The sequence below is a fragment of the Pteronotus mesoamericanus genome, unplaced genomic scaffold, assembly GCF_021234165.1.
Source record: "Pteronotus mesoamericanus isolate MK-2021 breed Mesoamerican mustached bat unplaced genomic scaffold, CSHL_Meso_final contig_100, whole genome shotgun sequence".
Lineage (NCBI taxonomy): Eukaryota > Metazoa > Chordata > Mammalia > Chiroptera > Mormoopidae > Pteronotus > Pteronotus mesoamericanus.
Window position 1 is genome coordinate 1,377,437 of NW_026554999.1, and position 144,179 is coordinate 1,521,615.

General features: G+C 38.0%; 1 non-coding gene and 1 pseudogene across 1 annotated transcript; one reads left to right on the forward strand and one right to left on the reverse strand.

Moving 5' to 3' along the window:
- Positions 1-53,948: 53,948 nt before the first annotated feature.
- Positions 53,949-115,347, forward strand: LOC129072387 (28S ribosomal protein S7, mitochondrial-like; annotated as a pseudogene).
- Positions 115,348-134,168: 18,821 nt separating this feature from the next.
- LOC129064377 (small nucleolar RNA SNORA57) lies at positions 134,169-134,310 on the reverse strand. The gene has a single exon (XR_008528449.1). It is a non-coding gene; the product is annotated as a small nucleolar RNA SNORA57 (small nucleolar RNA).
- Positions 134,311-144,179: the final 9,869 nt, after the last annotated feature.

The window sequence follows — 144,179 nt, forward strand, 5'->3', positions numbered from 1 at the left end:
CAGGCCAAGTCCCCAGGTTGCGCTGCCTCCCGGGAGGTTCTAGCTCACTGAGTGAGCACTGCCAGCTGCACGGGGATCCTGGTGCGTCCTGGTGCCCTAATGAAGAGGGGTCTCCCCACCAGGATACTCGTTCCCACGCTTTCCTCAGGCGGTGAACTGAAGTGCTCTGCAGAGCAGATACGATGGCATGTAGAGAGGAGAAGTTCCCAAGATGGGGCAATCCTGAGGAAGGAAGAAAGTAGTTGAGAAGAGAATGAGCTCAGGACTGTGGCTAGGAGGAAAAAGATTGGAAGATAGGAAAATGATAGCTAAAGCTTACAGGGGTTTCATTTTGCGGAGGCAAAAGTGTTCAAAAACTGTGCTGCTGATTACACATAACCGATACATGAAAACCCACTGAATTGTACTCGTTAAGGGATGCATTGTACGGTCTGTGTGTTCCATCTCAGTAAAGCTTTCAAATGAGGAAAAAACAATTTAAAGCTTTAATTTTCAAAGTACAGTCATGAGATGGTACATAGCCTTATTTTCTTTAGTATTAATATTTGTAACATTATTATTATACTAAAAACCTTGATTTTGTTATGAATAAAACATTTAATTGTGACAGGTAAGATAAAGCTCATAGGATCTTATCGGTAGCAGTGCCACCTTTTTTTCCTTTAATTTCTCTCTGGAGAAGTTTAGATTGACATCAGTCATGGGTAGGTTTGGATAGTCCCAGCAATACTGTCCTCCTCCCGCCTTGAAGCGGTCTCTGGATGGGAGAAGTTTGGTAAACGTTGATTTCTCTATGTATCTACTCTCACTTAAGATTTGTTAAAAAAAGTCTTTTTTTTTCCTCCTGCTAGAATGTAAATTCTTTGAGAATTTAGTCAGTCTGCATTTTTCTTCAGTGCTGCATCCTCAGTGCCTAGAACAGTACCAGGTACCGAGCGGACAGTCAATAAATATTTGTTGAATGGGTGAATATCCAAAGCTAAAGGTAGAAACTCTCCTTATTTCATCTAGAAACTAAGATTTTTGTTTTAGAGTGACTCTTTTGTCACATCAATGCTCAGTGTGAGTATCTTCTGGGAGTCATTGTGCTCCTTGGACAAATTGTTGCCTAAAAGGGTGTTAAAATGGAAAAATAGGTTATACTACGGTTTTCAAGTATAAGTTTGTGCAGTGATAAACAAGTTAAATTTTTTTTTTTTACTGTCCACATCCCTTAGGATAGCTCTTATAAAAAAAGAAAAAAACAAAACAAAACAGAAAATAACTGTTGGCAAGAATGTGGAGGAATTCAAATCTTTGTGCACTGTTGGTGGGAATATAAAGTGGTGCAGCCATTGTGGAAAACAGTATGGTGCTCCTTAAAAAATTAAACATAGAATTACCACATATATATCAATTCTACTTCTGGGTATATTCCTGAGATAATTTAAAGCAGGGACTGAAAGAGATATTTGTAAACACATTTTCATAGCAGCATTATTCACAATAGCCAAAAGATGGAAGCAATTCAAGTTTTCATTGATGGATGAAAGGATAAACAAAATGTGGAATATACATACAATGAAATATTATTCAGCCTCATGACACACATGCTACAACATGGATGAATGTAGAAGATATTATGCTAAGTGAAATAAACCAGTTACAAAAAGACAAATATGGTATGACTCTCTCGTATGAGGGACCTACAGTAGTCAAATTCACAGAGACAGAAAGTAGAATGGTGATTGCCCGGTGCTGGGGGCATTATTCTTTCATTGGTAGAGTCAGCTTGGGAAGATGAAGTTCTGGAAATGGAAGGTGGTGATGGCTGCACCGCAATGTGAATGCACTTAATGCCACTGAATTGTACACTTAAAAATGGTTCAAATGATACAGTTTATGTTACGTATTCTCTCACAAAATTTTTTTCATTGGCAAGGTTGCCAACCACCTTCATTTTGTCAAATTCTGTATTCAGTTCTTAGTTTTCACAATACTGGGCCCATCAGCATCATTTGACACAGATAATCTTGCTCATATCTTGAAATGTGTTCTTCTTGGGCTTCCAGTGAATCACAATGTCTTGGATTGTTGTTTTGTATCTTCCTTGCTTCATTGCCTACTCTTCCCAATCCTCTTAGCTGTACCCTTCTCATCTAACTGATACCAAATGTTTGAGTGTTACCTCTTCTCTCTATATCTGAATTATGATCTCATCCTGTCTCATAACTTTACATGTTATTTATATGCAGATGACCTAAATTTATATTTTTAACCCCTGCCTTTCTTCTGACATCTAGACTCATGTAGACATTTTTTATTTTTTAAAGATTTTATTTATTTTTAGAGAGAGGAAGGGAGGGAGAAAAAGAGAGAGAGGAACATAAATATGTAGTTGCATCTCAAGCACCCCCTACTGGGGACCTTTCCTTCAACCCAGGCATGTGCCCTGACTGGGAATTGAACCAGCAACCCCTTGGTTCACAGGCTGGTGTTCGATCCACTGAGCCACACCATGTAGATATTTTTAAATGACATCTTTGTTTAGATGTTTAATGGCATTCCACATTTAAAATCTAAACAAAGCTTGATTTTTTTTTCCTTCTTAATCCTGCTTTCTACTCATTGTTCACCATTTCAGCAAAACCCTTGACCTGGTTTCATATGACAAAAATACTTAGGATCATTCTTGATTCTTCCCTCCTTTTTATACACTATATCTAATCCATTAATGAATTCTGTTGGAAGTTCTACCTTTGAAATAATTCCCAAACCTGACCACTTGTATTACTTCTGTTTCTGGTACCCTGGTCCGAGCCACTGTCATTTTCCTCTGGGACCAACACAAGAGTTTCTCAGCTAGTCGCCCTACTTATACTCTTGTCACTGTGCTTTCCCCCAAGTTTATTCTCTACCTAGGAACCCTAGTGTTTCTTTAAAAACCTAAATCTGATCATGGTAAATCCTCCCATTCTTCTAAGACCACTTGGAGAAAACTCAAGGAATAAAGATTTTGATTCACTTAACAAAATACAGGCATTCTTTTATCACACAGAATTTGTTAAGTTAGTCGTGTGACTCTTTTAGCCCACGTATTTCCTGTGTTGGAATTCGACACAGAATTTACAGAGAATGGATATTTTGCCAATAAACAGTTTCTCACTCTCTTTTCTTCAGGTCACTCATTTCCCTTACGTGGTGTAGTCAGGTAGTAATGATGTTAAAGCTGGTAAAAAAAAATCATGTCCCTCTCTCTTATCTTTCAGGGCATGCAGGGACAAGCCAGTTAATCACCCCCAGCCATGCATGGTGCCTCAGTGGTGTGGGCAGGGATTAAAACTCTTATGGAAGGCAGACACTATCATTTTCCTGAAATTTAGCATGGTGGCATCAGAGCTAATCCAATGGTATTTTTCAGAATTTGTGCTCATATTTCAGCTGTTTGACAGGAGAGTGATGCCTCCTGATTTGTCCAGCTTCTGTTCCAGAGAGAAGGTATTTTTCTTTACAGGCTATAGACTGGATTTCCTGAAGCACAAAAAAACACTGACCTAGTTATTCTTTGAGCCCTTGTGACCTTGGGGATGAATTTTAGTGATGCAGGGGCCACGTGTGACAGCATTTGTAGAGGGAAAGGCATAGCTGGCAGCTCTCAGATTGGCTTCTAAGAGCGTCCCGGTGTCTCAGTTTGGCTCACGGGCTGCTGCTGCTGTTCCAAAGCTTCCAGCACCTTTAAATGGTGGTAATTATTTGGCTATTGTTGACTCCTTCCAACCCCTTCAGAAAGTCTTGGAAACAAGAATAGATACGATTTTATTGGTGTTGCAGGTGGCTAATACACACCACTGGAAAATGATGTTTTCTATTTTCTCAGCCTAGACAAACTATTAACAAGCAAGCTTTTCCGTACAATTTTCTCCGAATATGACCTGGTGGGATCATGTCTAGCCTCAGTGAAATAGTTTGTATCAGGCCTGGTATTCTGGGAAAAGGGAAAAAATATTCCCTTAAGGAATCTAAATATAGTACATGATTGTTTAGACAGACCTCAGGGGTGTGCTAACAGTAATGCTAAACTTAGACATATCCTGGAAAAATATGGCACTTTTCTTGGCAATTTTGTGCATTTTTTTTTTTACCTCTTCTGCCCTTGTTGCAAATATATACTAGACTAAATCTGGTTTTTCATGCTTCTACATTAAATCTTGACAATTGGCTCTTAGTTTTATTTTTAATGTCATGAGGAATCCCCCTTGTTATTCTTGCTTGAAAAAGCATAGCCAAATTACAGAACTGACATAGCATGACTCTGTTATTGCTATGAAAGTGGTGAGCAGTGGTCTGTAAGCCTATGCAAAGACATGTGAGAATGGGCTTCTTTCCTTTTTGTTGAGAAATAGTTGTAAAATGAACTTGAAAGGAGAGGGGCACTTTCCTGTGGTGGCCTCTAGGAGGGCAAGGGCTCCTGGGCTCCCCGCTGACGGTGCTGTCCCAAGGCTCCAAGTTCATTTCCTATGCTACTCGACTGATTGTTCAATCCAGATAACCAGAATCACATAACTTTTTTGAAAGAATGAACTGCTAAGAGATGATCGGGTAGTTTCTTTTTAGCTCTCAGAGCCTTTCGTAACTCCAAACACAGACTGACAGCTGTCAGAGAGAGGTGGGGGCGGGGGCACTGGATGAAAGAAGGGGAAGGGACTAGACAAAGAACATACATGCATGACCCATGGACACAGACAACAGTGTGGTTGGTGATGGTCTGAGGGAAGATGGGGCAGAGGCTGGGTGAAGGCGGGTGAAGGGGGGAATGGGGACATCTCTAACAGTGTCAATAATAAAAATAAAGAAAAAATAAACAGACTTGGATTCAACCTTTGAACTCCATGTTCAAAATTGGGGTAATGTCAAGAGATCTGGTGTTAGATGGTAAGAGGTTTGACTTCTGAGCAACAGAATATAAACTCTCCATTACTTTTCTATAAAGTTTTGATTTACACAGTTTTTCCTTTTGAAATATTTCTCTATATCTTTGTGACCAATAAAAATTCTAGTTTTATTGTTGTTTCCTTTTATTCATTCACAAATTTTACTGAGCAACATCTAGGTCGCAACCACTGGGCCAATTGCTGGTTTACAGTTGCAAATAATCTCTGCACTCATGGAGTTTATAATCTTGTGGGAAAAATATACAACAAACAACAAAGTATTTTATTCTCATTGTAAGTAGTCCTTCCTCCTGTGTTGGTTTAGCCTTTACCTTTTAAAAATATTTTTCTCTCTGTTTTTTCAATTACTTAAAAGGACACAAATTTTCACTTGAATTATAAAAAGAAACACCATTTTAATCAAATAGGGTTTACACATCCAAATTTGGCTTTTGATAAAACTTAACTAGAGACAGACTCTGTACTTATAAGCTCTTGGTAGTAAATATCAGAGATTTAGAGATATAATAAAGCTTGACAGTTATTCAGTACTCCTTTCTATAAACTGAAAATACTCTTAATTATTAATAAACATTTATTGAGTGATTTATATATGCATATCACTATGCTTGGGGGATGCATTGTAGGAGATGCATAAATATATTTGTCAAAATGCTTCATATATAATAAATAATATAAAACATGTAAAAAATAACCACAATATAAGAGTCTACAGCAGAGTCTTACTAATGAAAAAGAACAATAGGAGAACAGAGGAAAGAGAGGCTTCCCTTTGATTACAAGACTGATCAAGGGAGGCTTTATGAAAGGATTTATGTTTCAATTAATCTAGAAGGATGGGTAGATTTCATTTAAAAAATACAATTATAGCAGCTCATTTTGAAAAATGCTTAAACATACATAAAATCATAAAGAAGAAAACAGAAATAACACTGACAAGCACCTGTCAGAAACACCAGGGGGAAGGAGGATGAGCCTGTTGAGGGAATGAACAGCCTGAGGATTAACAACACTCCTTTCCCCCTTTTCTCCCTTGTCCCCAGGGGTTATGGTCATAGGTCATTCCACTTGTCCCCCACCTTAATAGAACTGGCAGCTCTTGAATAGTTCCCTGCTTCACTAAGTTGGGGAGCGGTGATCTGTTTTGTTTGACTATTGCCAAGCCACCAGGGGTAACTGAGAAGGAGAAAAGATGCACAGCAGTGAGAAGGAGTGCCAGGGGTTGGGCTTGGGGACAACCAACATTTCCACCATGAGGTGCAACAAGGACTTGAGAGTGTCCCTTGGATCAAGCGGACATTACCAGGGGTGGCTGGGTTAGTCTTGTTCCCGATCACTTGAGAGGGATGTTAACTGAGCAAGGGGACCCTGGGGGCCAAAGGTCATGGGTGCAACGCTGAGGCAGGGCCCAGAAGAGGATGGCCAATCAGACGTGAGAGAGAGCTCCCACATCAAGGCACTGTGCAGAGGTCTCCAAAGCTCCACGAGGTGGCGCCCAAGTTCTCCCACACCAGGCTGCAGGAAGCCAGGCTAGCCCAGCCAGGTAAGAAGGTTCAGAGAGGGCAGGAAAAGTTATGGGGCAGAAGAAAAATCTTAATATGAAAATGAAAACAAAGGTTTGATGATGAACAGGAGTCTTGAGAACCAGAATGAGGGGGTTTTAATAAAGGGAGAGTTTTAAATAAAGAGTTTCTTGCTTTCTATTCTTGTTTTTCAAATATTTTCTAATTTTAAATTTTAAAACTTTATCCTTCCTACCCTTAATTGTCTCTGTTTATTTGTCCATCTTAAGGATTTTTATTATTGATTTCTATCTTTATTTTGTCATTTTTAATGTTTTCCTTGACAACATTTTTGTTGCAGATTTGTATCATGGTAGGGAGTAATTGTTAACAGAATTGGATGGATGCCTGCTCACCACTCTCCTAGGAATCAAAACACACCCTCCACCCCTCCCAAATCAGCAGTGCTCTACTGTCACCACTCAACATTTAGAATTTTCCAAAAAATTATTTAGGTTAAAAGTACTTCCTAAAAGCTCTGCCAATCTTATTGTACAGACCACACATTTGATTTGTTAAACATTGTTATTTCTTACGTCGTACAACAACTGGTTTCTTGTTTTCTAAAATGTGAGATCTTAGCACATCACCTTTGTCAGTGTATATCAGTGCCCAGCAGTAGTTTGGGGAGTGTTGGACTCAAATATCTGGCCTGCTACTGGCTTTTGTGAAACCCATTTCAGAATACTATTGCTTTTCTGACTATAGTCAGTTCTTAATTATTTATAATCATAGATATATAGAAGTGAGTTTTCAAAATTATTATTACATTTTGAAATAAGTGTTTGTGCTCATATGGTTGTATCTAATATTCTCTGTAAGTCATTCTAAAGGGATTTGCCTCAGGAGATTTAGAAAATTCTCTTTTTTCATTTTTTTCACACTGTTTCTTTCTAACATTTTGCTCTCTCTATTCTGAAGTGATTCTGTGCTCTTCCAAATCTTTAAAGAAAAAGGATAATTTATCTTTTTAAAATTTCCATTAAGGGTCATGGAAGACAAACTGTTTAAAAAGTAGCCCTGGCTGGTGTGGCTCAGTGGACTGAGTGCTGGCCTGAGAACCAAAGGGTCATCAGTTTGATTCCCAGTCACGGCACATGCCTGGGTTGTGAGCCAGGTCCCCCATAGGGAGCACGTGAGAGGCAACCCTACATTGATGCTTCTCTCCTCCTTTTTCTCCCTCCTTTCTCCTCTGTCTAAAAATAAATTTAAAAAAATCTTAAAAAATAAAATGTCAACAAAAAAACACACGGTAAGTATAACATACAGCTAAAGAAAATGAGATTTGCCTTGGACCCTGACTCTATAGGGGGCAAACTACATTCTTGAAATGTTGCGGAAGGCCATCTAGCATGGTACACTTTAAAAATAATTTAAATCCGTAGCCTACAAAAAACTAAATATTGTGCATAGGTGCATGTGTATAAAGGTTTGATTTATTTATAGAATTTGGTCAGTAAACTAAAAGTGGTTGAGTTTCTCAGGGATAGAGTCATATTAACCAAACTCTTGACAATTGTCATAGAATATTTTATTAATTTGCAGTAAGAAGTATAAGGAAAGAACCTATAAGAAATATAAGTTCTCCCTGTAGAACTACCTCAAAATGTTTAGAGTCAGAAGGTGACCTGATAAGCTTAGAATCAGGTCAAAGGGCATTAACTATCAACTCAGTACTTTTAAGGCATCAGGGTGTTAACCTGTAGGAGTCTGATGAAACTATGATCATTATAAGGAAATTCCTCTCCTAGGACTGGTCAAGTCCCAAGGGAAGCCATCCTTTTCCTCAAACGTGTGGATAAGCAGTCATTTTTCCATGTTCCATCCTAACCAATCTTTCTCTGACCAACAAGTTTTTCCTTTAATCATATTGTACCACTGATTAACTTAAAGTAAGGTTTTAATTCTTCTTATTTGTAGCCCAGGAAATGTTTTGTCTGAATAATATGTGTTAGGTATATTCTGATTCTTAGGTATGCATTTTTAGTTAGTTTTCGATAATCATAATTATCTTAAATATAGCCTAAAATGGAAAAAAATCATTATACTATGCTTTGCAAAAAATATAAAATAGCATACATTATTTTATTTGATCCAAGAGGCTAAATGAAAAACTGTTTAAAAATTATGTATACATATATACACATTTCTCTGCTCCTTGAGATAAATGGTTGTAAACTCCCTTGATTTGGGGTGCTAGGCAGTCTGTTTTTGGCAAGGTTAGTTGAGAAAATGATCCCAGAAACTACTTGTTGTTCTTGATATATAAGTTGTCAACACACTGCAGTATGATAAAGACTCCAGAACAGTTATGACATCATTTAATGACCTCCACTGATTATTTCACCAATTAAAAGGGCAAGGTAATTCACAAATAATGAATGAATGGGTGCTTTCTAATTAAATAATAAGAAAAAGGTACCATTTATATTTTAGAAGTTGATGGTAAGAAGGTTTAGGATTATAACAATTGTATTAAAATACAACTGTGATCACAATTCCTCTAGCGCAGACTCATTTCACATTGCAAATGATACTGGTGTGCTCCCTGCAGAGTGTTGCACTCACACCCCAGCTATGCAAACATTATTTGCAACTGAATTGCAATAAGCTTTAATAGTGTTGTATCCTAAAATTCAAAAACTCTTCTATCTACAATGATTTTAATTCACAGAAAAATTATTGCAGAGCTTGACTCAAAACTTACCCATATCTGAGATGGTCAATGAAAACTCGTTGATGGATTAGACAGATGATTGCAATTCACCTGTTCAGTGCCAAATGGGCCAAGTAGTTTGAAATGCAATTGTCCTTTGGTGTCTTTGAGGCATTGGTTCTGGGTCCCCTAGAGGGTATCAAAATCCATGGGTGCTCAAGTCACTTATAAAATGGAGTAATTGTTTGCATATGACCTATGCACATGCCCCTGTGTACTTTACATCGTTTCTAGATTATTTATAACACCTAATAAAATGTAAATGCTATGTAAACAGTCATTATACTATATAATTGCATAGGGAATAATGACAAGAAAAAGGTCTGTACATGTTCAGTACAGACACAACCACTGAAGGCCTAATTGCAGCGTACCTGGCAGAATCTCTTTTTTCAAATATTTTTATCTTTGGTTGATTGAACCCACAAATGCAGTACCTGCCTATATGGAGGGCCAAATGTACACTATTAAAGTATAAGAAAAACCAGTTTCATAGGAGGTGAAATGTATATCTCGAGGTTCCATGTCTCTGTGGGAAAACTATTATGCAGAAAGGTTAACTTTTAGATATTATCTTCCCCTGTGGAAGGAAATATGTTGCCCCATGCCATTTTTCTACTGTATTTCGTCAAAACATAGAAATGTGTGGCTGCTCCTGCACTTTTATTTTGTTATTGTGTAAAAAGTTTAAAAATAATTTTAAAACAATTTTTATGAAAAATTTAAGAAATACCAAATCACACATTTTAATGAAACTGTTAATTTGGGGCTATTGTCTTTTAGTCTTTGGCCATATGCATCATCTCATCTCCTTTTTTTGGCTTTTTTATACTTAAAATTGAAAATTTCCATGCTCCATCATTAACAGCCTAGCTCCAGATTGGAATACTGGACTGGGCCTTGGAAAGGGTAGGCCTCGGTGACTAGCTTAAAACAATAAGCCCCTCCAGCTTATGAAGCCATTGGCTCTTTTCTTGGTTCCTACGTTTTGGCAGATGCCATGAAGGTCTGACCTATGAACTCAGAATTTGGGATCACACCCATTGGCGTGCTCCAGCAGCTCCCAGACCTGTGTTAACTCTCCTGATAAGCAGCTCCTACTGGCCACTTCCTATTCCTTGTAGTAAGTGATGGGAAGTTTCATTGTAAACATTTTCTGTAACACTGAATAACAATGATAAAGTCATGTAGTCTAAGATTTCTTTTATAAAAGGAGGGCCCAGAAAGGAATTTCAAACTTGACTTACACATCTCTCAAATATTTAAGACTCTTTTATGTCCTTAGACAACAGTAAACTTTGCTCAAGCCTGATGTTTGCTTCCCGTTTCCAACACCTAGAAATTCCAGAGAGCTTCTTACTCTTGCGCCCTCTGCAGGAGTTGCTTTCTCTCACCTTGCTACTACTTCCATGGTCCCTCACTATTCTCTCTCCTTGTAGCTGGAATCCCCCACCAGCAACCCCTCTATCCCACAGCAAAGTGTGTGGACTCCTATGAGGCTAATTCTCTTCTTATACTTCACCATCAACCTTGACCATAATTTTAGGGGGAATTTATCCAAGGTGACATTTGTACAAGGTGCAAAGGATATGAGAACGTATACATGGTATGAGACAGAGAGAGGGAAAAAGGAGAAGGCTGAAATTCCCTCAAATGAGTAATTTTTATCTTATCTCTAATCTTATCTACTTAGGTTTCAAAATAGTTTCTGTTGTTATTTTTAAGTGGATGCAGATTATGTCAGAGGACCATAATTTTCTTAATGTTTTCTCCTGTGATTGGCACTTAGTATGTTTTTACTTTTGTAGAAAGCACTACAATGAATATATTTGTGCTTAGTTTTTTCATTTGCCGAGTTAAATAAGATAACATCTGTAAGGTAACAAGCACAGATAGTTTTATTTTATTTTCTAGGATAGATTTCTAGGACAATTATTATTAAAATGTATGCACAATTTACTGGCTCTTTATTTGGAAAGCCATATTACTTTCCCAAAGGGCTGTACAACAGGTTTAGCCGTATTTTAGGACATATAGCCAATCTGTGCAGCCTCAGTGCCTCGGGGTTGTTATGAATACCAGCATGAATGAGCTTTGTTCCTTTGTGTGTATTTACTCTTTCTACGAATTGTCTGTTTATATTTTTGGCCTTGGTGTTCTTAAAAAATAGCAATGCTACTGTCACTTATGTAAATTTTATTTTCATTAAAGATATAAAATCATTTTTCATATTTGAATGTCAGTTGTACCTTTGTGACTTCGTATATACTTCACGGATAAGAAAGTTCATATTTTTCCATCAATCTGACAATCGTTCTATTTTCTACCTGCTAATTTTTCAAAAATTGATTTCTGTATCTCTCTCAATTCTGTCTGTAGTTTATTTTCTTCAAATGGTGTAAAGTACAGACCTACATTTTAAATGAAATTTTGATATGATCACCCCTAAATTTGTTCAATAATCCATATTTAATAATGTTATTTTATAATATATTTGTGTTTAAACTGTAGAGTTGGTATATTTTTATCCCCCTATTCATTTATGTTATTCAAAATGTGCAAATTTATACTTATTTTAATTCTTTTTGCTTCATAAATAGCTCCTATAAAAGTTGGCTGTGTGCCTCTTTTGTTATGTTGTCTTCAAACAAAGGCTGGACAAATTGTTCATTGTTAGTGCCATAATGCGTGATTGTGTTGAACTGTTATAATAACAATAATGATAATGCTGTCTGGATTGTTATTTATAACCAGATCTCATTAATAAATGTAATTTTTCTTATACATTTTATTTCCAAAATCATTCATGGCAGTTTTTTGGAGTGCTCCTAAATAACAAACTATCTCCAATCTTAAAACTTCTTGATTTCCCTAGAGCTTATGGTTTGAACTATATAAAATTTCAGAGCAACATATGGCTTTGTGGTATTTGTGACCTAATGGTTCTTTTATATATTTTTTAAGAATTCCAGATTGTCACTCCATTCCTATATCGGTATTTTAGAGATAACCATGTGTATGTGTTTAACCAAATTTTGCTCAGAATAAAGGTTTCTGTATTTTGTTCCCTGTTTTAGATATTTCACTTAGTGGTATCCCTAGTAAAAGTCAGAAGACTGAGTGAATGTGCTCTATTCCAGGATTCTACTGAAATTATAGAACAATGAATAAACCTCTAACTATACTGGAAAAGAGGCATGGTGAGGTGATGTCCAATGTGCATGAATATACACAGGTTCACTTTCATACACAGGTAATGAGAGTTTAATTGCCTTAGTCATTTTTTTTTGGAAGCCAAATGTGGCTGTAGATTTTATATATATATATCTTTATCTTTTAAGCTAGCAATTACAATTGCAGGAATATGTACTCCAAAAATATTTAAACATGTGCCCAAAGATATATGTATTAGAATATTCAACAACTTAAATGTTCATCGAAAAGAATATGATTGAATGAATGCATGAATGGGTATATCCCTATAGATATTATGTTGTGATTATAAACATTATATATTCATATCAGTGTATGTATATCCTTAGGATATTTTAAAAATGTGTACATAAGTTCTGAGTAGTGGCTACCATGAGTTGGGAGTGAGATTTAGTTGAAAGGCTATGAGGGAATATGATAAATTTTTACTTTTTATACTGTATATTCCTGTATTGTTTGAAAATTTTTCAAATGAGCATCAAAAGATTGATCATGTATGAGATTTCCTCTAGCTTGTGTTTCATTTATATTTCATTTTTCCATGGGTCTGAGATCTCTCTTTTTCCCTTGCTTATTCTGATTATAGATAATTCTATCTCATGATTTTTCTGTCAATTTTAAAATTAGTATGACTATAATTTCATGAGTAAATGGTTTGGATGACATTTCTCTCTTGATATCATTGTTTCTGAAAAGTGTAGACCATTAAAAGCGTATTATGAGTTATTTTTTCAGCATTCTCTTTAAACAAAATGTTGAGCTTGAAACTAGGTTCAGTTTTTAAATAATACAGTTGTTGTTTTAATATTAAAGTGTCTGCAAACCCTGGATGCATTACCACATGTAGAATAGGCATGTTGTGCATTCATTATTTTTACAGTACAAATTGAAAAAACATAGAATGAGGAACCAAAGAACAGGCGGGCGTATTTTATTTATTATGATAATCCTCCTCAAGACCCTCTTCCTGCTTTTGATCTAGGTGAAAGCAAGCTGGGAACCTAATTAAACCAGAGCTGAGAGACACCAGGAGATACTATGCACAAAAACCCTGATTCTGACCAACCAGATTTTGAAGTTGAAGTTAATTAAGAGCAATGTACAAATAATCCCTGCAAATGATGACATTTAAAAATGCACTTTGAATATTCTGAAGCAGTTATGTAAATCACCAAGAGCAAGACTCTAGAGGAAATGTAAAACGTGCAGGCTCACTTTTTAATACCTTTTGGTAATGTTTTCATTAGACTTAATGTTTGTCAGGGCTGGTAAACATTGGAGGTAATCTAATGACAGAAATGTTGTAGCCCCATGAGATGTGGAGCCAGAGAGGAGGCTTCTGCTAAGAAGGAGACCTGTAGGCAAGGGTCAATGATAACAATAAAAATAAGGCAGCTAGTGACATTCTCTGGGGTTTTGGGGGTGGTTTTGAGCTTTGCCTGCAATATAAGGAGCAGAGATAACAAGGTTCTGAAGAATCAGCACTTTAAACAAAGCATAGTCTCAGTGCTCATGAACGGTCATACCTTGGATGGGCTCTTGGAACCGGATGACAAAAATTGTAACTCCAAAGCTCTATCATTTAAGCTACAAGTTGCATATGACTTTCAAGAAATTTCAGTTCATGCATTTCAATAGGACAATTAGAGGGCATGTGGTCATTGCTGTCATTATATAGCTAGGGAAACAAGTACTGACCATTTAATGATATTACGGCCATCATACAATCGGTTATTGGAGGAATGGGGGACTGATCCCAGTCATCGTCCGTCTCACCTCTGTGAGGCATCAGCAGACATGGGGGCGGTGGCTTCTGGCACAGCTGCTCCAGAGGCAATTCTGGAAACACATGATAAAATCCCACCTTGAATATCTCCCAGCTTCCCTCTGTAAACATGCTGGCCTCTTGGTCCTTCCCCATTAACTTTCATCTTCTTCCTCTTTCTTGTTGGTATTAGCTGATTCCGATGCTTTTCTAACATTTATTTTAAAAACTAATTTTTGCATATACAGGGTCTGGCACAAATAACGCCCCTTCTATTACAAAATCATAAGCTTGTATTCTGTGACATAACAATATCTCACTTAGGTATACCATATAACATTTTAGGTGAAATGTTCAAATTAAAACTATAAATTGTTACACCCATATTATTACCCTACCAACCACACTCACGCAGGTCTTTCTTGTGCCAGACCCTGTATATTCAGAGACAACTCTAGAAATTGTTACTTCTCTTTTATGCTGTCTGTTTTATCCCTGTTGAGTATGGCTTCACTTGGGGCTGGGGGTTGGGGGAATTGTGCTGAGCTATTTTATGTAGCTCTGAATTAAGCATTTAGAGTCTCAGAGATTGAGGGAACTGGAAATGTGCTGCACATCTTGCCTATCAACAAAGCCTAATCAAGAATGCATTCTTTGCCAGCAACGTTCAAACAGATGATTCTAAGCTGTGGCTTGGAAATAAACCCCATTTATTACATTTCAATTTACAGTGTTCTTTGCCTTTAGTCTGCACTAATATTCAAGGAATTTTCCCATTTAGAAGAATGTAATGCACAAATTAAGATATTTCAAGTAATGCCATTCATGATCTGTCAAGAGATTACTATAGATTGATACATGATACTATTCTGAGTGCCTAACATCAATCTACTAAGAATATACTCCGATGTACACATCTCACAGGAAGACTATTGTTTTTGGATTAACAATATTAATTTAATGATACAGGCTTATTAATCAGAACTCAATAGCAAACGTGTGTGTGTGTGTGTGTGTGTGTGTGTTTTAACATTTCTTTGATTTTATCTCCACAAGCACTCTCACAAGATATGGCTTGCAGAATTGCTAAAAATTAAATTTAGACCCTACGACAAACCATAGGTTATTTGACTGACCTGTAGTAGCAGAATTCAATGTTTAAGAGCCATATAAACAATTTAAAAAATACTCATGGGGATGAAACTCTTGCTCAATTTGAACAACTCAAAAGTTTGGAAATTTGTATTTACAAATTTGGCCTGTGGATCTGCTTGTTGGAATAATGTTTCTAACTAAATACAGAAAAAGAATTAAGTTGAAGAAATGTTTAAATTTGCAGAGCCAGAAAAAAATAACATAAGTCTCAAATACAGTAAATTAATCCTGGATTTATCTTGCTAACCTGGCAAGTCATTATATACTTAACACAATTGAGGTACACAGTTTTGATGAGAAGACCATTTCTTGAAACAATATTTTCACAGTACATGAAATGTAAGAGCTTAGGATAAGGCCAAATTTACCCTGAGGGAGATATCATTGAAATGTTCATGATTTTATATGGGGAGCTGCATAGAGTAAAACCAAAGAATCTAATATATAGACAGACAAGCTCCTAAACTGTGAACAGCTGTGTTCTCAGAGTTCACTTAAAAATCAGTGCTTTCTAACTCAGTCCATTTTCTCACTAATCATAGTGAATTCTCTATAATGTTAGCCACACACTAGGCACTTTCTAAGTGCTTTATGTGAATTGTCTCATTTAATTCTTTCAAAAATCCTACAACTTAGGTTATAATTAACCTAATTTTATAGGAGAATCAGAAGCACAGAGAAGTTAAATTGTCCGAGATCACACAGCTAGGTCTCAGGAATTTGACTCCAGGGCTTGTGCTTGTAACTACTTCACACATTGAAGTCTTAATTGTCATTAGACTGATGTTCTATCACTATATAATCGATTCCCTCTCCCCCTCAATTTTTAAAAAAATCTTACTCACAATTTTGTGTGTCAGAAGTTCAGGAAGGGCTCCTCTGGGCAGCTTGCATTTGTTCCCTGTGGTGTGGTCTGAGGGAGCTGTCCCAGGTCTGGGGAATTCACTTCCGTGTGACTCACTTACGTGGTGGCAATTTGGTACTAGCTGTCAGAGGGGAGCTTGACTAAGGCTGTTGGTCAGGGTTCTTGGTTCCTCTCCAAGAGGGTCTCTCCACATGGTTCTTCACTATGTGGGATTGCTTAGGCTTCCTCACTAGATAGTGGCTGTATGCAAGAGTAAGTGTTCTAAGAGATAGAAAGTAGAAGCTGCCAGTTTCTTACAGGCCAGGCCTGGAAAACTAACACAGCATTATTTCTGCTATATTCTATGGGTCAAAATTGTGACAGAGACAACTCAGATATAAGGAGGAGTCTCCTACTAGATGGAAAAAGTGGCAAAGAATTTGAAGCTCACTTTAACCCACCACAGGCCCCCAGAATAGACCATAAAAGTTTTTTACTTAATATGTGACCTAGATTTATGTTTCTCAAACTTATCTTTAACCTCTCTTCCTCTATCAGCTTACTTTTAATTTGTCTTACTTTTTTAAAATATAAGTTTTAATTCTTAAAGTCTATGATTCTTTGAGATAAGGATACATTATTTTCAAATGTAAAATACCTAGAAAATAGCTGGAATTCAATATATGTTTATCATTTATTTTCCTTTCACGTTAAGGCAACTATAAGATTTAACAAACAATAAAGAATTAACTACAAAGGAACAAAATGAATTTAGTTGTTTGAAAGTACAAATATTGTATTTTATCTTTTGTAACATAATCACTTCATCTTCCAACTTGCATGGTAATAGTTCTCTGCCTGTCATCAAACTCCACGCCTGTGAGCTCTTCGGGGGCCGGTGGTACGTCTAATTCAGCCCTGATACTGTATCCTCAGAATAAAGACAGTACCCTGGGAAATAGTAGGTACTCAGTAAATGTTTGGGGAATAACTCAACAGCAATAAAACAATTTGGGCATACCTAAAATACTATACAATAACTCTAATTTACTAATTTCCTGGTAGATGTCTGTCTTAATTGAGACTAATGTGTTGACTGCTAACGAAGCAGAAATCCATCTGGTGGTATGAAAGCTTAGTAAATGTATTTGTCATTTCAATTGTTCTTAATGCACTTGTGAGAAAGGACACTCATCATTCTACCTTTGATAAAGAAATCCAAAATATGTAAAGAAGTAATATTGAGGCACAGTTGTACATCTACCAAGGATCTGTATTTGTCTCTACCTCAAAAAGGAAGACCTCTTTGCCTTCGTAGGGAAAATGTATTTTAATCAAATTACGTGCCATTAGACATTTTCCAGTGCCATGCCCTTACTCCCACTTCCTGCTGCTTCTAGCCTGGCATTTTCTATTTAGCAAAAATTAATACTAATACCAGAAGTATCATCTACTCATTTTGGTTTAGAGTTTCCCTCTTCATTTTGTTTTCCTTTTTTTCTTTTTCTTAGAAATGATAAAGAATAAAGACTGAACATGCAGAGCACTGCTTCATTTGAACATTGGTTTACCCTGATTTCAGGAACTGTAACCCCACTGACAGGCAAGACGGCCCCAAGGCAGGAAATAATCAGGGAGGCCTTGGAAAAACAGGCTCCTGAGGAGACGAAACCTGTCCCCCTGGCAGGGACGCAGCCCCTGCCTCCCTCACATCACCCTGCTTGGCCTTGTGATGGCTGCTTGTTGATGATGGGTAAATTTTTCTCATGAGGAGAAAAACAGCCTAAGACAGACATCGGCAGATATGGGCAGCTGACATGGGCATGGGGGACACGGAGAAAGGGCATAAAGGCCTGCACCTCTCAGCTCGGCATGGACATGGCCGGAGTCTTCATTGTATCTGAAAGAAGTCTCCTTGTCTCTTGGCGGCTCCCTCCCCCTGCCTGGCTCAGGCTCGAAACAGTACCGGAGACAGCCCTAAACCAGATCTGGTGGTTCCCAGGGAAATCAGGCCTAAAAGTAAATTCTTTAAAGTGTGCTTTGTTTTTCCCTCAGAAGTTATGATAGCCAGCTCATGCCGTGAAGAAATTTACATTATTCACAGACCCTAACCCTATACCCTTCGGCGCTCTTATGTTTACTGCACGCTCATGTTTAATTGTCTCTCTTGTTTACTAGTCTCCTCTCAGACCCCTCTAAATCGGTGTGTTCCTGCCATTTGTTTTCTTCAAAACATCATCTCTTCTCTGTAAACATTAACATACTGATGTAATGAGATAACCTGTGCATTCCTGTTACCTAGCCCCACTCATAACCCTTTCAATAAAATCTTGAACAAAGGGACTCAGGGCCTTCCCCACTAGGGGGATGTGCCATGTCCCCTCTCCTAGCAGACAGAGAAGGGTTTGCAATGACTCATGTTTATTCCCCCAGGACAGGCTCTGCGGGATTAAGAGTCCCCGGTCCCATCTCAGCTGGCCCCTAGATGGTAACCCTCAGATCCTGGAGTGCCGCGCTCCCTGCAACGCTCCATTTTCTCAGTACCAGGAATCAGCTGGGCTTCTTTCTGCAACCCAGGGCCTGTGGAAACCCTACTTTGAAGCTGCCCCATAAACACTTGGGATTTCTGGAATTCTGATCTGAGAGTTTCGGGATTATTCAGTCTTTCTCTAAGTTCAGAATGCAGCTTCTTCACAAACAGAAAAAAAAGGTTCTAGAAACAGTTTCAGGGGGAGGTTAGATTCAAATATTTGATGGAAAGAATGGCTCCAAGGCAAGAAGTATTCTAAGTCATGAAAGAGAAGGACCTATACCCAAGATAACTCTATCCAGAAAAGCTATCATTTAGGATGGAAGGGCAGATAAAGTGCTTCCCAGATAAGGTGAAGTTAAAGGAGTGCATCATCACCAAGCCCTTATTATATGAAATATTAAAAGGACTTATCCAGAAAAAGAAGAAGATAAAAGGCTATGGACAGTAAAATGACAACAAACTCACAATTATCAATAACTGAACCTAAAAAAAAACAAAAACAAAAACAAACTAAGCAAACAACCAGAACAGGAACAGAATAATAGAAATGGAGATCAGAGGGGAGGAGGTGGGGGAAGAATGGGGGAAAAGGCACAGGGAATAAGCAGCATAAATAGTAGGTACAAAATAGGCAGGGGGAGGTTAAGAATAGTGTAGGAAATGGAGAAGCCAGAGAACTTACATGTACAACCCATGGACATGAACTAAAGGGGGGGCAGTGCTGGGGGGAGAGGTGGTACAGGGTGGAGGGGAATAAAGAGGAGGAAAAAAATGGGACAACTGTAATAGCATGATCAATAAACTATATATTTAAAAAAAGAAAAAATAGCTCCAAGAAGATAATTAAAAAATATATGGGTAGGCCTCACTAACATTCCACTAAGAAAGATGTATTCTTGCCTTGACTGGTGTGGCTTGGTGGGTTGGGCATCAACCTGCAAATCGAAGGGTCACCTGTTTGATTCCCAGTCAGGGCATGTACCTGGGTTGCAGGCCGGGTCCCTAGTTGAGGATGTTAAGAGGTGGCCAGTGGATGTTTTTCTCTCACATCAATGTTTCTCTCCCTCTCTTTCTCCTTCCCTTCCCCATCTCTAAAAATAAATAAATAAAATCTTAAAAAAAAGAGGAAAGATGTATTCTTAATTTTTGTATTAGGGTTCTTCAGAGACACAGAACCAATAAGATATACATAGATCACATGAGAAGTTTTATTATAGGATTTAGATTACATGATTATGGAGGCTGAGAAGTCCCAAGATATGCCATCTGCAAGCTGGAGGCCCAGGAAAGCCAGCAGCGTAATTCCAGTCCAAACCCAAAAGCTGAGAATCAGGAAAGCCAGTCCAGTTCTGAGGGCCCAAGAACCAGAAGATTGAGGGTGTAAATCCTGGTTTGAGTTTGAAGGCCTGAGAGCCAGGAGAGCCCGTGTGAGAGGGCAGGAGAAGATGGATGTCTCAACTCAGGCAGAGAGCCAATTCACGCTTCCTCTGCCTTTCCTTTCTGTTCATGCCTTCAGCAGATTGAATGACGCCCATCTGCAACGGTGAAGGTGATCTTTACTCAAATTCAAATACTCATCTCTTCCAGGAACACCCTCAAAGACACATCCAGAAATAATTTTTATCAGCTATCTGGTTTGTGAGCATCCTTTAGCCCAGTCAAGTTGACACATAAAATTAACCATAATAATCTTCAATTAAAACATTTTTTATCTGAATAGCTAATCTTCAGGACAGTGGCTCTCACATTTCTTGATTGTGAATCATTGAAATTCATTATTTCTCTTTCTATTAAAAATTTTTCCATCTAAATTATGTGCTCCAATACCTGTCTTGCCCTGGATAGCAATTATGATTTAGCAAAGCAATGATTAGAAAGGGACTGCAAGAGGAGAACCTCAAATAAACTCAATTGGCTGCTTATTTTATGTTCTAGTAGCAGCTCCATGGACTGTAAAATTAAAATTATTGGGTAAAATTAAGCATGGTTATTTAGTGTCTGCAGATTATATTAATGTATGTGGTCTTTTCAGTGACTTCCATGAGTAATAAAGAACTAGAAGCTTATAAGTTTGAGGAACTGTATTTTGGAGGCACTAAGATTGAGAGGCATGATGATGAGATAGATTTTAAAAATAGGAATTATTAAGTCTCAAAACTATATGGGAGGTAGTCTGAACATTGGTAAAGATCAGATATTTAAAAATGATAATGATGATGATGATAATGAGATATAAAGGTAATAATATTAAAAACCAAACCCATATTCTAACACATGCATTTGGAAATGAGAATAAAATCATGTGGAAATCTTCAGAAAGGTCACTGGTCTCCTCTTTTATGTACTTCCCCATCCCCAGTCAAGACACTAGCACTGAAATGGGAAATGATGAAATCATGGATTACAAAAAAATATCACTGCCAACTTCATCAAGACCAATTGCATTGACTTATTTCAGAGAAATGAGGAGTGCCTTCATCCCAGCAGTTTCAATGGGGTGTTGCATTTCACAAGCACATGCAAAAAATTATGAAAATGAGCATGTGTTGAAGTTTAACAGCTAATTTTCCAAGTTGATTATCTTGGCCAGTTCATTGGGATGCTCTTGCTTCTTAGCTAATTTAATTTGTTTCATCCTTTTTATTGCCTTGTTTAAATAGCAATTAGGGGAGATAGCACTCCATTTCGCCTCCTACTTGCCCCTTTACTAAATCATGATTCCACTCTGTGCCAGGTAGTTATGGGTGTCTGAAGAGATGGCACCGGTGAAAGGCAGAGTGGGTGAATGTACTTGACTCGAACAGAATAATCCAGGGAAAAGTTGCCAATGAGCAAAATGAATGTATGTGTGTTGTGTCGCGTGGTTAGAAAAACTCATTTATTCATAGATTCAGAAATATTGTTCTTACTTGGAAATTCAGACTCACCTATGTGATGCTAACCAGCATGCGGCAGCTATTTAAAAGCCAACTTTCAGCTGAGGAAAAATATCAGAACGCTTCTATATTGTGTTACCTGTTTTAAATCTCTATAGTTGTATATGTGACAAACAGTTATTAAATGCCATAATATTTGTTTGTATGTCATTAAGAGGAGTTTATCAAGTGCTCATTTTATGTAGTCCTGTCTCAGGTGAGTCAAAAGGGAGTTCCTTTGACATGGAGACCTCCACCAGTAGATTTTGTACTCTGTTCTTGAAACGCTGTATATTCTAATGAGAACAGAATGACAGAGGTCTCAATTCAACGTCTATTGATTTTATTGCCTTTTTTATAGGTAAAAGAATCAGGGAGAATAGTCTCTGTTCTCAGACAGCTTTCCTTGGGGACAAAAAAACAAACAAACATGAAATAGAATGCAATAGACAAGTTGCATGACTTTCCAGGGCAGAGTAGTCAGTGAGGTTAGGCTAAAAGAATCCTTGAAACCATGAAGCCTCGGTGAGAGAGAATGACTGATATGGCCTGGGTGTTAACCAGTGGGGTTCTCTACAGCCAGGTGGCCCTTGCAGCTTTGCAAAAAACCCACAGAAGCCATCATAATAATTGCCCATATTTTCATCTTGTCCCTTAGTCCTCAGGTTCTTATAGTTCAAAAGTAATTAGGGAACACTGCAAACACCAGCTTCACTGGGACTTGTATCATTAAGGAGAAAGCAGAAACTTACAGATCTTCAGTATAGTATTTGCTCTCAGGTATCTCCTAAATCATGATAAGACTCTGCAAGACGTTATACTACAATTTCCTTTATTTATCTTTCTTTTGAATCTGTGAAAGAATCCCCACCCCCACACCCAAATTATAATATAGTGATGAAATAGTAGGGAAGGTTTCAGTTGCTCCCCTAGGAAGGGAAATGAAATTCAGAAATGCAATTGAAAATATGTCCTCAACTCAACAGTTTTTACCTCAGTGTTACAGTTATCCAGCAAGAACAAATTGTCTTTTATAGCAGAGAAGGACTGTTATATGACTTTATAGTATTTTGTAACTAGATTGTATTAGCTTTTAAAAAGAGCCATTTGTAGCCTGGGTAAAGGGCCCTACTGTGTGCCTGAAACATAGGAGGTACTCAGTATTTATTGAATGAGTGAGGAACAAGTGTTTGTGAGGAAGCGGGGCGGGGGGCACTGGGAAGCTTTCAGATGACAAGTCCTCCTTCCTTCCCTGGCTTGGTGGTTTGTTGGCATTGGGAAAATGAGCAGCCTTCACTTTAGCAGGCAGGGCAAGCAGCATCCTCAGGGGAAACCCAAGGTGAGAGAGCATTCTGGGAAAAGGTTGAGGATTTAGGGGAGTTTGTTTATTTGGAGTTGGAATTCTGAAAGTCACATGGAAAGAATTATCTAGGAGGGCAGCCATGAGTAGATGATTTGCCCAGGAAGGGACACAGAATCAAATCAGGATAGTATGAGAGAGGATCAATGGCTACAGGGGTTTATGCTCCAGCGTTTAGGAAGAACTGGTTGAAATGCAAAGTGGGATAAAATGGACTCAAGCCTCCACTGTGAAATTGTTTTCATCTGCATTGTCTCAGGGATGTGTGTGATCTTGTTGTCTTCCCTTTGTCCTACAAACTCTCAGAAATGCATGTCCTCCATAGAGCCCAGCACAGAGGAGGGGTTCAACACAAATTTCCTGATAGTGTGAATTCATTAAGGAGGGATCGGACAGGAACTGCAGGAGACAGGCTTGAAATGAAAAGATCTTCATTGCTTCTAACTACTAGGCCTGGCTTGTGTTGCCAAATTACTTCGGGCAAATCAGTTCAAATACTTGCCGCAGTTTCCTGTGGAAGATGGATTTGACCTGTTCTCAATTACCTCAAAGGCAGTACTGAGGACACATGGTAGAAGTTAGAAAGAAGTAGATTTCAGCCTAGAATTTTCTAACAAGTAAATTACTCAGAATAAAAAATACGGTGCTGTCTTACGTATGTAGAGAGCTTTCTAGTACAGAAAATTTGCAAATAAAAACTGAATAACTGTGCACAGGGATGCTTTAGAGAGAGCCCCGCACTGGGGAAGAGGTTGGTTCTTTCCACCAGTGAGAGTTTAGGATTATTTCTGTGCCTGGAATTGTGTGTTAGTCTAATATAAAATAAAAGCAATCTATTTAGGAAAGGAGGCATAGATAAAATTTCTGAAAAGGGCAATAGAGGAAAAGATGGCATCTGTATTATCATTTGCCAATATATGGAGTGTGGAAAATTAGAACATGTGTCAGGTCATATATAATACGGACATATTTAAGATGTACCATGCAGACAATAGGAGCAAATATGAGTTAAGAAGGGAGAGAATGAAGAGGATTGGAGTCTTTGGGAAAGGCTTCCTGAGGTGGCTGATTGTAACTGGGCCTCAGGGAAAAGGTTAGAATGATAGGCCTGTGAAGGGTAGGTCCCTCCAAGAATGGTCAGGGCTCGAGTCTGGCCCGTAGGGGGTGCCCAAGGGAGGCTGAGTGACTGAGCTTACTCAAGCCCTCCATGTGCTCTTCGCTCGGAGATGATGGGGAAAATCAATGGTCATTTGAGGGAATGAAACACACTTACCTTCCTCTTGTCTAAAATCCTACAGTACCCTGTGTTCCATTGGCCTACAGCTACGAGGCCTGGGAGTCCTGACTGGGTCCTTAACTAGCTGTTCGGTGATGACACATCACTTAACTTCCCTGAGTGTTATTTTCCTTAATTCTAAGGTGAGGGAGTTGGTTCATTCAGTGCTCATCAAACTTCAATGTGAAAATGGAGATATTAGCCCAATATTCTGATGTCAGAGGCCTGGGTGGCACTGGAGACTCCACGTCTCTAACCAGATCCCACAAGATGCTGATGGTGCCAGTCAGCTGACCACACTTCGAGGCGTGAGGGGTTGGATGAACACTGTACACATTTGTTTTACTTATGTCCTCATTCCTTTTCTTCATAGATGTTTCACATTTTAGTTTGTTTCATTCTTTTTAGTGTCTTGGTTAAAAAATTATGAAGAGTGCCTAACATAGAGCTTATTGAGTCCATAGTGGGTTCCTAATAAATATTTGTTTACTAACATAAAGTTTCTCCCTTGGACACTGTGCTTACCTAGAAATGCAGTCATTTTGATTGTTTAATTCTACATTTCCAACATGTAGTGCAGGTTCAGAAAATCTAATGAAAGTCAAAGAAAAATCTCAGGGCTTTCAGGATCTCTCAAGACTTCTGCTTCTTCCAGGATGAAGGGAAAGAATGGGCTGCTTAAATACCTAGTTGCTGTGTTGCTTTAGGGGAAAACAATTAGTTTGGCTTGCCATGGGCTGAATAGATGGAATGGAGGTCTTCATTCCATTAACATTCTATGACTCATTTTAAATTCTTGAAAGTATGCCAGTGAACCCCATCTAATTTACTGCAATTGCCACTGGTAGAATTTTGCTTCTGCAGGTAATCAGCAGTACTGTAATCATTTATTTCCAAAAAATGACGTTGCATCATTTATTTTTATGCACCATTTTGTTTTAATATTGTTATTGTTTCTTTTATAATATGGCATATTGGTCTCTGTCCTAAAGGACTGAGAAACAGGACAATTTAAAGTTCCCCAACTGAATGTGATAAAATTGATATGGAAAATAGTATTATTTCTTTTTTTGAGGGATCAACAGTAGTAATTTAAAAGTGTTCTAAAGAGGATGTATCAATTGCATATATACATATTTGATTACTTGATATTTTTACCAGACTTAGGATGGCTTCCAACAAAAGATCTATAAAAGTAATAAGATTCCTACCAGTCCTGTGACCCCATGAAATCTGACCAAGATTAATTTACATATAGGACAATTTACCTTGGGAGAATGAGGTTGATCAGAGGGTTCCTGAGGTTTGCTCCTTGTTGTCTAATATAAGACAATGCTGATAGAAGAAAGAAAGGGAAATAGCAATATAAGCATCTTTCCATCAAAGTAACCTGATAGCCCAGTGATAAAAATTTATCACACAAATTTCATAGGAAACCTCTGCTAATTAGAGAAATCCATGACAGAAATCAATCTAATAGTACATTAATATAGTGCTGAATGTATTATGTAAAGAAATAGGCTGGCTGTATGCAAGCCATATTTAAGAATTACTCCATAGTTTATTTGGGCTGGGAAAAATTTAACTAGAGTTGCTAGACTTCAGGTAAGTGTATAAAGTCACTATTTAGCTAATTTAGGGAAAAGGTTTTCATTTTTTTAGATTTCATTTATTTATTTTTAGAGAGAGTGAAAGGAAGGGAGAAAGAGAGGGGAAGAAACATCAGTGTGTGGTTGTTTTTCACGTGCTACCTACTGGGGACCTGGCCAGCAACCCAGCCTGTGCCCTGACTGGGAATTGAACTGGCGACACTTTGGCCAAAATACTATTGCCTGAGTCATACTAGCCAGGGCAAAAGAAGGTATTAAATGGAGAGATCTCATGGTAGCTGACATAACTGAAAGAACAGTATGGAAACCTGTTGGGAACCGTCCTGCCCAGTTTCAGGGACTGTAGTTTCACTGACAGGTGAGAGGACCCCAAGGCTGGAACTGAGCAAGGAGGCCTTGGAAAAATAGGCCACTAAGGAGACAAAAGCTGTCCTCATGGCAGGGGCACAGCCCCTACCTCCCTCATATCACCCTGCTTGGCCCCAAAGGATGGCTGGTTAGTCAATAACAGGTAAGACCCCTCAATGGCAGAGGCAACCTAAGACAGGCACAGCTACATGGGCCATTATGGAAAGGACTTGGTGGACACAGAGAAGGGGAAAAAGACCCTCACCCCTCAGCTTTGATTGGCCGGAGTTCTCATTCTATCTTAAAGAAGTCTCCTTATCTCTTGGCGGCCCTGCCCCACCCTCCTGGCTCAGGCTTGAAACAATACTGGAGACAGCCCTAGATTGGATCAGGCGGTTCCCTGGCGGCGGGGGGGGGGGGGGGGGGGGTGGGGGGGAGGGCGGGAGTCAGGCCTAGAAGTAAATTCTCTAAAGCACGGCTTTGTTCTTCCCTCAAAAGCTATAATAACCAGTTCATGCTGGGAAGGAAATTTACACTATTCACAGACCCTGACCTGAGGCGAATCTCCTGTGTTTCCTCAATTGTTATCTATGATCTCTATTTGTTTTCTGTAAACATAGCCTTTTGAGGTTGATTGATGAGCTTTGCAGCCACACCCCTGCGCATATGGTTCTCAATAAAAGCCACTTCAAGAGAAGGGTTTGGGACCTTCTCCACTAGAGGGAAGTGCCCCTTTCCCTGGCACATTAGAGAAAAGTGTCTGGCATGACTTATTTTATTTACCCATCCGTGATAACCCAGAGCATACTCCGCGGAACAGAGTCCACACTTCCATGTCAGCTTGCGCCTGAACAGGGACTTAAATGCTCCATTCTGCCTTAGCAATCAAATCACAGGAAGGGCAGAGAAATGCAGCAGGCCCCAGGAATCCTTGAAAAACTAATATCAGCTTTCCAGGACTCCATCTCTCTTTTTTTGTTTCTACTTCTCCTAGTGTTTGCATTATTTTCTCCCGTTGCAGATCAGCTTTCTCCACTTGGCAGTGAAAGGGGCTGCAGATATCTTGTTAGGAGTTTCTCATTTTACAACTTCTTCCAAAAGGGAGACAGACTAACTCTCTATCCCAGATCCATTTCAAAAATACCTTGGAAGAACTGTGATAGATTGTTTCAGGTGGTTGTTCACCCTTGGACTAATCAACTGTGACAAGGAGGACAACATCATATGAGAACATGTCAGCTCCTATTGTACCCACGTGGTTGGAGTGGAAGGAGAGCAGTAATTTCTAAAAGAAGGGAGAGATGCATTTGCCAGAAAATGGAGGTAATGATTGGGCTAGGGCTCCTAATGTGTTGGTCAAATGCCTAGTCGGGAATAGCATCTTATCCTTGCTTTGTTTAGTACATCTTGTACCCCCTCCTGGTTATAAATACAAGGTTGGGAATTCTGTAATAGGTGTTCTATAGTTCCATCAAATAAGCTCCAGGGCCTTGCATTTTCAATGCATGAGAAAAATAAAACAGACAGAGGGTTTCCTTGGCCTCTCACTCTAGGTATCTAGGTAGCAGAGCTATTTTGCTTCTGTGATTGATTAGGTTGAGTGACTGAAGGAAAGGGAAAGGATTAGCTAACAGATGTTATTTGCAGTAGGTGCAGAAGAAGATCTGAGAATCTTCTAGTAAAGCTCCCCTCTTACTCCTCCCTCTGCTCTGTTCCTACCCACCAACAAACCTGTGCAGTCCTTACAAGTGAACTGCTCATGAGGAGAGCTCTGGATATAGTCTTTACACAAAGCAAAAGTATAACAAATATCTGTGGATTTGATATTAGTTTGAACCAAGTTTGACCTGTACAATAAAGTCAGAGATGTAGTCGGCACTATATGGTGATTTATAAGGATCCCCAAACATGGACATTTTGCATCTGATATGCATGTTGCTATTGTGGCTCAATGAGAATAACAGGCAGAGTCCTATTTGTAATTCTACTTGTCAACCACATAATGTTAAGAATATACTCTATCTATAGTAATTATAATTATTCACAAATAATGGTGAATCTGAGACTCCATTTAAGAAATGCAAGATTTGTATGATTCAAGCATATTATCTTTTATAAGAAGACACTTATGAGTCCTATGAAAGTAATAGACTCTAGAAATAGAAGCAGAATCTGAAAAAATGTGTTCACTGGTCTTATTTGTCTTCTGATGATAGATGAGTTGAATCTTGAGCTGGACACATGTCCAGATTTGAACTTCTTTAAAACATAGGGATTATATTTTAATAGGAAACTACCATAAGTAGGTTGTTAACATTTATTGTAGAAAAGGATGTGTTCCTGATGCTTACCATAAAGATTTTTATAGGTTATTTGCATTTTCCCTAAATGGAAATTTTTTTATTATTTTTTTCTGATTTCTTTTAGTAACACATTCTCATTGTGGAAAATCTAAACAATTCAGAAATGAGTATTAAATTTAAACAATTAACCTCTCCATAATCCTATTCCCTAGAAATAATCACTATTAACACTTTGATGCATATTTATTTCATGTTTATTATTTAAATTTTTTTCAATGTTATTAATATTACTTTCAGGAGTACAGCATAGTGGTTAAACACTATACTTTACAAAGTATTCTTCCGGATATTTCCAGTACCCAACTGAAACCACACATAGTCATTAAAATATTATTGACTTTATTTTGTGTGCTGTACTTTACATTTCCATGACCATTTTAGAACTACAAATCTGTACTTCTCAACCCACTCACCTTTTTCACGCAGTCCCTCAACACCCTTCCCCTCTGACAACCGTCAGTCTATTCTCTGTATCCATGAGTCTGTTCCTGTCTTGTTTGTTCATTTGTATTGTTCTTTAAATTCCACTTATAAGTGAAATCATATAGTATTTGTCATTCTTTGTCTGACCCATTTCACTGAGCATAATACCCTTTAGGTCCATCCATGCTGTTACATAAATGGTAAGATTTTGTTATTTTTTATTGCCAAGTAATATTCCATTATAGATATCCATTACATATATTCATATATATATATATATATGTGTATGTGTGTATATATGCGACTATATATACCACTTTTATATCCACTCATCTATTGAGGGGCACTTGGGTTGCGCCCACAGCTTGGCTATTGTAAATAATGCTGTAATGAACATAGGGGTTCACATATTCTTTCCAATTAGTATTTTGAGCTTCTTCCAACACATATCCAGAAGTAGAATCTCTTGGTCGTAAGACATTTTCATGTTTAATTTTTTGAGGAACTTCCGTACTGTTTTCCATAGTGGCTGCACCATTCATTATTGCCACCAACAGTGCACATGTGTTCCCTTTTTTTCCTCCACATCCTTGCCAACATTTGCTCTTTGTCATTTTATCATTGATAGTCATTTTGACAGGTTTGAGGTGAAATCTCATTATAGCTTTAATTTTTAATTCTCTGGTAATTAGTGACATTGAACATTTTTTAAATATATATTTCATTGATTATGCTATTACAGTTGTCTTATTCTTTTTCTCCCCCTTATTCCCCTCCACCCTGCACCACTGCTCTCCTCAGCATTCTGCCCCCCAGTTCATGCCCATTGGTGGTACATATAAGTTCTTTGGCTTCTCCATTTCCTATACTATTCTTAACCTCCTCCTGTCTATTTTGTACCTACTATTTATGCTGCTTATTCCCTGTACACTTTCCCCCATTATTCCCCCTCCTCTTCCCCTCTGTTTTACTCTTCATAATTTTTTATTTTCTTTTTCTTAGAAAGGCCCTTTAACATTTCATATAATAAGGGCTTGGTGATGATAAACTCTTTTAACTTAACCTTATCTGGGAAGCACTTTATCTGCCCTTTCATTCTAAATGATAGCTTGGCTTAATAGAATAATCTTGGATGTAGGTCCTTGTCTTTCATGACTTTGAATACTTCTTGCCAACCCCTTCTTGGGTACAAGGCTTCTTTTGAGAAATCAGCTGATAGTTTTATAAGAACTCTTTTGTAGGTAACTGTCTCCTTTTCTCTTGCTGCTTTTAAGATTCTCTCCTTATCTTGGATCTTGGGTAATGTAATTATGATGTGCCTTGGCCTGTGCTTCCTTGGATTTGTCTTCTTTGGAATTGTCTGAGCTTCCTGGATTTCCTGGAAGTTTATTTCTTTGGCCAGATTGCGGAAGTTCTCCATTATTTTTTCAAATAAGTTTTCTATTTCTTGCTCTTCCTCTGCTCCTTCTGACACCCCTATGATTCGGGTTGGATCATTTAAAGTTGTCCTGGAGGTTCCTAAGCCTCTCCTCATTATTATTATTATTATTATTATTTTTGAATTCTTGTTTCATCATTCTGTTCTGGTTGAATGTTTAGCTCTTCCTTCTGCTCCCAATTGTTGATTTGAGTCCCAGTTTCCTTCCCTTTACTGTTGATTTCCTGTGTATTTTTCTTTATTTCACTTTGTATAGCTTTCACTTTTTCCTCCATTTTGCGACCATACTCAACAAATTCTGTGAGCATCCAGATTACCAGTGTTTTGAACTGTGCATCTGCTAGGTTGGCTATCTGTTCATTGCTTAGGTCTATTTTTGGAGCTTTGATCCGTTCTTTCATTTGGGCCATATTAGTTTGTCTCAGTGCACCTGTTATGTCAGAAGGGTTGGAGCCTTAGGTATTCTCCAGGGCAGGGCAACCCAGGTTGCTGAGATGTGACGCTGTGTGTGGGAGAGGGGTCCAAAAGGGAACACTGCTACTGGCTGGGCTCTTGCCGGCTTTCAGTCACTTTCCCCACTACCCCTAAGCAAATTGGGCCCTTCTGATGCTGATCCCCTGGTGGCTGGGTTGGTGTACATTCTAGGACCCTGTGGGTCTCTCCAATGGGCTCTCTTGTGAGGCTGGAAGTTTCTCCTGCTGCCGCAACCCCCACAGGTTTTTATCTCCAGAGGTTTTGAGGCTTTCTTTTCCAAAGCTGGAACCATGGATTGCGCAGTCTGTCTCACTCCCCAGCTGTTCCTCTGGTTTATCCATACACAAATGTGGGATCTCCTGGTCTGCCAATCACTGCCTCGTCTGCCTGGTCCTCCAGCCGCCACCTTGCCACACATCCTCTCTGCCCCTCTTACCAGTCTGGATGAATCTTGTTTAATTTCTTCATTGTCGGACTCCATACAGTTCTATTTTCTGGAAGTTTTGGTTATTTTTTGTTTTTAAATTTGCTATTGTCCTTCTTTTGGTTGTGTGAGGAGGCAAAGGGTATCTACCTATGCCTCCATCTTGGCCGGAAGTTCCTGATGTATATTTATTTATTTTACTTAACAAGCCCTTGAACAGCAATTACTATATGCCAAGTAGTTGTTTAAGCACTTTATAATTGTACCTCATTTAATCCTCATAACAGACCTATGAGGTAGATATTATTTTCCTCCATACAGAGAAGGCAATGGAGCCTCAAAGGCTTTAATAACTTGCACAAAGGTACATAATTTTAAGTGGCAGAGTTGAGATTGAATCACAGTCTGACTCCAGGGTCCATGCTCTTAATTATGTATCAGGCCTCTATGCCCCCTTCCAGATCTCAGTTTATGCACATAATTAAAAATCCATGTGTTTCCAAGTTTGTCTATCTCCTGTGGTCAACCTTTCCTTTAATATCAGCTTAAAATGGCTTGTGACTCCACTCCATTAGAAGGAGGGAGTCCAGTGTGTCCCTCCCCACTATTACTGTGATTTTCTGGAAGCATTTATGGTCCAGGACATTCTTCTACTGAATCCTCCTGTCTTGCAGCATTTTGTCTTTGCATTTGCTATTCTCTTTTCATCTCTGGGTCCCACCCCCTTTCTTTTTTCTTTTTTCCTGAAAGTAACACTAACATAAATAAGGTCATTGTGAATTAAAAATTAGAGAACAGTTATTAACACGACATTTAAAATGATTGTTCTCAAAGCCTGAGGGAAAATGAAAATGTAAATATTTTCAAAGTAGTTCCTCTTTGGACACATTCCAACTCCTGGTAGTATTTTTCTGTCTTTCTAGACAGTGACCCAACTACTTTCTTTCAGACACTTTCCTTCGATCACTTTTTTCTCTGTCCCATATCTTTGCCCCCATTTACCCAGACTGTCACTCTCAAACTCCAGATTATTATTCCTTATTACCCAAAGCAGTTTAGCTCTACTTTAAAGTTTATCTTTCATTTAATACCCAGTAAGCTTTATTTTCCATAACAAAAATATCTTATGGTGGAAACTTTCTTTCCAGTGGGACCATTCAAGTGTTCATCAACAGGTGACCAGTTAAATTATGGTAAAGTCATACAAAGAAATACTATCATGGTATTTTAAGTAGAACTACTTTCTCCAGAATCTCCTTCCCTGTGGGATTCTGAGTAGAATTGACCAGGAGAGGAAATGGTGGGAGCCTTGGAAGGTGGAAGTGAACAGCAGCACTGTTACTCTTTTGAGGTCATGGGGGTGAGGTGTGGTGACAGACAAGTGCTGGGCTTACAGCAAACCCTTGCTTCTCTTTGCTCCATGTCCAACTTTTCCCCTTGACCGGTGCTTTGCTGCACACCCACAGAGGGAAGAGCTTCTCATAGACTTTCTCCCTAGGTCGCCTTGTGGTCCTGCTTTGGCAGCAGGACCTGCCTGACTTCTTAGATTGATTGGTTGGTGACCCCTCTCAAATGTCTACACCCCTTTTCATATATTTTCTTCCCCAGCTCCTCCTACACTTGTATAAAGACTAATTCCTATAATAGATCCCTTGTACCATAACTCTAAATGATTCCCTGATCAAACACTGGCTGACACTTTAAATATAACCTTCAATAGCAATGAGGCAACTTCATATGCCAATATGAATTGATCTCCTAGATATTATATTAAGTGAAAAGACCAAGGTGCTAAATTGATGAAAAATATTACAGATAAAGCTAGAATCCCCTTTGACCAATAACTCTAATTGTGGTCCTTAATTCTTTCCCTGGAAGTAGATAATTTTATTAACTCTAAGTCAGTTCTTATGGTCTAGAGAAGAGTCCTCAGCAAATTTTAACTCCTTTAGGTGTTTTGACAAAGATATTTTATTGACATATAAGTAACATGCAATAAAATGCACAGATTTTAGCTGTTCACATTGATGAATTTAGGTAATATTATATGCTTGTGTAGTCATCATTTCAAATAAGATATAGAATATTTTCACTCTCCTATGTCCTTCATTTCTCGTGTGCTTTTTTTTCTAGTTTATTATGCGATCCACCTCTGCAACCACTATCTCATTTCCATTTCCATTAGTTTTACCTGCAAGTATTGTATTTGGCTGTCCTGTAAATGAAATGACACAGTATGTACTTTCGGAGTCTGGTTTCTTTCATTAGCAGTTTTTTAAAAAAATATTTGTCCATGTTGTTTTATGTATAAGTAATTTATCCTTTTTAGGGTTGATTGAGTAATATTCCATTGTTTATTATGCTGCAGTCTGTTTTTTATTATATTTTGATTATGCTATTACAGTTGTTCCTATTTTTCTCCCTCTACTCCCCTCTACCCAGCACACCTCATTCCCTCAGGCAACCGCCACATAATTGTTCATGCCCATGAGTCATACTTATAAATTCTTTGGCTATTCCATTTCTTATACTGTACTTTACATCCCCATGACTATTCTGTAACTACCTATTTGTACTTCTTAATCCCCTCACCTCTTCACCCATTCCTCCCAGCCCTCAATCCAGCGACCGTCTCTGAATCCATGATTCTGTCTCTGTTCTTCTTGTTTGCTTTGTTTGTTTTTTAGATTCAATTATTAATAAATATGTATTTACTGCCATATTATTGTTCATAGTTTTGATATTCTCTTTTTCATAAATAAGTCCCTTTAACATTTAATATAATAATGGTTTGGTGATGATGAACTCTTTTGTTTTTTTGTTGTCTGGGAAGCTCCTTATCTGTCCTTTGTATCTAAATGATACCTTTGGTGAGTAGAGAAATCTTGGCTGTAGATCCCTGCTTCTCATGACTTTGAATATTTCTTGCCAATCCCTTCTAGTCTGCAAAGTTTCATTTGAGAAATAAGCTGACAGTCTTATAGGGGCTCCACTGAGGGTAACTAACTGCTTTTCCCTTGCTGCTTTTAAGACTCTCTCTTTATCTTTAACCTTTGGGATTTTAATTATGGTATGTCTTGGAGTGGGCTTCTTTGCATCTATCTTGTTTGGGATTCTCTGTGCTTCCTGGACTTACATGTCCATTTCCTTCACCAAATTAGGGAAGTTTTCTTTCATTATTTTTTTCAAATAGATTTCAAATTTCTTGCTCTTTCATTTCTCCTTCTGGTATCTCTATAATGTAAATGTTGGAATGCTTGAAGTTGTCCTATAGGATGCTTACACTATCCTCATTTTTTGGGGTTCTTTTTTCTTCTTGTTCTGCATGGTTATTTTTGGCTTCCTTATGTTCCAAATCATTGATTTGACTCTTGGATTCATCCATTCTACTATTGTTTCCCTGTAAATTGTTTATTTCAATTAGTGAATCCTTCATTTCGGACTGGGTATTTTTTATGCTGCTGAGGTCCTCACTAAGTTCCTTGAGAACATCCTTATAACCAGTGTTTTGAACTCTGTGTCTGAAAATTGCTTATCTCCATTTTTGTTTAGTTATTTTTCTTGAGTTTTGACCTATTCTTTCTTTTGGGCCATGTATCTCAGTCTGCTCAGTTTGGCAGCCTCCCTGTGTTTGTTTCTATGTAGTAAATAGAGCTGCTGTACTCTGTGTCTTGGTAGAGTGGCCTACTGTAGTAGGTATCCTGTAGCATCCAGTGGCACAGCCTCCCCATCATCCAAGCTGGGTACTTGGTGTGCACCCTTAATGTGGGCTGAGTACACCCTCTTCTTATAGCTGACACTTGATTGCTGCTGGAAGGTCAATGGAAAGGATTTACCCAGGTCATTCAGCTGCAAGTACTGGCTGTGTCCACTGACCACCAACCTCCACCCTCTGTGGAGGATCACCTCTGTAGGAGCAGGGTGGTGGTGCTCCAACAATAGTCTGTAGCTGTTCACTGGATATGCAGGCTCTGGGGTTTCCTGGGTGGTGAAAGCCAAAATCAGCCTCCAGCTGTGTCTGGTCCAGAGCTACCCTGCCTGGGTAGCTCTGATAAAGTAATCAGAGATGGCTGCTACTTGTGCTGAGTTTGGAGATTCCCATGCAAAGCCAAGCTGTGAATCTAGGCTGGCTGCATCTAGTGCTAGGACTTGAGCCACTTAGCAAAAAGTACAGGGCTGAGGATTCACTGAGGCGCACTGTTGCTTATTTGAGAGGATTTAGAAAGTTGTGAAGGTTGAGCCAAGACTAGCCATTCATATGGAAGAATCTCTATTAACAGCTTTGGTGGGCCCATAAGTTGGGTGGGATGGAGTCTCTGTATCTCCAGGGCAAATAGTGTTAGCCAGGTTGATAAAGTCTTGGATATGTCACCTACCTGCTGGCTTGTGACTCTGTTGGGGGAGAGTTCAGAAAAGGGACAATGACCTCTGCCTACTTTTATGCCTGGGGGAAAACTTTCCCAGCTCTCACCTTGATGCCAGACATTTTCTTTCCTCCCTGTGTACCACAGGTACCTTTCAAGCCGTTTCCTTGGTGCTGGAACTCAGAGGGAGTGAGTCTGAGTAAGTCCATGTGTGGGTTCTTTAAGAGGAACTGCTTGGGACTCCAGAAGTTTCCTCTACCAACTCAATCCTGCTGGTTTTTTGGCCAGAAGTTATGGGGACTTTTCTTCCTGGCACTGGAACCCTGGGCTGGGAGGTCTGGTGTGGGGCTGGGACTCCTCACTCTGGAGATATCTCTCTTGAATTTTTATCCACAAATGAATGTATGACCAGCTCATACCCTGTCTTAACCCCTCCTTCCTGTCTGGATGGATGTGGTTTCTTTAATTCTGTAGTTGTCAGACTTCCATGCAACACGATTTCTGATGGTTCTGAGTGATAAGTGTTTTATAATTTAGCTGTAATTTTAGTGTGGTTGTGCAAGAAGGAGGGCTTTGTTTACCTCTGCTGCCATCTTGGCCGGAAGTCTGCTGCAACCTGTTTATCCATTTTCCTGTTGATGGAAATTTGGATTGTTTACAGTTTTGGGCTAATATAAATTTCTATAGGGTGCTGAATATAACTGGAAAAAGATTGCTGAGGCTATCATTAGCATTTTGAAGATTGTGTGAACCTTTACATTAATTTTCCCTGAAAAAGTTTACCTCCTTCTACAAAGATCACAAATTAGGTAAGAAGTTATGATCCCATCCTCCCCAGAGTCTTAGCATAATTCTTAGCAAAAAGATGAATGAATATGTTCTCATTTTATAGATGAAAGAATCATGCAAAATGTCTAAGGATTTCCTGAGTCACAGGAGGACACTTGGAAAATCCAGAGCACAGCTAGACCACAGTCTGCTCATCAAGACTTATGGTCCTTTGGGAAAGCATAAATGCTGGATCCTTAGGAAAAAGACCACAAAGACAAGTCTTTAATGCAGTTTTTTAAAGTATGAAAGGAACACTAGCACAATTCTAAGCTTGACCAGAAAATAATTTAAGTTTTCTGTGCATGGAATTATGAGAGTTGAATTAAGAGCTCTCAGATAATTGAAACATAATAATAAGCCCATTGCCAAAGATGGTCTCTCTGTGTGTTGTGGGACATCATTGGAATTTTTTACTTTTAACTAAAAACTAGATTATTAAGACTATTGGGAGAGCTCCAAGATGGAGGAGGAATAGGTGGAAGCTACATTAACCTCCTCCCAGGACCAATCTGGAATTACAGCTAAGTTGTAAAGAAATAATCCTGACTAACCAACTAAATATTAGCTGTGAGAAACCTTATAAACAAGGAAGGACAGAAAACCATTTCAACCACAATGAGACTGGTAGGAGTGTGTTGGAGGCAATGAGAGGACTGGTTGAAGGCTCGTGGCTTAAGTGTCAGAGTGATATTTCAATGGAAGGAAGGTTCCCCCTGAGAAACTGGGATCTAAACCCCAAGCTGGACTACCCATCCTACAGCACCAGAGCAGAAATGAACCCAGATAAAACCCAACTGTGAAAAGCCACAGGGTTTTCATCTGCCAAGGAGATATAACTGGAGATGCAGAGAGCCTCCTAAATAACCAATGCACAAAATTCTATTTGTAGCTGTTACCATGGGCTCTGGCAGAGGGAGGGAAGGGTGGAATACAGAAGCTTGAGGAAAGTCTGGGGTTGGTGTCTCCAGGGAGAGAATGGAAGGAACAGTTGCCAGGATCTCTGTGCTGAATCATGACCCATAATACAGAAACCATCTTTCTCAGGCAGCGCACTCCTCTCAAAGTGGTGTCAACCTGAGGGGAAGCAATAGCTTTGCCCAGAGGAATTACTGTGCCCTACCCTGTGGGGCTTAAGCTGGGCTGCTGAGTACAGCTTGAGGCAGTACCATTGATTAATTTAACAACTAAGGTATATCTCGGGGGTCTCTGAGACCTCAGCTGACCTCTCTGAGGAGGTTAATGTAGCTTTAACCTATTCCTCCTCTATCTTGAAGTTGTCCCAATAGTCTTAATAATCTACTTTTTAGTTAAAAGTAAAAAAATTCCAGTGATGTGAGCCTTGATGCACAAGTTGGTTCTTCCTGCACACAAGCAAGCCCAGCACAGAAAGCTACAAGCAGCAGAACACTGATAGCTCCAAATAGGTTGACCAGAACCAGTCACAAGCAGAATCTGACAAAGAATAGAGTCTTTGCCGATCTACCTAATACATAGAAAAAAATATTAAGAATCGGCCAAAATGGGAAGACAAAGAAACATACCCCAAATGAAAGAACAAGAGAATTCTCCAGAAGAAAATTTGGATGAAATTGAGGCAAGCAATTTTATCAGTTAGAGAATTTAGAGTAATGATTATAAGGACTCTCAAAAGCATGAAAAAAAAGACATAGAAACCATTAAAAAGGAACAGTCAGAAATAAAGAATGTGATATCTGAGATAAATAATAGACTGGAAAGAATAAACAGTAGGCTAGATAAAGCAATGGATCGAATCAGTGACTCAGAAGACAAGGTAAAAAAAAAAAAAAACTCAGGCAGAGCAGCAAAAAGAAAAAAGAATTTTTAAAAAATGAGGAGAGCTTAGGAAATATTGTGGACAACATGAAGCATAAGAAATCCCGAGCATCACAAGACAACGAGAAGGAGAAGAGGGTGATCAAGGGATCGAGAATCTGTTTGAAGAAATAATGACCAAAATCTTCCCTGATCTGTTGAAGGAAAAAGACATACATGTCCAGGAAGTTCAGAGAGTCCCAAACAAGTTGAACTCAAGGAAGCCTACATGGAGACACATCATAAATTAAAATAGTAAGACTTAAAGACAGGAGAGAATCCTAAAAGCTGCAAGAGAAAAGCAGGTAATAAAACTGCAAAGGAGCACCAATTAGACTGGCCTCTGATTGCTCTGCAGAAACATTGCAGTCCAGAAGGGAGTGGCATGAAATATTCAAGTGATGAAAAGCAAGGACGTACAACCAAGGTTACTTAACCCAGCAAGGCTATCATTTAAAATTGCAGGAGGAATAAAGAGGTTCTCCAACAAGAAAAAGCTAAAGGAGTTTATTAACTCCAAACCAGTACTGCAACAAATATTAAAGGGTTTGCAAGAAGAAGATGAAGAAAAAGAATGAGGAGTGGGAGGAGAAAAAGATGAAAAAAAAAAACAGAGAAAAATAGTCTAAGAATAAAGTGGCACTAAATACGTATCTATCAGTAATCACCTTAAATATAAATGGCTTAAATGCTCCAACCAAGGAACGTGGGGTATTGAAAGACACAAACAGACTAAAAGTAAAGGGATGGAAAAAGATATTTCATGCAAATGCAAAGAAAAAACCCCAGGGTAGCAATACTTATATCTGACAAAATAAACTTTAAAACCAAGGTAAAAATAAAAGACAAAGGACAACTCAATGATAAAGGGAATGATCCTACAAGAGGATATAAGGAGTTTTATAAGGATGTAAGGATATTTCCATTACCATTTAGTTCCCTCTCCCCCAAGCAATCACCAAATTGTTGTCCATGTCCATGAATCCTTTTTGCTCAATCCCTCTGCCCCCAACACTCCCACAACTGTCAGCCTGCTCTCTATGAGTTTGTCTCTATTTTGCTTGTTAGTTCAGTTTGTTCATTAGATGCCACATATGAGTGAAATCATATGGTATTTGTCTTTCTCTGACTGGCTTATTTCACTTATAATGTTCTCCAGGTACATCCATACTCTTGCAAAGGGTAAAATTTTCCTCTTTTAATCTTCCTGTTTATGGCCGAGTAGAATTCCAGAAGTGTAAATGTCCCATAGTTGTTCTATCCACTCATCTCTTGATGGACACTTGGACTGCTTCCATTACTTGGCAATTGAAAGTAATGCTGCAATGAATATAGGGGAGCTTATGTTCTTTTGAATTAGTGTTTAGGGCTCCATTGGAAATATTCCTAGAAGTGGGATCACTGGGTCAAAAGGCAGATCCATTTTTAATTATTTGAGGTATCTCCATACTGCTTTCTACAGTGGCTGCACCAGTCCGCATTCCCACCAACAGTGCACTAGGGTTCCCCTCTCTCCACACCCTCACCAGCACTTGTTTGTTAATTTATTGATGATAGCCATTCTGACAAGTGTGAGAGAGTATCTCATTGTGGTTTTAACTTGCATATCTGTGATGATTAGTGACATTGAGCTTCTTTTCATATGTCTATTGGCATGTGTATGTCCTCTTTGGAGAAGTGTCTATTCAGGTCCTTTGCCTACTTTTTAATTTAGTCATTTGTTTTTTTCCTGTTGAGTTTTGTGAGTTCTTTATAAATTTTGGATATTAACCCCTTATCAGATATATCAAAAATATGTTCTCCCATTCTGTGGGTTGTCTTTTTATTTTGTTGAAGTTTTCCTTTGATGTGAAAAAACTCTTTAGTTTGAGGTAATCCCATTTGTTTATTTTTTTTTCTTTTGTTTCCCTTGCCTGGAGAGATATATCTGAATTGCTACAAGCAATGTCTGAGATTTTGTTGCTTGTTTTCTTCTAGGATTTTTATGGTTTCGAGTCTAACATTTAAGTGTTTGATACATTTTGAATTTGGTGTAAGAAGTTGGTCTAGTTTCATTTTTCTGCCCATAACTGTCTAATTTTCCCAGCACCATTTATTGAATAAACTGTGTATGTGATTGTATGTGATTGCTTCCTCTGTTGAATATTAATTGACTGTAGAGGTGTGGTTTATTACTGGGCTCTCTATTCTGTTCCTGTGATCTATGTGTCTGTTTTTATGCCAGTACCAGGCTGTTTTGATTTCTCTGGCCTTATAGTATAGTTTGATATTAGGTAGCATGATTTTTCAAACTTTGTTTTTTTCTCTCAGGATTGTTATTGTTATGTGGGGCCTTTTGTGGTTTCATATAAATTTTTGAAATATTTGTTCTAGTTCTGTGAAATATGTCCTTGGAATCTTGACAGGAATTGCATTGAATTTATAGATTGCTTTGGGTAGTATGGACATTTTAATGATATTAATTCTTCCTATCCATGAACATGGTATGTACTTCCACTTATTTACATCTTCAATTTCTTTCTTCAGTGTCTTATGATATTCTGTATACAAGTCTTTTACATCCTCGTTAGGTTTATTCCTAGGTATTTTATTCTTTTTGAAGCAATTGTGAATGGAATTGTTTTCTTACTTTCCCTTTCTGTTAGTTCTTTATTCCATGTAAGAGTGAAACTGATTTCTGATTATTAATTTTGTATCCTGGTACATTGCTGAATTCATTTACCAGTTCTAGAAGTTTCTTGGTGTAATCTTTGGGGTTCTCTATGTACAATATCATATCATCTGCAAATAAAGACAGTTTTACCTCTTTCTTTCCAATTTGGATGCCTTTTATTTCATCTTCTTGTCTGATTGCTGTGGGCTAGGACTTACAGTACTAAGTAGACTAAGAGAGATGAAAGCAGATATCCCTATCTTGTTCCAGATCTTAAGGGGCAAGTTTGTAGTTTTTGCCCATTGAGTATTATACTGGCAGTGGGTTTATCATATATGGCCTTCATTGTTTTTCAGTAGGTTCCCTTTGCTGAGTTTTTAACATAAATGGGTGCTGGATTTTATCAAGTGCTTTTTCTATATCTATTGATTTGATCATGTGGTTTTTATCTTTTATTTTGTTTATATAGTAAATCACATTTATTAATTTGAAAATGTTATACTAACCTTGCATTCCTGGAATAAATGTCACCTGATCATGGTGTATAATCTTTTTGATGCATTACTGTATTTGGTTTGCCAATATTTTGTTTAGGATTTTAGCATCTATGTTCATCAGGAATATTGGTCTTTAGTTTTCTTTCTTTGTAGTATGTTTACCTGATTTTGGAATTAGGATAATGCTGGCCTCATAAAATGAGTTTGGAAGCCTTCCCTTCTCTTGAATTTTATGAAATAGTTTGAGAAGGAGAGGTGTCAGTTCCTTCTGTTTGGCAAAATTCACCTGTGATTTCATCTGGTCCAGGGGATTTGTTTTTAGTTTTGTTTTGTTTTTTAAATTACTGTTTCAATCTCATTAGGTGCAACCTGGCTATTCAGATCCTCTGTTTCTTCCCAATTTATTTTTAGGAGATTGTGTGTTTCTAGTAATTTACCCATTTCATCCAATTTGTCCAGTTTGTTGGCCTATAGTTGTTCATAATATTTTCTTACAATCCTCTGTATTTCCTTAGTGTCAGTTATTTCTCCTCTTTCATTTCTGATTTTATTTGGTTCGTTTCTCTTTTTTTTTCTTGATGAGTCTCATTAAAGGTTTTTCAATTTTGTTTGTTTTTTATTTATGAACTTTTATGTTTTTAATTTCTAAATCATGTTTATTCTATTACTGTTGTCACAATTCCCCCCACCTTTGCCCTCCTCCACCCATCCCAGCCCACCTCCCTCTCCCAGTCAACTTCCATTCTGTTGTCCATGTCCATGGGTCATTCATACATGTTATTTGTCTAGTCTCTTCCCCTTCTTTCCACCATTATCCTACTTCCCCATCCCCCCTGGTCACTTTCAGTCTGCTCCATGTTTCCTTGCCTGTGGTTTATTTTGTTCATTAATTTATTTTGTTGAAGGTTCCACTTATAGGTGAGATCATATGGTATTTGTCTTTCACCAACTGACTTATTTTACTTAGCATAATATTCTCCAGTTCCATCCATGATGTTGCAAAAGGTAGGAATTTCTTTCTTTCTTTCTTTCTTTCTTTCTTTCTTTCTTTCTTTCTTTCTTTCTTTCTTTCTTTCTTTCTTTCTTTCTTCTTTCGCGGATTGATTCTATTTATTTACTTTTTAAATGTCAAGATTTATTATAAAATATTAAAGAATTTAAATCCATTATAGAGTCTCAGTTAAAACATGACATGAGCACAGAACTAATCAAGTAGATCAGTGAAATATGAGCATTCTAGAAACAAATGTGTCTATATCTGTGTAACAATGTAATATATGATTAAATTGATATTTCAAATCAATGGGGAAAATAAGGCTTATTCAACAAATAAGGTGCATGGACCACTATTACTGGAAATAAAAGAAATATAGAGAGCCTTATTTCACACCTTATACAAGAAATATTCAGATAAGTTAAAAATCAATATATAAAATCTAAGAAGCTTAAGGAGAAAATACAAACTAATATTTTTCTCACCCTGCAGTAAAATATTCAAACCCAGAAGCTATAAAGTAAAATATTGACAATATGACTATCTTAAACACTTAAGACTATATAGTAATATACCCATTAAAAAGTTAAAGGACAAGTAATAGAATAGGAAAGTATTTGCAACATATGTAAAACAAGGTTAATAGGTTTTTTGTTTGTTTTTTAGGGCAAAAATTCTACAGACCTTTAATCAAGAAATGGATAAAGAATACCAAAAAGTCATTTAAAGCTTTAAAAAAAAACTAATAGAAATAGGCAAGAAATATACAAAAACAGGTTTAGTTACTACAAATAATGAAGTAACAAATTAACACATCATTGTCAAAATCAGATTAATAAGTATTAAAAATATTGGTAATATCAAGTATTGGTGACTATGAAAGGAACTGGGTATTCATAGACTCTTTTTCTTCATCTTCTTAAAGCAGTCCCTTTAGCATATTTTGCAATGCTGGGTTGGTGGAGGTGTATTCTGTTAGCCTTCCTTTTTCTGAGAAGCTCCTTATTTTGCCTTCCGTTTTAATTGAGAGCCTTGCTTGGTAGAGCAGTCTTGGTTGCAGGCCTTTGCTTTTCATGACTTGGAATATTTCTTGTCATTCCCTTGTGGCTTGTAGTGTTTCTGTTGAGAAGTCAGCTGCTAGCCGTGTCGGGGCTCCCTTATATGTTACTATCTGTTTCTCCCTGGCTTCCTTTAGGATTCTCTGTTTGCCTTTGATATTTGCCACTTTAATGATGATGTGTCTTGGAGTGGGCCTCATTGGGTTCCTCTTGAATGGGACCCTCTGTGCTCCCTGGACTTGTGTGACTTTTTCTCTCCTCAAATTAATGGAGTTTTCCATCATTACTTTTTCAAACAGATTTTTGATCCCTTGCTCCTTTTCTTCTCCTTCTGGTATCCCTATTAAATGGATATTATTACGTTTCAGATTGTCTTGCATTTCCCTCAACGTCTCTTCATTCTTTTTGAGTCTTTTTTCATTTTTGTACTCTTTCTGGGAACTTCTTTCTACTTTAATTCTCCAGCTCACTGATTCGATCCTTGGCTTCATCTAGCCTGCTTTTGATTCCTTTTACGATGTTCTTCAATTCAGAAATTGTATTCTTCATTTCCTCTTGTCTCTAATTGATAGTTTCTATGCCCTTTTTCATGTTGATATAGTTTGCAGTAAGTTCCTTGTAGTTTCCCTGTAGTTTTTTGCAAGTCTCTCTTAGCTCACTGAGCTCATTGAGCTTCCTTGAAACCGTTGTTTGGAACTCAATAGCTGATAGTTTACTTGCCTCTATTTCATTTATTTTTCTTTCTGGGGATTCCTCCTTTCCCTTTGACTGAGGGATGTTTCTTTGTCTTCCCATTATTTGTGAGGGTCTTCTCTTTTGCTTCTCCTTCTTAAATTGATGTGTCTTGATTTCTTGATCTCGTGGTGTGAACATCTATGGCAGGAGACCGCTGTTTTTTCTTTTTTCTTTTTTTCCTCTCTGGATCTGCCTCTGATGATGACAGATGTTGACCCTGTCTGACCTTAAGCAGTGTGTTTGAGACTTCCAGGAATCTACTCTGCTGCTGCTTTTTATTTTCTGCTTAGCAGCTAAACTAATCAGCTTTCAAAAATGACTGGTTGTTAATCTAATCAAGCTATAATTGGCAGCTGGGATCAAGCACCACAGGGCGGGGCAGAGTAATTAGTGGGGGTGGGTCTAGTGTTTACCCACTGGCTGAAGCCATTCAGAGAGGAGTCCTCTGTCCGTGAAAGATGGCTTCTGAAGTATGGGGAAAGACTCAGCACACAGATCCTGGTAGCTGTTCCCTCAGTTCTCTCCCCAGAGCCACCAGTTTGAGACTCTCCTCCAGCATCTCCAGTCCACTCTGCCCTTCTGCTGGAGCCCATTGTAAGTGGCTGAAAAAAAATTGTGTGTATTGGCCCTGTAAAAGGCTCTCTGCATCTACACCTATGTCTCCCTGGCAGACAAAAACCCTGCTTCTTTTTATAGCTAGATGTTATCTGGATTTCTTTCCAGCTCTGTTGCTGTAGGCTCGGTAGCCCAGTTTGGAGTTTAGACCCCTACACTTCTCAGGGGGACTCCCCAAGCTGCTGAAACATTCCTCTGGAACTTTAGCTGTGACCTCTAGGAGCCCAGCCAGCCTTCTAGCTCCTCCTCTGCACTCCCTACCAGTCTTGTTGTAGTGAAGTGTTTTCTTCTCTCTGTCTGTCCTTCATTATAAGGTTTCCATTGAGCTAGTGCAGTTGATTATTCAGGATGATTTTTCTATAATTTAGTTGTAATTCCAGATTGGTCCTGGGAGGCGGTTAGTGTAGCTTCCACTTACTCCTCTGCCATCTTGGATCTCCTCAGAACATTTTTTAAAGTAGCTGCCTTTGGGTAGCTCAGTGCTTTCAAAGGATTGCTTTCACCAAATGCAGTGCCTGGTATTTTTGTGTTATAGAATAATAAATTTACTGAGTTTCAATGTCATTATTCATCTGTAAGTTCTTTTTAATCTCTATTGTCCACTCTCTCTGCAAGTTAAGTGACCAGCCCAAAGTCAGAGCCAGATTTGGAGCTTAGAATCTGACAGCCACAAGGGAGCTTTATTCTCTGAGCTGAGCCAAGCTTCTTTTTGGTAGAGGAATCAGCGGTGGTCTCAGAATTTCTTCTTAAAGATAACTACTCTCTGAGACAGTAAGTCACACCCTTTGTTAAACATTAAAAAAAAATTTTCATTCTTGTTTCTATTTCATGACACCCTAACAGTTCGGAGTGATGGCTTTGTGAGAGAGGACTACTGAAATCAGGCTGCTGTATAAATCATGGGTCTGATGTTTACTGGATCACTCTGTATTAATCATGTAGTCACAGAGGGACTGAAAGTCACAGGTGGTAACGCATATTTGAAAAGAGAACATGAGCTTTATGATTTGGCTGAATGAAAAATTGTTCTGTCCAGTGTCACAATGTCTTCTCTGACCCCAGCTTGATTCCAACAACCTATACCACACATTTTAGGACTTATTTATGTATAGCACCATACTATTCAGCTACTCTTTGGCTATCAGTGTTGTCTCCCTTGGTAGGCATTGACCTATTTGCATGTAAGGAGCAGGTCATAGCATTAGTATCCCTCAACATGGCTAAGACATATGGCTGATTTAACTATTGACTGCAGAAACTTTTCTCAAGGATTTGGTGCATAATCATATGTATGCTCTTTCTTGTTCGGTGATACCTACTCTGTGATTTGTGGAGCATTATAGCATGGTTGTTAAATGTTTGGGTTCTAGAATCAGGCTGCATTTGTTCTTCTCATTACTAGCTTTGGGATCTGAGACAAATTCCTTAACCTCTTTGAACCTCAGTTTCCTTGTCTGTAAATGAGAATAACAATGGTTGCTACATTATAAGGTTATAAAGCTTTAGGTGAGGTAATATACACAAAGCACAGCGAATAGTGCCTGGCACATAAAAGGGGTCCACTATTGCTATTTTAAGAAATATTCAAGCCTCTAGGGTCTTGACATTTAGGTTAGTCATAATTTATGGGTTCAGGAAACCTGAACATTCTATTCACAGCTGGCCTAGGACCTCTGTGAGTAATTTTGAGTTAATAATGAAGTGCTATAACTCTGGACAGTTCCTAGTTGTTCAGATGAATACATACGCAAAATGGAGTTGAGCTATAAATACAAACATTTGGAAGAATTTTGGTGCAAGTCTAAGGTGAAAGAAAGAATCATGTCAATAGGTTTGCACTGTGCACTTGAAGTTCTGTTATCTCAGCAAAAAATAGTTTTTAAAAATTCATCAGAAGATCCCAAGCTCAAAAAAAAAAAAAAATCTAAATCTCTTTCAGCAAAGTCCTTTAAAGCTGTGGTAAGTTCCTAGCTGAAATTCAGTTGACTATAGTTTTGGTTAAATAAACACATGGTTCTGAACTACAGACAATAATTGAGAAAGAAGTTGCTTGTCTCCAAAGATAGCCCCCAGTGAAGTCTGCTTTCCTGGACTCACACTTGTTCAGTCTTCTCCCCATGACTCTAGAATGGCCATGAAACTTGCTTTTGACCCATAACATGGAGTGGATGTGACACTGCATTATTCTGGGTCCTGATTATGAAAAAGCTCACAGCTTTCATTTACCCTTCTGGAATGCTAGCTCGGGAGGAAGTCATTGACCAGGCAAGAAGTCCAACTATCCAAAGAAAACCGTTTTTATGAAAACTGGTATACTGAGACAGTGGAAGTAGTCCAGCTAGTGTGTAAAGAATAAGGGAGTGAATTACTTGTAGAGGATTTAAAAACAATATTAAAACCAACTAAAACTTGACCTGCTTTTTATCATTACCATGAACGAGCAATTCTAAACAATGTCAGTGATAAAATATCCCTTCCTATGAATGGACCACTGCCTCTTACCACCCCCCTCCCCTGCCCCCACTTACACACACCCTGTAAACCAGAGCTGTGAAGCCTAAGGTAACGTGTGGATACAGAAATGTCTAGTCAGCTGCTTCAGCCATCCCAGCCCAGGCCCCAGGATGTGAAAGAAGTCATTTTGGATGTATAGCCTATGCTGACTTTCAGAAGACTTTAGACACTGCTTTGCATAAAAGATCAAAAACCATAACCATCCAACTGAGCCTAGTCAAACCACAGAACTGCAAGGAATAATATAAATAGTTGTCTTAGGCCACTAAGTTTTGGAGTGGTTTGTGATGCAGAAATTGATAAATAGAACAGAGAAGAAGCATGTAAGAAGGAAAAAGTCTCTCTCACCTATATTTTCTTCTTAGAAACATAAAATAACACCCAAGTACTCCTTGTTGTGTAGAGTGTCTAGAGATCTGCTTCTCTTGATGTTAACAGAGGTCCAAAATACTTGATTTCACCTTTAGATGGAAATTATATCTATGTAGATGTCGCTAAGCAACAAGAGATCAAAAACCTATAAGAGGTGACACAGAATGCAAAGCATTGGGTTAGCCTACTAAGTTCTTGATGCACTTCTTTTTTTTTAAAACCTGTTATAGGAAGAAGTGATGTCTACAGTGTGGGGGGAGGAAGGTCTCGAAGGACCTTGAAAGGACAGTGTACACTTCATTATTATTTGCCTAAAATGATGAGCAAACTAAAAAGCCAACCCATGACTTGAAAAATGATTGTTTGTGATTTAAAAGAATAAAAATCTTTAGGAATAAATACTAACAGCAATGGTAACTTTGTCTCCTCTCATCCTCACATCATATAAAAATGCATTTGGCCCTGGTTAGGAGGCGTGGCTGGTTGGAGTGTTGTCCCATACACCAAAAGGTCACAGGTTTGATCCCTAGTCAGGGCACACACATAAGTTGTGGATTTGATCCCTATTTGGGGCACTTGCAGGAGACAACTGATCAATGTTTCTCTCTCACATTTATGTTTCTCTTTCTCTCTCTTTTTCCCCTTCCCTGCCCCCTCTCTCCTTCCTCCCTTTCCTCTCTCTAAAATCAGTAAATATATCCTTGGGTGAGGACTTTAACAGGATGTATTTGTAAGAGTTAAAATCTCTTCCCTTGAAACTCAACTTTAAATATTTATTAAAATACCCAAAATAATATACAATAATGTCTTTCAGAGCTTTATAAAAATGTTATTTAATGAGGAGCAAATTCAGTATTTTTTGCAAAGAGAACGTCAGTGGGTCAGTGGGGTCTATATACTTTTCCTTTGGCTAGACAGAGAGACAGGCTGAGAAGGGGGCTTTGGGAATAGCCAAGTAGCAGGTGCATATGAAAACATTCATAGTCAGAATAAAGCAGAATAAAGCATGTGTCCTTTAATTGTTCTTCATCAGTAATGGTCATTTTCATTATTTCCTCTGGGTGACCTTTCATGCTTTGTTTTTTTTTTTTCTTCTGTAGGTTTTTAAAAGGTAGGGAAAAAAGTAAGCTCAATAGAAGACAAATAGGAATTTTTGAATGTATGTATTATATCAAGACCATGTGTACCCCAAGCATAGACATTGTTGGGGTGCCTGAAATTTCCCAAGCCTTCCCTGAGATGTGGATATTGCAAGAGATAACCATGCTCTGTGAACAGAACCTGCCCTCAGCCTGCCAGCGTTGCTGTGGTGAGCGCTCTCTCCACGGAGCATGGACTGGAACAGACCCACCAAATCCCATGTAAGTGGTCAGAGTACAAATGAGGCTGCCGGTGGGTAGTCCTACCCTATTCATGAGCTCTTTCAGAACAATTTTCATTACTTTTTAAAAATACTGTTTTTGGCAAACACTCGACACTTGAAATAAAAAGTGCATGAGTCACCTACTGGGATAGGCACAGTATGTGGTTCATTGAATTTAGCTAAATTGTGAGTCATCCATCAATGGTCCTCTTGGTGAACATACTTGTAATAATTTCACACGTTACAAACAAAAATAGGTATGATTTTCAAGATTCTTGAAGCTATTTTCCTTGGGGATTTTTTGGATCGTGTTTAGTGTTATTTGTTTTGCTAGGTGGCAAGAAAATTGTCAACCTTGTTTTCAGGTGAATCCAAAATTAGTCTCTGTCATGTTGTAAAAGAACTTTGATTTGGGAGGCTTCTGGGGTATAACATGAATCTGGAGTCATGAGTTGGGGAAAATAAGAATTAATGATTCATATTTGTTTTTTTCAGGTCATTGGCTTTTAAGATTAATTTTGGCATCTAAAAAATGATTGGCTCCACTCAGAAAAACAGTGTCAGAGCTGCAAAGCATGCATAGAAACCCCTTATTTTTCTTGCCAGAAGAGCAGAGCAGGGTGATAATGAGTCTGTGCACCACTGCCCTCTATTGGGTGGCTCCGGCATTTCTCTGGGCAGGGGCCCAAAGCCAATGAGGCTCCTGGTCCTGTGGCAGGTTACCCAAGGAAAGAAGTCAGTGTTGGACTAACACCAATCGTTGTTGTTTTTAAATAGTTGGCTTGTATAGGCTAAAAGGAACAGCTCTCTGGCCACAGCAATAAGAGTCTAGGGTTTCTGATTGGAAAGGCCCTTTGCTTCCACTCTGGTGTCTGCCTGGTAAGAAGATGTCCTCTGCTGTTGAATGTGGCCTGGCAGATGTTGTGGCCAAACTGTTAGATCTTTGTCTTTTCGAGAAGTAAAAATAATCACAAGAGAAAGTATTCCTGACTATTATTTTCCTGTCTTTGATAAATGCAATGAAACCATAAAAAGGCTTTTGCTTTTGGCTATGACCAGAAGTGAAAGTTTTTATATTGCTGTAAAAAAAAGCAGTGTTTTTTTGCAAATGATGCTTAAAGTACTCATACCAGTAAGATGTATGCAGGAGGCTCAGGAAACTGGTTGGGAAGTTTGCTTTGTTTTGGCACATGTCTCTGTCCTTCGCCTTCCCCAGTGTAGCGGTATTCGGTGTCCACGTTGGAGCCTTGGACTTCTGGCCTGCTGCCACTGAGGAACTTGGGGAAGTTGTGTGACTCTTGAAACGTCATTTCTCTCGTGTGTAAAATGGGGCATTTGGAAAAGGTGATTCTTAGGGTTATTTCATTTCTGAGGGTGCAATAAAAATGATCTTTTCTCCCTAGATGATAATGTAAGCCCTGCCTCTTTCTCATTCTCTCTCTCTCTTCCCTCCACCCCACCTGTTTTTGAAAAAGCAACGTGTTCACTGTGCTAATTTAGGACCAGGACGTGAGGTGGTGGAAACAGCTTTGGTGACTTCACAGCTAGTGGGTTCACGTACCTGCTCTATTGGACAAGCGTCCTTGCCCCAGGACCCAGTCGGAGTCTCTGGGGCCAGCAGATGGCGCACTTGCACAGTCCACACATTTTCCAGGCTCCCAAGGTAAAGTAAATGATACTGATTAGCACCCAAAAGTTAACAGCTACTGGTTTGAACAAATTGCAATATTTTCCAGTGTACTAAAACCATGGCACTTTTTTGAGCTGGAACTTTTGCTAATATTTATACAAGGTTTAGGAAAGTTATTAATCTATCATACTTTTCATCGCCAACGGCACCTTTCGCCTGGGCACAAAAAAGACCTAAAATTGGCTTACTTTTTTTTCAGGTGGAGAAATAAAGGTAGAGGAAAAGTTGGCTAAGATCACAGCAGAACTAGTCCAGGTAATTCAGACCATACAACTTTGGCGATCTTTTAAAATTGTCATTCTTAGCCTTCGTTCCTTTAATGCTTATCTCTGTTGGTTGTGAAGAGGCATGTGTGTGTGTGTGTTGGGTTGTCTGGTATGTCGGAGGGCAAATTGACACCTTTTGCATCTTGGGGCATTGTTGCCTGCCACAGTCACTGTGCCTCCTGACCTCCCTCATCTGTATGTGAAAACCCCGTGATAATCAGCATTTATGGATTATTTGCTTTGAGCCAGGCATTGTCTTAGCAGTTCTCATACATCAGTATTAATCATTTAAGCCTCCTAACACACGCCATAGGGAGGCAGAGTGGGTGAATAACTTGCCTGGAGTAACAGATCTTTAGATTTTCTAGGTTCTGAATTAAAATGATAAGGAAAACAAACTTTTTTTTTTTTTTTTTGGTGATAACCACTTTCAACCTCAAATATTTTCCAGCTAGGAGATCTTGAACTGATTTTTAATTTTTAAATTATGGTAAATTTATGGGAACTTTGATTATATCTTGCCAGCCTTGGTTATATCAGTTTGTGAGCTACTGTTGATTTAGAAGAATTCCTTCTGTATCTCATGCTTAAAAGGAATGGTTTACCAGAAATGGAAAGATGATGTGAACGAAATAGGGAAGTTTGTCTGGCAATTTAATCACACAAGTAATAAGTATTTTTTGAGTGCTCACTTTATTCATTAGCCATCAAGCATCACTAGGGATGTGCAATATTATTTGTTACAAAAGAACGCAGAGTGCTATTGCATACCAGGCCCAAACATTAGTCCATGTAATCTTCATGACAACTGTGATGAGCCCCATTTTACAGATGGGGAAGCCAAGGTTAAGAGAGGTTAAGTGAACGGTTAATAAGTGACAGAGTCAGAATTCAGCAGAGCCAGCTTCTGCTTCTGATTCATGCTGATACCCACTGGGCTGTGCTACCCCCTGCAATGGGAAGCAGCTATGTTGGTGGAATGTAGAGCAATTTAACCAGAGTCAACAACAGAAACAAACACCTGTTGATTTCCAACTACCTAACAAAAAGTCCTGGTATAGCAAATAATTTCTAAAATTAAAAATGAGGGTAAAAGTAGTTATATGACCTCTTAGCCTTGATAAAAGAGAAGAGTGACCAAAAACCAAAGGGAGACCTACACATTTTTTATACAAGTATTGAAGTTTGTGATATTTAGAGTGATGATTAGTTCTTCATTTTCACTGAAGACTAAACAAAAGGAAGTTGCGTTAAATCACAATTGTGTTTGAATAAACATCTGTTGTCTTTACCTTCCCCCCTTCTGAAAAGGGTAAAAGGTTTGATATAAGAAAGCAACATTCCAGAGCAGCCTGGCATTGTTCTAGTCCTGAGCATGGGTGGTTCCGAAACTGGGGACCACGGACATATTGCCAGGGGTCTGTGAATCCTGGATACACATCCAGCCTTGTGAATTACCCTGAACAAATACTCACACATATTGCACTGCTGTATTCTAATACAGCTGTTTTATTTATCAAATTACAAAGTTACTTCCACAAATTTATGTGCAAATGAATTCACAGTAGCATTCTGTTGTATTTTTTTCTTCATATAAATGTAAGATCTAAAATATAAGATACAAAGTTTAGATTCTACAGCAGCTTGCTCCTTTACAATCTTAAACATGTTAAAATGTGCATAGAATTTTATAGGCAACTTGGATTAAAAAATGAAAACTGAAATTCTTTCAGCAGCAACTTTTTTAAAAAAATTTTCTGAACTGATCAGAGGGTGCTTTCTACACATCCTTAGGACTGTGAAGAATTACCTAGAGGCAAGACAAGGGCTCATTAATTAAATATTCTGTACCGGACACTCATCATGCCTGACAGTTCTCTCATTATGTGCCCCTGAGAGGGACGCTAGTTGTCAGCAGCTGATATAAAATAATTTTCTCGCTGCTCTAACTGGAGAAAAGGCTTGATAGCAATTCTTCATGTCTATTAGGTAAATTATTTGAGGAAAATGATTTTGCAGTAAGAGTCAAAACATCTCATGTAAAATCTTAAAATAATTTGTTTTTTATGACAAGAAAAAAATAACTTTCTCCAAATGTAAACATCTTTTGCTGGTGCCCCAGGGACCCCTCCACCTTTGCTGCCGCTTTCCTCAGGTATATTTCTTTGTTTATTACCTAGTGAATGTCTATATGCCCGATGTAGCAGAAGTGCCAAGTGTGAAGAATTCAGTTGTTTTTAGTGAATATTGTAAACTGAGAAATTTGTCAATATTTCGTGGCTTTTTTTGGTGAGCAAGATCTCTGGATATTCTTTTAATTATTCTTTTCCTTGACAGAGATGAATATGTTTTTAAATAATATCTATGTCTATAATCTACACTATGTCTATCTATATCTAAACCTGGTAGAAAATTTTGCTTCATGTTTCTTTTTACATGCGTTGTAAAAGCAGAGCTCTGGTCATTTGGCCGATTGTGCTGGTTCCTAGGACTGATCGGATCCTGTTTCCATACCGGATTTAAAAGAAGCAAAGGAAGGCCTTTGTAAATGACATGTAAATGAAATGTGAAAGGTCATCAGAGAATTACCTCTGGAAAAGCACTGGATCCAAATAATTTTACAAGAAATTCTTGCAAATTTTCATGAAAGAGACACTATTTTATATATTTCAAAGCTTTCTAGTTAATTTTGTAATAACTCTGATGCACAAAGAAAACCACATATAAAAATAACTTAAATACAAAACTATCAGATTTTACGAAACAAAGAAGCTGGACTAAGATGGGTTTATTCTGTGACACAGGCTTGAAGGATGCCGCAGTGCCCCACCCACGTCCTACTGCCCGCCGCTGACGCGCACCGCCGCTGTCTCTCAGGTCTTCTACCTCAGGGCTTCCCCAGCCTGGGCGCTGCAGTCTACAGTTCAGGTGCGCCCAGAGGTGTGGACGAGTTTCTGTCCCCAGAGACAACCCTAAACCACGGGGATAAAAACTCAATGAGGAGGCATTCCCAGGTGCCTCACACATAACTACTCTGAGGTTTCCCCAAAGAAATTGTAGCCCAGTTGTTCTCAGTAGTCATCAGCTCAGCAATGCATCCTTTCTTTCTTTTCCTCATTTTCTGTCTCCCTCTCCCTGCACACTCACTCCAGTTTCTTGGAATCACCTCTCAAGTAGACTACCTGTATTTATCAAGGCCCCTGTGTCAGGCTCTGCGTTTGGGAGAATCTAAGCTAAGACATAAAAATGATTCATTATTAGGAAATCCCTTAATATAATTAATCAGTATGTCAATAGAGGAATTAACAAATTCGATAAAAGCATTTGATATCATTCAACATCCATTTGGATAGGAAGTACTGCTAAAATTTGAATAGGAATAAACTTCCTTACTATGTTTATCAGTTAGAGTTTACTCAAGAAAATAGAAACCACTCAGCATATGTAAAACAGAAGTTTAATATGGGAATTGATTATAAACATAATGAAAGAACTGGAGGAAGGTAAAGTTATTAAAAACAGCAACATCAGTGAACAACCAGAACTTGGGTTTTAAGGACAGTGTTTCCCAGCAGTCAAGAACGCTGTGCCAAAGAGGCTCCTACTTTTTGGAGTCAGCTGCTGGGAAGGGCCCAGAAGTCTACACTCCCCACCCACTGTTGTTGCTGCATTGGCCATCGCTAATGCTGCTTTTGATATTATTGTTGCTATTGTTACAAGCTGACACTGTCCTCTTTGCGGCTGCTACCACCAGATATATCTTCAGAAGTCAAAAGTAGGAAGAGGGTTGCTTCTTCCATCTTTCAGTCTTCTAGTCTTCCATCAGGGACTCCACTGGCAGAACCTACCAGAAGCCAGCGGGCAAGGCTGTCTGGGAAATGCAGCTTTTGTTATTTCACCCCCCTCACTATATAAATCAAAGCACAAAATATTGCGAATAAGGCCTTAGGGCAAAATGACTGGCCATATCAAATCTGTAAACACAATCATACAAAATTGAAATACTTACTTGGATTTTCTTCTTTTAAAGTCAGGAACAAGACAAAGATACAAGTTATCACACCTCTTTAAAAAAAATAAAATCCTCACCCAAGGTTACAGTCATTGATTTCAGTGAGAGGCAGGGTGAGAGAGAGAGAAACAACTATGTGAGAGGGAAACATAGACTGGCTGCCTCTCACACACGCCCCAACCGGGGATTGAACCTGCAAGCCTTTGGAGCACAGGACGATGCTCCACCCAACCAAGTCACCTGGCCAAGGCAAAACTCTTTAAAAAAACCTTTATTGAGATCTAAATCATATACTATATAATTCATTCATTTACAGTGTACAATTCAATGGTTTTTATATATTCACAGATATCTGCAACCAATACTATACTTCATTTTAGACAGTTTGCATCACCTCAGCAAGAACTCTTGTATCCTTTAGCTATCACCCTCTTAGCTCTGCATCTCTCCCCACCCTCAGCCCTAAACAACTATTATTCTGTTTCTGTCTCTATAGTTTTACCTACTTTGGACTTTAATATAAATTATATCATATGACATTTGGTTTTTAGTGACTACCTTATTTCACTTAGCATGTTTTCAAGGTTCATACATATTACAGTATAAATCAGTATGTTATGACTTTTTATACACAAAGAATATGTTATATGGATATGCTATATTTCATAACTCATTTAATATATTTTCCTTTAAGCTATAGCTAATTTAGTGTAAAAACAGACATGAATATTAGGAAGTAAAAGACAAAACTATCCTTATTTTCCGATTATTTGATTGTCTACCTGAAAGCCAGAAGGATTAAGGAAAATGACTATACTTAATTAGAGAGCTCCGCATGGTGACTTTCCTGTAGAATGACCAATTAGCAAATATTGTGGAAAAATATTTCATTTATAATATCAATCAAAGCTTCTATACTTATGAACAGTAAGATATACAATGTACAGAACATACACACATATCTTCTCAGAGACATGTGACTTCCATAACTGAGAAGCCATCATGTTGCTGGAGTATAGGCAGTATTGTAAATATAGTATAAATTAATTTGTAAATATCTTGCTTTCAAATCAAAATCCTACTGACATTTATGTAGGAACTTTACACAATTCTTAAGCCTATCTGGAAGAATAAATGGATGGGAATATAAGTAAAATTTTGAAAAAGAAAAGTAGTGAAGTGAAAGGAACCTATATGATGAGATATTTAATGTATTAGAAATAAAAAATAAACAATTAAGCTGATTGTTTCTGTACCAAGAATAGAGAGTGTAATCAGTAAAATATAATATATAATGCAGAATAAATATTAAGTATGCATAAGAAATTAGTATATGATTAAGGTATAATAAAATTTATCATTATGATTCAAAAGGATACCTGACTAATGGTATAGACATCAAGGTTCCTAGAATCAGACAACACTTTATTAACCCACTTCAATATGCTACCTTGTGCTTAAATTATCTAATGTTTTTAGAGAGCTTTTGGAATTTTCAGAACTGAAAGAAAATAATTGCCAATATAATATTCTACATCCATAGAAATATCCTTTAGAAAGAAGGTAAAGTGAACATATTTTCAGATAAAAATGGAGAGAATTTTCTACAAACAGAGTTGCACTAAAAAAATAGTAAAGGGATGTATTTAGGCAAAAGTAACATGAACTTGACTGAAACACAGAAATAGAGGCATAAAGAAGAACCATGGAAAAGGTAAATATGTGGACACATTTAAAGGAATATATGCTGTACAAAATGATAATAATAGCTTGTGTAGTTAAAATATATGTTCAATTAAAAGTCGTGATAATAGAGACTTCTGGTCAAGATGGAGGTGTAGGTAAACACAGCCTGCCTCCTGGCACAACCGCAGCAAAACTACAGCAGCTAAACTGCTGAACAACTATCATTCAGAACCATCAGAAAATTGAACTGTATGAAAGTATGACAATTAAGGAGTTAAAGAAATCACATTCATTCAGACAGGTAGGAGAGATGGAGGGTTAGAGACACAGAGACAGAGAACAGGCTGGTCCCAAACCCACATGTGGTGAATATAAAAAGGAGGAATATCTTGAGAGTGAGGGATCCCAGCCCCACATCAGATCACCCAGCCCAGGGTTCCAGTGCCAAGAGGATAAGTCCCTGTAACTTCTGGCTGCAAAAACTAGTGAGAGTTGGGTTGGCAAAGGAAACTGTGGGATCTTCAGGTGTCCCCTCTTGGAGAGCCCCACACATGGACTTACTCAGACTCACTCTCTCTGGGTTCCAGTACTGAAGCAGCACCTTAAAGAGCACCAGTGGCATATGGGGAGGAACTGAAGTGTCTGGCAACAGGGAGAGAACTGGGGGATAGCTTCCTCCCAGAGAAAACTGCAGACCTCGGCCATTGTTCCTTTTCTGAGCCCTCCCCAAAACAAAGCCACAGAGTGGCAGCAGCATATCTGAGTCTCCCCAACCTGGTTTATGTGGTTAGCCCCACCCTGATGATTACCTAAGGCTCTGCCCCATTCAACTTAAGGACCCACCCAAGCTGGTAACAATGCCTTTTCTATATGGATGGCTGGGCTAGGGACAGGTCTCAGACCTTCCTACATCTGCTCAAATGATCAACAGCTGAACCAAGCTGCAGTACCTCTTGCTGAGTAGCCGTAGTCCGAGTACTATCAGCAGCCATCTGCAGATCACTTTATAGCTTATGCCAAGGGGTCCCAGACAGAACACAGGTGGTAGCTGACCTTGGCCTGCACCCTCTGGGAAACCCCAGAGCCTGTGCACCCAATGGACAGTTACAGATCACATAAGAGCACCACCAGCCAACCACCTCTACAAGCCATGGAAGGAGATGGTTGGTGGCCAGTGGTCACAGGCAGTTCTATCAGCTGTCTGGCCTGAGTAAATCTTTCCCATTGACCTGCTCACAGCAATCAAGACTCAACAACAAGAGGAGGGAGTACTCGGCCTACATGAGGGGCACACTTTGAGTACCCAGCTTGGGTTATAAGGGAGGCTGTGTCATTGGATCCTACAGGACACCTACTATATCAGGCCATGCTACCAAGACACAGAGTCAAAGCAGCTCTACCTAATACATAGAAACAAACACAGCAAGGCTGCCAAAAGGAGCAGATAAAGAAATATGGCCCAAATGAAAGAACAAAACAAAACTCTTGAAAAAGAACTAAACAATATGGAGATAAGCAATCTATCAGATGCAGAGTTCAAAACACTGGTTATAAGGATGCCCAAGGAACTCAGTAGGTACTTCAACAGCATAAAAATGATCTAATCAGAAATGAAGGAGACACAAATTGGAATAAAGAACAGTTTGCAGGTAATCAGCAGTGGAGTGGATAAAGCCAAGAATCAAATCAATTATCTGGAACATAAGAAAAAGACATCCAATCAGTACAGCAAGAAAAAAAAGAATCCAAAACATCAAGGATAGTGTGAGGAGCTTCTGGGACAACTTCAAGCATTCCAACATTCGCATTATAGGGGTGTCAGAAGGAGAAGAGAAAGAGCAAGAAATTGGAAACCTACTTGAAAAAAATAATAAAACTTCCCTAGTTTGGTAAAGGAAATAGACATACATATCTAGGAATCACAGAGAGTTCTCAACAAGATGGACTCAAAGAGGCCCACTCAAAGAAACATAATAATTAAATTGCCAAAGCTTAAAGATAAAGACAGAATTTTCAAAACAGCAAGAGAAAAGCAGATAATTACCTACAAAGGAGTTCCCATAAGACTGTCAGCTGATTTCTCAAAAAAAACTTTGCAGGCTAGCAGGGTTGGCAAGAAGCATTCACAGTCATGAACCTGGATTACTCTATTCGGCAAAGCTGTCATTTAAAATTGAAGGGAAGATAAAGTGCTCTTCAGACAAGGTAAAGCTAACAGAGTTCATCATCACCAAGCCATTACTATATAAAACATTAAAGGGACTTATTTAAGAAAAATAAGATCAAAACTGTGAACATTAAAATAGCAATAAATACATAACTATCAACAATGGAATCTAAAAAAACAAACTAAGCAAACAAGCAGGGCTGAAACAGAATCATAGATATGGAGAACATTGGGATGGCCAGATGGGAGGGGGACTTGGGGCAGTAGGGGAAGAGGTGAAGGGATTAAGAAGTACAAATTAGTAGTTATAGAATAGGTGGGGGATGTTAAGAGCAAGTATAGGAAATGGAGTTGCCAAAGAACTTATATGCATGACCCATGGACGTGAACAAAGGAGTGGGCAATAGCTGGAGGGAGTGGGAGGTGCTAGGTGGAGGGGGAAAAGGGGGAAAACTCAGGACACCTATAATAGCATAATCAATAAAAAAGTCATGAAAATAACAATTAAAAAGTGGCGGTGTGGTAAATGAAGTTAAAGTATTCTAAGGACCTAATTGTCTATGGAACAATAAAATAATTTATAATCTAAGAAATCAGGAATTCTGTAAACTAGTGTTATAACTAAAAATAATAAAATAATATATCATAAACAAGTTAATAGAGGGGAAAATGAAACAAAATATACTTTATTCATTGAAGACTGGAAGGAGCAAAAAGGTAAGAAAACAGATTGAAGAAATGGTAAGTAAAACAGGAAAACAAGAGGTTGGTATATGTGAGCCTAAATTCAAAAGTAAGTATATTCACTATAAATGGACTAAATTCTCCAATCAAAAGACGAAAGTTACCAAACTATATTAAAAAAGAAAAATTCCCAATTATATCATGCTAGGAGAGACACACCTTGAACGTAAAGACAATAAAATGTTGAAAGCAAAAAGATGAGGCAAAGGTATACCATACGAACCCTAAGCAAAAGAAAGCTATATCGATTTAACCAAAGTAAACTTGAAGATAAGAAATATATTAGAAATAAAAAAGGATATTTCTAAATGATAAATGGGACAAAGGACCCAGAAAATAAGGTAATTATAAATTTGTGTGCAACCCAGTTTCAAAAGATACAAGGCAAAATTTAGTAGAACTAAAATGAGAAATGGAGAAATACACATCATAATAAAGTAGGAGACTCCAAAACACATTCAACAGTAACTGATAGAACTAAAAGGCAAAAGCAATCTATAAGTATATAGAAGATTTTCCTTATATGATTAAAGAAACTAATAAAACTAATGTCATCAACAAATAAAGAATACTGCAACCAACAACTGCAAAGAACTCCTTATTTTCAGGTAACATGGGACATTACCAAAATTTTAACATACCCAGCACCATAAAACATTTCTCAACAAATTTTGAGACAGAAATTGCATACATTATATTCTCATGGCTCCATGCAATTAAGCTAAATAACAAAATAAGATGACAGGAAATGCCCAAATGTTCAGAAATAAACTAGTTAATTACCCAAGGCTTAAGGAAGGCAAGTACAATGGAAAGTAGAGAATATTTTGAACTGAATGATAATGAAAATACAACATAGCACATCTTGTGGCAGATAGCTAAAGCCATGCAAAGAGGAAAATTTATAGCCTTAAAATGCTTTTATTGCTGAAAAAACAATAATCTAATTATCTATTTTAAGAATTAGAAATGCTACAGAAAACTGAGCCCAAAGTAAGTAGAAAAGGGAAACAATGAAGAACATAAAGAAGTAATAACAAACATGGAATAAAAATGCCATATTTTGTTTTTCAAAAAGATTAGTCAAATTAATAAACTTCTAGCATGATTGATCAGGAAATAAAGAGTAAAGGCACAAAATTACTAATATCAAGAATGAGTCCTGGCTGGTGTGGATCAGTGGATTGAGCGCTGGCCTGTGAAACAAAAGGTTGCTGGTTCGATTCCTGGTCAGAGCACTTGCCTGGATTGCAGGCCAGGTCCCCAGCTGAAGATGTGTGAGAGGCAACCAACTGATTTTTCTCTCCCTCTCCTTTTCCCTCCCTGCCTCTCTCTCTAAAATCAATAAATAAAATCTTTCTTTAAAACAAAGAATGAAAAAGGGGGACATTATTATGGATCCTACAAAATTAATAAGAAAATAGTAGGCTATGATAAAAAACTTTATGTGAATAATTTTGAAAATCTAGATAAAATGGACAAAGTCTTGAAAAATAAAAACAAGAAGTGGAAAATCTGAGTAATGCTATAATTACTAAAAGAAATGTCTTGCTATATAGAAATCTCTAGGCCTAGACTGCTCAATGTCCTTCAATCTGCATAAAAGAAAGAATATCATTCATAAATTGTTCCAGAGAATAAAAAAAAATTCTTCTCAACATGCTTAATGGGGTCAACATAACCTTAATGTCCAAATGTGATAAAGGCATTGTAAGAAAGAAAAACCCAATCTTTCGGTGAGCAAAGGCACAAAACTTCAAAAAAAAATGTTTACAAATAGAATCTAGCAATTTATGAAAAAAGATGATATGTCATAATTAAGTCACTTTTATTCTAGGAATGCAAATTTGCTTTAATATTAAAAATATAAGTGTAGATAACTTACCACATTAATAAAATAAAAAAGAAAAATAGTATGATTATCTCAGAAGCTAAAGAACACACATTTGCTAAAATTCAGCACTTATATTTATTATTTTAAAAAGTTAGGAATAAAAAAACTTCTTTAATCTGAATATATGTATCTTCAATAAACCATATTTAACAGTGAAATAGTAAAAGCTTATTCAGCATGTCCTGGAAATTGCAGACAGAGAAAAAGACAGTAAGAGAAATAAAAGGTATGAGGATTGAAAAGAAACAAATATTTTGTTTTTTAAAAGTGACATGATTGTGTATCTATAAAATCCAAATGAATCTGCAGAAATAGTTAGAATTAATGAGTGAATTTATGAAGGACAGAAATACATTATTTTCATGGATTGGAAAACTCACTATTGCAAAGGTGTAAATTCTCCTAAATTCATGTGTAGACTCGATATAATCCGAATAAAACTGCAGCAGATTATGTGTAGAACAAAACAAGGTAAAAAGTTATGGTAGACATGGACATGTGTTCTTCAAGGAAACACTTGCTGCCCAGCTTCAGGGAGCTATCAGCTGCTTCAGCTCTGCCCAGCTGCCTTGCCTGGGATCATGCCTCCCCCAGGGCAGCCCACACAGCTCCAATGACTGAATAAATGAGGTATAAACTCATGGCCATTTGGGTCTAATTGGTTCAACTCCAACAGGCAGTATTTGCTCAGCCCTCCCTGCTAGGTTGGTGGAGGCATTGATAGATACACATTGCAGTTCTGTCTCCTTCTGCCCATTGCTGCTTCCTCACATTTCTCTCATCTGTGTTATTTTCTAACAAACATTTTGTCCTCAAAACTCCATCTCAGTGGTGCTTCTGGTATTTGCAGCCTGAGACATAGGTAGTCCTATGAAAATACAAGCAAATGGGAAAAACCACCAACTGTCATAACATTTGCATGGGACCTACGTCTTTTGGGGGGGTGTGGGGCAGGGGAAGCAGAGGGACACAATGCAGTGTTTGATCTGAGAAGAGAGTTCCAAAATTGCTTAAGTGTTTACTGAAAAGCCTGACGGGCCAAGGCCGCATTGCAATCCATGAAAATAATGTAGCCCCTCTGGGAGGGGTTTTGCCCACTCTAATAATGAGCGAGGGCAAGGAGACAGTGGTGAAGTCTGAAGAGGATGGAGAAGCAGAGCCCTTGTGAATTCTCAAAACTGATCTTTCCATTTCTGGGCAGTGACCCACACTGGGTATGATCGAGAAAGATCGAGAAAGAGCAGATCAAGTGAAAAGTGAGAGATGGAGGCAGACCTAGGAAACCTTGAAAGCAAGCTGCTGTATTTTTGAACACTACAAGAAAGCAACAGAAGAGGGAGCTCTGTGAAGTTAGAAAAGATGCCCTGAATCGCCTCCATTTAAAAGTTTAAGAAAATTAATCTCATATGAAAAATAAGCCACAAAATTGAGGTAAAATCCTGCATAAAACTACAAGAAAACAAGTCATCCTTTCAATTAAACCATGCTAGAAAGACATGCCAACAAAACAGATGAACACTGTCAAGTCTTTTTTCAGGGTGAGCTAAAAGACATGAAGAAGATACAAGACAGGAAAAAACCCCACCACAAATCAAAATTTAAAAAACTTAGAAATGAAGTGACAGGACTCACAGAATTAGAGCTGCCATGTGACCCAGCAGTCTCACTTCTGGGCATATATGCAAGGGGACTGAAATCAGGGTCTTGGAGAGATTTCTGGTCATCCCCGTCATCTGTGGTTTCACTTTCCATGTTTCAGTTGTCTTTGGTCACGTGTGGTCTGAAAATATTAAGTGGGAATTCTAGATATAAACAATTCGTAAGTTTTAAATTGCATGCTGTTCTGAGTAGTGTAATAAAATCTCAGCATTATCTCACCCAGAACGTAAATCATTCTTTGTTTAGCATATCCATGCCTTATATGCTAGCCTGTTAGTTACTTAGTAGCCACCACATTGGTTATTAGATTGACTGTAGCAGTATCAGTTTGGCAATGCTGTACTCAAGTAACCCTTATTTTACTTAATAGTGACCTCAAAGCTCAAGAATAGTGATGCTGGCCATTTGTGCCAAAGAGAAGTTGAAAGTGAAAAGGTGAAAGTTCTCAACTGAATAAGAAAAGAAAAGGAATTGTATGCTGAGGGAGCTAAGACCTATGGTAAGAACAAATCTTCTATCTGTGAAATTGTGAAGAAGGAAAAAGAAATTCATGCTAGCTTTGTTCTCTCACATCAACCTGTAAAAGTTATGGCCTCAGTGCATGATAAGTTAGTTAAGATGAAACAGGCAAGGAGTTCGTGGGTAGAAGACATGAATAGAAGATGTGTTCAGATTGATGGCAACACATTGTGCCAGAAAGTACTGAGCCTATACAAAGACTTCAGCAAGTGACCCCCTGAAATCAGTGATCCAAGCCAATTACTGCAATAAAGGATGGTTATACAGATTCAGGAATAACTTTGGAGTCAAAATATAAGAATTACGGGGAAAAGGATGTATCTGCTGAAGAAGAAGCTGCTGCCACAATTTTGGCAGAGTTAAAGAAGTTGATTAGGATTCAGTACTGTCTGTGATTTCAGGCATCCACTTGAGGTCTTGGAAATTATCTCTCATTGAAACAGGAGAGACCAGTGTATTCACAATAGCCAAAACATGGAAGCAAGTTAAAATCCATTGATGGATGGATGAATAAAGAAAATATGGTATATAAATACAATGGAATATTATTTAGCATTAACAAGGGAGAAAATCCAGCCACTTGTGACAAGATGGGTGAAACTGGAGGACATAACAGTAAGCGAAATAAACCAGACGCAGAAGGACATATAGTACATGTTACCACTGATATAAGGAATCTTATAAAACAGTTAAACTCATAGAAACATAGACTAGAATGGTGATTTCCAGGGCCTGAAGTGAGAGGAAAATAGGGAGGAATTAAAGGGCACAAAGTTTGACTTATGCAAGATGTTAAAGTCCTAGAGATCTTCCATAAAGCAAAGTGCCTATAGTTAATAATAAAGTTCACTGTATTGTGAACTTTAAAATTGTTAATCAGTCAGATCTTATATTTTTATCACAAAATAATAATAATAAATAGGAGGACACTTTTGGAGGTGATGGATATGTTTATGGTGTAGATGTGCTTCACCCTTACCCTTGAATCTTGGGTCGTGGAATTTCCTGTCTTAGAAGTATAACTTACATTGCTAGGCTTCATTATGGTGACCCAGAGATCTAAATTTCCAGGAGCTATGAATCAAGTTGGTATATTTGGCAATTCTTTTAGGAATATTGTCTAATTCACCCTATTACACCCTATTTATTAGGTCTACTTTCTATCAGGTTATTCTGAAAGACTTCTTTTAAGTTATTATTATATTGTTATTTGTATGTTTCTCTGGTCCTATCCAGATTTTCACACTTCCCTGTATTCGTCATTTTTTCCTTACATTGGTAGAAACATATGTATATACCTTAGAGACATATATTTCATATTTACAGATATGTATTTCATAGAAGAAACAGTATACCCATAGATACTAATAGTTAAATGTGCTATTGCAGAAAATGAAGAGAAGACTTTATCCGCACCCTAACTGTGGGGGTGCCTAAAATTGGGTCTACCACTTGAGTAAGTGGCAGAGTTAAATATTTTGACTTGAATTTCATAACTTGTCACAGTGATCCCATTGGCAGTAGAGTGCTGGGTTGCCAAGAAGGCAATTAATTATATCTCTGCCTCTCTGTGTATTTAAATTTTGTTCCCTTTCCCTAAAGAGAGGTGATGCTATGGCTTACAACTAATATGCTCTTGCAGAGCTCTCCACACCAATTAGAAGGGTTCTGTGTTATGACACTCTTTGATTGGATGTTGTGACACTCTCTGATAGAAAGCCGTTGTCCCATTGAAGCAGAAACTTCATCAGAAGCACTGAGAATCAAGGGTGCGCTCTAGACACCCCGAATGGGAGGGGACTATCTGTGCTCACTGGGTCCATAAAAGTGCCTCACACATAAGTCTTTCCATGCAATTCCACTGATGCCCTGCATTTATCTCCTAGCTCCACCCTTATTCAGTAGTCATTTGGAGGGAGGCATCTAATCTAGAATTTCTTAATTTACAACTTGAAACTCTTATGTGTTTATTTAAAACTCAGAAAGCCCTTTCTTTTGTGAGGGGCAAAATTGTCCATAGTATTTCAGTGGCCAAAGGGGATGGGTCTCTGGATTAGAGTCATCTTTTCATTGGGAAAGGTTGAAAGTCATTACCATAAATCACATCATGACATTTCTTGGAATCTTGAACCCTAACATCTCAATTTTCAACTCTAATTTCCTCTTATAAAGGCTTGTTTATGATCTCACACCAAATTTCTGTGTCTGGAAAATGGGAAGTTTAATTTGAGAGATGTGAGACCAAGTTGATATTTTCTTGGCACTGGAGATTCTTGGGTACTGTTATGTTCCCATTATCAGAGCCAAGAAATGCATAAGTAACTCATTTCATCAACTGTTTCAGTCTCAATTTTTCTTAATTTTCTCTCTTTGGTTTTAATTAGAGCCAATTCAGATAATAAATAATAACCAACCAAATAAAACAACATCAGGCTAGAGGTTCAAAGGTTCTGCTTTTTCTTACTCCTAGATTTTTTCTCATCATAGGGTCTGAAACTGAGCCTATGGAATATCTACCTCTTCCAGTAGGTATGAAGTTTTACAGGAAGATGTATACAGTTAATTCAAGCACTTAGAGTCATATAACTGGAAAATTCCTGACCTTAATATATCCATTCATATCAGTACTTTTGGATCCAAATAGATTCTAATTAGTTAGACCCATAGTGAAGAATTGTGTTGAACTAGGTGATTTCCTTTATGTTTATTTTTTCATTTCATTTTATTTTTTTATTGTTCAAATACATTTGTCTCCATTTTCCTGCCACCACCTTCCCCTGCCCCACCCACCCTCACCTCCCACCCTCAATCCATCCCCACTTTGGCTTTGTCCATGGGTCTTTTTACAAGCTCCTTGACCTGGCCCTTCCACTTCTTTTCCCCATTACTCCCTGCCTCCCTCCCCTCTCGTTACTGTCAGTTTGTTTTTTCTTTCAATGTTGCTGGTTATATTTTTCTTGCTTGTTTATTTTGTTGATTTGGTTACACTTATAGGTGAAACCACATGGTATTTGTCTTTCACCCCCTGGTTTATTTCACTTAGCATAATGCTCTCCAGTTCCATCCATGCTGTCATGAAAGGTAGTAGCTCTTTCTTTCTGCTACGTAGTATTCCTTTGCTTAAATGTACCATAGATTTATGATGCACTCAGATATTGATGAGCACTTAGGTTGCTTCCAGCACTTGGCTATTGTAAATTGTGCTACTATGAACATTGGGGTGCACAGGTTCTTTTGAATTGGTGCTTTGGGATTCTTAGGTTATAATCCCAGCAGTGAAATTGTGTCAAAATGCAATTCCATTTTTAGCTTTTTGAGGAAATTCCAAGCTGTTTTCCACAGTGGCCACAACAGTCTGCATTCCCACCAAGAGTGTACTAGCGTTCCTTTTTCTCTACAACCTCGCCAGCACTTGTTGTTTGTTGATTTATGATGACCATTCTGTCTCATGTGAAGTGGTATCTCATTGTGGTTTTAATTTGCATTTCTCTGATGGCTAGTGATGCTGAGAATCCTTCCATATATCCCTGGGCCCTGTGTATGTCCTCCTTGGAGAAGTGCCTGTTCAGGTCCTTTGCCCATTTTTTAATTTCATTGTCTTCCTGGGGTGGAGTTGTGTGAGTTGTTCATATATTTTGGAGATCAAACCCTTGTCTGAGGTATCATTGGCAATTATATTTTCCCATATGGTTGGTTCCTATTTCATTTTGCTGATGTTTTTTTTAGCCATGAAGAAGCTTCTTATTTTGATGAAGTCCTATTTGTTTATTCTTTCTTTTATGTCCCTTGCTCTAGAGGACATATCAGTGAAAATATTGCTTCATGGGATATCTGAGAGTATCCTGCCTATGTTCTCCTCTAGGACTTTTATGGTGTCACAACTTATATTTAAGTCTTTTATCCATCTTCAGCTTATTTTTGTGTATGGTGTAAGTTGGTGGTCGAATTTCAATTTTTTGCATGTAGCTGTCCAGATCTCCCAACACCATTTGTTGAAGAGGCTATTTTTACTCCATTTTATTCTTTTGCTCCCTTTGTCAAATATTAATTGACCATAGAGACATAGGTTTATTTCAGGCTCTCTATTCTCTCCCATTGATCTATGTGTCTGTTCTTATGTCAGTACCAGACTGTTTTGATTAAAGTGGCCTTGTAATATAGTTTGATGTCAGGTATTGTGATCCCTCCTACTTTGTTCTTCTTTCTTAAAATTGCTGCAGCTATTCAGGGTCATTTATGGTTCCTTATAAATTTTTGGAATGTTTGTTCTATATCTGTGAAATACGTCATTTGTATTTTAATAGGGATTACATTGAATCTATAAATTGCTTTGGGTAGTATGGACATTTTGATGATGTTAATCCTTCCAATCCATGAACACGGCATATGCTTCCATTTATTTGTGTCTTCCTTAATTTATTTCTTCAGTGTTGTATAGTTTTCTGAGTACAGGTCTTTTATCTCCTTGGTTAAGTTTATTCCTTGGTACTTTATTTTTCTTGTTGCTATAGAAAATGAGATTTTCCCCCCCTGATTTCTGATTCTGGTATTTCATTGTTAGTGTACAAAAATGCCTTTGATTTTTGAATATTGACTTTGTATCCCATTGTTTTACCAAAATTACTTATCAGGTTTAGGAGTTTTTTGGTGAAATCTGTAGGGTTTTCTATGTACACTATCATGTCATCTGCAAACAATGACAGTTTTACTTCCTTCTTTCCAATTTGGATGCCTTTATTTCTTTTTCTTCTCTGATTGCTGTGGCTTGGACTTCCAATACTATGTTCAATAGAAGTGGTAAAAGTGGACAACCTTGTTTTGTTCCCAATCTTAGTGGGAAAGCTTTTAGGTTTTGCCTATTGAGTTTAATGTTGACTGTAGGTTTTTCATATATGGCCTTTATTATGTTGAAGTATACCCCTTTACTCCCACTTTGCTGAGAGTTTTTTTAATCATAAATGGATGCTGTACCTTATCAAATGCTTTTTCCACATCTATTGTTATGATCATGTTGTTTTTGTCTTTCCTTTTGTTTATGTGATGCATTATATTTATTGATTTGCAAATATTTAACCATCCTTCATCTCTGGGATGTATACCACTTGATCATGGTAGATAGTCTTTTTATGTATTGCTGGATGTGGTTTGCCAATATTTTGTTGAGGATTTTAACAACTATGTTCATCAGCAATATTGGCCTGCAGTTTTCTTTTTTTTGTCGTGTCTATATCTGGTTTTGTGATTAGGATGATGCTGGCTTCATAAAAAGAGTTTGGGAGTCTTCCCTCTTCTTGGATTTTTTGGAATAATCTGAGAAGGACAGGGGTTAGCTCTTCCTTAAATGTTTTGTAAAATTCTCCTGTGAAACTGTCCAGTCCAGGGCTTTTGTGTGCTGGGAGTTTTTTGATCACTGCTTCAATTTCACCAACTGTTATTGGTCTGTTCAGGCTTTCTGCTTCTTCTTCATTCAGTGTTGGAAGGTTAAAGTTTTCTAGAAATTTGTCCATTTCACCTAGGTTTTCAAATTTCTTGGCATATAATTGTTCATAGTAGTTTCTGACAATCCTTTGTATTTCTGTGGTATCAGTTGTAATTTCTCCTCTTTCATTTCTGATATTATTTATTTGGGTCCTCTCCCATTTTGTTTTGATGAGTCTGCTTAAAGGCTTGTCGAATTTTTTCTATCTTATCAAAGAACCAGCTCCTGGATTGGTTGATCCTTTGAATTGTTCTTTTAGTCTCTATGTCATTCAATTCTGTTCTAATCTTACTTCCTTCCTTCTACTTGCTCTGGGTTTTGTTTGTTACAGTTTCTCCAATTCTTGAAGATGTAGGGTTAGGTTGTTTATTTGAAATGTTTCTATCTTTTTTAGGTAAGCCTGTATTGCTATGAACTTCCCTCTAAGGGCTGCCTTTGCTGTGTTCCATAGGTTTTGGACTGTTGCATGTTCATTTTCATTTGTTTCTAGAAACTCTTTGATTTTTTCTTTGATCTAATTATTGACCAATTCATTGTTTAATAGCATGCTATTCAGTCTCCATGAATCTGAATGTTTTTGAGTTTTTTTCTTGAGGTTGGTTTCTAGTTTCAAGCCCTTGCAGTCTGAGAAAATGCTTGTAATGATTTTAATTTTCTTGAATTTGCTGAGGCTTGTTTTGTGTCCTGTCATGTGGTCTATCTTTGAAACTGTTTCATGTGTATTTGAAAAGAATGTCTATTTTGCTTCTTTGGGATGAAAGGTTCTATGTATGTCAGTTAAGTCTATTTGATCTAATGTGTTATTCAGTTCCACAATAACCTTGTTGATGTTTTGTTTGGAAGATCTATCCATTGTTGACAGTGGGGCGTTAAAAATCCCCTACTATCAGTGTGTTGCTATCTATATCTTTCTTGAAGTCCTCCAAGATTTTCCTTCTATATTTGGGTGCTCCTCTGTTGGGTGCATATAGGTTTACAATGTTTATGTGTTCTTGATGGATTTTTCCTTTGAGTATTATGAAGTGTCCTTCTGAGTCTCTTTTTATGGCCTTTGTTTTGAAATCTATTTTGTCTAATATAAGTATTGCTACCTCTGCTTTCTTTTTCCTGTCCATTTGCTTGGAGTATTTTTTTCCATCCCTTTACTTTCATTCTGTGTAGGTCCTTTGTTCTGAGGTGGGTCTCTTTTACACAGCATATGTGTGGGTCATGTTCTTATCCATTCAGCTACCCTATGTCTTTTGATTGGGGCATTTAATCCATTTACATTTAAAGTTATTATTGATAGGTACTTATTCATTTTTTCCCTTTGTACCTGTGTTCCTCTCTTTCTCACTGTTTTTCTTCATCTTCTTAAAGCAGTCCCTTTAGCATATCTTGCAATGCTGGGTTGGTGCAAGTGTATTCTTTTAGCCTTCTTTTGTCTGAGAAGGTCCTTATTTTGCTTTCCATTTTAATATATAGCCTTGCTGGGTAGAGCAGTCTTACTTACAGGCTTTTGCTTTTCATGACTTGGAATATTTCTTGTCATTTCCTTGTGACTTGCAGTGTTTCTGTTGAGAAGTCAGCTACTAGTCGTATTGAGGCTCCCTTGTATGTTACTACCCCTTTCTCCCTTGCTACCTTTAGGATTCTCTGTTTGTCTTTGATATTTGTCATTTTAATGATGATGTGTCTTGGGGTGGGCCTCACTGGGTTCCTCCTGAATGGGACCCTCTGTGCTTCCTGGACTTGTGTGACTTTTCTCTCCTCAAATTAAGGAAGTTTTCCATCATTACTTTTTCAAACAGGTTCTCTATTCCTTCCTCCTCTCCTTCTCCATCTGGTATCCCTATTATATTAATATTGTTATGTTTCAGGTTGTCCTGCATTTCACCAAACATCTCTTCATTCTTTTTGAGTCTTTTTTCATTTTCTTGCTCTTTCTGGGAGCTTTTTTCCACCTCTTCCTCTGGCTTGCTGACTCAATCTTCTGCTTCATCTGGAGTGATTTTGATTCCTTCTCCTGTGTTTTTCAATTAAGAAATTGTATTCTTTCTTCCTCTTGCCTCTTGTTGATAGATTCTATGTCTTTTTTCATGCTGGTATAGTTTGCAGTAAGTTCCTCATGGTTTCCCTGTAGTTTTTTGCAATTCTCTCTGAGCTCATTGAGCTTCCTTAGAACCGTTGTTTAGAACTCAATATCTGATCGTTACTTGCCTCTATTTCACTTAGTTCTCTTTCTGGAGATTCCTCCTTTCCGTTTGACTGGGGGGAGGGTGTGTTTCTTTGTCTTCCCATTACTTGTGAGACTCTTATTTTTTTATTTTGCTTCTTAATTGATCTGTCTTGACTTTCTGACTTTGTGGTGTAAACTTCTGTGGTAGGAGAACTGTGAGATTCAGTGGTGCAGTCTCCTTGATCTCCTGAACTTGTTGTTCTTGGGATGCCTTTTATGCCATTTACGATGACTCCCTGGGAGTAATTGGGTTTTGATTATTTAGCCATTCTTTGGTGGGTCTTACCCTCTAGCTGGTTGACTGAGAGTCACTTTGCTTACCATGTCCTGTGCGTTTTTGTGCAGGTGCTGCCAGAACAAAACCACGAAGCCTGGGAAACAAACCCACATTTGTAAAAATAACTTCCCTCTGCAACGCCACTATCAACAGCAAGTGAACCAGTATTAATAAGGCTGCATGGGGATTAAGACTATTATAAGAAAGGCGAGAAATAAACTATTAGTATAAAATCTAATGACTTAATATGCACAAACTTGATGGACCCAAAATGAACATTTAAAAGCTATGTAGTAAAGAAAATATCGCAAATCACAGAGAAGACCACAGTGGATTTCATCTTGGTAGCCTCTCATATTTACTGCTGTTTTTTTTGTTTCTGGATCTGCCTCTGATGATTTTAGATGTTGACCCCTCTGGCCTTAGGCAGTCTGTTCGAGACTTCTAGGAATCTACTATCTGTGCTGTCTCCTTCAGTTGTTAACCTAGTCACTCTGCACTCAGCAGGCTGTCTTAGACACCACAGGGAGGGGCAGAGTCCCTCCTGGGGGCGGAGTTATTGGGTCCTCTCACATTGCTGCCACTCAGAGGAGTGGTCTGTCTGAGCCAGATGATTGCCGCTGCTCTATGGGGGATGAGTCAGCACCAGGATCCCACTGGCTACTCTCTCTGTTCTCTCCCCAAAGCCTCAGTCTCCAGTCTCTCCTCTAGTGTCTCTAGTCCACTCCGTATCCCCTTTAGCCAGGAACCTACTATCTGTGGCTGCCACGCTGCTCTCAGCAGTCAGGCTTAAGAATCACAGGGCCAGGGCAGAGTCCCTCCTGGGGGCAGGGCTATTGTTTCCTCTCACATTGCTGTCGCTCAGGTGGGAGGTCTGCCTGAGTAAGATGGGTGCTGCTGTATGGGGGATGACTCAGCACCAGGGTCCCACCAGCTACTCTCACAGTTCTCTCCTCAAAGCTTCTGTCTCCGGTCTCCTCAGGCATCTCGAACCCACTCTACCCCTGCCTTTTTGGAGCCCAGGGTAACTGGCTGCAAATAAAAATTTATGCGTTGTCCCTTTAAATGGCTCTTTGCATCTCCAGCCACCCATTTCTGGCAGAGAGCAACCCTAGTGCTTTTTGCAGCTGGCTGTTACCTGTATACATTTTGGACTCTGGTGCTGTTGGCTGTGGATTCCTGCTTATGATTTAGAACCCGCTCTTCTCAGGGGGATTCAACTAGCTGTTTAAATATCCCTGTGGTGCTGCCACCCATAGGTACCCAACCAGCCTCCTCATCACCACTGCATTCCTTACCAGTCAGGTTGTGCTAAAACTGATTCTTCTCTCTGTCCGAGGTTATGTCTTCTCTCATGCTATTCAGTTGTTTGTTGGGTGATTTCTCCACAATTTAGTTGTAATTCCAAATTGATCCTGGGAGGGGGTCACTGTGATGTCTATTCACTCCTCTGCCATCTTGCACCCCCGCTATTATTGCAATAGATTTGATATCTTTTAAAAGTGAATGAAAATGTTTATATTTATAGTGGTGTCCACTTTCTCACTTTTATTTTAGAAAATTTTCCAGTTTTTTTTCAGAGAACAGTTGTTCTGATATGTTAACCCATGTTCCTTCCTGATCTGTCTGGTAAGAAATTTTTCATTTTTTTATCCATCAATACTTACAGTCATTACTATGTTTGTAGGTGCTCCCCACCGCACTTTTTTGGGTCTGAGGTTTGAAATGTAAAAATATGTCAGAAAGTTATAAGGTAACAGAGTAGAGCTCTCAGAAAGAGGACTAGACAGTCAGTTAGGAAGTGTGGATTTTAGCCCCAGTTCTGCTCTTAAGCAGCTGTTAAAATTTTGGGAAGGTCACTCGGTCTATGTTTTAGTTTCCTTATCTTTTAAATGGATATGATGATGTTTGTTTTAAATCAGTAATATTGTGTGGATGTAATTAACACAAAGCCAAGCATACCCTAGATACTGAATAAGTCTTTGTTAATTTTACATCTAAAAAATTAATGTCTGTAGGTCTAAGTTTTCACAGGGTCTACACTATCTTTAAGGACTGAAAATATGCTTGCATTTCTCAGAACGAGAAAATGGCAGACTTTGAGTATTTTAGGGTAAAGATAACAACAATAAATTCTGGCATTTGTTTTTAATCCTTAGATTGTCCCAAGATATTGGTACTTCCTATATACTAGGGGTGAGGTAGGAAGAAATCAGAGGCTACAAAAATAAGTAAGGCGTATTCCTTACTTATGCCTTATAATCCTGTGTACTCAGGCCCATGATTAACACAACAAGAAATCTTTGATACTGATGGATCAGTTTAATGCTATATGACTTCCTCAATTTCAATATAGAATTGTTAATTTATTTGAAATTCATCATAGTTTAAAAATATAGTTTTATAGAACTTTCTACTTGGGGTTGAGAGTTAGTAGTTTATTCTTACTTCAATCAAGAGTAATTTCTATTGTGTTTCCAGCTACCTTCCTTTAAAATTTCCTATGCTGTTCTTCCTTCGTTCTGTGTGTATGGTGTATCATGCTAATTTAATTGCAGGTATTGAATCAACCTTGCATCCCAGGGATATATTTCACTTGATTATGGAGTATTATTATCTTTGTAATATACTGCTGAATTGAGTTTGCTAATATTTTGTTGAGGATTTTTGCATTGATGTTCATTAGGGATATTGACCTGTAGTTTTCTTTCTTTCTTTCTTCCTTTTTTTTTTTTTTTTTGTGATGTCTTTGTCTGATGTGGGAATCGGGATAATGCTGGCCTCATTAAGTGAGCTAGGAGGCTTTCATCCTCTTGGATTTTTGGAATAGTTTGACAACAATAGGCGTTAATTATTCTTTGAATGTTTGGTAAAATTCATCTGTGAAGCCTACTGGTTCAAGACTTACATTGGGAATTTTCTGATTACTGTTTGATTTTGTTGGTAGTAATGGGTCTATTCAAATACTCTATTTCTTCTTGGTTCAATCTTGGAAGATTGTATGTTTCTATGAATTTATCTTTTTCTTCCAGATTGTCCAATTTGTTGGCATATAATTGTCTGTAGAACTTTCTTACACTCTTTTGTATTTCTGTGTTAACAGTTGTCACTTCTTTTTCATTTCTGATTTTATTTGGGTCATCTCTCCTTTTTTCTTGATGAGTCTGGTTAAAAGTTTATTAATCTTGTTTATTTTGTTAAAGAACCAGCTCTTGGTTTCATTGATCTTTTGTGTTTTTTCTTAGACTTTATTTTGTTTATTTACATTCTGATCTTTATTATTTCCTTTCTTCTACTCACTTGTGACTTCTTTTTCTTGTTTTTTTTTACCCTCAGTTCCTTTAGGTATAAGGTTAGATTGCTTATTTGAGATTTTTCTTGTTCCCTGAGGTAGGCCTGTATTGCTATAAATTTTCCTCTGAGGACTGCTTTTGCTGTGTTCCATAGATTTTGGGTTGTTTCCTGTACTCTTCTTATAATTAGCTCATCAAGTCAATCTTTTAGTCTATATGTATACTTTTTTCTCTCTTTTTTGGCTACTTTATTAGTTATGATGCTGGCTAAATTTCTGTAACAAATAGACTCAGAAAAGCAGTAACTCTGTCCCATGAGGTCATTTAAGGATCTGGGCCGATGAGACAGCTGTGCTACACTAAACATGTGGCCTCCATGTTAAGCACTGAAAGTAGCTGAGCAATTAGTGCCTTTTTTAAGTCAGGAGGTTCTTGGCAAGCAGCCGTGGTGATTAAGGAGGTGATTCAAAAGCCGCACACTATCACTTCTTGAATCCCTTTGGCCTGAATTTATTATGTTGCTACTTCGAGCTTTGAGGGTGGCCGGGAAATGTACTGTCTAGATGAGTGGCAGGAGTTTCTATTTCTTAAAAAAAGGAAGAAGAAATGGGCAATGGCCAATAAGCACTCTCTGACAAATTCACTTATTTTTCCATCAGTTTTAATTCCTATGTGACCATGGGCTTCCTTTTTATTTATGCTCTTATTGGCAACATAGGGTTATGACTGATAATTCCTGCAAGCTGCAGTTGAACCAAGACAAGAATGTTACTGGTCTTTGGAATTAGTTTCTTATATCTCACTCTATCTTATCTCATTTCATCTCAGCTTACCATCTCTCATCTATCTGCCTTGTTCTTCCTGCAGATACATGTCTGTCTGAGATTTTGATATAAATTTGAATCTCTTAGTTTTGTGTAAGCTCAGTTTTGTCAAGGAATCTCTATATATTTTATTGAGAAAGTAACTGCATGCTAATGAATGAATAGCAGTTAACAGAGTAGAAATAATTATAAAGCACCTGTCAAAAATGAAGTGCTATAGAAATGCTAAATAATGACACTAATAAAAAACTGATTGTCATGACTTCAAAGGAAGTGTTAAGTTGGAGTGTTTTGATGTGTATGGCATTTGAATGATCTAAATAAGGTGTTTAGATACTCACATGAGAGACTGTTCTAGCCACTCAAGGGAAATAAGAGTCTGTTCTACCCACTCAATGTTTTGATACTTCCGTGAGAATTTTAGCATTTTAAAATATTATTTTAAAAGTAAGGATTGTGTTGTCTTGGTTTAATTCATATAAAAGAAGGACATTGCCTAAAGAAAAAATGTAGCATCTTCTTAGACAGCATTGCTTTGTACCTTAAATTCCTGGAGTCTCTGCCTCTGATGTGATCCAGTGCCCATGAATTTAGGTTGACCAGGCACAGAGTTAGGACAGCAAATTGGTAGTGAGCACTTCTTAGAATTAGAGCTTTAAATTAACTTTTCTTTTATTTGTTTTAAAGATGTATCTTACCCATTCGTGCTCTGATTTAAAATATTGATTGTAAAGTATTATTTGGCAAAGTGGTGAAGTCTCTGGCTCTGGACTCATTCAAATCTATTTTTTAATCTTGGGCCACCATATGATCTTATTTACTCATATCTCAGGTTTTTTTCAATCGTTAGATGGGTATTAGAATAATGATAGTAATTACCTAATAAGGTTGTGACAATTAAATGAAACAATACATGTGGTGTGCTTGCTGTGGGGGCAGTTTCCTGTTTATTTGTTTTTTATTTGTGAAGGGTAGCATTCACAATATTTTCTGCTGGTGATTTCAAATATCAAATTCATTGGGATTTCATTGAAATATCCTTTCACGATGTGGCAGTATTACTTAGTGATTGAGCCAAAATTCCTTGCGCCACCAGTCTCTAGCTGTGTACCTGTGCAAAGTGAGTTAGCTAACGTTCTGTGCCTGGATTTTCTCATTTGTAAAATGTATAATAATAACTACCTCATCGGGTTCTTGTATGTAAAGTACATAGCACAATGTTTGACACAATAAATATTCAACAAATATCACATATTATTCACTTTATAGCTTAAAATGGTTAGCTTTTTCTTATAAAATGAATTGGTATTTTGATAACCAGTTTCACCATTTTGAACACTCTTGATTTTTTTACATTAAGAACAGTTCTTTCAGTGCCTTGTTTCAAAGGGGGTTCTCAGTTGTACATGCTAGTATAGGGTGCAGGGTGCACTTTCATGAATAAATGAAAGGAAAAAAAAACCCTAACCAGATAATTTAACTTTCTGATTTTCTGTTAAGTGCTTAGTTTTAACACTCACCTTCAGACTTGTTACAATAGATGACAATGATTAAATCTGGGTGTCTTACTTTCTTTTTTTCTCCTTTTCAACTTCTAATAAAATGAATAGATGGTAGATACTGCAATTATAAGTGAAGAAAACTGGCACCACAATGATTAATTTCTTCTCCCAAAAGACATTTGGGCATTTTCCTACTGTCCCAACTGATTACTTGTCGTTTTGCTGGGGAGGCCTAAGGGCTGAAGAGGATGCAGGAGAAGAAGTAGTTGTATCTGGTTGCTCTCTCAAAACTACACCATATGAACTCAGAAGTATCACTTTCAGAACCCACACCTAGTTGTCTGCAGTGCTGGGAATCCTCCCAGCCCTGTGAATACTTCAGAGACAGGAAGCATGTCTTACTAGATGTGGCTTCTCTTGCATCTAACACTGGCACATAACGTGGTGCTTAATAGTTCTTCACTGGTCAAATGCATGAAAGTTGAAAAAAAAAAACCTCTTCAGAATTTTGTTAGATTTGATTTTATGTAGATGTTGCTAGTGCTGGGAGAGTATATACTCTACTTTATAGTAAATAATTTTGTAAACCCAAACAAGGTTTATATTTACTACTCTACTTAAAGAAACCCATAAGAATTCTTCTGTGAAAATTGATTAATCCTTGACTACTTTATGTTTAGTAAATTGCTCTCTCATAATAGTAAAAAAAAAAAAACATGAATCCAAAATAAACTGCTATAGAACAAGCAAAAGGGCCTGAGGGAAGGAACAGGAGGTCGCTATGCCTACCGTTTAAAATGCAGATCTGTCTACTTGCCATTTCCTTCTTTCAAGGGATACCTGCCACTAAATGTTAAATTTAACATCTCTGTGGGCAATTGAAAAAGCAGATGTGAAAGCACTATAGACTCTTCAGAATCAAAGTGTTATATTTCACTATTCTATTATTATTTAAAGGTATAATGCCTATTTCCTTGTGGAACCTATTCTCTGAGGTAAAAATTTTAAGACTTTCCTCTTGAGGCAGAGGTAAATGGGGGTGGGAACAGGGAGTAAAATTTGGGAATTTTTTTCAAAAGTTGTGCTGGGGGTTCTCAGAGCAGCTGTTCCCTGGCTCTTCTTCCTTTGGCTGTGAAAGTCAGGGTGGGGGTCAGCCTTGTTTCCTGCAGAGACTGCTGACCTAGGGCATGGTCCTGGGAATGAACCGGACACAACCTTCTGAATGTGGTTCACTTGGTGCAATGCCTTCCCCAAGTTAGTACTTCAGCCTACCCCTTTCCCTGTCTTTAACTTTTTCTTTTTTAATATTTTGATTTTCAACTTTTCATCTTTCTTTTTAAAATTGTTTTCCATTACCATTTAGTCCTTTATACCTCCTTCCCCACTGCAATCACCACACTGTTGTTGCTGCCTTTAACTTTCAACAAAAAGTAAAGTAAGTTCCTTCCAGAGCTTGTTGAGGTGCTCCTTGGTGCTAGACTCACAGAAGATACAGCTGCTGAAGTGTAGGGCATTTAAGAAAAAACTTTTGTGGGTAATGAAAACATGATTTTGAAGTAGTCGCAGTATTGAAATGTAGCACTCTGCTTCTTTTCCAAGCAAGGTTTGCTTTGGGCTCACTGGTGCAGAAGAGTGCTCAAGGAAAAGAGGCTCAGAAATGGCAGGAATGGGATCTTGAGAAATGTAGCTATCGCTCATTCTATCAAACAACCACTCTAATTAAAAAAAAAGTGTTGGGTGAAAAGAGTAGCTCAGTTGGTAATGTGACAGTGGGGGCAAGTTGTAAAAAGCCTCCATAGAATATCTGCTCTAGCAATTTATAATCTACTGTTTTGAGTTGTGATGAAAAGGAGTGGACGTTGATGACCAGTGGCCTCCAACACTCCTGGCCATTCCCTTCTCCCTCCACTTTCCTGTTCCAAGAATGGGAGTCTTGGAAAAACTCTCTTTTATTTTTCCTCCTTCTGTCTGAGTATCTGGCTGCAATGTGAATTGATGCTTCAAGACAATATTTGTATCAATTTATGTCTGTGTTAGCTATTACAAACAAATTCTTATGAAATTTTGAACACTTATGGTTTATTAATTAGTGTATTTGTAATAAATTCTGTGCCCTTCGTAATGAAAAAGGACCACCAAAAGGAAAAAATAACATTTATTGAAATATACATGGTAGCTGAGATCATAAACCTGAGTCTACCTAGAAATACTACCTTCCATTTTATTTGTTTTTATTCTTGCTTTTGTTTGATTCCATTTGCATGAATTAAAACATTTCACCATTTGTTTTTAGATATGTTAAAATTTAGACAACTGTAATTGAGTCACATTCCCTATTTGTGTAGGAAATTCCCATATGTTTCATAATGTAAAGGAAACACCAAAAGCAAAATGCTTTATTGAAGGAGAATATACATGTTTGGTGATTATAAATCTGTAGGTTCTCAGAAGTATTATCCCAAATTTACATGGAGAAACACGATCTTTTTATACCAGTACTTCTCCAAGTTTAATGTGCATGTAAATCTCCTGGGGATCTTGTTAAAATACAATTCTGATTCAGTAAGCCTTGGGCAGAGCCCAAGATTGTACATTTCTGACAAGCTTCTAGGTGTTCCTGATATTCTGGAATACCCAGACTTTGCAGAACAAGCACAAATGAGATCTGTCCAGAAAAAGTCCAGCCATTGTTAATATCAGAATGGTTTGCATGACATTGATGTAACCTGGCAGCAAAGGAGAGTGGGCTGGAATGTGCCTGCATGAACAGTGATGACTTTATTGTACTAGTCAGTGGGGCCTGTAGATGCTGTTGGGTGAGCATGTGTACTGTGTAGCCGTCACATTCAAAATGATGGAGTAGAGCAACGAATCTGCATCAAATTTTGCATTAAGCTTGAAAATTCTTTTGTGGAAACTATTCAGATGATTCAGAAGGTTTTCAGGGGTGATGCAATGAGTGCAGTGAAAATGAAAGCATGGCACAAATGCTTCAAAGATGGTTGAGAATTTGTTGAAAGTGATCCACATTCTGAAAGGCCTATAACAAGCAGAACACCTGAGAATGTTGAACCTATACGGGCTGCAATCAACAAAGATCAGTGATTTACAGTGTGAGGACTAGAATCTGATCTGGGCATTCCAAACACTACTGTCTGAGACTCTGATGCAAGATCTTGGCATGAAACATGTCATGACAAAATTCATACTGCAGCTTCTGCTACCAGAACAGAAGGAACATCGTGCTGCGGTTGCTAATGACTTGATTCAGACCACAACCAATGTACCAGATTTCGTCAGGAAGGTCGTAACCGGAGATGAATCATGGATCTACTGCTACAAGTATGATGCAGAAATGAGACCCAGTTGTCTCAATGGAAGTTGCCTGAAGGAGGCGCAGCAAAGTTTCAAGAAGATCAAGGCCATGTTAACGATGTTTTTTGATAGGGAAGGTGTTACCCATCGTAAGTACACCCCTCCAGGCCAAAGAGTTAATAAGGAGTACTACCTCAGTATTCTTCATTGGTTGAGAAGTGCAGTGCAATGATAGCAGCCCAACTATGGGCAACTGGTGATTGGCAGCTTCATCACAACAATGCACCAGCTCATATATCATGTCTCCTGAAGAGTATTTTTTGGTGAAATAGCAAATAACCCAGGTGACTCAGCACCCCTACAGCCATATTTGGTGCCCTGAGACTTCTGGCTTTTTCCAAAACTAAACTCACCTTTGAAAGGGAACAGATTTCAGACTGTCAGTGAGATTCTGGAAAATATGATGGGGCAGCTGATGACAATTTCAATAAAGGATTTTGAACAATGGAAGAGACCCTGGGAGAACTGTGTGAGGTCCCAAGGTACCTACTTCGAAGGGGACTGAGGCATCATTGTCTATGTAAAATGTTTCTTGTATCTTGTATCTCCTTCAATAAATGTTTCTATTTTTCATAGTTTGTGGATGGATACTTTCTGGACAGACCTCGTGTATGTGTGTGTGTGTGTGTGTGTATTTTTAGTTTCTTAGGTTCCAGTTGTATGATTCCATTGGTTGGTAGAACTCAAAGTTAAATATTCTTAGCAGAATTTAAATTATAATAAAATTTGTAATTTTGACTATGATCAAGCTCCCTTTTCTTAAAGGAAAAAAGCTGAAATTCACAGAATTATTCTCAGCTTAGGTTTATCCCTGGGAATCTTGGACCCAAATAGTGATTGTCTAATGGGGCTGTAGGGCTTTTCCTGTGTCTCCTATTCATGTGGAATTAAACATTCTAGCTATTGAATAGAGATGGGTGTTTTGATTGTTTGTTTGTTTTAAAGAAAATGTATTCCTGTTTTAAAATATTTTCCCACCATTGGGTTTTTACCAAATTTCCTGAAGAATATTTAGTAATTTAGGTCTTCACTCTTACTGGTGTAGCTCAGTTGGCTGGGCATTGCAAAAGGTCACCAATTCGATCCTAGCCAGAGCATGTGTCCAGGTTGGGGGCTCAGTCCCTGGTTGGGGCTCATGCAAGAGGCAACTGACCAGTGTTTCTCTCTTATTTCAATGTGTCTCTTTCTCTCTCCATTCCCCTCTCTTTAAAAATAAAAAATAAAAATCTTTAATAATTTGAGGTCTTGAACTGAGAGCCCCTCTCCATACATTTGACTGATTATATAAAAGAAGTCTAAGTTAAATAATGATAAAATGATAAAATTTCTTAAATTTAGTTGTTGAAATGTTGTTCTCCCACCCATCCATTAGACTATAAATTCTTTGAAGACAAGGTCTATGTATGTTTCATCTTCGTAGTTGCCAACACAGGTTTTAGAGAGAGTTAGCATACCATAATAGTGGATGAAGTAAATTCAACTGTCAAGTTGATGTGCAGATTCTAATATAACAAGGTCTTTAAAAACGATAATGACTATTTTGGGGGGAGCCTAGGGTTCTTTTTCTTCTTAGGACTTGAGGTTCCTCAGGTATGTGTAGGCCAGCCACTGACTCCATGTTGCTCTGTAAATCTTCATTTTCCCACTTTAAAAAAAAAGATTTTATTTATTTATTTTTAGAGAAAGGGACGGAAGAAGGGGAGAAAAACATCAATGTGTGGTTGTCTCTCACGTGCCCCCTATTGGGGACCTCGCCCACAACTCAGGCATGTGCCCTAGACTAGGAATTGAACTGGCGACCCTTATTTTCTCAGTTTTTAAATGGAGATAAAATATTTTTCATTAGCTAAAAACGCTAAGAGTAAGCTGTAGGTTTAAATGTTTGGTGTCTGCTTTGCTGGGAAGAAAGGGACCCAGGGCATACACAAAACATCCTGAGAAAGAGCCAGATTCCCTCATCCACTGTCAGAGAGGATGCTCTGAGTGCTTTATACTGTCTTTTTTTCACCACACAGAAAGCTTACATTTTCTAGCCTCCCATTTGAATAGATTTGGGACAATAAGGCTGAATTTTGGAAAATAGAATATCAGTCAAAATGATGCACACTATTTCCAGTCTTGATCCTTAAAAACATCCTGCATCAACTGCTAGTCCTACCTTTCCATTTTTTGGTGGCCTTGGAAGCCATGTGTTCCACATTGTGTAGCCTGGGTCCTAGAGCTTGGAGGATAGTTGCCCAAGAGAGACACATGACACATATGAGGCTATGCTGTGAATGAGAAATGGACCTTGACTGTGTTAAGTTGCTCAGATTTTTGTACTTTGATGCAGTAGCCAACACAAATTATTCTGATTAATATATTTCCTGATACTTGTAAAAACATTTTCAAGTTCAGAAGATGGATGAGGAATGAGAGGGGGAATTAAATGAGAGAGAATGTTAGTGGACTTGAGGGAAGGGGACTGGACATGAGGATACCATGTGAAGAGTAGGAAAGTCTGTGCCCACATTCAACCCAGCCTCTGCCTGTAGCAGAACTTCACTTATTCATCTCTAGAGCTTTGTTTACTGTTGGTTCTGTTGGCATATGGTGGGGGCTTTCTTTCCACGGTAGTCAGTAAAGTCTTCTGTTGACTGTGAACTTGATGCTTATCTGTGTTTTAAGGCTTCGGTTGGTTATTATAGAGCTTAAACAAGTTGAGCTCCTCTCTCTTTTCCTCCCTCTGTACCCATATACACAAGTTTCCTAGAGTTTTGTAAACCAAATAACATAAAAATGTATCTCTGAATATCCAACAGAGTGCCAGTGGAATAGAAGGAAAAGATCTCATTGGTAAATGTACTTGGAAAAAGCCATACAAAACTAGCTCAAAAGCAAAGAAAGTGGCAAAAAAAAATGTTATAAAAATTGCTAATATTAAATGGTGTTTACACCCTGGCTGATGTAGCTCAGCAGATTGAAGACTAGCCTATGAATCAAAGGGTCACTGGTTCCATTTCCAGTCAGGGCGCATGCCCGGGTTGTGGGCCAGGTCCCCAGTAGGGGGCCTGTGAGAGGCAACCACACATTGATGTTTCTCTCCCTCTCCCCTTCCCCTCTCTAAAATTAAATAAGTAAATAAATAATAACAAACAAAGTCTTTTAAAAAAGGTGTTTATTATGTGTCTGGCACTGACCCATACTATCTCATTTAATCATCACTACATCCATATGAGACAGTTATTATTATTATTCCCCCTTTTTTTTCCTTATCTCATCTATCATGCTTAAATTGTAGCTCAAGAATAACTTGCAGCATTCTCTCCTGACCAACTCCCAATCTGAAATTCTGTCAGGTTCCCCTGCCATCCACATTCTTAACACCTCCTACCTTCTCCCTTATGGCATTATCAGGAACATTTCTTTGTATTGTACTTGGAGCATTGTCTTTTCTAGAATGTAATCGTTGTGATGCAAAGACAACTGGTTAGCTCATTATCTCTGTCTGAATTAAGTAAATATTAATTAAGAGAATGAATAAAATGAATGGCCCTCATATTTTAAATTGGTCCCTAAGATAAATATTGATAAAAGATGGGATGAGAGTACAAGAGTAGGTGAATAACACTGTTATTTCAAAAGAACTGTGAGAACCATGTCACTTACTAGTATTCTTAATAGTTTTATTGTGTTGAAAAGAAAATTAAAAGAAATTCTATTCATAGTTCTGCAATGAGAGGTTCTCTTGACATTTTTGAAGATAATATTATTCTTTAAGAAAACGGGAATTTTCAATCTCCTAGGTGACCCTGAATTTATTACAAAAGATCCTTGAATTTATAAAAATATTGAACACTGTATGTAAATTGATTAAATGACATATCTTCACATATGTAAACTCCTATTTAAAAGATATGTGTAGATGCTATTGTAAATAATGCAATTTATTTAAAAACATTAACAAATTCATAGTAATTTTTAGTAATTATTTATTTCCCTTAATTTCTTTAATTTCTGGTTCCTTCTCTCTAATAGTTACAAACATTGAGAATATTTAAAAATGGCCCACATATTTCAATGGTGAAAACTTCTAGATTTAAGAGAGCTAAATCTGATATACCTTTAACCAGATCAATCAAGAAAAAAAGAGAAGACCCAAAATAAATAAAATCAGAAATTAAGTAGAGAAGTGACATCTAACACCACAGAAATGCAAAGAATTGTAAGATAATACTACAATTATTTGCCAACAAGTGGGACAATTGGGAAGAAATAGATAAATTCTTAGAAACATACCCTCTTCAAGGACTAAATGAAGAAGAAACAAAAAAATCTGAACAGACCAATTACTACCATCAAAAGTCAATAAGTAATTAAAAGGAGAAAAAAAAAGTCCTGGAGCAGATGGCTTTATAGGTGAATTTTACCAAACATTCAGAGAATTAACACCTATCTTTCTCAAACTATTCCTAAAAATTCAAGAGGAAAGAAGGTTCCCAAGCTCATTTTATCAGGCCAGCATTACACTGATTCCAAGAGCAGACAAAGGCTTTAGAAAAAAAGAAAATCATAGGCCAATATCCCTGATGAACATAAATGCAAAAATCCTCAACAAAATATTAGCAAATTGAATTCAGCAATACATTGAAAAGATCATATACCATGATCAAGTGGGATTTATTCCTGGGATGCAAGGGGTTGGTACAATGTCTGCAAATCAATTAATGTGATATACCACATAAACAAAATGAACAGAAATCATATGATCATACCAATAAAGGGAGAAGGAGCATTTGACAAAGTCCAGCATCCTTTTATGATAATAACATTCAGCAAAGTGGGAATAGAGAAAATGTACCTCAACAAAATAAGGCCATGTATAACAAAACCACAGCTATTATCATACTCAACAGGGAAAAGCTAAAAGCATTTTCCTTAAGAACCAGGAACAAGACAAAGATATGTACTTTCACCACTTTTATTAAACATAGTACTGGAAGTCCTAGCCACAGCAATCAGACAAGAAGAAGAAATAAAAAGTCATCCAAATTGGAAAGGAAGAAATAAAGCTGTCATTATTTATAGATGACATGATACTTTATATAGAGAACCATAAAGATTCCACCAAAACCCCCTCCCTCCAAAAAGCGAACTACTAGAGCTGATAAATGAATTCAGTTAGGTAGCAGGATACAGAGTAAATATTCAGAATTTGTTGCATTTTTATACACCAATAATGAACTATCAGAAAGAGATATTAAGAAAATAATTCCATTTACAGTTGCACCAAAAGAAGAAATATCTGAAAATTAATTTAACCAAGGAGATAAAAGACCTGTATGCAGAAAATTATAAGACACTGAGGAAAGGAGTTGAAGATACAAATAAATAGAAGCATATACTGTGCTCATGGATAAGAATAATTAATATCATGAAAATGTCCACACTACACAAAACAATCTGATTCAATGCAATTCCTATCAAAATGTGAGTGGTATTTTTCACAGGATTAAAACAAATAATTCTAAAATTTGTATGGAACCACAAAAGACCCTGAATAGACATTTCTTCAAACAAGACAGATGGTCAACAGACATATGAAGAGATTCTCAGTGTCACTAATCATCAGAGAGATGCAAATTAAAACCCCATGGAGATACTACCTCACATCTGTCAGAATGGCTAACATCAATAAATCAACAAACAACAAGTGTTGGTGAGGGTGTAAAGAAAAGGGAACCCTCATGCATTGTTGATGGAATTGCAAACTGGTGCAGCTAGTATGGAAAAATAGCATGGAGGTTCCTCAAAAAAGTGAAAACAGAATTATCTTATGACCCAACAATTCCACTTCTGAGTATTTATCTGAAGAAATCCAAAACACTAATTTGAAAAGATATGCACTTCCATGTTCATTGCAGCATTACTTACAATAGCTAAGATATGGAAGCAACCTAAGTGCCCATTAATAGATGAGTGGATAAAAAAGTGGTGGTACATATAGTCAATGGAACATTATTTACCCATAAAAAAGAATAAAATCTTATCATTTGCAGCAACATGGATGGACCTAGAAGGTATTTTGCTAAGTGAAAAAAGTCAGACAGAAAGACAAGTACCATATGATTTCACTTATATGTGAAATCTAATGAAGAAAATAAATGAACAAGCAAAACAGAAACAGACTCATAGATACAGAGAACAAACTGAGGGTTGACAGGTGGGAGGGGAATTGAGGGCTAGGTGAAAAGGTAAAACTATTAAGAAATACAAATTGGCAGTTACAGAATAGTCATAAGGATGTAAAGTACAGCATAAGGAATATAGTCAGTAATATTCTAATAACTATGTATGTTATCAGACGGGTACTAGATTTATGAGGGGGATCATTTCATAAATTATATAAATGTCTCTGAACAACTATGCTACAAACCTGAAACTAATATAAAGTAATATTGAATGTCAACTGTAATTGAGAAGTTAAAAATAAAATTTTTAAAAAAGAATGCAAGGGTAGCTATATTAATATCAGACAAAGCAGCCTTCAGAATGAAGAAAGTTATTAGTGGTTTCCAGAGGTTCAAGGGGAGAGAGGGAGAGATGAATAGGTGGGGCACAGGGGATTTTTTGGGTTCTGACATTATTCTGTATGATATTGGATTGTGCAGACATGACATCATGCATTTGTCAAAGCTCATAGAACCATATGACACAAAGAGTGAACCCTAATGGAAACTATCGACTTGAGTTGATTATAATATAACAATATTGATTCATCAATTGTAACAAATGCACCACACTAAGGCAAGGTGTCAATAGTAAGGGACACTGTGAGGGAGGCAAAGGCATACGCCTCTGTGAATTCTGCATGCTGCAGACTGCGGTCTCTACCTGCTTCTACATGAGATCACTTTCTTTTGCAGAGCAAAGTTAGGGAAAACTGTTTTGTAGAAGTTGCTAGCCTGCCCTCCCCCACCCCAACCTGATCTGTCCTGGTTGCTAGGTACTTGTTTACCTTAGAAACAGAACTCTGCAGAGTTCTGTGTGATGGCTTTTGCCCCACAGCACACTGGCACTGGAGGCGGGTATGGGAGCCTGGCCAGCCATGTAGGGCCTGCTGATTGCCACCGCATCCACCTTCCAGCAGTTCCTGGAGCATCCGTGAGGTGTTCTGTGGCTGATTTCTGAAAACGCGAGGCAGGTCCCAGGTCTCTGTGCGTTTCCCTGGGTGATCCACGTCTGTGCTGTGGTGGCGGTGCCGTTGATCATAAAGAGACGGCACACTCTAAGAAGTATGAAGACGCTAGGTAAAAGGTGTTGTGACCACAACTAAGTCTGCGGAAGACGTCCTGAGAGCTGTTGGAGCAAAAACCCAAGCCAATGACTCCCTCAGGCCGCTGGAATGGAGGCCAGTCCTTCCACATTGCCGACCTTGAACTGTTAGCAGTTGCAGCGTGAAAATTCACACCCAGAAAGTGAGGTTCAGCCGCCGAAGCTGAAGTTTTAAGTTCTGCCTCAATCCCATGAATATCATTTAATGTAATTTCAGAAAAAAGAAAAAAACAAACTGAGGATGAAATGAGTTGCTTAGAAATGGAGAAGAAACCTAGTGTGTACGGAAGCCCGAGCTCCACATACCAGAATTGCAAACTCTGCAGGAAGATGGCGGAAGACACAAGCAAGGAATTGGAGAGAAGCACTTCCCCCCACCCACCGAAAGGAGACCACCTTCTATGGAAAAAGGGCTCAGGAAATCTGGGTGGCAGCTGTGTCAACTGAGAGAATACTCAGGGAGCTAGGGAAAAAGAATGATCGCAAAAGGCAAATGCTGGCCCCCATGGAGTCCAGGTTCCAGCCTTTCCCAAGTGACCCCTTTGCTGCTGCTGCTCCCCGCAGCCTACAGAGCCCTGAAAGTAACAAGAGGTCCCCTGGGTCATCAGGGCTCCCCCCACCCCAGGAAGGAGGAGGGGTCACACAGTAAGAGCTCAAGAATCCAGGGAGACCTGCCGGTGTGGCTCAGTTTCCACAGCAGCTAGGTCCTGAACACTCACAACCAGACAGAACAGATGCATTATTTTCTCCTTAAAATAATTTTGATCGTCTCTTTTTAGTTTAGCTGTTGTTATTTAATTAACTGTACAGTTCATTTTATTCAAGTAAATATAGTATTATAATTTTAAGTTAGTATTTTTAAAGATAAAAATAAATTTCATTTAATATAAAAATAAAGGGAGCTAAATCTTTTAACTTTATTATAAATCTGTTTTTAAAATATTAAAACAGAAGGAATCTTTAGGTATCAATGTTCCACTTTTATACTGAATCTTTACATTCTTCATGGAAATTGATTCTTTAAATCAAGACCATCTCCAAAACTGTTTGATTTTTCTTTTTGTGAGCTCTTTGATTGTTTGTTCATTTTTCTCCTTAGTTTTCTTGTACAAAGAGACTCATGAGCCAATTACTAAAGGCAAAAATTGACAATTAAGGAAGACTCTGAATTAATTTGATTTATTAATTAAGGAGTATTGCCATGCTATGAAAAATTTGTTCGTAATTATCGATATGATTATATTAGTAGTAATTAAGAAAAGTAAAACAGTATCTTTCTAATAAATCAAACTTCTTACACTGTCTTTTCAATCTGTCCTTATGGATGTATGTCTCCAAAATAATTTTCCTAGATTTCTACTTCAACATTTTTGTTTCTTCTCAAACATCTGCAATAGCTCAAATTGCCAAAGTATTTTAGTTTAGTATGCTGTATTCTACTTTCCTATTCTTATTTCTTAATATGCACCAACAAACCTGCTATAATGTGGAGGTTAAGCATTTGGTTTAGAGAAAGAAAAACTTGACTTAAATTCTGGTTCACTTGCTACCAAGCCCTGGGCTAAATGCCTAGTAATCAGTGTTGCATTTAAACCTAATGGCAGCTCTGTGAGAGCCATTATTAGTATTACCTTGATTTTACAGGTGAGAAAACCAAGGCTTAAAGGAGTCAGAAGTCTTCTCCAACACAACACAAGTCAAGTGTACATACATGTTGGAGAATAGATAGTTTTTTCAGTTTCTAAAAACAGTCTATGCCAATTTTTAAATAAAAACGACATATAAATGATAATTTTTATTTTAAAAACAAATTCAAATCTATCTAAAAAAGGATGTGAATAGTACCAGGAGTTTATTAAGTCAAATTAACTTATTTCAATGCTTTTATCCTAGGGTTTGGTTAGCAATAAGGCCTTACATTTGTGGTAGAAGAATAATGGCGGAGGTAGCAGGGCGTGCGGGACAGAGCACTGAGTAGAATGCAGGACGGCTTGTGACTAGCTGTGCCGCTTCGCTTCCCTGAGCCTTAGATTTCCATAATTCTAGAATGTGTGCCACAAGACACAAGGTCTTTCTGACCTTACAAGACTATTTGTGAAAATACATTAAAAAAATATCAAATTCTGTGCAAATATAAGACACTATTATTATTTCCTATTTAAAATGTGACTTTTTATATCAGTAGAGGATAAAATCATACTCTTCTCACCGTGGTACTAAAACTGGTTTTAGGAATACTTTTCTTAGGCTATAAAATATTTTCTATTTTTTCCTACACAATTGTATAGATGTTAAATTTATTTTTATCTTTCATTAATACAAATAACATCATTTTGATTGTTGAATAGATTAATAAGGTGATTCAGAAAATTGTTAGAAGCTTGGTCAGCTGATTAGTATTAAGTGATTTGTTCATGAGTTTTTAAAATATAACCAGGGAAGCTTTAGCCAGTTGCAAAAATGTCATTGGATTTTCTCCTTTCTTCTTTTTTAAAAGTATATTTTATTGGTTATGCTATTACAGTTGTCTCATTTTTTTCTCCCCTTTATTCCCCTCCCCCCTGTACCTCCCTCCCACCAGCATTCCCTGCCACTTAGTTCATGTCCATGGTTCATACATGTAAGTTCTTTGGCTTCTCTATTTCCTAGCTGTTCTTAACTTCCCTCTGTCAATTTTGTACCTACCATTTATGCCTCTTATACCCTGTACCTTTTCCCCCACTCTCCCCCCACCCCCTCCTTGCTGATAACCTTCCATGTGATCTCCATTTCTGTGATTCTGTTCCTCTTCTACTTGTTTGCTTAGGGTTTTTTTTTTAAATTTTTTTTTTAGGTTTAGTTGTTGATAGTTGTGAGTTTGTTGTCATCTTACTGTTCATAGTTTTGATTTTCTTTTTCTTAGATAAGTTCCTTTAACATTTCATATAATAAGGGCTTGGTGATGATGAACTCCTTTAACTTGACCTTATCTGGGAAGCACTTTGTCTTTCCATTCTAAATGATAGGTTTACTAGAGAGAATAATCTTGGATGTAGGTCCTTGCCTTTCATGACTTTGAATACTCCTTTGCAGCCCCTTCTTGCCTACAAGGTTTCTTTTGAGAAATCAGCTGATAGCCTTATGGGAACTCCTTTGTAGGTAACTGTCTTCTTTTCTCTTGTTGCTTGTAAGAGTCTCTCCTTTTTCTTTAATCTTGGGTAATGTAATTATGATGTACCTTGGTGTGTGCTTCCTTAGGTCCAAATTCTTTGGGACTCTCTGAGCTTCCTGGATTTCCTGGAAGTCTATGTTCTTCGCCAGATTGGGGAAGTTCTCCTTCATTATTTTTTCAAACAAGTTTTCAATTTCTTGCTCTTGCTTTTCTCCTCTGGCACCCCTATGATTCGGATGTTGGAATGTTTAAAGTTGTCCCAGAGGTTCCTAAGCTTCTCATTTTTTTGAATTCTTGTTTCTTCATTTTGTTTCAGTTGAATGTTTATTTCTTCCTTCTGCTACAAATCATTGATCTAAGTCCTGGTTTCCTTCCCTTCACTGTGGGTTCCCTGTATATTTTCCTTTATTTCACTTTGCATAACCTTCATTTTTTCCTCCATTTTATGACCATACTCAGACATTTCTGTAACCACCCTGATTATCAGTGTTTTGAACTGTGTATCTGATATGTTGGCTATCTCTTCATCACTTATTTCTTTTTCCAGAGTTTTGATTTGTATTTTCATTTGGGCCATATTTCTTTGTCTCGAGGCACCTGTTATGTTGTAAGGAGCGGAGCCTTAGGTATTCAAGATGGGGACAACTCATGTTGTTGTGTTGTGGTGCTGTATGTGGAGGAGGGGTCAGAGAAGGAACTGCTTGTCAGCTCTCCCCCTGCTTTCAGTCACTTCCCCTGCTACCCATGAGCAAATTGGACCCTTCTGGTGCTGATTCCCAGGTGGGCGGGTTTCTGTGTATTCTGGGACCCTGTGAGTCTTTCCAACAAACTCTCCTGTGAGGCTGGGAGTTTCTCCTGCCACTGCAACCCCACGGTTTTTACAACCAGAGGATTTGAGGCTTTCTTTTCCCGTGCTGGAACCCTGGGTTGTGTGGTCTATCTTGCTCTCCAGTTGTTTCTCCCTGTTTATCCGCATGCAAATATGGGACTGCCAGCCACCACCTCACCTGCAAGGTCCTTCAGCTGCCACTTTGCCACGTGTCCTCTCCACCCTGGCTGCCCATTTCCGCCCCTCCTACCAGTCTAGATGAATGTTTCTTCTTTAACCCCTTGGTTGTCAGACTTCCATACAGTTTGACTTTCTGGCAGTTCTGGTTGTTTTTTGCCTTTAAATTTGTTGTTATCCTTCTTTTGGTTGTGCAAGGAGGCAAACTGTATCTTCCTATGCCTCCAGCTTGGCCAGAGGTCCCCTCCTTTCTTCCCTTTATCAATGCCCTTCCTCACTTTCCCAAGCTCTGGAGCTAAGAGAGTATAAGACAAATCACCTTTCCATTCTGTACAGCAAAGCAGTTGGTCAGTGCGTAGGAGGGTTCGCAGAGTCTGCTTTTCTGGCTCCTCTTTTTATATTGAGTATGTGTATCTCTGCCTGATCATAACATGTAAAGTCAAAACTGTACTCACTTGGACAAATTAAGGACTTAAATCTCTATTTTTTTTCCATAGAGATGGTAAAAAAAAAGCAAGAGAAAAATACCATTTTTATAACTGCTACACATTGATTTTATTTTGCATTAGAGATAAATTTTGTAAAACCATGTCAGTCATTCACTCACTAGCATAGACCTAATATGATGTGGCACATAATAAACAGTGTCAAAGATGTCAACTACAAGAAAGTGATTCACATAGTACAAGGCATTTATTTCAAATAATCATTAAGTTAAAAAAGAGCAATAAATGAAAATACATGGGAAATCCATATATTTTACTTTATGCCTATGTTTGAAATAGTTTCATATATTTAGAAGAGAAAAAATAAGTGATATGAGTACTCTCTGAAGCTGAACCAATGTATTATAGAACTTTTTTTTACTATAAAATAACTTTCAAGCAGAAATATTTATGTCTTAGATTTCAAGATGAACACCTAAATGTTTGTTTCAACCAATAAAATTCTTTCAATGCTGATGTAAACCTATAGGATGAAAATTGTAGAAAGTTTTTAAAACCAATTACATTTCTTCTTTCAAAGGTACATACAGACGCACACCCACACACTTAACCTTTGAGTTGTTGAGATAAAAGTTTGATCAGAATAAAGGTTTTCTTGAAATTTGGAAGCCTTATTTTAGGTTAACTAGTATCATTTAAGATTGTATACACTATTGTCTTTCTAGCATTGGTATGCTGGTGGGTACAAACTTATCTTCTGAAGCTGCAGAATGTACTTGCAGGTACAAAAGGAAGAAAAATGGACAAATGAGCTCCTTCCTCCCAGACTGAAGCATCGGGCCCTAATTAAGAAATCTTCCTTTCCTGAAAGATGCAAGGCATGGAAGATGGGGAATTGTTTCACAATTTTTACCAGTAGGGTTTTAAGAATTGTTATGGACCAGAGAATTATGTATATCTCCTTATATTTTCCATTTATAATGGCATTTATGTGGGTAACCTGTCCTTGCTGTCTTATTGTATAGTAGATGTGGCGAAAGCAGAGAAATGTCTTTCTAGTCATGCTTACCAGCCCAAAGGGGTCTCCAAAAGGAAGACTGAATATTACCTGGAGGGCCTAGATTTTGAGCTAGATTCAGCAATTGGATGGGCCTTTGGGTTTTCTTTCTTGTCGTAGGGTGTTTTCATGTGGAAAGAAGAAGGAAATATTTCAATAATCAAAAGGGCAGAGAAAAATCCTATGCATTCACCATAGTGTTTTCTTTTATGGATATAAAAATTACATTTCTCAGTCTTGATTTTTCTCAGCAGAAGTGAGGCATTCTGCAAATAGTTAGGGAATATAGATTGCGTCCTAACCAGTGATGCATGGGTAATGTTATACAGACCCCTTTCAGGTCTGACATTTAAAAAAAAAACATCAAAGTTGGAGTTATGATTAAGAGTGAGATGGAATAAACATAGTTTGACTTTTCTTTCGCATTGAATATAATTATAAAGCCTGGACAGTATATATGGGGAAATTATTAAAGATTTTGAAAACTAAATAGCAACAGGCAGATTAGAACAACATGGAATTTGAAGTACAATACAATTAGTGGTGGATTATCATTTTTTCCCCTCTGGTTGATACCCTAATCTGAACTCAATGTGCCCAGACACATAGAAGTGAGCACTATAGTTCAGATAGAGTTCCAGGAGAAGTCTTTCATTCTTGGCTTAAGGACTGGGAAAGGAAAGGCCTAATGTTCAGGGAGCATGCAGAAATGCCCTAATTCTGTTTTGTGATTTTTAAAATTCATTCTCTTATTCTCTATTCTCCCCACCCTCACTCCAGGCAATTCTAATTTAATAATGATATTGATAAGTTAAAAGTAAATATTTGAAAAAACATGTATCATAGAACACTAATAAAAAGAAGCTGGAATAACTATATTAACATAGAAAACTTCAGGACAAAGAAGACTGACAGGGAGAAAGAGAAATATTATATACCGTTAAAAGGATTAATTCATCATGAATACATACAAATACTAAATGTATGAGGTCTGTCCAGGAAAAGTTCAGCTGTTGTTAATATAATGAGAATATGACATCAATGTAACCTGGTAGACCTGGTAGCCAAGGAGAGTAGACTGGAATGTACATGCATGAACAATGATGACTTCACTGTACTTGTCATTGGGGACTGTAGATGCTGTTGAGTGAGCATGTGTACTATGTGTCTAGCACATTCAAAATGACTGGGCAAGTACAGCAACAAATCTGCATCAAATTTTGCATTAAGTTTGAACATTCCTCTGTGGAAACTATTTGGATGATTCAGGGGGTCATGACTATGGGCAACTGGTAATTGGCAGCTTCATCATGACAACATACTGGCTCATGCATCATGTCTTGTGCAGAGTTTTTTTTGCAAAATATCAAATCACCCAGGTGACTCAGCCCCCCTACAGCCCAGATTTGGTGCCCTGCGACTTCTGGCTTTTCCCAAAACTGAAGTTATCTTTTAAAGGAAAGATATTTCAGACCATCAATGAGATTCAGGAAAATACAACAGAGCAGCTGATGGTGATTGGAACTGTATGAGGTACCAAGGTGCCCACTTTGAAGCTGCCTGCGGCATTATTGTCCTATGTACAATGTTTTTTGTATCTTGTATCTTCTTTAATAAATGTCTATTTTTCATATTACATGGCTGGATGCCTTCTGGACAGACCTCAGAAATGTAACTAATAACAGATACATGAAGCAAAAACTGAAAGAAATGAAGGGAGAAATAAACAAATTCACAATTATAGTTGAAAACTTTAACATTCCTCTTTATCAGTTTTGAAGAATAGATGTAAAATGAGTAAGGATATAGGAAAAATGAAGACTGTCATAAACCAACCAGATCTAACCGATATTTATAGAATACTCTACCCAAGAGAAGCAAAGTCCTTTTCAAGTGCATGTGGGCCATTCAACAACATAGACTATATCCTAGGTCATAAATCAAACTTCAACAAATTGAAAAGAATTGAAATGACAGGGATTACATTCTAAGACTATGATAGAATCAAGCTAGAAATCAATAACAGATATAATAGGAAAATCTCTAAACACTTGGAAATTTATCATAAAATATCTAAATAATTAATGTGTCAAAAAATAAGTCTCAAAATAAATTTGAAAATATTTTGAGGCACATAAAAGTGGAAATACAAACTGTGGGATGAAACTAAAGTTGTGCTTAGAAGGAAATTTTAACATTAAATATGTACATTTAAAAAGAGGTAAGGTCTCAAACCAAGAATGTAAGCTTTTACCTTACAACCACTGGAGAAAGAGAAAATTAAACCCAAATCAATCGGAAGGAAGAAAATTATAAGGAACGGAAATAATACTAAAATTGAAAACAATAAATAAGAGAGAAAATCAAGGAAACCAAAAGCAGAATTATTTGAAAAAAATCAATGGAATCCACAAAAACTCTAGCAAACAATCCAATTAAAAATGGGCACAGGACCTGAATAGACACTTCTCCAAAGAGGACATACAGATGACCAATAGACATATGAAACAATGCTCAACATCACTAATCATCGGAGAAGTGCAAATTAAAACCACAATGAGATATCACCTCACACCAGTCAGAATGGCTATCTTCAATAAATCAACAAACAGGTGTTAGTGACAATGTGGAGAACAGAGAACTCTTCTGCACTGTTGGTGGGAATGCAGACTGGTGCAACCACTGTGGAAAGCATTATGGATATACCTCAAAAAATTAAAAATGGCCTTTTGACCCAGTGATTCCACTACTGGGAATATGTCTGAAGAAACCCAAAACACTAATTCAAAATAACACAAGCATCCCTATGTTCATTGTGGTGTTATTTGCATCACCAAGATATGGAAGCAGCCCAAGTATCCATCAGTAGGTGAGTGGATAAAACAGCTATGGGACATTTACACAATGGGATACTACTCAGTTGTAAAAAAGAAGATAATTTTACCCTTTGAAACAGCATGGATGGGGAGGGAAAAAGATGGCGGAGGAGTGAAAGGGAGTCACGCTGACCTCCTCCCAAAACCAAACTGGAATTGCAACTAAATAATGGAGTAATCACCTGGAAAGCAGTGGAGCGATAGTGGGAGAGGAGCCTTGGTGCCGCGGACAGCAGATTCGACTCTCACACATCCCAACGGGTGAGAATTGTGGTGGAGGCTCGAGAGGGTGGGCTGGGTGCGCACGGGCACTGGCACCAGAGGGACATTGAAACGGCCAGTTAGCTTCCCCTGGGAAGAACGGGGTCTGAATCATAAACAGGAACCCCTAAACTACAGCAGCTAAAGCCGAGAAAATACAGACAAAACGCAACCCCAAAAAGCTTAGGGGCGCTCTCGGCCAGAGACAGGTGGCTGGGGATGCAAAAAGACATTTAAAGGGCAAACGCAAAAGTTGCAGCGGCAGCCATCCTCCTTGATTGCTGGGTACAGGTGGCAGCAGGGTGGGCTGGTGTCTGGGAAAAGACTGGTGAGGAAAACTTTGTGAAGAGAACTGAGACTGTGGCCGGTGGAGCCCGGGTGATAACGCACTTCCCACTCTGCAGTTACCATCTCGCTCAGGCATAAGGGAATCAATTAACCTGCCTTTTGTGTGCTCCGCACACAGCTTGTACGCCTGTGAGCTACGGGGCTGAGTGCAGACTGGCTGGGAGAGCCTTGAGGAGAGACTGGAGACGGAGGCATTGGGGAAAGAACGGGAGGAGGAACCGGGGAGTCCTGACTCCTTCTCCTTGCCGAAGTCTCCATTGCGCGGGAAGAGGCCACACCCCCAAAGAGCCAAAAGCCGAAAAGCAAACATAGAAACCCCCAAAACACCCAGAGCAGGCGCGCACACTTGCGCCGAGTGACTGGCGAGGGTTGGCGAGCGTCTGTGTGACCCACGCGGGCTGGCGAACGCTTGCACCTGCCGGCAAGGCCTCACACAGACTGGCACCCATACGGCCTGCGAGGGATTGCACAGAGGGGCAAGGGCAGGCGTAAATTGACCTACCCGCCGCGATTGCGGAGCAGCCCACAAAATAAGTAGAGCTGCCCAGAGTCCCTGGAGGAGAGACCAGAAACAGGATTAACCGGAGAGTCCTAGAGCTGATTTCCTCCCATTTCCGTAGTCCCCATTTGGCAAGGGCAAGCAACGCACCCAAAGAGCCAAAAGCGGGGAAAACACACAATAAAAGACTCTAAACTGACCAGTGCCGCAAAGCTCGCGTGCCAGGGAGGCCAGATGAGCACGGGAGGTCGCGAATAAGCCCCCTGGTCTGGGGCAAACACATGCGAGCCCAGGCAGGTGGGGGACCGTGCCGCGCTGGGAACGTGCTCAAGGAGCTCTCGTGAGAGCTCAGAGAGATCCCAAAAAATAGCCCAGCCCTGACCGAAGGGGTCACAGAGCTGCTCCAAGCAGGAGTCAGACACAGGCATTAGACTCCTGAAAGGCTCAAACAAACAACCCAAGGCCCTATAGGGTCAACAACTGACATCATCAGAGGCAAGCCCAGAAAGAAAAGTAAAGGACAAAAATACTTAACAGACTCTCACAAAAATGGGAAGAAAAAGAAGTTCCCCCCAAATGAGTGGAAAAGGGGACTCCCCACAGAGAGAGCTCAATGAAATAGAGGCAAGGGAACTATCAGATATGGAATTTAAAACAATGGTTCTAAGGAAGCTCAATGAGCTCAGCCAGCTCAAAGAGAACTATGAGAAACTGCAGAGAAACTATCAGGATCTTACAGCAAACTATATCAGCCTGGAAAAGGACATAGAAACTATCAAGAAGACACAAGAGGATATGAAGAATACCATTTTTGAATTGAAGAACACAGTAGAAGGAATCCAAAGCAGGCTGGATGAAGCTGAGGATCGAATCAGTGAGATGGAGGACAAGGTAGAAAAAAGCTCCCAGAAAGAACAAGAAATGGAAAAACGGCTCAAAAAGGATGAAGAGGCATTTAGGGAAATGCAGGACAACCTGAAACGCAATAATATCCGTATAATAGGGATACCAGAAGGAGAAGAAGAGGAGCAAGGAATAGAGAACCTCCTCGAAAAAGTAATGATGGAAAATTTCCCTAATTTGAGGAGAGAAAGGCTCTCATGGATCCAGCAGGCACAGAGGACCCCACTCAAGAAGGACCCAAGGAGGTCCACTCCAAGACACATCATCATTAAAATGGCAAATGTCAAAGACAAAGAGAGAATCCTCAAGGCAGCAAGGGAGAAGGAGAAAGTAACATACAAGGGGGGCCCTGATACGCCTAGGAGCTGACTTCTCAACAGAAACACTCCAAGCCAGAAGGGAATGGCAACAAATATTCCAAGCCATGAAAAGCAAGGGCCTACAGCCAAGGCTGCTCTACCCAGCTAGGCTCTCCATTAAAATAGAAGGAGAAATACGGAGTTTCCCAGACAAAAGAAAGCTAAAAGAATACATCTCTACCAAACCAGCACTCCAAGATATGCTAAGGGGACTGGTTTAAGCAGATGAAGGAAAAGAATGAGATGGAGAGGAACACAAGTACAAAGAGAAAAGATGAGTAAGTTTCTATCAGTAATATCTCTCAATGTGAATGGACTAAATGCCCCAATCAAAAGACACAGGGTAGCTGAATGGATAAGAAAACATGACCCACACATATGCTGCCTACAAGAGACCCACCTCAGAGCAAAAGACCTACACAGATTGAAAGTAAAGGGATGGAAAATAATATTCCAAGCAAATGGACATGAGAAAAAGGCTGGCGTTGCCATACTTGTATCAGACAAAGTCGATTTCAAAGCAAAGGCCATAAAGAGAGACCCAGAGGGGCACTTTATCATACTTAAAGGAAGAATCTATCAAGAAGACATCAACATTGTAAACTTATATGCTCCCAATATAGGAGCCCCCAAGTTTATAAGGAAATTGTTGGATGACTTCAAAAAAAGATATAGATAGCAACACACTGATAGTAGGGGATTTCAACACCCCACTGTCAAAAATGGACAGATCTTCCAAACAAAACATTAATAAACATATCGTGGCGCTGAATGAAACACTGAATCAAAGAGACTTAACTGACATATATAGAATCTTACATCCCAAAGAAGAAAAATACACATTCTTTTCAAACGCTCACGGCAGTTTTTCAAAGATAGACCACATGATAGGACACAAAGCAAGCCTCAGTAAATTCAGGAAAATTGAAATAATACCAAACCTTTTCTCAGACCACAAGGCCTTGAAACTCGAAATCAAACTCAAAGAGAAACTTCAAAAACTTGGAAACTCATGGAGACTGAACAGTACACTATTAAACAATGAATGGGTCAATAATGAGATAAGAGAAGAAATCAAAAAATTTCTGGAAACAAATGAAAATGAACAGACAACTGTCCAAAACCTATGGGACACAGCAAAGGCGGTCCTGAGAGGGAAGTTCATAGCAATACAGGCTTACCTTAAAAAGATAGAAACATTTCAAATAAAAGACCTAACACTACAACTTGAAGAACTGGAGAAACAACAACAAATAAATCCCAGAGCAAGTAGAAGGAAGGAAATAGTCAAGATTAGAGCAGAACTGAATGACATAGAGACAAAAAGAACAATTCAAAGGATCAACCAATCCAGAAGCTGGTTCTTTGAAAGGATTCATAAAGTGGACAAACCTTTAAGCAGACTCATCAAGAAAAAAAGGGAGAGGATCCGAATTAATAATATCAGAAATGAAAGAGTAGAAATAACAACTGATACCACAGAAATACAAATGATTATCAGAAACTATTATGAACAATTATATGCCAAGAAATTTGAAAATCTGGATGAAATGGACAAATTTTTAGAAAAGTATAATCTTCCAACACTGACGGAGGAAGAAACAGAAAGCTTGAACAGACCGTTAACAGTTGGGGAAATTGAAGCAGTAATCAAGAAACTCCCAGCACACACAAGCCCAGGGCCAGACGGTTTTCCAGGAGAATTTTACAAAACATTTAAGGAAGAGCTAACCCCTGTCCTTCTCAGACTATTCCAAAAAATCCAAGAGGAGGGAAGACTGCCAGATTCCTTCTATGAGGCCAGCATCACCCTGATCCCCAAACCAGATAAAGACCCTACAAAGAAAGAAAACTACAGGCCAATTTCGCTGATGAACATAGATGCTAAAATCCTCAACAAAATATTGGCAAACCGCATCCAGCAATACATTCAAAAGATTATCCATCACGATCAAGTGGGATTCATCCCAGGGATGCAGGGATGGTTCAATATACGCAAATCAGTAAACGTGATACACCACATAAATCAAAGAAAAGAGAAAAACCACATGATCATCTCGATAGATGCAGAAAAAGCATTTGACAAGGTACAGCACCCATTTATGATCAAAACACTCAGCAAAATGGGAATCAATGGGGCATTCCTCAACGTAATAAAGGCCATATATGAAAAACCTACAGCCAATATCATACTCAACGAGCAAAAACTGAAAGCTTTCCCACTAAGATCGGGAACACGACAAGGATGTCCGCTCTCACCGCTTCTTTTCAATATCGTATTGGAAGTCCTAGCCACAGCGGTCAGACAAGAGAAAGAGATAAAAGGCATTCAAATAGGAAAGGAGGAAGTAAAACTATCATTGTTTGCAGATGACATGATAGTGTACATAGAGAACCCTGTAGACTCTACCAAAAAACTCCTCAACCTAATAAGTGAATTTGGCAAAACAGCAGGATACAAAGTCAACATTCAGAAATCAAAGGCGTTTTTGTACACCAGCAATGCAATAGAAGAAGAAGAAATCAGAAAAAATATACCATTCGATATAGCACGAGAAAAGATAAAGTACCTAGGGATAAATTTAACCAAAGACACAAAAGACCTGTATGCAGAAAACTATGCAACATTGAAAAAAGAAATTAAGGAAGACACAAATAAATGGAAGCATATACCGTGCACATGGATTGGAAGAATTAATATCCTTAAAATGTCCATAATACCAAAAGCAATTTATAGATTCAACGCAATCCCTATTAAGATACCAATGACGTATTTCACAGAAATAGAACAGACATTTCAAAAATTTATATGGAACCATAAATGACCTCGAATAGCCGCAGCAATTTGAGAAAGAAACACAAAGTAGGAGGGATCACAATACCGGACATCAAACTCTACTACAAAGCCACTATACTGAAAACAATCTGGTACTGGCACAAGAACAGACCCATAGACCAGTGGAACAGAATAGAAAGCCCAGAAATAAGCCCAGGTCTCTATGGACATCTAATATTTGACAAAGGGGGCAGAAGCATAAAATGGGGCAATAACAGCCTCTTCAACAAATGGTGTTGGGAGAGCTGGATGGCTACCTGCAAAAAATTGAAATTGGATCATCAGCTGACACCATACACAAAAATAAACTCAAGATGGATAAAAGACTTAAATATAAGTTGCAACACCATCAAAGTCCTAGAGGAGAACACTGGCAGGAAACTCTCAGATATCCCACGCAGCAATTTTTTCACTGATATGTCTCCTAAAGCAAGGGACAAAAAGGAAAGAATAAACAAGTGGGACCTCATCAAAATAAGAAGCTTCTGCACAGCTAAAGAAAACATCAGCAAAATGAAAAGGGAGCCAACCGCACGGGAAAATATATTTGCTAATGATACATCAGATAGAGGTTTGATCTCCAAGATATACAAAGAACTCACTCGACTTTACTCCAAGAAGACAAACGATCCAATCAAAAAATGGGCAAAGGACCTGGGCAGATGCTTTTCTAAGGAGGAGATACAGAGGGCCCAGAGGCATTTGAAAGGATGCTCTGCATCACTAGCCATCAGAGAAATGCAGATCAAAACCACCATGAGGTACTACCTCACACCGGTCAGAATGGCCATCATAAACAGATCCACAAACAACAGGTGCTGGCGAGGCTGTGGAGAAAAGGGAACTCTAGTCCACTGTTGGTGGGAATGCAGACTGGTGCAGCCACTATGGAAAGCAGTGTGGAATTTCCTCAGAAAGCTGAAAATGGAACTGCCTTTTGATCCAGCGATTCCCCTGCTGGGAATATACCCTGAGAACACCAAAACGCCAATACAAAAGAACCTATGCACTCCAATGTTCATCGCAGCACAATTTACAATAGCCAAGTGTTGGAAGCAACCTAAATGCCCATCAGTAGATGACTGGATCAAAAAATTATGGTACATATACACAATGGAATACTACGCAGCAGAAAGAAAAAAAGAAGTACTAAACTTCGCAACAGCATGGATGGAACTGGAGAGCATCATGCTAAGCGAAATAAGCCAGGGGGCGAAAGACAAATACCATATGATCTCACCTATAAGCGGAACCTAACCAACAATGCAAAGAAGCAAGGATAATATGACCAGCAACACTGAAAGGAAAAGAAATCAACAGAGACAAGAGGGAAGGGGGGGGGGGCAGGGAAAGGGAAGGGAAGGGGAAAGTCAAGGAACATATAGCAAGGACTCATGGACAAAACCAAAGAGGAAGAGCTGAGGGAGGGAAGGTGGGAGGGGGCAAGGGAAAGAGGTGGGGGGAAGGCAGAGACAAATGTATTTAAAAAGTAAATAAATTAATTAAAAAAAAAAGAGAGAGAATTTACAATGAGCCAGACACTTCAATTCACTATCTCATTAAAATGTTACAAATTTAACAAAAAAAAAAAGAAAGAAAAAAAAAAAAGAAACAGCATGGATGGACCTGGAGGACATTATGCTAAGTGAAATAGGCCAATCAGAGAAAGACAAATACCATATGATTTCACTCATATCTGGAATCTAATGAACAAATGGAACTAACAAGCAAAACGGAGACAGACTCATAGATAGCAGGTTGACAGCTATTGGTGGGGGAGGTTAGGTGGTGGATGGATTGAGCAAAAGGGAAAAAGGACTCATGGACATGGACAAAAGTGTGGTGATGGCAGTGGGGAGGGAGGCAAGAGGGAGTTAAATGGTAATGGAAAAAACACAATGAAAAAAACCTTGAGCAAGACTGCCAAAGAAAAAAGACGCAAATTAACAGTGTCAAGAGTAGAAAGATACATCACTACAGACCCTGCAAACATTAAAAGGAAAATAAAGGACTATAACAAAACTCTACTCATATAAATTCAATAGATTAGAAGAAATGGAGCAATTCATAAAACAACAAATTCCTCAAACTTACCCTACATAGATAACCTCAATAGTTCTATAACTACTAAAGAATTTGAATTCGTAGTTGAAAACTTCCTGTAAAAGAAATCTCCAAGCCCATTTGGTTTCCCTGGCAAATTCTGTGGACCATTTAACAATGAATTGGCACTAATTTTATACAATCTCCTCCAGAAAAACAGAGGAAGTTAAAAAGTCAAAACATTTTCCAACTTATTTTATTATGCCAACATTATCTGACAGTAAAATCAGACAAAGGTATTACAAAAACAAACAACCCCCCCAAAACTATAGACCAATATTTCTCATGAACATACCTGCAAAAACCTTAACAAAAAATTAACAATTTGAATTCAGCAATATACAAAAATAATAACACACCACGACCAAGTGGTATTAATCTTGGGGATGCAAGTTTAACTCAATATTTGAAAATCAATCCATGTATTGCACTATATTGACAATCTCAAGAAGAAAACCCACATCATTTTATCAACTGAGGAAGTCAAAACATTTGAGAAAATACAACATTCATGTATGACAATACTAGGAATAGAATACTAGAAATTAGCAAGCTAGGAATAGAAGTGAACTTTTTCAACCTGATAAAAGGCATTCACAAACACAAAAATCTACCAATAATATTATACTTAAAAGTGAAAAACTGAATGCTACATACCTACAATTGGGAGCAAGGCATAGATGTCTGCTCCCCTCACTCCCGTTCAACATTACACAGTCTTAGGTGCAATGGGACAAGGAAAAGAAATATCAGGCATATTTTAGTAAGCTGGGTAAGTAGAATGGTTATTTTTCGCCTATGTAGCCACCAAAGCCCCTAGAAGAGGGCTTTGCCTATTGTAGGCACTCAGAATATTTATTCAATGAATGAAAGAAAATGTAGGGGAAAAATGATTCCCTTCCATCTTGCTTTCCCATAACTGTGATGATTAATCAAAATATAATTGCCTCGCGCTGACCTTTACAGGTAAAAGTGGGATGAAAAGAGTTGGTTCTTGGATTTGGAACAACCTAAGTCATTTTCCATGGGTTTATCAACTTGTAGGGAGGAATTTTCTAGGGATCTGAGGTTAAGGCCCTTTTTATGGCTATCTTATATTTCAAGCATGTCTAGTAAGAACTTATTGGCAAGTCTTATCTTTCTGAAATGCCAGATTTGGATAAATACAAGTGTAATTCTGTTTTTAACTTTCTGTCTCCATCTAGCTGCTGAAATCAAGCTGCTAGGGTACTTGGTCTGAAGAGGATTTGAGTGGAAAGACCATTTGTGTATCTAAGGCTTCTCCAGAGAAAAGCAGTGTGGTTTCCTCCTACGTTAGAGACAGAGATGCTTTTAGGTGGGACATTGCCTGCCTTGACTGATTTCCCTGACATGCCAATGTCAGACAATTCCATGGCCTATCCAGTCCATCTTCTGTCTTGAGTAGCAGCAGTCCTGGCCTTCAAGGGAATATATCCAGATCCTTCTTTATTCTTCACTTTTGCTTGAAATGAAATATCTCAATAATATTGGTGATGACGTAGGTATGGATTTCCCAATACTTCCCTTGTCTTTCTTTTTGGTAATTAATATTTAGACCACATCCTAATTATCTGCTTTTTAAAAATCCAATAAAATTGTGATTTAAAGCCTGAATGTGGATTTCTGTGAATTCTCATCTCCCACTCTCTTCCCATGAATTTCCTTCCTGTGGATTCCAAGGCAGTGACAGAATATTGAGCTGATCAAAAGCAAAATGTATCTGTAGACACCAAACATTAGTTTCAAGGGATGTTGCGGATTTTTCTCTATATTGATGTTATGAAATTTCAAGATTTCCAATTAGATGTGTGGAAAAATATAATTAAAAATAATAAGATCATATTTGAAAATGTCCGATGAGATTATTATGTAAAAAGTCATTAAAATCAATGTGTTGTCAGTAAAAAGATTTAATTTCTTGTCACCTACACAAAACTTTGGTTTTTTTTTTCCCCTTGATCTTGACAACCTGTGGCTTTATCCTGTTAATCATGACACATTTTTAATAGAAAGGTTCCCCTTAATTAGGGGGAAATCATTAGTTCCCTGAGTATGATAAGTTTTTCCTCAATGAGAGAAAAAAATATGAGAAATAAAATGTGTTAAATTAAATGGAAAATAATTTACATAATTTTCTGTATAGCTTGTACATAAAAACCACTTTCTTTTGTCTGTGGATAATACTAAATATTATGAGTGCTTTGCAGGGGTAGCCTGTGCTGGAGCAAAGTAAATAATCTGTGTTTGTGTGCAAGTTATACCCAGGTACAATATTAAACCCTGTCTTTGTCTCCATGGCTGCTAAAGTTAAGGGTTCAAATCTGAAAAAAATAGTGGTTTAGAAAAGAGGTCTTTAACGATTGTTCGCTCTTAATATGTAAAGAAAGATCTAATATAGGGGTGAGCAAAAGTAGGTTTACTGTGTCATTGTGACATTCTTTTGAGTTAATTAAACTACTGTAATAATTATAACTTCCATGTCTTTTTCCATATGAACAATTGTAAACCTATTTTTGCCCACCCCTGCATTTTGATCATAATCTTAATATTACTAATATAATTAATATAACTTCACAAGTCAATCAATGTTGTCATATTTTATTGTAACATTGAAATAAGAAAGAAACATGAGGGAAGTTGTAGCATTTCCCACTGTTAGTTTACAAATAATAATATTTAAGTACAAAATATTAAACCAACATAATTATGGCTCTTATATGTTAAGAGTCAGTTAGCAATAATACTGAAAATATCTAAATTGCTAAATTGTAGAGGAACATACTCCTATGTAGTCAAGCTGCATTAAAATAGAAACACCTAAATTGAAGTGTGCAGTTTTCTGAAGAACAAATCAGACTTCTGCAATTAGTTTGACAAAGATGCCTGAAATCTAAATGTATAAAGTTGATTGTCATACACAGTGACCCCTCTGGAACTCCCCTCTGCTGGGTTCATACTTCTTTTATAAGGGTAGCTTCTTGAAGGCTTACGTGAGAGCTGCTGAGTGGAAGAGTAGATTTCCCAATATTTCTCTTACTTCAGGGAGGGAGTGAGGAAAGGCAGGATGACTTAAAAATACATTCTTTTTTTGCAAACAGTTTTTGAAGGCTCAATGTGGTTAGGTGAAATTTGAATATGTGAAGTCTAGTAGTATTTGAGCAGCTGCAAATTTCCTACTATAGAAAAAATGGTGGTCTTATGTTTGGTTCAGATGTACATCTCAAGATATTTGAAAGTTTCACTAGGGGTTTTAGACTTTTTTTAAGAAAAAAATAATTGGAAATTGTTCATTGCGAATACATTAGATTTGTACAGACAAAACATGCATGAAGTGCAATTATAGCCAGTATTGCTATATTAGTATGAATGTTAATAGCATGTTTGTTTTTGAAATGGGTTATGCATTCTGATAAATGTCTGCTTTAATCTAGTCATCTGTGTATCACTTGTCTAAGTACTCTCATTTAAGATGCCATATCCCTTCTTGTAGCAATAAAGGGGTAAAGCAACATTAATATTAAATAATTAGAAAAACAAAAGGGGAATGATTAAACATATTTACATAATTGAAATAACACTGTGTCTCAGTGGGAAATCGGGACAATGTTGTCTCCTTTCAAAGTAATTCATAATTCAGATTTTTAATTATGGCATATTCATTCATTTAAAGATGATTCTGGATGAGAGGGCCACTAATGAAATACAATCATTAGCATCTAAACAAAGTAATTTACAAAGTCTCCTTTAGGGGAAAAGATTTCTAGAACATCATCAATCACACAAGATATGCAAAAACAAGCAATTAAACCACACACAAGAACTACAACAGCCTTATATATCACTAATGTACACATGAAAACATAACTGATTACAATGATTAGACTAGGGTAGTGTGGTTAATTTGTATTTTATGTAGTGGTTTTATGGAAGAATGCACCCGGACAGACACTTTACACACAGGGGAACTTCATTTCATTAATACTCACTTGAAACACATGACCAAAAACCAGCCCCCAAAATAAACCTGGATTTTGAATTGTTGCCTGGACATCCCTGTGGGATCAAAATCCTGCATACTTTAATAGAACATCTTCCTTTATCCTCTCCTCTTTTTGCCTGCTATTTGATTTTATAAAGTGGAAAATGTGGGATTAGGAAAGTATTTTGTGTGAGGCAGGTGCTGCACTGGTTTCTCATTATTTGTTCAAATCCTGCTTTAGGCTTCCAGCGGCAAAGCGCTTCCAGCCATGACAGGGTCAGTGATTTACTGGCGCTCCCTCCATAGACACAATTACGGGTCATTAAGCATGCAGCAGGACTGAGTGGGTGGTACAATTCTCCGACTGTTAATGTCTGTATACAGTATCTTGCTAAATGGACCCACAGATAGGCTGGTTTCAAACACTGTGGCTACAGGTCACATTATAATCTAGTGAAAACCTATACTACTTATTTCTGCCCGTCGATTTTTCTTCATGAAGGTGGAAGGCAGGCTTGGGTGTAAAAGAGGAAGGCATTAAGAGAGTGGTGTTGTGGGGAGGAGGAGGGAATCCGCAGAGCAGGCTGCCACCCCTGGTGTAAGCTGAGCCGCCTTCGATAACCACCAGCTACAGAAGCCAAAATATACTCTATTGGGTACTCAAAGGATAAAAATACTGGTTAATTTTCAACAGTGCTCCTTCATTTGACTTTACAATTTACAACAGCGAACATTAATGCAGGAATGGCTTGGTTGAGGAGGAGTTTAAAATTAGAGCCCCTCTTCTCATTAGCCCCAACAGCCTGACCCAGGGTGACTGAGAAGCAATTTGTCGCCAGATTCTCATTTTGCTTCTGTTATGGCTCCTTGTAAATGAAGCGTGGCAATTTATTGTAGCACCTCTAGGAGTCAAGAACATAATGTGTAAAACACATACAAAAAAAATCTTTCTTCACATTCATTAACACCCAGCACATAGAGGCTGTTCACTTTTCCCTCTAATGAAGGAGGGGGATCTTAAATCTAAAGCTTTCTATCATGTGAAGAAGTCCTCTTCAGGCCATTAGACAGAGGCTGAGTTGGATTGAAGAAAGGTCATTGACAAAAACAGAGAATGGCAATATGGGGAAAAATAGAAAATGGATAAAAGAAGAGACTTTAGGTACCTCAAAGAATGGAAAGTACATTTTTGGCATCAATGATCAGCCCTCTGTGTCTCTCAGTATATCTTCTGTTGTCAGCGAAGAAAAGAATATCTGGCTTTTTATTTAGCTGGAAATTGCTTTAGTGTTTGGCCAATTCTTACTTCTTCACCCTTGATCTGACCTTGCAAGAGGCATTAAATTAGGTTCATTTGAAGAGCATATTGTCTATGATCTTTAAAACATGTTTGCTTATTTTCTCTCCCTTCCCCTGCAGCCTTAACAAGAAATTACGTGTCTGCGATTTTAATGCATTCTGATTGTGTAACAAGGCTGCTCTGGCCCAGGGCAGGCCATGGGCTTTTATCTTACTTCCATGATTAATTCTGATTAATGGTTTGGTTGTGTGGGGTCGCACAAATGGCACCTCTGGGTGAACCTAATAACAAATTACTATATGGAAAAAATTGCAAGAGGTTCTAGGATTGCCCTTTTGGATTAAATGCTGAATGTTGTCATACAATGTACTTAGATGCTCTTACCCACTTTATGATGTAGTAATAGGCACTCAATATTTACAGTAATAACAGCGGTCTTTAAAAACTCATCTTAGAAAAAGTGACATTATGAGTTTATAGAACCAGGTGAAAATGTCAGTAAAATCTGAAAGATATTCTTTTGTGAGTTTACTGAGTGTTTACAAAGTGCCAGGTACTGAGCCAGGTGGATCAAATGAATTAACTAAGTTACTCCTCACAAAACCAAATTGGTATGATTAAAGTAGGAATAGGAGGTTACATACAGTAACAGAGAGTAGAATATTATCTTACTTCCTCTCCACTATGCAGATGAGGAAACCGAGGGACAGAAAGGTTCAATTGTATGCTCAAAATTGAAAGTGAGAAAATGACAGAGCTAGGATTCCAACCCGGGCCGTGTTTTACCAAGGCCTGCGTGCATCGTCCCAGCCAAACCACCTCTCACTGATGGCACTTTTTGTTCTAAACTCCAGTGATAATTCCCTCTTTTTGTCTCTTTTAAACATAACAAACATCTGTATTTTTTGATTCTACATGTTACATTTTTCTCTTTACAATATTAAGGTTTATAATAGTAAAGCACCTAAACTTCCATTTCACTGAATGCATCACATTTGTTGTAGGAAATAAAACATTAGTGTCTCTTTTCTGCTTAACCCTAATAACCAACATCCATTTTCATGTTGCTTTATTTATCATTTAAGATTCATAGTCCCACTCTTAGTATATCTGAGATTTAGATTGACATTGCTTTAGCCCGTTGAACTTTGGTTGTTATTTATTTATTTAAGAGAGGAGAGGGGAGGGAGAAAGAAAGGGTGAGAAATAGCGATGCGAGAGAGAATCATCAGTTGGTTGCCTTTTCTATGTGTTCCAACGGGGGACGGAGCCCGAAACCTAGACATATTCCCTGACTGGAATTGAACTGTCAACCTTTAGCTTTGCAAGGCGATGCCCAACAAACTGAGTCACACTGGCCAGGGCTGAGCCTTGGTTTTTAAAATTTTATTTGTCCTTGTTCATTAACAGTACATCTACTGACTAAGCATGGTCAATATTTGAAAGTCAAAATTTGACACACAGAAAGAAGTTAAATTGAAGAAATTTAAGAATAGTTGTTTTAGGCATTTTTGGGCTGCTATAACTAAAATACCATAAACAGGGTGTCTTACATCAACATAAATTTATTTCTAATAGTTCTGGAGGCTGGAGGTCTGGAGCAGAGTGCCAGCACAGTCAGGTTCGAGCGAGGGCCTTCCTCCGGCTTGCAGATGACTGCCTTCTCACTGTGTCCTCACACGATAGAACGTCAGCTAGCCAGTTCTCTGCCTTCTTATAAGGGCACTAATCCCATTCCTCAGGATTCCACCCTAATTACATATTCCCCAAAGGCCCCACCTTCAAATATCATCATATTGAGATTAGGGTTTTCACATATGAACTTTGGGGAGGCACAAATGTTCAATTTATAACAACAATTCAACTAAAAATTCTTTTGTTACAATTCTCAATTTCTCTCTGCTTTAGCGTCCCAGGTCAGCATGTCAGTGCTGCAGCACACTCTGGGCGCTAACTGCTATCTGTGGCTCGTTCCTGGATGGGATCTCAGATTACCTCACCTGGGCAGCTGCTGCCACCTGCAAACTGCAGGAGACATAAACCCAAGCAACATAACAATTGTAATGCTGTGATTTATAAGAAATATATATTTGGTGTTTCTCCTGTTTCTGGCACAGAGCTTCTAAATTCCTTGGAATTTCCTAAGTAATGAGAGCTATAAAGGTGTCTTTTGTTTTGTTCATGAGGCAACTTTTGGACTGCACCTAAGGATAGGTAGGGGTTGGTTGCTGGTAGAGACAGCCATGTGATCAAAGGGTTGGAACTTTTGATCCTACCCCCAACCTCTGGGGAGGGGAGAGGGGCTGGTGACTGAGTTCAATCAATGGCCAATGATTTAATCAATCACATCTAGTAATGAAGCTTCCATAAAAAACCCAAAGCAGGGGTGTCCAACCTACAGCCCATGGGCTGCATGTAGCCCAGGATGGCTGTGAATGTGGCTCAACACAAAATTACTTAAAACATGATGAGACTTTTGTGTGATTACATGCCATGATGTATTTAATGTGTTGCCCAAGACAACTCTTCTTCTTCCAGTGTGGCCCAGAGATGCCAAAATTTGGACACCCCCGCCCAAAGGACTGGAGCCGGAGAGCTTCTGGGTTGATGAGCACATGGAGATGCTGATGGGAGCGTGGCAGCGCACAGAGGGCGTGGAAGCCTCATGCCCCTTCCCACATACCTTGCCCTGTGCATCTCTTCCATTTGGCTGTTCCTGAGTTACGCTTTCATTATATACTGGTAATCTAGTTAGTAAAATGTTTCACTGAGTTCTTTGAGCCACCTTAGCAAATTAAATCCAAGAAGGGGGTGATTGAAACCTCCAATCAATAGCATTTGGGTCTGAAACCTAAATGACAACCTGGGCTTGCCATTGACATCTAAAGCTGAGGGGACATTGTGAGGTGAGGACAGTCTCACAGGCCTGAGTTCTTAACCTGTGGAATCTGATGCTATCTTGGGTAGACGTTGTTGTTAGTGAACCCTCTTCACATTAAAGGAATACTAGCAGCCGTTCAATGGTGCAGCTGAATCCCAGTTCCACCTTGTGATTGTGCATATCTAGTTCTCTCAGACTGTTAACTCTACGTGAAAGGGACATGTCAGTCTTATTGTATTACTAAGGGACAGCACAGTGCTGCCATGTGGTAGGTACCCAAGTTGTTGTTGAAGGAATGATTTTTTCTTTTAACTAAAAGAGTCATGGAGCATCTATAGGCTTCAGACAAATGAGCAAATGTGATATTGGCCAGAAAGGGGTGGTCAAGCAAACTTCTAGCCATCTATTATTTCACCTGGAGCCATTCAATTCCTTTGAATTAACTATCATTTTTTCACTGTAATTCTTATTTTCTTAAAATGGAATGTGATTCCTAAGGGATAAGAGATAAGGTTTCCCACATAATGCTTTATGTACAATAATAGCTAAATAATAATTGTGGATTCACAATCTAAACTTTTATTGATTCCTTGACTGATTCAAAAACATGTATTTGTATCTCCTACATACAGCCAGCATAGGCTAGGTGCTGAACTAGATTCTGGGGATATAAGAAACTTAAGAACAATGAGGAGGGAGAGAGAGAAAAATAAAAGGCAATTTTCTCACTGATAATCTTTTAAATTGAGAGCCAAAAGTTTTGTCTTATATCTGGCTATACAAGATTATGTAGTTGATATGTAGTTGGTTTTTAAAATTTTATTTCTTTAAATTTTAAAGTTGATTGACTGGGTTTATTTCTTACCTTTCTATAAGGCTGCTTTTGTGTGGTTTAAACTCCAAGATACAAATTACTAAATCAACTGTGCTTAGAGACTAAAACAAATACATTCAATATCATCAGCGCAGTCCCACTCCGTTAAATCTTGATACAGCTTTTATGTGATGGTATTTGAGGGTGGTTCTACATCCCCATAAAATCTTCTCTATTCTAGTTCTTTCTGCTTTAAATCATATTTCCTATTTCTGTAAAAGCATGAGAGCAAAAGAGGCACTGTGAAGCTAAATTTCAGGATATTTTACTCCCATGGGGTCCTAGAAATATGTTCATATGGGCACATATCTTTATAAAACTTGCTAAGAGAAGATGTAACCGCTGGGATCTGTCCCTTTCCAATTCAACTTCTCATCCCTTGCACTTCCCTTCAGGTAGGATGGCGTCATCGTGGCCTTGAGCAATTCTTGGATACAACTAAGGGGAGCTGATTTGAAATGCGTATTGCTTAAATTCAGCAGCATCCATTTCAGTGGTTTGCAATAACTTAGATGTATAGTTAAATTATTCTAGCCACTATTGTCCTGATTTAAAATTTGAAGTGAAAAATATGGACTTTTGGAGGACTCTGAATAACCAAAACAATTGTGAAAAAGAATAAAGTTGGAAGCCTTCTTTTCTGATTCAAAACAATAAAAAGTACAGTAACTTAAATAGTGTGGTACTGGAATAAGGAGATAGACCAATGAAATAGCATTGAGAACCCTAAAATAAACCCTCATTTATGGTCAATTTGTTTTCAACAAAGGCACCAAGACCATTCAATGGGAAAAGCACAGCCTCTTCAACAAATGGTGTTGGGAAAACTGAATGTCCACATGCCAAAGAACCACTTAAGTGTTCTCCAGCTGAAAAGTTGGAAGAAAAATATTAAAGAGGTATGTTAGGCAGTTAGGTAATATGAACACTGTTATTCTTATGGATTTGTGATACCTTGGTAGCTTATTCTAAATTTGATTTGACTTCTTATTCCAAATAAATATTCACTTTCATACCTAATTTTGTATTCATAACATTAATGTATTTTTTTTTCCCTAAAAGGGCCTTCCCCCAATTGTATAAACTTCAGGCCCCATGAAACCTGTATTGGCCTCTGGAAACCAGGTAGGGGGTCTCCACTTGCTCAAATAGCACATTGAATGACAAGTGGAGCAAGGCTGAATTCCAGTTCCACTCCCTCCCTCCTCAGAGCACCCTCCGTACAAGCTACATACCGAAAACTCTATATAGCAGCCCCATCATTTGCTATACAAGATATTTCAAGTGGAGCTTAATCTTTTCAGTATAAAGTAAGACTATCTTCTCCTAGACACTATAGTTTGAGTACAAGTTTTTAATAAATGTTAATGATGGTAGCTTAGGCAATGAAGTTAGTTAGCATTCTAGGTTTTCATTACTTTAAAAAATATTGAGCAAGCGCTGCCACTGACAGTCTCACCAGACTGTGACAGATAATGGGAGGGTGTTTCCTTTTGACTCTTCCCTTTGGGTTTTGGAGTGAAAGATTCTTAATGCCCAGATTACTGAGGAGACGTGCAGATTTAGGACCCTATGAATCCTTCCCCTGGTCTTCTGTCACTCGCTCAGGCATGTCCAGGGCTGCCAGGGTGGAGGCTGTGTTCAGGATGGTCACGCCTAGTGCAGGGTGTGTGGGCCTGCAGCTTCCAGCCGTAACCTAGGTGAAGTGACACGCTCTGGTCATGACACAGGGATCACCGGACTGACAAGGAATATCATTACAAGCTCTTGGTAGAGCTGAATGAAAATTTGAATGGAAGCTCAGGAATACTCAGCTCATGAAAGCTGGGCCAGCAAGGAGTACATGCTCTGTGTTTGAAGACCCATTGATCAGTAAATTCACCAACATGATGATGAAAGGAGAAAACAAAGTACTGGCCAGGTCCTTTATGACACAGACTCTGGAAGCTGTGAAAGAAAGCAGTTTGAGAAGTACTGTGCTGCTTCTGCAGACAGACAGGCAACCATTTAATGCAGCCCCTGTACCATCTTCCACCAAACATTGAAAATACGTGAGCCTGGGATTGGACTGGTACCCATCCTCAAGGGTGGCTACTGTCCAAGAATGGCTATCAGATTCCTGTGTTGCTAGCCAACCCGCCTGGTAGCTTCTTAGCCATGAAGTGGATGATTACTGACTGAGGTGGATGTAATGCAGGGAGGAGCAGCACCAGCAGATGCTGATGCCAGAGGAGCTGTTGCTTGATCTGCCGGAGGTTTTTTACAACCAGAGCTCTGTTATCAAGAGGAACCATAACATGCACAGCATGGCTAAGGCCAACCGCACCCAGCCACTACTGCTGGTGGTAAGAAGGGTAGAGGCTCCAGAAGGAGCCCAGGGCCCTCTGCTGCAAGAATTATGTGATGTGAGCCTCTGCTAGATTGGAACAGTACCTGTGGGTTAAGCATGTGTTTCCTTTTTGAGAACAGGGAGGCCTCACAGGAAGGAGGGAGCAGTAAGTTTATTGCTTGTTAGTTCTTTCTTTATTGGCTAAAACTTGCTCTCCCTGACCCATCTTCTTGCAAAGTGACAACACATTGACTTGGATTTCCCTCAGGAAACTTAGGGCCCACCCAACCTCCTCTTCCCTCCGCTTGAGATAAATGTTCGGATGAGACTAAAGGAAGCAATTTTAGTGTCAGAAAGGTTTATTAGAAAGTTCTCACCCTGAACTATTATAGTTTGTGATGTGGAGCTGTCATTCATTAAAACTGATTGGATGAAGAGCAACATTATTGATTACCTACTCTGTTCAAGGCCCTGTTATAACCAAAAAGATGAGTGAGGCAAGATTCTGTCCTCAAGTGGTAGTCTAGTAGGGGAGCTAACGTATAGTACAATATATAACATGTGTTAGTACAATATAGTATAAAGAGTGGTAAACCTTAGGCTCTGAGAGAACATTTTGGGTAGAATGATCCTATAGTGTATTCTTTGAAGTGGGACACTTTTGAGAATTAAAGAAGATGCTGCTGATAATTAAGATAAGATATAAAGTGGGGCAGCAAACCAAGATTTACAGTTGCCTTCATTGTGGGGAATTGTTGAGGGGGGAGATCACAGGGGAGAGGGGCGCCTGTGACAGGTAACGTTATATGCCAACCTGACTGGATCAGGGGGTGCCCACGTATCTGCCTAAGCATTTTGGGGTCTGTCTGTGGTCTGTGAGGGTATTTCTCGGTGAAATTAGCATTTGAATCAGTGGAGTTCGTGTAGTAGGTCACCCTTTCCAGTGTGAGCGGCCTCATCCCAGCTCATCTCAGCTTGCCCATCGACTGAGATGCACGTCACTGGCTCCCGTTTCTCAGGCCTTTGGACTTAGGGTGGATCGCACCACTGGCTTTCCTGAGTCTCTAGTTTGCTAAAGCCAGATTGTGGGCACATCGCAACCTCCATAATTGGGTGAGCTGTTCTTCATAATACATCTCCTTTTATATCCTATTGGTTCTGTGTCTCCGGAGAACCCTAATATAGCATCTATGTTGCATGTAGAAACCGAGGCCCAGGGGACCAGTGAGTGAGATAATGATATGTGAAGAAAGTAACAAATCACTGAATTCTGATCATCATATGTCTCGAGGTTGCCTAGACCATGGTGTTCCTGACCCCCAGAGAAATATTCGTTGTCCATTATCTTGTGACAGTGAAAAAACCAAGAGAGGAGGTGTTAAGATTATACTTGTCTGAGTAGTCATGATTCTAAAATCATGTGTCAAACAGTATTTTTCGACAGTGGTCAAAAGCATTTTCTTAGTAGATAATGTTTTACGATCAAACGTTGTTTTAAAATTGTAACATTATACTGTCTTTCCTACCTTTATCAGGGAGTCTGCAACCTAAATAGTTGCTTAAAAATTATTATTTCCCTGAGTTCAACCCACGTACCTGCAGGACAGTGTTGAGAACAACCAGAGCCCAGAGTTTAGAAACGACCAACTCTCATGAGGAACATTCTGTGGTCTATTTTAGATACTAAAATTCTGACAGCTTGCTCTTGTGACAAAGATGTTAACAAGGGAAGAAAATGGCACTAATTTAATCTATTCTTATAGTTCATTCTAAAATGAGACTAGCATGACACCAAGTTATAATAATAAATACTATAGTAATTTTCACAATTCTTCCTACATGCTGTTCACAGTCCTTTCACATGCAAATTTGCCATCCATTGCTTCATGACAGTGATTTTAAGTGCATTAAAGAGTCCTGAATTTTCTTATACTTGATCTCCTAATTATGTTGCAGGAACATACACAGAATAGTACCATATACTGACATTTGTCTGGTTTGTAGGATTTTTTCCATACAGGATGTTCCCCTCTTTTCCTGCCATAGAATCAAGGTCCTGGAATATAGGTTTCACCATTAAATTCAATTATTAATCCTGCAATAATTAGCATAGCCAAAATAATAGAATATTAATCACTAGGAATAGTAAAAGAGAAGTACAGTTTGCCAAAAATTAAGTCATCGTGAAATACCCAATACATCTTTATTTTGTAATACAAATTTACATTTATATAAAATTTTTTTAAAATAAGAGAATATTTAAAAGCTACATCTATAGATTTTTTTATTTTTGATGACATGTTTGAAAAGGCTATATTATGATTATAAAGAAAAGATATTTAATGTCAATTAAATTCTTGTGGGTATCCTACTTTTTTTCCGTGATTTTGGGTGGTGTTCTGGGCTGGCACACTGGTATGATGAAGCACTGTATTGGTACTGTGTGAAAAAAAGTAGAAATGTTATCATTCTTTTAGGACCTTGAAACATAGGCCAATTATCATTTTCTCATGTGTTAGGTAGGGAATGCCAGTGACTGACACACAGAATACTTAGGTCTACTATTGCTGGATGAATGCAGAGTTTTTGGTGGCTTTGAAGAGAATAAAAAGTCTGGTGAAAGCACTTTCCCCTGACTTAATCTAGCTGATGACCCTTGAAAAGGTAGTATCCAAAGGGAGCCCAAAGTAAATATAGTGGAAAATTCTTCACTTTGATGAAATTATTAAGAAGTGGTAATCAATCTCATTCTACGCTTTTATGTTTAAATACTATATCTGCTCGGTGATTAAATGATGAGAAATTGTAGGGCACTGAATTAAAGTGTCTACATTTGGGGAAACGACTTTGTATGGTTTCCCCCAGTGAATGGAAAATTGTGACTGAAGGAGAGTTCCGGGCGACAGCCCTTCTTGCCCATTTCTTTAGCATCTTGCCCACCAGGACTGAGAAGACAAGGCTCGGACTCTGTCAGAAACTTCTCTGCGTGCTTGTTTAATTAATTAAGGGCTGTAGGTATACCACAGCCTCTGAATTCAGCTTAATAGCCTTAATTATGCAAAAAAAAATACACTGTGTAAATTAGTACATACCAGACGTGACATAATTACCAGGGCAGGGTGGACAGCATTTTGTTGAAGTGCTCCTTTCAGTGAGTCCTTTCAATGCTGAAAATATATTTTTTGTATTTGAGAGCTAATGTACTGAATTGTTCTTTCAGAAACCTGATTCCAATTGCTCTAAAGCGCCAGGTAGGTGGAAAGTAATAAATTCTGTGTCTTCTGAGATAAAAACCACATTTTGCATTACACTGCTGGGCTGCACAATCGCTGTAATTTAGGAAGGTTGCTATTATTGTATGAGCAAACTTTTTTTTGTATTATTACTATTTATTTTAATGCAAGGACACATTCTCTAGTGCAGTGGTCCCCAAACTTTTTGGCACCACAGACCAGTGTGGTGGGAGAAGGGTGGGGGGCGGAGCTCAGGTGCGCTTCGCTCTCTCTGCTGCGGTGGCTGGTGGGGGGCAGGGGAGACAAGAGGCGGAGCGGAGACGAGCTTTGCTTGTGTCCCGTTTCCTACCAGGCCGCGGACAGGAACTGGTCAGAGGAAGGGCTGAGGACCCTTTCTCTAGTAGACATAATGAAAATGGCCTTTAAAATTGTTTACCTGCTGTTTGCTGAAAGATGTAAAATGAGAAATAGGAAAGACCTTCTATATCATCTAGCCTATCCCTGGCAGGGCAGAGAAAAAGATTATACTCTAAGGCAGCTTTGCTAGGGGAACCAAAAATAGAACACAATCTTCACACGTCTCACTGAGTAAATTATAGGTGGCAGGATGAGACGGTTTGTGTCAATTCAGGAGGAAAAACAGTACTCCTGTTGATACTGAGAAAGAGGGGCACGAATTTATTGGCTGAGGTCTCACATTTAGGGTTTCAAGGTCAAAAGAAATTTTTAAAGTTTCTCAAATTGGCCATGCTGAATTGTGTAATTATTTAGAGTTTCCCTGTTTAACTTCTCCAATGATCTGTGTAAGTATGTACGCAGTGGAACCAGGGTAGAGAATGTTATTCTTTCACTCTGGAGATTTAACGAAATACTGGATTGATTTAAATTTCACAACCCCTTCTTTCCCTTCTGAATTCTCCAGAGGCACAAAGGTGTGAGAAAGGCAAAAAATAAGTAAGTAAGTAAGTAAATAAATAAATAAATAAAAATGTGCATAAGAGCAGAAAGGAACGGATGAGACACAGAACTCCTAGATAATTCGCACCAGAAATGAGCCCTCAGTCCTCAGGTGTTGAAGTCACACTGCAGTGACAAAGCTAAATTAGTCCTTGGCAGAATTGTGAAGCAGTCCCCGTTGTCCTTTCTCTTGGTTTCTGTGACATTTCTGTCCCTTCACCCTTTTCCTGTCCTGTCACTCACTTCCTTTTTCCTACCCCAGGAACCCCCAAACCTCCCCTAGTCAGTGAGAATCTTCACCAAACTGAATTGGGGGGAAAAACCTCCAACAACATGATTTTAAGTATTTACCCTTCTAGTTTACAAATTTAGTTTCTCTCCTCCATACCTTCTGTCAGACAGACCTCCATTAGAGAAGGAGTTATTTAGCAAGTCACTTAAGAATTTCAAGGGCTTTCATGCTAGTGATTGTGGTGGGCAGCTGCTAAGTAGCCTCCAGTGATCCTCCCTTCTTGGTGTTCCTGCCTGTGTATAATCCCCATCCCCTCCTTGAATGTGAGCCGGACCCAGCGCTTTGCTTCTAACAAACAGGATATGGCAAAAACGATGAGTATTTCACCTCTGAGGTTAGGTGACAAAAAGGCCATGGCTTCTTTCTTAAGCTCTCTCTTGCACTGTCTCTGGCTTACTGTGAGAGAAGCTGGTTGCCATGTTAGAGCTGCCCTATGGATGCGGCCAGGAGGCCTTTGGCCAACAGACAGTGAGGAGCTGAATCCTGCCAATGACACGAGTAAGTGTGGAAGCATATCTTTTCCTGGCAAGCCCTCAGAGATGAACACACATCTAGCTGACAGCTCGCCTGTGGCTTCATGAAAGGCCTTGAGCCAGAGGCATCCAGCTAAGCCGTGCCCAGGTTCTTGACTCATAAAACCTGTGAGATAATACATGTTCTTGCTTTTAAGCCTCTAAGTGTTGGGAAATCTATTAGACAGTAAATAAGAAACAATGAATCACCTCATTTATAACATAAAATGAATTTCAGTTAAAATGATGTTAAATTGGTTAAACTAGTTAAACAATTAGTTACATTAGTAATGTTAGCAATGTTAAATCAGAACTCACCAGGAAGACATTTGGTGTACATGCCTGGCTGAGGAGCCAAAGGGGTGAAGCTATCATCTGTGGCATTATGGGTGAACGCCTCTAAGTCAGAATCCCACCCAGGCAGAACGATGCAGCAGCCTCCCACCCCGACTCCCACTCCCCTGCATCCTCCCTGTCTCTCTCGGCCTCAGAGAGCTGCCGCAGCCGCCCTCTCTGGCAGGCTGTAGTCCCCCTCTCTGGCAGGCTGTAGCCCTCACCTGTATGGCACACCCAGACCCTGCTGCCCTGGTTTGGCTGGAGAGGGCCCTTCACCTGGAAATGGGTTGTGGTGGAGCGGGGGCTGCCCCCTTGCGGGTCAGGAAACGGCGGCTTCTTGGTGAACCTCGTGCTAAACCATCCCTGGATGACCAACCTGCTCCTGTGAGTTCTAATGGTTGGAATACATGGTGAGGCTGGTGAGTTCTAAAAGTGGGAACACAAAGCTAGTGAGGTTAAATTTGTGATTTTTGACCCACTTATAAACCCAAGTAGTCTTAGCTTTTGTCCTGACCACAGATTACGCATGTAAGCCTGGCTTGTAAATGTTACCTTTTGTTCCAAGGGAATTCCTTGACTGTGGAACCCTTTTTGAAGCAGAATCTCATGAGACTAGTGCTCTAAGGAACACTCTTTTGGAAACATTGATAACTTATTTCTTATTATCAAACATATAGATTATTGGGAGTTTTTAGTTATTGTAAGTAACTCATTTTTGAAAATGTCTTGAATTACTTCCTATAGTACATCCCTAAGGAAAAAATGACTGGATTAAATAGCATGTACAAAATTTTTAATATAAATTCTCTAATTACTCTTCAGAAGTATTACATCTACTTAAAACTTCCTCCTTGGTGTCTTTTCCTCAAACCCTAACATTGGAAATTACTATATTAAATATCTGTCAATTTGATAAGTGAAAAGTATGAATTCTATAATGAATTTCATTTCTTTGATTACTAATGTTGTTAAACGTTTATACTTTGTGAATTGCTACTTTTTGTAATTTGCCCACTTTCTATTCACATATTTGCTTTTCTTCATGACTTTGTGCAAGTTTTAATGTAATTTCTCATAAATAAAAGTGGAGACAAATAGCAGAGTAACTGATTAGAAGAGTGACAAAGGACAGAGACTGGAGGCTCATTATTTCATTTATTTATTTCTTAACTTCCCCTAGGACTCATTTAGTTTATTTTTTTTTATTTAATCTTTATTGTATTTTTTTTTACATTGCCTTTTAGTCCCCTTATACCCTCTCCCCCCAGCAATCACCACACTGCTGTCCATGTCCATGAGTCCGTTTTTCCTTTTTGCTCAATCTGGAGGCACATTTTCTAGTAGCATGTTTGGAAAGACTGCTCAGAGAAGGTGACATTTGTTTGTCTGAAATTCCTTTTATTTGCCCTTGTGCAGAACATTGTCCATTCGCCCTTCCAGATTCGTTCTTCATCTGTCTTATTGAGCTCTTCTCCAAGGGGCTGTCCTGTATGCACAATATTAAAAAATTTCTCTGGCTTCCCATTGGGGTTAGCAAATGGGTAGCCCAGCAGGAGATCAGAGGGAGGAAGGAGAACAAAATTGAGTATTTATTTCTCTGATCCCCGCCTCCCAGGAGTCACCTCAGGTTGATTCAAATCAGTGCTTCTCTCAAAGCAGCTCTCTCTAAACTACCCTCTCTTTCTTGGCTCTAGTAACCACTCTCTCCCTTGTAGTTTCACCTAACCCCAAGCACATCTTTATAAATAGTCTGTTTGCAAGTACAACTGTCTTTAAATTATCCTAATTTGAATGTGCCATCTATTCCTTTTGTTAGTGTCCGTCCCACCCAGATCCCTCAGCTAGACCAGTGCACTGTTTTCCACTGCTGTGAGTGTTTGCAGCTAATGGCGTACAACTGCACACTTTTCCAGAGGATTGCTTTTGGACTCGGGGAGCCACCTTCCCTGAAATGCCTGGGAAGTTAGCCCCTCCTTCCTTGAGGGCAGCCTGTAACTGATGACTGACTGATGTGAGGGACAGGATATAAGAGCCTAAGCACTTAGCCAAGGTGACTAGAAAAAACAACAAAAGGTGATGAACGATTTTACCAGACACTAGGCAGCAATAGGAAGCTGCATTATTTAAAACCGTGAGGTGCTATCTCAGGTAGACAAATAGACTAAGAATAGAGAGACTAAAATCAGACCAGTGTATATTTGGGAATTTTATACATGAGAGAGGTAATAGCAAAATCAGTAGGAGAAAGATGAACTATGTAACAAATAATTCTGAAGATATTGGCTATTTTATAGTACAAGAAAAAATTAGATTTTTACACCTCATCATTCACAAAAATACATTCCAGGTTGGTTAAAGATCTAAATATAAAAAGTAAAGTTCTAAAACTTTTGACCTAAAAATGGGAGAATATCTTTATGGCATTAGTAGAAGATAATTCTTAAACACAAAATGCACGAAACAAGAAAAAAATACTTACACATTTTGCTTCATTGAAACGGAAGGCTTTTCCATGATTAAAGGTGATAAAAATGAAAATATCAGTCAAAGACTGAGAAAAGATAGCTGCAACTAACATTACCCATGAAATATTAATGTCCAAATATATAAAATGTTCTTAGAAATTAGAAATATCAACAAGAGAAATATTTCAAAAGATAAAATAAATTCAGACGACAAATGATAGATGTCAAATATATGTATAGATGTCAAATTTCTTCAGTAATTTGAAATGTAAATGAAAACAAAGATAAACCATTTTACATTTAAAATTTTATTAATTTGATAATATTAACTAGTGATAACGTGGAGAAATAAGTATGGTGGCAGGGGAGGGAAAATGGGTGTAATCACTCTGGAAGGCTGTTTGGAAGTATCTGTTAGGCTGGCCACGTATACTTGCCATAATTCAACAGTGCTGCTCTGGGGGCGCGCTTTGCAGGGAGAAACTACTGATCGAGGAGGCATGTACAAAGTCACTTATTTCTGAATTATTTGGTCATTGTTACAAGGCTAAGAAAACCTATTTGTCAGACAATAGGGGAATTGAAAAATAGTTTGGTACAGTAGGAAGCATACGAATGAAAATGAATGAACTTAATTTCAATGTATCAAGGTGGATAAGTCTCAAAAACACAATCTTGTAGGTAAAAAAATGTTGAGTATAGATATAGGACAAAACATTTAGGAAGTTTACCCAAAGAAAGAACAAAATGTATATGACTTTGATAACACCCATTTCAGGAAAGGCATTATCTCTGAGTTGGTATGGATGAAGAGAAAGGATGGAAAGGAAAGACTGTAGCTGCTGCATTTGTAATGTTTTGATTCTCTGAAAATAATCTAAAGAGATGTAGCAAAATATTAATAGGTATTAAATCTCAGTAGTATGAGATTTTCTTTTGTATTTTATTGGGGTGACATTGGTTAACAAAATTATATAGATTTCAGGTATACAGTTCTATAATACATAACCCGTATATTGTATTGTGTGCTCATAAGCCCGAGTCAAGGGTCCTTCCATCCCCACTTATTCCTCCTTACCCTCTTCTACATCCCCCACCCCCTTTCTCTCTGGTAATCACCATACTCTTGTCTATGTCTATGAGGGTTTTTTTTTCCTTAATCTCTTCACCTTTTAGTAGTGAATATCTTGATATCTGGTACATTTCCTATAATTTTCTATTGGGCATACATATAATAAAACACAAAAAATCACATATTAAAACTATTATATAAAAAAACTAAAAACAAACAATGAAAATAAAGTTTATACATAGTGCCTAAATTATTTGTGTTAACATGGCTCTAAAACACTAATTAAAATTTTGTTGATGGAAAAGATACTTGATGTAAAGAATTTATATATAGAGTCTGGGTTTTTAAAAAATTGTCTAAGCCTTTTGCTTCAAAGTGGGACAACTGTCTGGTGCCTTCATGCTACACAGCTCTGCACAGGATCAGGCTGAAGCTAGGCTATAGCTGCAGTCACTTTTACTTTGTGGTATAAAATGTCCTGCATCAGTGCTGTCCAGCATGGTATCCATTGCCGACTACGGTCATTAGACGCCTCACATGTGGCTTGTGCAACTGAGGGGTTGAGGTTGCAGTTTTATTTCATGTTTTCAAATTTAAATTTAAATAGCCACATGTGGCAAGTTTTGACTGTATTAGCACAGATCTAGACTATCAGGGATCAGCAGTTGCCCGCAAGCTAGAGACTATTTTCAGTGTTCTCTCATTTTTTGAGATTAATGTTTTTGCTTTAACTTTTCATTTCTGGGATTAAAAAGATACTCTCCATTAAACTATACTTTAAAAATATATTATCTTGTCTTTTAGTTAGATAATGTACTATCTATAACATATACATGCTATATTTAAATATTATATTTTAATATATTTAAAATTTAAAATCAGATGTTATATATTTAATATAAAATATAAAATATTATAGTATATAAATATATCTATAAAATATAAAATACTAAAAAGGTTTTTTTCTAAGAATAAATTCTCCATTAAACTATGCATTAAAATATTTAAAAATATATTATCTCACCCTGGTCGAATAGCTCAGTTGGTTAGAGCATTGTTCTGATACACAAAGGTTGTGGGTTTTGATCCTCAGTCAGGGCACATACAAGAATCAACCAATGAATGCATAAATAAGTAGAATAATAAACTGATCTCTCTCTCTCTCTCTCTCTCTCTGATGTATACAAAACATTTAAAAATATATATTATCTAGCATTTTTAGCTATGCTGGGAAAGTTTATTCCTCCCAAGGTATCTAGTCTGCTAGATTGCTGGAAATAAAAAGTCAGAGGTGACATATAAGCAGATACTTGAATGTGGTAAGGAAGCAATCTATGCAAAATGATTTCCAGGGAAAGAACAAAAGCCCTGGAGCAGGAATAGCTTAAAATATTCAAGGACAATCGGTACACCACAGGTAGCCAGCATTAACTAGCAAGGGGGAAGGAGAGTAGCAGGTGATGTCAAAGAGGTAGGCCCAATGGAGTTGCTGTTAGAGTGTTAGATGGCATGGCCAGGATTTTGGATTATTCCAATTTTGGTGGGAAACCATAAAGTAGCTAGACGGGGGGAATGATATATGATTTGCATACTTAAAAATTACTCTTTTTCTTCTGTGGAATATAGTCAGCAGGGAGATCAGTTGGGTTTTGAAGTGGTCCAAGTGAGAGATGATAAAGACCATATGGATTATCATCTATGTTCCTAAAACAAATTCGAAAGGGCTGAATGCCATCGCATAAGGATATTATTAGCATATCACTATTATTATTATTTTCTTTTAACCAGCATCAGCCATGCCACAATGCCCTCATCTCTACGGCTGCTATGAGGCAGGCCATTTGGAAGATGAATTTATGTAATGGGGTTTTTTTTTTAATGACATAATTTTACTTCTGCAAACTCTGCTTCCATTAATTATTTTCAACATGGCATATTTTAGTAAATTCCACAGTTAGTCTTCTTGGATAAAATAATTTCTCATCTAGTTCCACAAATTACCTGGAATATATTATTGAATTAAATAGAGTATGTGGGTGGAAAGGCTGTTTATGGGCAGGGCATCGCTTATTGCACATAAGTGCCATTTTCATCATTATGCTCATTATAGTACAAAGGATTTATCTGCTTTTGACATCTTGCCCTTTAAAGTAACCCAATTTTGGCTGCATGTGGAAGGTTAAGAAGTACAGCCCATTTTTCTAATGATGGTGCTATAGAAGCTAATGGCAGCATAAATCATTCTAGACAACTAAGAATAGTCTGAGCAGTACTTTTAAATACTTTTAGAGGAAAATCTGAAAACCTATCAAGAAAGTAAAATGTAAGTTTACTTTAAACAAAAGAGCTTTCACTTGTTATTACCACCATGGATAGGGAAAAAAAGGAAACACATCTCAAGATGATAGAGTTTATATTTGTGTGTGTGTCTATAATTTTCCAAAAGTTGAGTTTGAGTTCAACTTCTGATTTAGCCATTTGTTGAGTGGTCTTAGGCAAGTCAATTTGTCTTTTGGGCTTAATACTCTAATTTTGCACAGTTTTGCTACCTCTTTTCTAAGAAAGGGGCGGTCAGTTCCCACTGGAGAACTGTCTCACTTGTGGATAATTGCTTGAAACTGTGATGTTGCCTCTACAACTGTGATCCCCAGAGGCATTGACCTTGAAATTTTCCCTATGCTGTTTATATGTGTCATAGGCTTTAATAATAATATTTTGAGCCGAAGGTGATACTGATAGTGAAATTGAAAGTGCATGAACTTGAATATTTGTTGTATTTTAACTATTTTTATTAGGGAGCTTTCAAAGAATGTCTTATGAAATACTGCTCCTGGGGTTGTGGGGGCAAGATGGTGGCGGAGTAGGAGGATCTTTCTTGCTCCTCTTCCCAGAACCAAACTGGAAATAAAAATAAAGAGGGGGCAGCCACTCGAAATAAACAACAGAAGACCACTTGAAGAGGAGACTTTTAATTAAGGAGGGGCAGAAACCACCTCATGACCAGGAGGAATGATGAAGGCGTGAAAGGGGCCGGCACCACTCCCCTGGGTGACAGGCCAGAGTTACAGCAGGGCCGTGGGTGCTCCCCTCTGAGCCGAGTGAATCCTGGACCGCAGACTGGGCTACAAGCACAGAGCTTCCAGTGGTGAAAGGCCGTGGGGTTTTTGTCTGCCAGGGAGAGATGGAGCCTGCTGGGGGAAAAAAGCTACTATTTTTTTTAAGGCCCAAATCACAGTTTTTTTGTTCACATCCATTCACCTTCAGCTCAGGAGAAAGGGAAGTGGTGTGGACTGGGGTCACCTGAGGGAAGTCTGGAGTGGAAGGCTTTGGGAGAGACATGGGGGAATGGCTGCTGGGTTCACTGTGCTGGACACACCTCAATACCACAGCAGCCATTATTCTTGAGAAGAGCAAGCCCCTCCCAGGGGATAAACAATTACCCCCCCACCTTGTGGGAAACCACTTGCCCCACCCTCTGGAACCCTGCTGGCCCCAACTGGTGTCTTTTTTTTCTCTTCCTTTCCCCTACCCTGCATCTTAACCCCTGGTAAGGATACAGCAACACTCACAGGCAGACTTGGGGGGGTGTCAGAGACTGGCTTTAGGGTGTGGCCATTCCATACACTTTCCCGGGAAGAAGACTGGCACTTCCCCATCACAGGAGAGTCAGAGAAACAACTTCCTGGTTCCTGGAAGACCAAAACTCTGAGCTTTGGAGGCCCCACCCACTTTCCTGGTAGGATCTCCGCTGGCTGAATTCAGGGAAGTAAACCAGAACAGACTCAGATATGAGGCACAGGGATGGGGGCACACAAACTGTCTTCCCTGAAGTCTTAATGGTATCTCCTGTGGGAGATCCAGGGATTCCATCCTCCTGATTCTGCCAGAAGCCCTCTCAGAAACAGTCAGGTTAGTGGTTATACTAAGACTGACAGCAAGCTGGCAGGCAGAGGCAGGTGGAGGTGGATCCTGTGGTGTCTTCAGGTGTTTGCTGACCAACTCTGAGCTGTGCTGATAAAAGTCAGCCTTGCAGTGTAGTGTGGCCCATCCTGGGTGTAGCCAAGCCCAGAGGAGAAGCCAGAAACTGTGAATCACCCATAGCTTTCAACAGGCTGCCGAGGGCTAGACATGCACAGCATCTGACATTGGCTTACAGCAACGTCAGACAACATCATGGCCATATCCAAAAGGAGAACCCAGCCGGCAAATGCTACACTCTGCTGAGACAAATTCCACTTTGTTCTTTTTCATTATTTTTGTTAATTTTTCTTTTGCATTGCCTTTTTATTTTTCCCTTAAACTTTTTCATTTCTATTTTCTTTCATATCTCTTATTTTACTCTTCCCTTTTCTTACGCTATTTTTCCTTCTGTCCTTTTCTAATTTTTTATTTCTCTCTCTCTCTTTTTTTTTTGCTGATTTCATCTTTATATTCCTCATTCTTATTGTTTCTATTCCCTTTCTCCTCTCATAATCATTTTTCTTGCCTTTGGCCTGCTTATGTTCTTTTTTTTCTTTTACTATTCTATTTCTCTTTCCACTTTTATTCTTTGCTCTTTCGTCATTGAGTTTGCTGTTTTTGGGGATTTTATTTTTGATTGTTTTGGTTCTGTTTTTTGTGTTGTTTTGTTTTGTTCTGTCAGCACCTGTGGAACAGAATACAAGATATGGTGGGGGTTGAGCCTTGCAATAAGCCAATCAAAGAAGAGATCCCACCAATGAAGAGGCCAACAAAAATCAAGCCCAAATATAACAGGAGAGTCCATATAACCCACACAAGGGACATTCCCAGAGCATCAAAATCAGGAGATCAAAGAGACTGCACCACTGGGTCGAACAGCCATATACGGCCATCTCACAAAGATAGGGAGTCAAAGCAGATTTATCAAATACGGAAGAGTCAGCTAAAATGGAGAGGCAAAGAAACAACCCCCAAATGGAAGAAAAGGAAGAATCCCTGGAAAAAGAGCTAAAAGAAACTGAAGCAAGTAATTTATTAGATATAGAATTCAAAGGAATGGTTAGGAGGATGCTGAAGGAACTTAGTGAAAACTACTAAGAACTTGGTGGGAAGTACATCAGCATAAAAAAGAACATAGAAACTATGAATAAGAAGCAGTTGGAAGTGAAGAATGCAATGTCTGAAATACAGTAAAAGAATACACTAAAAGGAATTAAAAGCAAGCTAGACTAATCAGTGATTTGCAAGACAAGGTAGGAAAAAAACACCACCTCAGAGCAACAAAAAGAAAAAAGACACAAAAAGGCTGAGGATGGTTTAAGGGAGCTTTCAGACAATATAAAATGTAACAATATCTACATCACAAGGATACCAGAGGAAGAATGTGAAGTAAGCAAGGGATAGAAAACCTTTTTGAAAAAATGACAGAAAACTTCCCTAATCTGCTGAAGGAAAAAGTCACACAAGTTCAGGAAGCAAAGAGAGTACCAATCATGGAGAACCCTCCAAAAACATAACTAAGACAACATCATAATTAAAATGAAAAAGTTTAAAGACAGAGAGAAAATTAAAGGGAGCAAGGGAGAAATAGCTGACAACATAAAAGGGGGTTCCAATAAGACTGTCAGCTAATTTCTAAACAGGAACACTTCAGGCCAGAAGGGATTGCTATGAGGTATTCAAAGTAAAGAAAAGCAAAGACGTGCAATCAAGACTATTCGACCCAGCAAGGTTATAGTTTAAAATTGAAGGTAAAATAAAGAGCTTCCTAGACATAAAAAAAAAAGCTAAAGGAGTTCATAAACACATCCCAGCATTATAAGAGATGTTAAAGGGACTGCTGTAAGAAGAAGAAAAAAAAAAGAAGAACATAGGTATAGAGTAATAAAATGGCAATGTATAAGTATCTATTGATAATAATCAAATTTAAATGGATTAAATGCTCTAATCAAAAAACATAGGGTAGCTGAATGAAAAAGAAAATATGACCCATATATATGCTGTCTACAAGAGACTCACCTCAGAACAGAAGATTCACACAGGTTGAAAGTGAAGGAATGGAAAAATATTCCATGTAAATGGAGATTAAAAAAATCCAGGGTAGCAATACTTATATCTAACAAAATAGTATTCAAAACAGATACCATAAAAAGAGAGATTGATTCAGCAAGAGGATATGACTTTTGTAAACACATATGCACCCAATATAAGAGCTTCTAAATATATAATGAAAATATTGGTGGGCTTTAAGGAAGAGATAAACAGCAATACAGTCATTGTAGGGGATTTTAACACCCCACTGTCAAAAATGGATAGATCTTCAGAAAAAAAATAAACAAGGAAAGAGCGACCTTAAATGACACACTAGATTGAATAGATCTAATTGTTATTTACATAACATTACATCCCAAAGCAGCAGAATACATATTCTCCTAAAGTGCACATGGGTCATTCTCAAAAATAGGCCACATGGTAGGACACAAAATAAATCTTAACAAATTCAAGAAAATTGAAATCATATCAAGTATTTTCTCATATCACAATGACCTGAAACTAGAAATCAACCTCAATTAAAAAAAAACAAAACAACCTCAAAAACATTCAAATGCATGGAGGCTAAATAGCATGTTATTAAATAATGAACGTGTCATCAATGAGATAAAGGAAGAAATCAAAAAGCGCTTGGAAACAAATGAAAATAAACACACAAAAACCCAAAACATATGAGACACAGCAAAAGCAATCCCAAGTGGATAGTTCATAGCATTACAGGTCTACCTAAAGAACATAGAAAAATCTCAAATAAACAAACTAACCCACACTTAAAAGAACTAGAAAAACAACAAGCAAAGCCCAGAGTGAGTAGAAGGAAGTAATAGAGATCAGAGCAGAAATAAATGACATAGAGACAAAAAAAATTCAGAAGATCATTGAATCTAAGAGCTGGTTCTTTGAAAAGATAAAGTTGATGAACATTTAACCAGTCTCATTAAGAAAAAAAAGAGAGAGGATCCAAATTAATAAAATTAGAAATGAAAGGGGAGAAATAACAACTGATGCCACAGAAATAGAAAAGGTTGTAAGGAAACATTATTAACAACTATCTGCCAAGAAATTGGACAACCTGCAGAAAATGGATAAATTTCTAGAAACATACAAGCCTTCTAAAACTGAATCAGGAAGAAGCAGAGAACCTGAATGGACCAATAACAACAAATGAAACTGAAGCATTAATCAAAAAAGTTCTAGCAAACAAAAGTCCTGGATTAGATGGCTTCACAGGCAAATTTTACCAATCTTTCAAAGAAGAACTAACAGCTATCTTTCTCAAACTATTCTAAAATATTTAAGAAGAGGGAAAACTTACAAGGTCTTTTTATGAGGCCAGTATTATCCTAATTCCAAAACAGATAAAGACACAACAAGGAAAAAAAACTATAGGCCAATATCCCTGGTGAACATAGATGCTAAATCCTAACAAAATATTAGCAACTGGATCTGGTAATACATAAAAAGATCATATATCATGATCAAGTGAGATTTATTCCAGGCATGCAAGGTTGGTACAATATTTGCAAACCAATAAATTTGATACATCTCATAAACAAAATGGAAGATAAAAATCACATGATCATAATAGATTAAGAAAGAGCATTTGCAAGAATCCAGCACAAATTTATGATAAAAACTCTCAGAAAAGTGGGAATAGAGAGATCATACCTCAACATAATAAGGGTCATATGTGAAACACTGAAAGCCAACACCATATACTCAATGGGAAAAATCTAAAAGCATTTACAGTAAGGTCAGGAACAAAACAAGGATGTGCATTTTTACCACTCTTATTCAACATAGTACTGGCAGTTCCAGGCATAGTGATCAAGCAAGAAGAAGAAATAAAAGGCATCAGAATTGGAAAGGAGGAAGTAAAATTGTTTTTATTCACAGACAATATGATATTGTGCAGAGAAAACTCTATAGGCTCTACAAAAAAATAAAAGCTCCACAAACTACTAGACCTAATAAATAAATTAGACAAAGCAGTGGAAAACAAAATCAATATGTAGAAATCTATGACATTTTTATACACCAATAATTATCGGAAAGAGAAACTAAGAAAACAATCCCATTTACTATTGCAACAAAAAGATATAAGGGACCTAGGAATAAATTTAACTAAGGAAGTAAAAGACCTGTACATGGAAAACTATAGGCCACTGAAGAAAGAAATTGAGAAAGATATAAATAAGTGGAAGCATATAATGTATTAATGGATTGGAAGAATCAACATCATTAAAATGTCCATTCTACCCAAAGAACTCCATAGATTCAACACAATTCTTATTAAAATACCAATGGCATATTTCACAGATCTAAAACAAGCATTCCAAAAATTTATGTGGAACCAAAGAAAACCCCAAATATCCTTAGCAATCTTGAAAAAGAAGAACAAAGTTGGAGGGCTCACATTACCTGATATCAAACTATCCTATAAAGCCACTGTAATCAAAACAGTCTTGTACTGGCATAAAGACAGACACATAAATGAATTAAACAGAATAGAGAGCTCAGATATAAACCCACGCCTTTATGGTCAATTAATATTTGACAAAGGAGGTAAGAGCATACATTGGAGTAAAGACAGTCTCTCCAGTAAATGGTGTTGGGAGAACTGGGCTAGTATTGGCAAAAAAGAAATGAAACTAGGCCACCAACTTATACCACACACAAGAATAAACTCAAAATGGAAAAAAAAACACTTAAATATGAGTTGCAATGCCATAAAAATACTAGAGGAAAACAGGCAGTAAAATTTCAGATATCTTGCATAACAATATTTTTGCTGCTATATCTTGTAGGGCAAGGGAAATAAAGGGAAAAATAAACAAATGGGACTACATTAAATTAAAAAGCTTCTGCACAGCTAAAGATACCATCATCAAAGTGAAAAGGGAGCTTACTATATGGGAGAACATATTTACCAATGATACATAGACAAGGGTTTAATCTCCAAAATATATAAAGAACTTTATACAACTCAACACTAGGAAGACAGGCAATAAAAAATCGGAAAAAGACCTGAATAGACCCTTCTCCAAGGAGGACATACAGAGGGCTCATGGACATATGACAAAATACTCAACATCACTAGCCATCAGAGAAATGCTAAATAAAACCACAATGAAATATCATCTCACACATGCCAAAATGGCTATCATTAATACATCAACAAACAAGTGCTGGTGAGGATGTGGAGAAAAGGGCACCCTAGTGCATCGTTGGTGGGAATGAAGACTGGTGCAGCCACTCTGGAGAACAGTATGGAGTTTCCTCAAAAAATTAAAAATGGAACTTCCTTTTGACCCAGCGATTCCACTACTTGGAATATATACTAAGGATTCTGAAGCACCAGTTCAGAAGAAAACATGCATCCCTATGTTCATAGCAATGTTATTTACAATAGCAAGATTTGGAATCACCCTAAGTGCTCATCAATAAATGAGTGGATAAAAATGCCCTGTACATTTACACAATGGAATACTACACAGCAGCAAAAGGAAGAAATTCTTCCCCCTTGTGACAGCATGGGTAGAACTGTTGACTATGATGCTAAGTAAAATAAGCCAATCAATGGAAGACAAATACCATATGATCTCACTTACTAGTGGAATCTAATGAACAATATAAACTAACAAGCAAAATAGAATAAGAGGCAAAGAAACATGGAACAGACTGACACCTGTAAGAGGGGAGGATAGAGGTGGGGACTAGATGAATGAAGGTGAAGGGATTAGCCAAAGAACATATATGAAGAACCCATGGACATGGACAACAGTGTGGGGATTGACTACGGATATGAGGGGTGGGCTGGGTGGAGGGGAGCAAAGGAAGAAAAATTGGGATAACTGTAATAGCATAGCAACAAATATTTTTAAAAAATAAAAATAATAAATTCTTCTCCTGGGAGCATAACATGCCCATGATTCCCACTGGGTTTTTTTCCCCTTTTTTACTCATGTTCCAGCACTTGAGGATAGAACCTGTAGACTGAAAACCATGAAGATATGATGCTAAGTGAACCAGATCCACTTCCTCTGCCTCCATACATTTCAGGGACTCGGATCCCGTGCCTGACTCCTGCCGAGGAAAGGCAGGTTGTCTCCAATTTTCATTGGTGATATACTCTCTATAGAATATTGTCACCCTAAAAGAAAGACAAGGTGAGGATTAACTATTAGATATTTAACTTCAGTGCTGCTTACCTTCAGTGATTTAAAATTTTCTATTTGTACTTTAAAAGTAAGTTTCTGAGATTGCTTATCTAGGATTAATAAGAGGCAAGAGTAAGAATATATGACTATAAGAAGTCATGGGTAACAGAGATGCTAATAGTAAGTTCCAGGGTTCAGGTAGGATGGTTGGAAGAAAAAAAGAGTAGAAGTATGAGAGAGGGAGAGGGGGATTTATTCATAATATTTACTCATTAGTTATGATCATAATATAGACATTTTGTCAAGACATTTATTCATTTACTAATCAAATATATGTTAAATGATGTTATGTTAGGTGCCAGGGAATCAAATACAAATAGGATATCATCAAATAGTGAAAAGAAATCTTCAGAAGTTTACAGAAGGGATGTTAAACAAAATTCTGTGGGAATTTAGAGCAAGACTAAAGTTTCTTTATTATTCTTGAGAAGGTAAAAGAAGTTTCTGGAAAAGAGGTCTTGAAGGATGGGTGGAAGATTTTCATTGACAACAGATATTTCATGAAGATCTATTATGTGTCAGGCTTTCTTCTTGCTGCTAGGAATGCAGCATCGAGCAACAAAATTCTTGCCCTTGAAGAGCCTTCATTCTGGAAGGGGGAAGGCAGAAAATTAGCATACAGTATTTTTTTTCCTTATAAGTGATACACAGAAAAATCAAGCAGAATGATGAGTTGAAAAATAATGGATGGTGTAATTTTTTTATAGGTATGGACAGGGATGGCTTCATAAAGATGACATTTCAGCACAAATGTGATGGGAGGAGGGTGTCACATGGATATCTAGGGTGTGAGCATCGCAGGCAGGGGAGACAACAAGCATAAAGACCCGGAAGTAGGAACATGCTTGACATGTTTAAGTTCACTAAGGAGGCAAGTGTGGCTGAAGCAAAACAAGCAAGAAGGAGAGCAATAGAATATGAGATCATAGAGATATCGAGGGACCATGTTAGAGAGAGTCTTGTAGCTTATGCAAGAATTTTGTATTTTACTCTAAATAATATGGAAAATCACTGGATGGTTTTGATTAGAACAACATGATGATTGTGCTGTTGGGTAAAGAATAGATTAACTGTGCATTGGAGAGGAGGTGAGTAACGATGAAGGCAGGGAGGCTTGTTAGGAGTCTGTCACAATATTCTAGTTAGAGGGTGATGGTGGCTCAGATCTGAGTGGCAGCAGCAAGAATAATGAGAAATGGTTGGATTTTGGATATATTTTAAAATTGGAGCCCAGTGGATTTGTTATCACATTGGGTGTAAGATGTAAGAAAAAGACGAGCGTCAAAGATGACTTCATGGTTTCTGACATGGAGCAACTATAAGGTTGACATGTAACCTTACATAACATGGAGAGACTGATTACAGTAGACGGTGAAGGCTGCAGAAGAAGTAGATGTGCTGGGGGAGGTATGGAAATTAATGCTTGTGTCTTAATATGTCAGATTTTAGATGTCTGTTTATTAGACTCCAGGTAGAGATGTTGAGTAGATTATTGACCATTATGAGCCTGGACTTCAGGGGAGGAATTAAAGCTAAAAAAATGAATTTGAGCAACACATTAAAGAGACCAGAAAGATACATATTTTTTTTTCTGATACTTGACACTTTATTTCATGATAAATATCTCCTGCTGCAGTGCTGGGTAAATTTAATATCAATATATATGGAATATATATGTGTGTACACACACACACACGTGGAATCATATACATTTATGGAATAAATATATATGGAATCAGATATGCTTATGGAATGATATATATTTAAGTAAATATAATATATATGGAACCATAGTCTCTAGTTCAGAACATACATACAAATCAATTCTATATGAACTTTTAAAATATTAATAGACTTTATATTTTTTATTTTTTTAGACTTTATATTTTAGAGCTGTTTTAAGTTTACAGAAAAATTGAGCAGATGGTACTGCCTCCTCCTAGCTCACCATTTCTCCTAATTTTAGCATCCTGCATTAATTTGGTACATTTGTTACAATTGATAAACCAATATTGATACATTATTATTAATTAAAGTCCATAGTTTAGGATTCTCTTTGTACTGTACAGTTCTGCAGATTTTGTGAAATGTATAAAGTTCTTCACCTATTCATCTTTCCCAGCCCTCTGTACAAATCCATGGCAAAAACTGATCTTTTTATTGTCTATGTAGTTTTGCCCTTCCCAGAATCTCATGTAGTTGGAATGATAGAGTAAGTAATGTTTTAAAACTGGCTTCTTTCACTTAGAGATATGTATTTAATGTTTCTTCATATCTTTTTATGGCTTGATAGGTCATTTCTCTTTTGTGCTGAATAACATTCCATTGTATGGATGTACCATAGTTTGGTTTATCCATTTATCTATTGAAGGATCTCTTGGTTGCTTCCAGTTTTGGACAATTATAAATAAAGCTGCTATAAACATTTATGTGGCCATAAGTTTTCACCTTCTCTGGGTAAATACCTAGAAGCACATTGGTATTTTTATGGTAAGTCTATCTTTATCTTTCTAAAAAACCATGAAACTGTTCTCCAAAGTGACATACCATTTTGTATTCCCAACAGTAATGAATGAAAACTGTTTTTCCACGTCTTTGACAGCATTTGGTATTGTCAGTGTTTAGGTTTGCTTTAACCATTCTAATCAGTATGTAATGATACCTCATTATCGTTTTAATTTGGAATTCATCAATGATATATGACATTGAACATCTTTTCATTTGCTTACTTGTCATCTGTATATTGTCTTTGGCGAGGTGTCTGTTTAGATCTTTTGTCCATCTTTTAGTATTGTTTGTTTTCTTTTGTGAAATTTTGAAAGTTCTTAGTATATTTTGGGTGCAAATCCTTTATCAGATACATGTTTTGTAAAGGTATTCTCTCAGCTTGTGGCTTTCCTTTTCATTTTCTTAACAGTGTCACAGAGACGATTTTAATTTTAGTAAAGTCCAATATACCAATTTTTTCTTTCATAAATTATGCTTTTGGTGTTTTGCATCTAAAAACTCATTGTCAAACCCAAGACCACCTAGATTTTCTCCTATGTTATCTTCTAGAAGTTTTATAGCTTTGTGTTTTATGGTTGGGGCTATAATCTGGTTTGGGTTAATTTTCGTGAAAAGTGTAAGGTCTGTGTCTAGATTAATTTTCTTTTTTGCATCTGAATGTACACTTGTTCCTGCTAAGACCATTCTTTCTCTATTGGGTTGCTTTTCTTCCAGTAATTTTTCTTTCTTATAATGCCTCTTCCATTGAATTTTGACATTTGGGTAACGTTGGCCTAGGAGAATGAATTAAGAAGTGTTATCTCTGCTTCCATTTTCTGGAAAATATAGAAGAAAATCACTATCATTTTTACTTAAATGTATGGAAAAATTCACCAGTGGAACCATCTCTTCTGGATGCTTTCTATTTTGAAAGGTTATTATTTGTTGATTCCATCTCTTTAAGATATAGGCCTATTCAGATTATTTGTTTCTCCTGTGTGAGTTTTAGCACATTGTATCATTCAGGGAATCACTCCACTTTATCTGATTTATCAAACCTGTGAGCATAGAGGTTTTTTTATAATAGTCACTTACTATTTTTGTAATGGCCAGGGGATCAGCAGTGATGGCCCCTCTTTCATTTCTGATATTAGTAATTGGTATCCTCTCTTTTTCTCTTGGCTCTAGAGGTTTATCAATTTTATTGATCTTTTCAAAGCACCTATTTTGGGTTTTGTTGTTTTTCTCTATTATTTCTCTACTTTCAACTTTATCGATTTCTGCTCTAATTTTTATGAGTTCTTTTCTTCTGCTTGCTTTAGGGTTATATGGCTTTTATTTCTCTAATTTTCTAAGGTTTAAGCTTAGATGATTGATTTTAGAACTTTCTTCTTTTCTAATATATCTATGCATTCAATGCTATAATTTCCCTTTAAGCCCTGCTTTCACTGAATCCTGCCTACTTTGATAAACATTTTCATTTAGTTAAAAATAGTTTTAAACTTTTTTGAAACTTTTTCTTGACCAGTATGTGATTTAGAAGTACATTGTCTAATCTCCAAGTGTCTTTCTGTTATTCATTCCTATTTTAATTCAATTGTGGGCTGAGAACATATGTTGTGTGATTTCTATTCTATTAAATTTTACAGATGTGTTTTAAGTCTCAGAATGTGGTTTGTCGTGGTAAATGTTCCACATGAATCTGAGAGGAATGTTATTCTGCTGTTGAAGTATTTTACAGTGTTTTGGGTTTCTAGCATTTCCTTTTGATTCTTACCCAGAGTTTCCATATGTCTGCTTACATTACTTATAAGTTCTTACATGTCCACTTTCTCATTAGAGCTCTTAGACTAGTAATCATAGTTATTTTAAATTCTTGCTCTAATAATTCTAAAATTCATATAAGAATTTTGTTGTGAAGTTTACTTTGTCTCTTCAGACTGGTGTTTTTTTTTCCTTGCCTTTTAGCATGACTTGTAATTTTTAGTTAAAAGGTAGACATAATGTATTGGGCAAAAGGAACTGAGGTAGATAGGACTTTAGTGTGAGCTTTTGTTTTCCTGGTAAGAAGCTAGGCTGTGTTTACTGTTTGCCATAGCTGTAGGTATCAGAGGCTTTAAGTTATTCTAGTGTCTTTGATTTTGTTCCCTCTGTTGTATTTGGGTTTCCTTAGAAACTTCTTAAATTGTCTGTATTTTGCAGTTCTCTCAGTTGTAATCCTCTGTTATTATCCTGGAACTCTGTTAATATAATGGCAAGATATTGGAATATTCTCTCTCTATTGTATCCTATACATATGTGATCGCAAGACATTGGGATAGTCTATAAAATAGCCTATCATTTTATGATTAGATACCTTTTTTAGAAACCCCCCCTTTTTTTGCATGGGGGAGAGTCCCCAGGCTGTAACTTTCAGAGGTGTTTCTTGGACTTAGCCCCCTTCCTTGGGTGAGACTAAAAGACTAGCAGATAAGGCTTTGGTAGTTTCCCTTGAGATCTGGCCTTTGTTACAGAGAAGAGAAATGCTTTAGGCATTTTTCAAAATGGGTAATTTCCCCTTGTGTATATTTCAGAATGATTACTTTTTATCCTCTCACTGCTGGAAGCAAGACAGGATTTTTCTCACCATGATAACCTGATGGGTCTCTTGGAGGTAAAACTCATGAAAATGCGGGGGCCTCCTTAAGGCTGGGCTCCTGACGTTTTTAACTTCAAGCTAGTTCACACTGAATTCCCAGCAATTTGTCTAGTACAGTTTAAGTGTTCCTATGGGTGCCGGTTCTCGATTGTAGCTTCTGCTCCTCTCTAAGTGGTGATTCTCTGTATTAGCCTGTCTTTGGTTTTTCAGACAGTGGCTGATTCTGTGACCCAAATTGTCTGATGAATCTAAGAGTTCTTGGTTTTCAGTGTGTTCCAATTTCTCCTTGCTGTGAAGACAGGAGTGACAACATCCAAGCTCTTTACATGTCAGAGTGGAAACCATAGGCCTTCTATGTGGATTTTAGACCTAAATATGAGACACAAAAAAACAGAACTTCTATAATAAAAAAATGGAATCGTCTTCTGGAGGGTGGGCCACTTGTAATACAGGCTTCCCCCACTAAGTGGGTGCTCTAGGAACCCATCTATATCAGCTGGCATTGTTGTGAGAGGTCGTTTTGGATTCAGTGATTTTTTTTTTTTGAAGACTCATTCAATGTTTTTGTCCATTTTATGAGGGGTGATTTATGAGTGCACCTGCCCACACCCCACTGAGCATTTTTGAGCAAAAATGGCATGACCCCATGCCCCACCCTCCCTATAAACCCAATTTCTCCCCGAGCGAATTATTTTTTGTTTCTCCAGATGCAAAAAGTCCTCTAAGGGGAACATTTTTCTAATGTGGAAGAAGTTAAACAAAAAATGACAGAAACACTAAAAGGCATAAAAATCAAGGAGTTTAAAAACTATTCTGAGTAGTGGAAAAACATCTTGATAGGTGTATTGCATCAAACGGAGAGTGTTTTGAAGGTGAGTAAAATTTATACATGTAATAATAACTACATAATTTTTTATAAATAAATTCCAGGTCTTTTGGGGTCTCCCTTGCATGTATTCATGACTTAAGGTAGATACATACTCTTATTTTAAAAATTTTTAAATTCAAATTTAAATTTAAATTTGACTTAGGGTAGATACATACTCTTTTTTTAAATTTACAGCTGTCTCAATTTTTCCCCCTTTGCCCCCCTCCACCCATCCCACCCCCACCCCCCCACTCCCACAGTCAGTTCTCACTCTGTTGTCCATGTCCATGGGTCATTCATACATGTTCTTTGTTTAGTTCCTTCTTTCCACCATTGTCCTCTTTCCCCATCCCCTCTGGTCACTTTCAGTCTGCTCCATGTTTCCATGCCTGTGGTTTAGTCTGTTCGTTAGCTTATTTTGTTGAATAGATTCCATTTATAGGTGAGATCATATGGTATTTTTCTTTCACCAAATGGCTTATTTCACTTAGCATAAATTCTCCAATTCCATCCATGTTGTAGCAAAAAGTAGGAGTTCTTTCTTCCTTTCTTTTCTTTTTTTAAATGCAGATTGATTTTATTTATTTTTTAAATGTCAAATCCATTATAAAATATTAAAAAATTTAAATCCATGATAAAGTCTCAGCAATTAAACCAACATGACACCAGCACAGAAATAGTCAAGTCGATCAATGAAATATAATAAAAATTCTAGAAACAAATGTATATATCTAACAATGTAATATATGATTAAATTGATATTTCAAATCAATGGGGAAAATAAGGTTTATTCAACAAATAAGGTGCATGGACAACTATTACTTGAAATAAAACAAATACCGTGCCCTATTTCACACATTATACAAAAAATATTCAGGTGAGTTAAAAATCAATTTGTAGAATCTATTTTTCTTACCCTGAAGTACAGTATTCAAACCCAGAAGCTATAAAGTAATATATTGACAATATGACTATATTAAACATTTAAGACTATATAATAATATACATAAAAAAAGTTAAAGGACAAGTAATAGAATGGGAAAGTATTTGCTACACATCTAAAACAGGGTTAATAACCATTGTTTGGAACTCAATATCTGATAGTTTACTTGCTTCTATTTCATTTAGTTCTCTTTCTGGAGATTCCTCCTTTCCCTTCAAGTGGGGGGTATTTCTGTGTCTTCACATTATATATGAGTCTCTTCTTTTTTGCTTCTGCTTCTTAATTGAACTGTCTTGATTTCCTGACTTTGTGGTGTGAACTTCTATGGTAGGAGACTGCTGTTTTTTCTTTCTGGATCTGCTTCTGATGATGTCAGATGTTGACCCTGTCTGACCTTAGGCAGTCTGTTCGAGACTTCCAGGAATCTACTGTCTGTGGCTGTCTCCTTCATCTGTGAATCTGGTCACTCTGCACTCAGCAGGCCACCTTAGACAGCTCAGGGTCAGACAGAAACCCTCCTGGGGGTGGGGTTATTGGGTCCTCTCACATTGCTGCTGCTCAGGGGAGTGGTCTGTGCCTGGGCCAGATGGCTGCCAGATGGGAGAGGAGTCAGCACTGGGATCCTGCTGGCTACTGTCTCAGTTCTCCTCCCGCACAGCCTCCTTCCCAGTCTCTCGTCAGGTGTCCCTAGACCACTGTGCCCCAACCTTTGCCAGAGACCAAGGTAAGTGGCAGTTAGATAGTACTAAAGCTTATTCTTCTGTCTGTCTGAGGTTATAAGGCTCCTCTCTCACTAATGTTCATTTGTTTGTTCCAAGTGATTTCTCCACGATTTAATTGTAATTCCAGATTGGTCCTGGGAAGAGGTCAGTGTGACTCCCATTCACTTATCCACCATGTTGATTTCTCTGAAATCCAGAATTTTTAATGATGATACAATTATAGCTCTCGGCCATTTAATCTTCATCTTCCATATTCAGACATTGTCTTCCAAGGAGTTGTGGCTTTTTTATGACAGGTAATTTGTATGATAGAAATTCACTTTGTGGTGGATAAAATATCAGAAGAGAAAATAATACTCATTGAGGCACTTGTTTCACATTCATGATATTTTTTAAAAAACTCATTTGTGAATTCATAGGGCCAGGAAGTGAAGGAAGATGTTATTGGTAAAATTATTTTATTTTCTGACTCACTTTATTCAGTTACATTGAATAAAGCATTAAATGGTAACATTAAAATGATGAAATTAGACATTTTAAGTAACATTTTGAACTGTTTACAGTAAGTTAACTCTATCCTTATGTCCCTAGAGAACCCAATCCCAACATGTTTCAAACTGAACCTCTACGCAGACACACACACACACACACACACACACACACACACACACACAGAGTTGCCCAGACTTCCCACTCTTCTTGGGTTTCTGATTTCAGCTTCTTGTAGCAGCTCCCTTGTCAACCACACTATCTCAGTTCAGGCTCTCCTCCCTTCTCACACGGCTATTGCTAATACCTTTGGATTCTCTAATACCGCTCCCCAACCTGTCCTCCACAGTTCCTAAAGCAATCTTTGTTTTGAGTAATACTTAATAATATTTTCTGATCATAAAAGTAATTTCATTCATGAAGGAAAGTTGTAAAATGCATCAACAACTAAAAAGCCCACAAAAATAAAAATTCCATCATTCATCTATATACATTGCTAACATTTTGGAGTGTATTATTCCAGTGTGTCTATATTTATGTGTGTATGGTTTTAGAGAATACTTTACATATTATTATATAATCTGTTTTTTACATTTCAGATTGAAGTATAAATGACACAAAATCATAAATTAACAACTTGATTAGCTTTTACAAATAAATACACCTGTGTAACTATGACCCTGATCAAGAAATAGATTATTTGTTCACTAGAAACCCTCCTTTGTTCCCAGCCAACTCTGCCTCTGGGAACCACTATCCTAACATTATTGATTATTTATGCACACTTTTCAATTTTATATACATGGAATCATGCAGTATGTTTTCTTTCTTCACTGTCTTCTTTCACTTAATATTACAGCAGCAGTTTGTTCATTTTCATTGTAGAGTATTCCACATACAAATATAAAAAATATTTATCCATTCTACCTTTATTGAAATATGAGTGTTTCTGTTATCAGCTATTACAAATAACACTACTATGAGCATTCTTGTATGCCTTTTGGTACCCATATCAATGCATTTGTGTTGTGTATATACCTAGGAAATTTACAAGATCGAAAATGCACCTGTTACTTTTAGTAGATACTGTCAAACAATGTTTCAGAGTGGTTATACACTGGTCAAGATGGAGACATAGGTAAACATAGGAGGTGCCTCACCTCCTCACACGACCACAGCAAAAATTATGACTACAAAATAAATATCACCCAGAATTATTAGAAAATCAAGCTGTACAGAAGTCATACAACTAAGGATTTAAAGAAGCCACATTCATTAGACAGGTAGGAGGGACAGAGATGCGGAGACATGCAGAAAGGTGCAGAAGCACTGAATGGGAGGTCCCACACCCACTTGTCATGGTTATAAATCAGGGAGGATACCTTGGGAACAAGAGATCCCAGCCCCAGGCCAGACCACCCAGCCCAGGGTTCCAGCACCATGAAGACTAGTCCTCATAACTTATGGCTGTAAAAACCAGTGGAGGTTGGAGCAGCAGAAGAAACTGCAGGATCCACAAGAGACCCTTCTTAAAGGGTCTATAACAAACATAGGACTCACACAGGCCCACCCCTTCTGGGATTCAGCACCAGAGCAACAGCTGGAA